General features: G+C 41.0%; 1 protein-coding gene across 8 annotated transcripts; it reads right to left on the bottom strand.

Annotated features, from left to right (window-relative positions):
* Positions 1 to 48,130: 48,130 nt before the first annotated feature.
* On the bottom strand, positions 48,131 to 140,250 carry Musk (muscle, skeletal, receptor tyrosine kinase). 8 transcript variants are annotated; one of them, XM_006537659.3, is made up of 17 exons: positions 139,789 to 140,250; positions 132,361 to 132,487; positions 129,220 to 129,371; positions 124,250 to 124,377; positions 121,993 to 122,134; positions 112,862 to 112,891; positions 98,624 to 98,653; positions 92,290 to 92,414; positions 81,668 to 81,827; positions 78,120 to 78,126; positions 71,772 to 72,035; positions 70,123 to 70,298; positions 69,474 to 69,497; positions 58,983 to 59,181; positions 58,391 to 58,582; positions 56,958 to 57,106; positions 48,131 to 52,948 (listed from the first exon to the last, which is right to left on the bottom strand). In XM_006537659.3, the coding sequence occupies exons 1-17, from the start codon at positions 139,865 to 139,867 to the stop codon at positions 52,266 to 52,268; spliced, it is 2,667 nt and encodes an 888-aa protein (XP_006537722.1). In that variant the 5' UTR covers positions 139,868 to 140,250; the 3' UTR covers positions 48,131 to 52,265. The 8 variants fall into 8 exon arrangements, with proteins under 8 accessions (XP_006537722.1, XP_006537724.1, NP_001032204.2 ...); XM_006537661.3 differs by lacking the exon at positions 69,474 to 69,497 and having other exon boundaries at positions 139,789 to 140,249; NM_001037127.2 differs by lacking the exon at positions 112,862 to 112,891 and having other exon boundaries at positions 51,676 to 52,948; positions 78,120 to 78,171; positions 139,789 to 140,017.
* Positions 140,251 to 144,179: the final 3,929 nt, after the last annotated feature.

The following is a 144,179-nucleotide window of genomic DNA, read 5'->3' as shown; positions in this document are numbered from 1 at the left end:
GAACAGTGTCAGAGAAGATGACCAGCAATTCACTGGCAAACAGATGACTCGAGAAACACGGGTGTGTTTCCCGTTGCTCAAGGAAGCCTGCGGAATGGACAGGATGGGGAAAGCTGAGGACACACTTGGAGGAAGACTAACATTTGTGGGTAGGAAGGAGTTTAAAGAGGAATCTATGAATCAGAATCTGTAGAGAAATAATTTTAAAGTGGCTTAACATTCAGGTACTTAGTATATGTTTGCCTTTACAACTTTTAAGTCTTCCAGTTACATTGTAGCATTTTTAGTGTTGCTCCTAACCATTCATTCATATGTTAAATCTATGTGCTTTATATTTTATTAACAGCTACCAGGGGAAGGAAGTAATTAATAGTCCTACCCAGCTATGACACCTATGAACTACAACAATGACCAGCATGGCTAGACAAAGATATAACAAATGGCACTCATGCTGGTAGCACCCGATAGCAGCTGTCTAGTTGGACTTAGGACCCACTTGACAGGAAGGAATTTTTGCCTGTTACTAGAAACCTAGTTGAGCCCATGGACCTTAGAAGAGTAGTTGGTATTGCCACCGTGCTTAGACCAGCCTAATTCCTAACTATAGTCTAAATCTTATCCATATAACACAGATAAGAAGGATAGCTCCCACCCCTCATCAAAGAAGCTTCTCTCTACAGCAAATGGAAACCATCAACAGAAAAACACAGCTAGACACCAAGCAGAGATCAATGGACGCCAGGGAGCCCAGCCCAAAGGGACATTTCTGCAGCACAGCTCTTATAGCTCTGGGAACATCTCAGAAGAGGTTATCAGAGCCAGAATTCCAGAATATCTGCTGTGTGGTTGCCTCTTAGAAAAGGTAGCATAAACCAGAATCAAAATAATGGCAATGGCAAGAGAATGTTAATGTTGACGGAGGAAAATCCCATAAAGTCCTAACTCTAGACAAAGAACTACAGGCAACGAATGACTGCTGGGAGAGGAAGAATTGGCTTCTCTCGGGGTTGAGCCCCTGCATTGCCTGTCCAAGGTAGAAGGACTAGCTCTGAAGCCATATACACACAAACTGCAAAAACAGATTCAGCAGGGTGTATACATATACACATATCCACATTCCTGAGTGTGGATACACCATGGAAATCAGAGGATGTCCTCGTTATCAGAACTCAAGATACCACGTACTTTGTTTGCAGGACAGAATCATCCCTCCTTGGCCAGGAACCAAGCAGATAGTTTAAGTTGGTACTAGTGACTAGTGAATCCCCCTGGCTCCACCCTAGCAATGTTGGGATTACAAGTGGGTACCACCACACTCAGGATTTTTACATAGGTTCTTAGGGTTGAACTCAGTTTCCTGTGCTTGTGCACTTGGGAGCACATTACCCACCCATCTCTCCAGCCATCGATGGAGTCTTGATAGAGATGAACACCAAGGGTTTATCAAGTCATTATAAGGATGAACACACACACACACACACACACACACACACACACACACACACACACATACATATATATATACCTGTGTACGTGGAACAATATAATAAAGAAAAATAATCAAGAAATTGAGAGCGGAGATGACATGGGGAGGGTTGGAGGGAGAAAAGGAGAAGTGATATAATATATTAATTAAAATATATTAAATTTTAAAGAAAACATGAATAGAATATTTCTTTTATTATATTTTGCTAATTATTAATATTAGAAAAACATTCTTTTATACATTTGTTTATGATTAATAATCATCTTAAGCATCCTTAAAATAAAAAACAAAACCAGAAACAAAGGACGGAAGAGCTGGCTCAGTGGTTAAGAGCATACACTGCTCTTCCATAAGACGAGAGTTCATTTCCCAGCACCCACCTGGGGTGCCCCAAACCATTGAAACTCAAGCTCTAGGGGAGTTGATATCCTCTTTGGCCTCTGCTGGTACTGCACTTATGTGAAATAAAAAATAAAAATATTTAAGCAAAATTTGTAATTTGTCATCTTGGAACATCAGTTAGGGTTTTATTTTTTGTTGTTTCTACTTTTGTTGTTTTGCAGTAGTAAAATCTTACCTTGGCAAAGTTAAATGAGAAGCTAATTAAAAGGAAATTTGAAGTTTTTTTCAGAATTAATCAGATTATTAAGAAATTCGGCTTGGGAATCGACAGGCACTGCACTAGAGAGTAGGAACTACAGGAATTTCCCTCTAACAGAAATAATCTGGCCTCAGTTGAAATGAGTGAATTCACATAATTTTTGGTCAAGAACTAGAATCCACTGAGACCTGTTTTAGATCACATCACAGTGTCTGGACTACAGGGCATCCGAGCAGGACTCCACATGGCAACAATCAACATCCAGAAGAAATTACCATTATGTAAATAAAAATTAAGGGATAATTAAAAACAGAAAATGTTGGCCAGTAATAACATCAGATTCCGCTCCTCAGGATCTTCCTTCGTGTGGAGAATCTCACCATCTGCCGCTGACAGCAGTTCCTCCTTTTTTCTCAGTCTGACATTCTTTGGTTTCCTTATCCACACAGAAGCATGTGTGCCAGTAATGAGCAGATATCAGTTTGGGGGAAATACCAGTCACAGAGTACAACCCTGGCTTACTGCGTTAGTTTATAGCAGTGTATCAGAGCAGAAGTGACATGCTAGTGTTTTTGGCTGCCCTTCGGAATTTCCAGTTCTGCGAAAGTCAGTGCTCCCCCTTCCTTCGTACTAATCAGAAAGCAATTCTTTGATTGTTGCCAAATTGGCATATATTTATTTCTCACTTTTACTTTTAGTTTCTTTTGATGACACTGGTGACTTTTTTTCTTTCAGACATTGTCCATTGTCTTTTCTTTGCATAGCCTTTGTCTATTTCTATAGGTTGATCGTGGCTTTTTTTTTAAATTTTAATTTGAAGCAACTTATTTATGAATGTATGGATTTTTTTTTTTAGGTTCTGTGAATGGTAGAATATGCCCTTATTCAACCTTTCCCCCCTTATTTGTTTGGTTTAAGCATCAGCACTTCTGAGGCTCCTTCTCGTTGGCTTGCCCACTTTTAATTTCTCGTTCCTTGGGGAACTTGTGTTACAAACAGAAGAAACTTGTTTCCTTTTTCCTGTCACCCCGCAAGGCTTTGCATGCTATGGTTACTTGGTTGACTCTTTGTTTCTCTTTATTACGCATGTGTGACTCCCTTTCTTCCTTCTAATTTGACATCTTGAAATTATTTGTCCAGTTACTTTGAAGTTTTGTGTATTTAAAGAGATGGCTTTCAGAAACATTTCAACATCTGTCCATGTAAATCTATGTGTTTTTCCTGTCTCAAATTTGGTAATTTTGCTACCAATTCACCAATTGACTTTCTTTCCACCCCCCCTTCCCCACTGTTCTTCATTCATTAAAATAATTTGCCTATTTATTCCCTGATCCTTATTTCCCAGTTTAATTTCACATGGAAATCTTTGCTCACATATGCCAGGGAGCTCCGAGATAACTTCACTGCCAGTTGGTGACGTTGGTACAGTGTTCCTTTTAAAATCTCAAATCTCATCTTCCCTTTCAGTTGTCTCTTTAGAAAGGAATTTTTTTTTTTTTGGTTCCCCTAAATGATTTACCCCTACCAGCCCATGAAGTTATACTTTGTGACAATTTGAATGTGCGACACATGTTTCATCTTTCCTCTTTCATGGATGTTTTCCACTGAGTGTATAGTTTTGAACAATAATTTTTTTTAAAGAAACCTTATGATATGCCTCGAGCTGGGTGGTGGTGGCGCACACCTTTAATCCCAGCACTTGGGAGGCAGAGGCAGGTGGATTTCTGAGTTCAAGGCCAGCCTGGTCTACAAAGTGAGTTCCAGGACAGCCAGGGCTACACAGAGAAACCCTGTCTGGAAAAACCAAAAAAGGGACATGCCTCGATCATCTTCAGCCTAGGTATTTATGCGTTGATAAAAAAGGGTAATCAGGACCATTGGCATATCAACTTTATTCTGGACTTCAGAAATCATGACTCTCTCTATTGGTATCCATCCTCCCAGGCAGTCACATGGTTAGGGAGAGCTATTTGCATTTTTGTTAGGCTGGGCATGTTGATTGTGTCTTAGAATTCCTGCTGTCTATTGAGAAAAGCAGAATGACGTATCCCATTTTGACAGTGCATTGTTTCCTTGGGAGAGAGTCTAAGTTTCTGCATTATGTATTCTATTTCACTAGGAATGTTAAAGCTTAAAATATTCTTTCTAGTTAGTTTTATTTGATGTCCCCATTTTTCTTTCTGTAATTCTTTGAGACGTTATACAATGTATTTTGATCCTACTCTCTTCTAGCCCCGGACTTCTCCCAGATCCCTTACTCTCTTCCCTACCCAACCAACTTTATGTCCTTGCTTTTTGCTTGCTTGTTGTTTTAAAAACTCATCAGTTCTCATTTGTGTTGCTCTTATAGTCTTGGGTGTGTGGTCATCCCCAGGAGCATGGTTAAGTATCGGCTAGAACCAGGCTTTTAAAGAAAACTGACTCTCCCCCTTCCAGCATCTATTAACCGCTGATAACTTCTCAGCTAGGAGTGGAATTTCATGCCCACTTCCCCATACTTGGATGAGATTTTGGCTAGAGCATACCTGATCAAGGTACAGAGAATACATGGCTATCTGGTGGTTTGAATGAGAATGGCTCTAACAGGCTTGTGTGTTTGAATGCTTGCTCCCCAGTTAGTGGAACTGTTTAGGAGGACTGGGAGGAGGTGTGGCCTTATTAGAGTAGGTGTGACCTTGCTGGAGAAGGGTTGTCACTAGGCTAGGCTTTGAGGTTTCAGAAACTCACACCGTGCCCAATCTACTCCCTTCCTGCCTGCAACTTGCAGATTCGATGTGAGCTCTCAGCTACTGTCCCAGCGCCATGTCTGCATGCCCGCCTCCCACCTCTCTACCACAGTGGTCATGAACTAATTCTCTGAGACTGTAAGCAAGCCCTCAATTAAATGCTTTCTTTTAAATGTTGGCTCAGTCATGGTGTTTCATCATAGCAATAGAATAGCAACAAGGGCACCATCTTTAAGAACACCTTAAAAGGTGTTAAAATACATTAAAATTTGATGTTATTATAACTAATTTTCTTTAAACAATTTCTGCTGAGGACTCAGTGAGTCCTTTTGATGCAAACCTCTGTGAGCTCAAAGAAATGTACTACTTGCATTTCTTAAATTACACTGAATATATATATATATTATCTCTCCAAAGCATTGTGCTCCATTTCAGCCTCAGTGAGATGAGTCAAGCCAACCATTACCGGATTTCACCACCAACCTGGAAGGTCTGCAGCCCTCTTTTAACCCACAGAGAAGCTTTCAGCCCAATTCTTCAAGTTTGGCTACTCTCACATCACCTCTGGATCATTTCTTTGATTTCTTTTGCACCTTCAGACAAAATAAGCCCCCTTAGTCCCTCTAAGATCCAAGAGATATAATGTTGTCTCTTCCTTTTCATGGTCTGCTGAAGCTGGAGGAGGCAGCCAGACTCATACTCAGAGGTGCCTTAAGGAACCATGTTTACATTTTTTTCCCTATGTGGCTCTCTAAGCATTTCACCACAGGACTTCTAGAAATATATCTCTTCGATCATTCCTGTCTTCTTTATCTTTTAAATTTGGTAATTGTGATAGTGTTACATTCTTGGAACATTCTTGGGTACACACAGAACTTTGGCTACAAAATTTCATCCTTAAAAGGTTTTTCAGCCAATGAGAGTTGAGTTTGCCCTGCCTTGGCTAGTTTAAGGTTCCCACCTGCCTTTGTTGGAAAAAGTTAGTTGTATCTCCCTTCCCCCTTGGTACCCATACATGGACTTGTAGTTTATCAGACTGTGGATATATTAGTACTGGCAAATTACCATCAGAAGTTTTGGGCATCACTGTTCATAGCCTAACAGGAAAGGAGCGGTGAAGTCAGCATGCACCACAGAAATGGATAAGGAAAATCGAGATCACAGATAGAGAGACACTTGGTCTCTCACAGATGATGAGAAGCTTGGATGGGTCTCTCAGTAGAACTTCCTGCGAATGAAGTGATGGCTGACTTTTCTGTGCCTTCTACCAACATGGGAAGGGATTGATCTCAGGCTAATCTATGATCTGTTATAATATTAATCTGACTTCTTTATATGTTGTACAGGCACATGGTCCAAGAAGCTACTGAGTAAAAACTGAAGGTTCAAAGACTTCTCTCCAGGATTTGGTTGGCTCAAGAGACCCTTCAAGTCTATGAGGGAAGAAGAAGAGAGTTAAGGAATATAAAAAAAAAAAGAGTCCATATGAAAAGCTTTGCTGGGTTCAGTATGTACTGCCCCGATGAAATGATGGACTTGATAATGGGGCAGGACCAAAGGAAAACATTTATGCTTCAGAAGTGCAAGATACTGGTGGACTTTTCCAAGGCTATTCATGCTGGTGGGTAATATTGAAAGTGCTTACTGCCCGAGGGAGGCTTTGCCCACCCCGTGCTCACCTGCCCTGCTGTGGCAGGAGTATGAGATAGAGGCTCCTTTGTGGTTTAGGTTGAGGAGAAGGGGGACATCTAGTGGTAATTGCAACCAGAAGGTCCCTAGGAACACAACTTAGTGCCCCAAATCAGACCTCCTGACGTGACAGCCAGTCAAACATTAAATCGCTTATCAGGAATTTGTCCATCCCTCAGCCTTAAGTTTAGGAAAGAGGTTGCCCACTTTGAAGTTCCCCGGAAACAGAGTCACAAAGGCAGTGACAGATAGCTCCTATAGAAGACAGCAGGAAGGAAGACTGTATATGAGTTTCTAGGTTCTCTGCTTGTCTAAGAGTCTCTCTCTCTCTCTCCCTCTCTCTCTCTCTCTCTCTCTCTCTCTCTCTCTCTCTCTCTCTCTCTCTCTCTCTTTCGCTCTCTCTCTGTGTGCTTGTGTATCTGTGTATGTGTGTGTGTATTTGTGTATGGTGGCTAGAGGAACAGGGAAACTTAACAACAACAACCCTTATTAATCTATGTAAAACATTCACCATTTCACCTAAGAGAAGACTTTTTTCCTAATTTGCTTTGGGAGGATGGGAGGCAGGGATCCATAGGAAGTTAGTTCATGGTAACTCATGAGGAAGGCTTTGAACCAGGTACTGTTTGCTGTTGTTGTTGCTGAAGACCAGTGTTTGGTTCTCAGCTCCCACATGTTGGCTCACAACCACCTGTAACCCCAGGTCCAGAGGATCCAGTGAGCCTCATGGGCTTCTGTACATACATTACACACATATATATTAGTGAGGGCGTACATGCATGCACATGGATAAAAATAATAATAAAAAATAAATTTAAAAATAAGGAGGATTTGTTGATGAAATATTTTAAGGTCTTCAGCAAAGGATTGTGTATAATATATAGCTTCTTGTTTAATTGAGAAAAAAAAAAAAGGTTAGAAACACATTTCTGGCATATAGGTACAAGAAACAGAAGTCTTTTCAGTGAATCTGCACCAGAAGAACACTGGTCTCCATGGAGTTTAGAGATCTGGAGCCAGAGAAGGAGATTCTTTTATCTTCAGCCTGGTTTGGCGAAGAGGCCATGGCTGCCTGGAAGGGGTCACTATCCCCCCTGAGATTGTCCAGTAAGGCTTTTGTTTGTTTGATTGTTTTTTTCTTCACTGCTTGGTTTGGGTTCAATGATTGCTGGGAAAACAGTCTTCATTGATTTCAAGCTTTGATGTGCAGATATTGTTTTGTATGAGATAGTTACCATTTTCATAGTAAAGCTGCAATTTTTTAATGAAATATATTAAGAAATGGAAAGTAATTGACTAACCAGTGCCAAGTGGTCAGCCCTGAAATCATATAACACAAGTAATACTAAATAAACTCAATAGGCTTCATTTGTATATTTATGCAATATATATGGAACAATAACAATTAAAGAAAAAGAGGCCAAGAATTTGAGATGAAGTTAGGAACACATGGAGAGGGCTGGACAAAGGAAAGATAAAGGGAGAATGATGTAATTATATATGTTTTAAAAACTTTAAAGATATGAAAAGTAGGAAAAATTAAAATCTATCTCACTTACATAACAATCACTTTGGGCAAGCATTTTGTATAAATATAAATAGTATATAAGTAATCTTGCCTTTATAGCTTTCATAGAATGTTATCGGATAAGCATGTCCCCAAGAGAGCTTTGTCCTGACCACAGTCATCCCTCTGAGTGTCCCTGTAGCATCACAAAGCTTGCCACTTGTCTATAAAACACAAAGAAATTAGATGCAAAATTCTCCATCACCATGTGTAAGCGTGGACAACAGAGGTTGTCCAAATCTTACCAGTATGACTGTTCCTTGTCCATGCTCAAGGTTGGACAACTCTAAACAGCTCCAGCAAACCTTTTCCCGAGTGTGAGAATTGGCTACCAAAATTGCCTTTCTCTGGACTTAAACCAGACTTCCCCTGCCTGTTCCTTTGGGTTTGGCAGTGAGGGTGGAATGTGAGTGAGTCTTTTAACGCTGGCATCTTCCCAAGACCACGTCTTTCAGATTTCTCCTCTCACTGACAAATCCTGGCCTACAATCAGTTTTATAAGATGTAATTTTCTGGAAACTGAACCTCTGGTAGGCTAATTCTCAAACCTTTGCTCATGGCACAGAAACACTTGCACAAAAGCATTGAGAAGTTAATGAGTTTTCACTTGTAAGCATTTTCAAGGTGTTCCTAATTCAAAAGAGTCGATCTCTGTGACTAGCCAAGGTTAAAGTTAGTTAGACAATCAGATGTTTCTTCCCATGATTTCATGTCTGTAAATAAAAGTTGTGTAAAATATATGTACTTGAAAACATAGAAGATAAAATTGTTTGGGTTAGAGAGTTTACTCCTTAAAGAAAAAGGCTCAAGCTTCCATTTATCTGAGAGAAATGTTGCATGATAGGCAGGGTAGTTCTCTGTCTCTTTGTCTCTCTCTGTTTCTGTATCTCTCTGTCTCTGCCACTGTCTCTCTATCTGTGTCTGTCTCTGTCTGTCTCTATCTCTCTGTCTCTCTGTCTCTGTCTCTCTCTCTCTGTGCACACATGCGCCTCTGTGTGTGATGCATACCCACCTGTGTGCCTTGAAACAGAGTCTCTCATTGAACTTTGAACTTGCCTATAAGTCAGCAAGCCTAGGCGATCCCTCTCTTCTCCAGCAGACATTGTGCTGAGGATCCAAACTCAGGGGCTAAGAGCCATGCAAGCTCTCCCCTGAGCTGTATTTCCAGTCTCAGTTTTTCCCTTTTAAAGAACTAGCTCAGTGTGCAAGATTCAGTTCACTGCCTGGAGTTTGAGATAAGCTCGATAGGAACTACAGAAGACCAAGGTGCCAGCATTGCCGTCTTTCTTTTCTTGGAGGATGTGGAATGGAAACATGTGAGAGGACAGGGGAGAAGCCACAGCTGATATGCCAGCTGTCCTTGACACAAGCTAAAGTCATCTGAGAGAATGGAACCTCAACTCAGAAAACGCCTTCCTAAGACTAGCCAGTAGGCAAGCAAGCCTGTAGGACATTTTCTTAATTAGTGATTGATTGCAGGGAGCCAGCCCATTTTGGGTGGGGATATATACCTGAGCTGTGGTCCTGGGTTTTATTAGAAACACACTGAGCAAGTCATGGTGAGCAAGACAGTAAGTAGCATCATTCCATGGCCTCTGCATCAGCTCCTGCCTTTGGGTTTTTACTGAGTTTGAGTTCCTGTTTTGCTGTCTCTCAGTGAGCTGTATGTGATTCAGGACATGGAAACAAATAAACCCTTTCCTCCCCAACTGCTTTTGGTCATGGTGTTTCATCACAGCAAGAGTAGCCACTAAAAGATAAGCAAAGCTATTGCTACACTAAACTGAAAACATCTATCTCAATTTCATATAACAGTGAGCATTCACATCAGGTCAAAGGAGTGAAGCTTGACTCAGGTCAACTCACTGGAGAGGATCTGGTCCAGGTCTATCTCTTTCTTTTTATGGGATAAACTCAGACCCATTCTTTTCATAACTATGTTGTCAGTTTGTCTAACGGGGCTTGGAGCTGGTTTATTATCATATCTGCTCCTGAGTTGTTATGAAGCAGTAAGGCACCAGCCAGCTGCGAAGTGAAGGTGTGCTGAAGTATACTTTGATTATAGTGAGGCCCCAGCACAACGTAAATGCAAGGGCTGGGAAGATGGCGCATCACTTAAGAGCTAGTACTGCTTATGCAGAGGGTCTGAGCATGGATCCCAACACCCATGTTGGTCAGCTCACAGCCACTTGTAACTCTATCTCCAGGTGCTCTGATGACCTCTTCTGGCCTCTTCTGGCATTTGCACCCACCTGCACACACAGAACCAATCCCACACAGATATACACAATTAAAGATAGAAATTTAAAGATAGAAATTTTAAAAAATGTAAATGCAGAAAGCTGTGAATAGCTGTGGTCACAATCTATCACACCGGGGATAAAGGGATGGCTTATCAGAAGAGCCAGGGAACTAAATCCTAGGAGGATGAGAAAACTTACAAACAAACACAACAAAACACGCTGGGGTTTAGAACAGCATTCCATCAGCAGGAGGAGCAGGTACCAGGAAGGAAAGGATACATGGGTCAGCGTGTTGTGTTGTGGGGAAATGAAGGACCTAAGCAGAGAGCAGGGTATATGGGAGGAAGCCTGGAGGTGACAGTGTAGGGACAGGTTGAAGCCAGATCACAAAGGGTCTTGTGCACAAACAGAAGCTCTTCTGTTTAAATAACCGTATAGACATGGAGATCCATATGAGACTCCCAGACTTGCCTTTGACAAAAGGCCACTGTGGGAGGAGTATGTGATGGAAGTTGTCAAGTCTGGCAAGGTCTGAAGGCAATTAGTTCAGAGGGTAGAAGGGGCTGGAGAAGAAGAGTTTGGCACTCTTGAATTAGGGAAATGGAGACAAGAATAGCCAAGAACAAGGGAACCAAATAAGGTAGAATCTGCATGACCTGATCTAGTTGTTGAAGTTCCAAAAAGTATTTTTGCTTCTCAAAATTGCTACTTAAACCGTCATCGGTAAACTAGTAACATCAGCTTTACCCAAGCAATCAGTATGATTTCCAGGTTTGGAAAGTGTGAGGAGACATGGTGGGGTGGGGGTGGGTCACTGTTGTGTAATTGAACCTGGGGCCTGTTGAGGTGACATTTCTGGGCATCGTTAGACGGAATATACCGTCTGGAGTCTGAGTCTGAGGATGAATGCCTGGGATTTGAGTGTGGCTTTGGCTGAGGCTATGCAGGGAAAGCGATGTATAAGCCTAAATAACAGCTCTGGATGCAGATGCTAAATGCCACAGGTGGACTAGTGGCTATGGTTAAGGACCCAGTGACAGTGGGTCACAAATATAAACTCATGAAAGCAGGAGGGGAACTGTATGGGAAGGAGAGGGAAGGGAATAGGAGAGAGTAGTGGATTGTATATGATCAGAATATATTATATACATGCATGAAGCTGTCATAACACTCTCTGGCATGTGGTAGGAACGCCTAAAAGGTATCCTATGAAGGTTAAGGAGGAAGACTCCAGATAGTAGTCAATAAGGCTGTTAAAAAAAGGCCATGGCGTTTGATAAACAGCAGATGGTTTGGGACATTGATGAGGGTGACTATAGAGTATTAATGGAATGATGGCTTGGCCAAGATCACACATTGATGTCTATGTGGGTCATTTGAGACTCAGGCCAAGGTTTCTGACTCTCAGTCCGTTCTTCTGTGGAGCACCCCAGAAGCTAGTCTAGTTCTAAAGATCAATCAATACGCGGGCATCTTAGCCGCTAAAGCCGCAGTGTGGCAGAGGCTAAGAAAGATGTGTAAGTGCACAATTTGTCAAATTAACAGTGAGTATGTTAGGGCCAAGTTCTTGGGATGCTGATAATCCCTTGCTGAATGGAGGCACATGAGCTCTTGGCTCAAAAGGCAGAAGATTCCCTTGAGGACAGGCCCCCAGGGACTTGAGTGGCCCGAGAGATATTCTGACAGGGCTACTCAGTCATTTCCTCAAAGCCACAGACTTCAAAGCACTCCAGGGACTCTCTTGTTTATTTCACAAACAGGAAGTTTTAACAAGTAGGTCAAGGAAGAGGGGAGTGCATAAAAGTGGCTTAGTTTTTCCAATGTTCTTTTGCAAAAGATTTTCCTTTTTCTGTATTAACAATAAATCTTATAACTAAAAATGTCAAATCACCATAACTCGAGGATCTACGAAAACCATCCCCTCTTCCTTCCAGAGAAAATACTGGCATATTGACGCACAAAAATGATTTCTCCATCCAGCATTGTGGCTTCAAGTATTTTTCCAGGCATAATAGGCAAGGGAAAAGAATGTAAGGAATTTTAACTGGTATGCATTCTTGGGAGATGAGACAGGCTTGCTGATTTCAAGTTTATGGGGCCCATTCAGCCTGAAAGATAGATTTGTGCTTTAACCCCAGACCTCTTGCCTTCACATTCCCACATCTGCCTTCCCGCATATTTATCTTCTTGTTTTTACATTTTTGGGGTGAATTTTTTTATTTTGTTAGCGGTTTTTGAGGCTCGTACATGAGTTAGTACTTGCAGAGGCCAGAAGAGGGCGCTGGAGCCCTTGGGACGGAGTTAGAGACTGTTCCAGGTGAGTGCTGGGAACGGAGTATAGGTTCTCTGGAAGAACAGCCTGAGCTATGCTCCCCAGCCCCGTCTTGTTTTTAATTTCTTGGGCTATTGACCTTTTGAGCTATTAAAAATGATTACTAACGGACTTTTTTGTTTATACAGTTTACTATATAGAAACAACAATTTTTCATTTTCCTTTGAATAGAAACTTTATTTTTTTACTAACTTGATACACTGAGTAAAACTCAAACTTAAGAAGGACAGACTTGCTTCATTCTTAATTACTTCTGCTTGTCTTCCTTGGTCATTGTTAAGTATTATTGCTACTAGAAGTAAGTCTTTTTATTCATATTTACTAAGAGGATTTTTTTCAGCCAATTTTTTTCTCTCTCTTAGAAATAGATACCTTTGGACATATGACTTTAAAAATTATAATTATTTGTAGAATAAATAACTTCTTTTCAAGTTGAGCCATCTTTTTTTCACATTTTGTATTTTTAATTTTTTTTTAAATTTTTTTTTCCATTTTTTATTAGGTATTTAGCTCATTTACATTTCCAATGCTATACCAAAAGTCCCCCATACCCACCCACCCCCACTCCCCTACCCACCCACTCCCCCTTTTTGGCTCTGGCGTTACCCTGTACTGGGGCATATAAAGTTTGCGTGTCCAATGGGCCTCTCTTTCCAGTGATGGCCGACTAGGCCATCTTTTGATACATATGCAGCTAGAGTCAAGAGCTCCGGGATACTGGTTAGTTCATTATGTTGTTCCGCCTATAGGGTTGCAGATCCCTTTAGCTCCTTGGGTACTTTCTCTAGCTCCTCCATTGGGAGCCCTGTGATCCATCCATTAGCTGACTGTGAGCATCCACTTCTGTGTTTGCTAGGCCCCGGCATAGTCTCACAAGAGACAGCTACATCTGGGTCCTTTCGATAAAATCTTGCTAGTGTATGCAATGGTGTCAGCGTTTGGATGCTAATTATGGGGTGGATCCCTGGATATGGCAGTCTCTACATGGACCATCCTTTCATCTCAGCTCAAAACTTTATCTCTGTAACTCCTTCCCAGGGTGTTTTGTTCCCACTTCTAAGGAGGGGCATAGTGTCCACATTTCAGTCTTCATTTTTCTTGAGTTTCATGTGTTTAGCAAATTGTATCTTATATCTTGGGTATCCTAGGTTTTGGGCTAATATCCACTTATCAGTGAGTAGATATTGTGTGAGTTCCTTTGTGAATGTGTTACCTCACTCAGGATGATGCCCTCCAGGTCCATCCATTTGGCTAGGAATTTCATAAATTCATTCTTTTTAATAGCTGAGTAGTACTCCATTGTGTAGATGTACCACATTTTCTGTATCCATTCTTCTGTTGAGGGGCATCTGGGTTCTTTCCAGCTTCTGGCTATTATAAATAAGGCTGCTATGAACATAGTGGAGCATGTGTCCTTACCAGTTGGGGCATCTTCTGGATATATGCCCAGGAGAGGTATTGCTGGATCCTCCGGTAGTACTATGTCCAATTTTCTGAGGAACCGCCAGACTGATGTCCAGAGTGGTTGTACAAGCCTGCAATCCCACCAACAATGGAGGAGTGTTCCTCTTTCTCCACATCCACGCCAGCATCTGCTGTCACCTGAATTTTTTATCTTAGCCATTCTGACTGGTGTGAGGTGGAATCTCAGGGTTGTCTTGATTTGCATTTCCCTGATGATTAAGGATGTTGAACATTTTTTCAGGTGCTTCTCTGCCATTCGGTATTCCTCAGGTGAGAATTCTTTGTTCAGTTCTGAGCCCCATTTTTTAATGGGGTTATTTGATTTTCTGAAGTCCACCTTCTTGAGTTCTTTATATATGTTGGATATTAGTCCCCTATCTGATTTAGGATAGGTAAAGATCCTTTCCCAATCTGTTGGTGGTCTTTTTGCCTTATTGACGGTGTCTTTTGCCTTGCAGAAACTTTGGAGTTTCATTAGGTCCCATTTGTCAATTCTCGATCTTACAGCACAAGCCATTGCTGTTCTGTTCAGGAATTTTTCCCCTGTGCCCATATCTTCGAGACTTTTCCCCACTTTCTCCTCTATAAGTTTCAGTGTCTCTGGTTTTATGTGAAGTTCCTTGATCCACTTAGATTTGACCTTAGTACAAGGAGATAAGTATGGATCGATTCACATTCTTCTACATGATAACAACCAGTTGTGCCAGCACCAATTGTTGAAAATGCTGTCTTTCTTCCACTGGATGGTTTTAGCTCCCTTGTCGAAGATCAAGTGACCATAGGTGTGTGGGTTCATTTCTGGGTCTTCAATTCTATTCCATTGGTCTACTGGTCTGTCTCTATACCAGTACCATGCAGTTTTTATCACAGTTGCTCTGTAGTAAAGCTTTAGATCAGACATGGTGATTCCACCAGAGGTTCTTTTATCCTTGAGAAGAGTTTTTGCTATCCTAGGTTTTTTGTTATTCCAGATGAATTTGCAAATTGCTCCTTCTAATTCGTTGAAGAATTGAGTTGGAATTTTGATGGGGATTGCATTGAATCTGTAGATTGCTTTTGGCAAGATAGCCATTTTTACAATGTTGATCCTGCCAATCCATGAGCATGGGAGATCTTTCCATCTTCTGAGATCTTCTTTAATTTCTTTCTTCAGAGATTTGAAGTTTTTATCATATAGATCTTTCACTTCCTTAGTTAGAGTCACGCCGAGATATTTTATATTATTTGTGACTATTGAGAAGGGTGTTGTTTCCCTAATTTCTTTCTCAGCCTGTTTATTCTTTGTATAGAGAAAGGCCATTGACTTGTTTGAGTTTATTTTATATCCAGCTACTTCACCGAAGCTGTTTATCAGGTTTAGGAGTTCTCTGGTAGAATTTTTAGGGTCACTTATATATACTATCATATCATCTGCAAAAAGTGATATTTTGACTTCCTCTTTTCCAATTTGTATCCCCTTGATCTCCTTTTGTTGTCGAATTGCTCTGGCTAATACTTCAAGTACTATGTTGAAAAGGTAGGGAGAAAGTGGGCAGCCTTGTCTAGTCCCTGATTTTAGTGGGATTGCTTCCAGCTTCTCTCCATTTACTTTGATGTTGGCTACTGGTTTGCTGTAGATTGCTTTTATCATGTTTAGGTATGGGCCTTGAATTCCTGATCTTTCCAACACTTTTATCATGAATGGGTGCTGGATCTTGTCAAATGCTTTTTCTGCATCTAACGAGATGATCATGTGGTTTTTGTCTTTGAGTTTGTTTATATAATGGATTACATTGATGAATTTTCGTATATTAAACCATCCCTGCATCCCTGGAATAAAACCTACTTGGTCAGGATGGATGATTGCTTTAATGTGTTCTTGGATTCGGTTAGCGAGAATTTTATTGAGGATTTTTGCATCGATATTCCTAAGAGAAATTGGTCTGAAGTTCTCTATCTTTGTTGGGTCTTTCTGTGGTTTAGGTATCAGAGTAATAGTGGCTTCATAAAATGAGTTGTGTAGAGTACCTTCTACTTCTATTTTGTGAAATAGTTTGTGCAGAACTGGAATTAGATCTTCTTTGAAGGTCTGATAGAACTCTGCACTAAACCCGTCTGGTCCTGGGCTTTTTTTGGCTGGGAGACTATTGATAACTGCTTCTATTTCTTTAGGGGATATGGGACTGTTTAGAAGGTCAACTTGATCCTGATTCAACTTTGGTACCTGGTATCTGTCCAGAAATTTGTCCATTTTGTCCAGGTTTTCCAGTTTTGTTGAGTATAGCCTTTTGTAGAAGGATCTGATGGTGTTTTGGATTTCTTCAGGATCTGTTGTTATGTCTCCCTTTTCATTTCTGATTTTGTTAATTAGGATTTTGTCCCTGTGCCCTTTAGTGAGTCTAGCTAAGGGTTTATCTATCTTGTTGATTTTTTCAAAGAACCAACTCCTCGTTTGGTTAATTCTTTGAATAGTTCTTCTTGTTTCCACTTGGTTGATTTCACCCCTGAGTTTGATTATTTCCTGCCTTCTACTCCTCTTGGGTGAATTTGCTTCCTTTTTTTCTAGAGCTTTTAGATGTGTTGTCAAGCTGCTAGTATGTGCTCTCTCCCGTTTCTTCTTGGAGGCACTCAGAGCTATGAGTTTCCCTCTTAGAAATGCTTTCATTGTGTCCCATAGGTTTGGGTACGTTGTGGCTTCATTTTCATTAAACTCTAAAAAGTCTTTAATTTCTTTCTTTATTCCTTCCTTGACCAAGGTATCATTGAGAAGAGTGTTGTTCAGTTTCCATGTGAATGTTGGCTTTCCATTATTTATGTTGTTATTGAAGATCAGTCTTAGGCCATGGTGGTCTGATAGGATACATGGGACAATTTCAATATTTTTGTATCTGTTGAGGCCTGTTTTGTGACCAATTATATGGTCAATTTTGGAGAAGGTCCCGTGAGGTGCTGAGAAGAAGGTATATCCTTTTGTTTTAGGATAAAATGTTCTGTAGATATCTGTCAGGTCCATTTGTTTCATAACTTCTGTTAGTTTCACTGTGTCCCTGTTTAGTTTCTGTTTCCACGATCTGTCCATTGGTGAAAGTGGTGTGTTGAAGTCTCCCACTATTATTGTGTGAGGTGCAACGTGTGCTTTGAGCTTTACTAAAGTGTCTTTAATGAATGTGGCTGCCCTTGCATTTGGAGCATAGATATTCAGAATTGAGAGTTCCTCTTGGAGGATTTTACCTTTGATGAGTATGAAGTGTCCCTCCTTGTCTTTTTTAATAACTTTGGGTTGGAAGTCGATTTTATCCGATATTAAAATGGCTACTCCAGCTTGTTTCTTCAGACCATTTGCTTGGAAAATTGTTTTCCAGCCTTTCACTCTGAGGTAGTGTCTGTCTTTTTCCCTGAGATGGGTTTCCTGTAAGCAGCAGAATGTTGGGTCCTGTTTGTGTAGCCAGTTTGTTAGTCTATGTCTTTTTATTGGGGAGTTGAGACCATTGATATTAAGAGATATTAAGGAAAAGTAATTGTTGCTTCCTGTTGTTTTTGTTGTTAAAGTTGGCATTCTGTTCTTGTGGCTGTCTTCTTTTAGTTTTGTTGAGGGATTATCTTCTTGTTTTTTCTAGGGCATGGTTCCCGTCCTTGTATTGGTTTTTTTCTGTTATTATCCTTTGAAGGGCTGGATTCGTGGAGAGATAATGGGTGAATTTAGTTTTGTCGTGGAATACTTTGGTTTCTCCATCTATGGTGATTGAGAGTTTGGCTGGGTATAGTAGCCTGGGCTGGCATTTGTGTTCTCTTAGTGTCTGTATAACATCTGTCCAGGCTCTTCTGGCTTTCATAGTCTCTGGTGAAAAATCTGGTGTAACTCTGATAGACTTGCCTTTATATGTTACTTGACCTTTTTCCCTTACTGCTTTTAGTATTCTATCTTTATTTAGTGCATTTGTTGTTCTGATTATTATGTGTCGGGAGGAATTTCTTTTCTGGTCCAGTCTATTTGGAGTTCTGTAGGCTTCTTGTATGTTCATGGGTATCTCTTTCTTTAGATTTGGGAAGTTTTCTTCAATAATCTTGTTGAAGATGTTTGCTGGTCCTTTGAGTTGAAAATCTTCATTCTCATCCACTCCTATTATCCGTAGGTTCTGTCTTCTCATTGTGTCCTGGATTTCCTGGATGTTTTGAGTTAGGATCTTTTTGCATTTTCCATTTTCTTTGATTGTTGTGCAGATGTTCTCTATGGAATCTTCTGCACCTGAGATTCTCTCTTCCATTTCTTGTATTCTGTTGCTGATGCTCACATCTATGGTTCCAGATTTCTTTCCTAGTGTTTCTATATCCACTGTTGCCTCACTTTGGGTTTTCTTTATTGTGTCTACTTCCCTTTTTAGGTCTTGGATGGTTTTATTCAATTCCATCACCTGTTTGGTTGTGTTTTCCTGCAATTCTTTAAGGGATTTTTGTGTTTCCTCTTTAATGTCTTCTACCTGTTTGGTTATGTTTTCCTGTAATTCTTTAAGGGATTTTTGTGTTTCCTCTTTAATGTCTTCCACTTGTTTAGCAGTGTTCTCCTGTATTTCTTTAAGTGAGTTATTTAAGTCCTTCTTGATGTCCTCTACCATCATCATGAGATATGCTTTTAAATCCAGGTCTAGCTTTTCAGGTATGTTAGGGTGCCCTGGACTGGGCGAAGTGGGAGTGCTGGGTTCTGATGATGGTGAGTAGTCCTGGTTTCTGTTAGTAAGATTCTTACGTTTACCTTTCGCCATCTGGTAATCTCTGGAGTTAGTTGTTATGGTTGTCTCTGTTTAGAGATTGTTCCTCTGGTGATTTTGTTACACTATATCAGCAGACCAGGGAGACTAGCTCTCTTCCCTGAGTTTCAGTGGTCAGAGCAGTCTCTGCAGGCAAGCTCTCCTCTTTCAGGGAGGTGCACAGTTATCTGGTGTTTGGACCTCCTCCTGGCCGAAGATGAAGGCCCAAAACAGGATCTTTCCCAGAAGCTGTGTTGCTTTGGCCTGCAGACTGCCCGCTGCGGAGTCCCAGAATCAAGGTGGCCCCCGCGGAACATGAGGCAGAAGCCTCCCGGGCTGTGCGGACACCTGTGCTCTGACCAGGAAGGTGGCCGGTTGTCTGGAGCCAGAAATGGCGCCGCCTCAGAGGCTCTGTGGCTCTCGCCTGTTCCAGAAGCTGCTGGCCTCTGTGTTCCACACTCTCACCCGCAGACCGCCTGCCGCAGGGTCTCGGAACCAAGGTGGCCCCCGCGGAACGTGAGGCAGAAGCCTCCCGGGCTGTGTGGACACCTGTGCTCTGACCAGGAAGGTGGCAGGTTGTCTGGAGCCGGAAATGGCGCCGCCTCAGAGGCTCTGTGGCTCTCGCCCGTTCCAGAAGCTGCTGGCCTCCAAGTTGAGCCATCTTTACCTTCCTGGAATAACCCCTAAGTGTTTTTGTAATCTGACATGGAAGTGGCATGGCAGAGCTTTCCAGAGAACAAGTTCTGTCAGCAGGCTGCTTGGCCCCAACTTCGAGTCCAGTACCTTCTAGTTGCTTAAACATCGACAGATTTCTCATCCTCTCTGTACCTCATCTGTATAGTGGGGATATTAGCTCCTATGATGAAAGGCTATTGTAATAAGGCAGATTACACCCAGGACGCATTGGTAGTGTGCCTAGGGTGGATGGTAGCTGGAAGATGGCTGAGCGGAGTAGGTTTCTTTATTCAGATTACTAATGCTGTATTCTGTAACAACATACTATGAGCTGTTGAACTGTCTGATTCAAATAAATGATGAGATTGTACTGTCTTTTGCCACCAACAGCACCTTGGGAAATATTAGCTTTTAAGCTAACATTTGATAGACTATATTCGTGTCTATAGCAGTATTTAACACTGTAATGGACTCTTTAAGGGTTGCCTTGTGTACTTCACACCCACTAATAGTGGGATGTCAGGCAAGTTATTTAACCTTTGGTGGCTCTAGTCCTCAAAGTACAAGATGAAATTAAGAGTAGCAACTTTGTGGGTTATTATAGAGAGGTTATGTTAATACATCTTAAGCATAAATAGTGTCTCGAGCAGTGAGTTCTTAGAAAATGTTAACTTTTCTTAAAAATATGTTAGCTAATATTTTACATAAGATTTAGAAAATGTTTGCTATAAATTGTATTGGTTCATTTTTTTCTTTTGTTGTTTTAAAATGACTTTCTCTTGTAGCATTAGAAATATTCTGGTTCTTCTACAGTTACTGTCTTACTTTTCTATTGCTGTGATAAAATATCATGACCAAGACAACATAGAAAAGAAAGCATTTAACTTACAGTTTCAAAAGTTTAGAGTCCATGACAGTGGAGTAAAGACATGGTGGCAGGAACATATGAGAGCTCACATCTCAAACCTCAAGCAGAAGGCAGAGGGCATGCAGGAAATGGCACTAGTCTTTGAAACCTCAAAGCCCATCCCCATGACACACCTCCTCCAAGGCCACACCTCCTTCCCGGGTAGTTCTACCAACTGGGGACCATGAGCCTCTGTGGGTCACTCTCATTCAAACCATCACAGACCACTCCCTAGTCCCCGTAGGCTTGAGACCATATCGTAATAAGCATGCATTTAGTTTAATTTCAAAAGTCTACATTTTACAGTCTCAACACTGTTTAAAAGTCTAAACTCTCTCCTGAGATGCAAGGCAATCTCTCAGTTGTAACCCCTACTAATTCAAACATCAAATTATATTCTTCCAACATACAATGACACAGAACATATATTACCATTCCTTAAAGGAGGACCACAGTGGGAGCACAGTGGGAAAATACTGTGTCAAAGCAAGGTCAAAACCCTGCAGAACAAATTTCAAATCCTGTAGCACAGACCACAGCAATTACACGGAAGTCAGAGGACAACTTGTGGTAGATGGTTCTCTTCTTCCACCATGTGGTTCTGCGAGTTGAATTCAGGTTACCAGGCTTGGGATCAGGCCCCTTTAACAGCTGAGCCATCTCTCTGGCTCCCAATAGGGTCTTCACCTGTGAACTATTGGGAGATTATTGTCCCTCTTTTTATAATGGTCCCACCTCTCTCTGTGTCTCTGTCTCTCTCTCTCTGTGTTTATGTATGTATGCACATGTATACACACATATATACACATACACACACACATATATATATACACACACAGACTGGAAAGATAGAGACTGTAGGCTCCACACATATGTACAACAAATAATATATTTGGGGTATGATTTGGGTTTTGTTGATTGAGGATACTTTGTGGGACTTGGCTTTGCAAGCCAGACCCAGAGAGAAAGTGAAAGGCATCCATCCACTGAGGCAGACTCTAGCAAGGGCATCAAGCTAGAGGAACAGCTTAGCAAAGCTTCATCAAGCCTGCTTGCCTAGACTTGCTGCATGGCTTTGGGAGATAGATCTCCTGGAGATACTATTGTAGTCCCTCCTCGCCCCGCTTCCACACCATCGTAGTGGTTCTGTAAGCCAGTAAATTCCACACAATAACTTCTGTTCTGCTTAAGCTTGCTTTTGTATCTGAGTGGGACAGATCACAGTGGCTCTAACTTTAGTTTTACGCTATGCAATTCAGTAGCTGATCTATCACCTAACTGCTGATTTCAAATGTTACCTTCATTCCACATCAAATCCTTATTTATTTGAAATTACTAAACTGATTTCTTCTTATTTGTCCTCCTTCCAACAGGACCATATTATTTTACTTTGGAACTTGTTCTTATTCATCCTGTGACAACTCCTCACATATGCACACAGGGTGGTAATTGTGTCCATCTCCTGTCGTCTCAACCCCTCCACTTGGAACTCCTCTTCCTAATACCCATCCCTTCTGTTTGTACTTGATACCACACCATTTTAACAACTGTAGCTTTGTGGTAATTTTTAATATGTGTTTGGGTAAGTGCCCCCTTTCCAATGAATTCATTCAACGTCTTTCTAGAAACCGATGGCCTTTTCTAGGATATGAATACTTTTGCTTTCTTCTAAATATGTTTTGGTTGAGTATAAATTGAACTCATAAAAATTAATAATTAGATGTATTAAATGTGCATTTCCCCCATTGTAGCCACACCCATTTTGCTGAGTGAAGCTACATTTTATATAGTGCAGTGGCCAGGCCTCCTTCTGATGCATAAACAGTGTTGACCAGTGGGGTCTTGAAAAGAGGAAATCCCTATGTGGAAGAAATCTCAAGGAGGCCCAGGTATCCACCGGGCTCCATTCCTCTTTGACTATAACACAGCACACACTCACACATCGTTGTTCATTCCTTCAAGGCTTCAAATGCTCACTGTGATCTTTTATTCCATACTCAGCCACAAATGATCTCACCATTTTCCCAATGGAGCTAACCCAAATTTATCAGTAGGAGCCTCTGTTCATTGTGTCTAAGTCTCTTCCTGTTATTTATCCCTTTTGTTTGTTTGTTTTCTTTAGTGTGTGTGTGTGTGTGTGTGTGTAAGTGTGTGTATGTGAATCGCATGAAAGTTTCATTTCAATATAACACCATTGGGATATATCAGAGAGCTTGTAACGATTCAAAGAAATGGAAATATCTAGAGTTGATACTCTAAAAGTAGAGAAGAATGTTTCCTACTTCTGTCTAAGTGAGGCTATACTCATCCTGAGGAACAGCTGGCGACAAGCTTCAACATCTGTATGATATACATATGTATGACATGCTAGCAAACACTCTGTGGTGCAAGGAACAGGAAGTAACTTGAATTAACGTAATGAACAGATGAGATTTTTACTATGATGGTAAAGGAGATACTGAGGCAGCCTAAGGGCAGAGTGTCTGCTGCCCAGTTCTTGAGTTCCTTTCTCCTGTGTATAACTCTTTTATCTGTACTTGCATATGGTTCTTTTTTTGCTGTCGATTTGGAGTCGGTTCTTGGATTAAAATGACACATGGCTTCCTGTATTTGGCACCTGTTCTTCCCAATTCTATTGCCTTGAACTCCTGAGCTCCATCCTCATAGACCCTGTTGTGTGAGCACTTTTGCTACCTACTTAGCTACTCGCTGTTCTGAATCCTTGAGTTTTTGCTTTGGCGTGCCCTCAGGTTTTGCCCAGTATTTACATTCCCCTCCCTCCCTTCCTCCCTCCTTCCTCTTCTCCCTCCTTCCTTGCTTTGTTTCTATTGTCTCGGCAAATGGGCCATACCTGACATTTTTATCACAAAATGAGGTGTCTGAAACTGCTTTGATATGAAGGTAAATGGCTTTTCAAACACATATGTGTATGTGTTTATATACTATATATGTATATATATATTACACATAATATATATAATAGATTCTTCATATCATTTCCTGTCTCCTGTGTTGGGGTAGGTATGACAATAGACAGTGCAAACTGGCTTCGGTGTGGTGTCTGCTTGGAAGAGGGGGAGGGCTGGTTCGTTCAGATTTGGCAGTGCCATCCTCAGCCACAGGACAGTGAAGACACAGTCTAGTTGGCTCTCTCACTTCAGCTTCTTGGCTTCCAGCTACAGTGACTCAGCTTAGGGGTTTATAGAAGAGTGAGTCAACCCAAACTATGGAATGAAGTATGGTTCTTGCATTTAATAAGCTTAGTCATCCTGGGCATCTCCCAGTCTGTCTGTCATATCCAACCACACAGCTTTATTGTTCATTATCTGCTGTTATTATGAGGCCATGGGTTAGCTCTTGTGTGGGTCTGTAAGAGGGTGAGTTTAGTCTTCAGTACGAAACAAAATAAGATGTCTTTTGTTTGCATAATGGTGGCATCGCCATGTTCCACTTTCCTGGCATTTAGCCCGGGATTTTTTTTCTCTCTATGAAAGATAGAAAGGTTGGGTTTCTGCCACTTCTGTCATTTTAGGGGTGGGAGTGTGAGGGAAGTTACATAACACACTGTGGAAGCTGTTCTAGAAGAAATTGTCTTTGGCTGTAGGCAGGGAAAGGGGTATTTTGTGAGGTGGATGTTTTTGTTTTCAATCAGAAAATCCCTTTCCCTATGGTCACTTCTTATTACAGATAACACATCGATAACCATGCCATTTGCTGTTTGTCAGCATGCTGTCGGTCACTGAAGGTCGAAGACCAAGGTCAGTCAGAATGTATCTCTGGGCTTAGGGGATAGCTCAGTTAGCTGAGTGCTTGCCTGACAAATGTAAAGATACCAGTTTGATACCCAGAACCTGCGCTTAAAAAGCTGGGTGTGTTTGCACATTTTTAAATCCCAGGTGGATTTAAAAGCAAGCAAAGACAGGTGGATCCCTGAAGCTTGTTAGCCAACCAGCTTACTGGACTAGAGCATTTCAGGCCTGTGTGAGATTGTGTCTGGCCCCTACCTGTAGATACATTCATATGCACCCTTATACCTCTACACACACACACACACACACACACACACACACACACACACACACACACACACACACTGAGCTCTGACTAGTAGATTTCTCCCCTTTTCTCCAAGTGGGAAAAGTTTTGCAGTGCTGGCGACTTTGGAGAGAGAACTTGCTGGTTAACTAGTTGGAAGATTAATCGCTTTATTCTTTCAAGGCGCCTTCTTCCACATATGTCGACTTTTGAGCTGTTGTGGGCAACTGCTCAACTCCCAAGCTGATGAGCTTCTCATATGCTTCTCAGCCGCTGGTCTCCAGCCAAGCGTCGAATCATCTAACGGAGTGGCTGCCAGGGCCTTTTCTGTGTGATTCCCCACCACATGCCCACCCCTCCGCATTTCTGGAGACTTCTATTTCTCCTGAATATCCTTGTCTGGGAAAGATTATCTTGGCAAAGAAGCAACGGCATTGGGAAATCAGAGAGGCAGCTTCTTGGTTGATGGGCAGGGGTGGTGCCTTGCTGAATGTGGGCAGCAGCAGTGGGGAGCTTGGAGCGCCTCAGTCCGTGAGCGGTACATGTGAGCTCATTCCTTTCCTTAGATGACTTCAGCCACTTAAGGCAAAGAAGGATATCTGAGAGGCCTGAGAGGCCGGTTCCTCAAGCTGACCAGTCTTTTTCTGACAGAGCCGTGAGAACTACCCTGAGATTCAATGCATGGTGTTGGGAGCACTAAACGAACAGTTACCAACCAGGCCACGGTAGAATTACTCTTTAACCTTTGTGTGTGTGGTGTGTGTGTGTGTGTGTGTGTGTGTGTGTGTGTGTGTGTGTGTGTACCATGGCTATAGGTAAGAAGAACATCTTCAGGTGTTCTCTCCTCTCACTTTGTCCATTCTGGGGATCGTTAGGCTTGGTGGCAAGCACCTTTACTTCCTGAGCCATCTTGCCAACCAAGCCAAAAGAATTTGCATGTAGCTGGGCAGTGGTGGCACATGCCTTTAATCCCAGCACTTGGGAGGTAGAGACAGGAGGATTTCTGAGTCCGAGGCCAGCCTGGTCTACAGAGTGAGTTTCAGGACATCCAGGAGTATACAGAGAAATCCTGTCTCGAAAAACAAACGAACAAACAAAAACAAAAACAAAAAAGAATTTGCATGCAACTTGGGTATGTTAATATATAAACATGTACATATATCAATCATTTCTTGATATACTTACTTTAAAGCAACTTTTAGAATATATCTAATTTTCCCATTTATTAAAGATGGAAACCATTTGGGTACTAATGAGATGGATAGGCCTGTTTAGTTTTACACTGTTAAGTCATGGATAAACATCTGATACTGCAGGATGTGGAATATCTTAAACATTTTTCAGTTTATTAATATTTCACAATTGTCAACTGCTTAGCATGTATTTTGGCAATTTATCCTGCTACCAATCTTATTTACAATTATTCCCCAAACCAAAGCATTCACTCCTTTTAAATTTATTTATTTACCAAACACTGCTCACCTGCCTATTGAAAGGCACTGCTGCAGATGCCAGAAGCACATTTGTGAAGGCAACAGCCAAGGTCCCTTTCCTTCTAGTAGAGAGAGCTCACAGTGTTCACGGACATAATATGAACACCATGATTTCTTTAGTTGTGGGTTGCTTTAACGGAAGCTGAGACAGGAGGATCACTAGTTTAAAGTGAACCATATAGCAAGATCCTTTCAATATATAATAATCTAGAAAATAGATAGATGATGGATGAATAGATGCATAGATGGATAGTAGGAACAGATGTTATAGGTAATAAGGCGGTTGTCAAAGGTGGTGTCCCAAAGGAAGAACATTTTCCAGAGACTTGAATGTTAATCTGGTGTATGCTGAGTCTAATAATATAGCCACAAGTTGTTAGGCTTCCCCAGTCTCTCTACACACCACCCAAATCTTCTAGACTAGCCTGACTCAGGGATGTTTCCATTGCCAAAGTAGGGGAGGAGCAACACATCTCCTCAGCTTCTCTGTGACTTTGCTAGCATCATTGACTAACGCCAATCACATGGCACCATGACGTAAGATAGGAAGGACCTGGAGAAAGTAAGGGATGGAGGAACCACAGCATCATTGTCGCCAACCAACCAATATGCTGCAGTTGATTTTTGTGTTTTTGCTTTTGACCAAAATAGTAAACATGTTTTAAGACTTGCTTTCCTTCCTTTTCCACAGTAGACTACTGTTCTATGCTTGTGGATACAGTAGTTTTATGCTATTGGATATAGTCTCGACATCTTCTCCAGCTTCTCTGAGAATAAGAATGAGAGCCTTCATGGACCTCGCATCTGCAGAAGGTGCCTTTTCCTTGGATGCATTATTACTGTGCAGCAGCAGCCATTGTTGGTTCAGTTGGGCCCTCTCTTGGTGCTGTGGTTTGTTTCAGACATCTCCTATGTTAAGGTCTCTTCCATTTGGGAAGCTCTGGGCTGGCCAGTATCAGGCACAGCTGTAAGCTTTTTCCTCCAGTGGGCTTCCTTTGAATAGGAACATTCAAACGACTGCAGACTTCATGTAGTGGCAAGGTAAAAGCAATGACTACATAGATAAATATCCAAATGAGGAATGCTTCACCTGCAGGTACCAGTACTCACTAGCGCAATTCTGACCAATCCAGATAAATTGCTTACTATATCAGACAGTAGATTCTTCATCTGATTTGTGGTTAAGTTGGAGCCAGTCATTAGGACCCTGGGAATGGAGTGAAGGGCTGGAAGAAGCTGACTGCAGAAGGACATTTCTGGTTCAGTTTCGCCTTCATATGCTTCTTGTCTGGGAAGAACCCAACGAAAGCGTAGCCAGGAAAGATGGCTCCCACTTTTATTACTTTTATTGTTCATTTGTGATCATGTTATCTGCCAGCAGGACCCCTCCCATTTGTCCTCTTCCAAATCGATAGCCAATGAAGCTCCCATGTGGAGATAAAGACATATATTTCTTCCTCTTCTGTCTTGAACTGGAACTGATTTAAACTTCAGACTCTAAGCCCCACACAATTACCCCGCAGCCCCTGCCACCAAAGACTACCAAACACGAAATCCTCAAGTTCAGGAATGGAAGTCACTTCACTTAGACTCAGCACTGTCAGTTCCACTGTGCTCATGGCCTCTTGGTCAACTTTTCCTTTGTAGCAAAATGACAACAACAAAAAGATTATCAATTTAAAAATATTCCTCTTCAAAAGGAATCACATCCATCAGAGGTCACCTGTTGGTGCTACCAAGTCTAGAAGCCAACTGCAGCAGATTTTCCCCTTGCTCCTAAGCTTGCTCATAGCAGCAGCAGACTTTCCTCTGCTGTTTTGCCTTGCTCCCAAGCTTGTTCTAGCCCTCTATGATATGATATCTGGTATGTCTATGATCGCTTCAGAAAGATATTTAGATGTGAAGGGAGGTTCTTCTGAAAGTTCTCAACTAAAAATATCTCCAGACAGTTATCACACTGCTACCTCCCCTCACCTGTTCCCAGAGAAGAAATGCCCCAGAGATAAACGGCTTTCAGTGGGATGATCCAGCCTTAAGGATTCCAGGTTCACAACTATTTCAGGCAAATTGCCCACCTTGCACCACTGGTCCACAGCCATAGATTCTCCAAATGCCGAAGCTCTTAAACAAGAGTTTCTATCTTTGAACTTAAGGTCTAGAGAAGTTGAGTGATGGTTTTATTCCTTTCTCTCTCAAGTTTTGGTGGGAAGTTTATCCCTCCTTCCTGCCTTGGAACTTCGAAAAGCCATTCTAGGCCCTGTATACAGTGTCATTGGTGAAGGTCTCAGCATATTCAGGATAATGGAAAACTTGGCTGGAATTTCATTTGATTGTTAAATGATGAAAGTCATATCACCACTAGAATTTTTTTAAAAAAAATGGCATTATTTTGGGATATATTAACTTTAGTTAACCAGTACCATTTAAATGTAAAGAGCCTGTGTAAAATCCATTAGGCACTCACATCACAAGAGAGAAATCCTGCAGGGGCTACTCTAGTGTCATAAGTATTTTTCAACATTTGTGTTATTTCCAACTAAGCTACTTCATTTCAATTGAACTATCTTATTATTTGACTACAGTAGATGTAGAGTAGAAACTTTGTGGTCTAAAGCTGAATAACCTGTGATTTGAGCAGCTATGCCTCAGATGTCACAATCCAAGACACATACAGATGAGCTCTGAGATGCAGTGATGTTGCCTATCATCGTGGATGCCCAGGTACCATTTCTCTGCTGTAAAAAGGTCACAAGATCCTCTTGCTACTTGTCCCATTCTGAAGGATTAATTGATCCACTTGGAATGTTCACAGCAGAAAGGAGAACAAGGAAAGGATGCCCCGTGGAGTTCTGTATTGAGACAGCACTGGAAATTTGAGAAGACTCTCCTGGGTGACAACAGAGATCTTTGGGGTCCAGTCATAGACAGTAGTTACTCTCCAGATACCCTATTAAAGTGGAAATACTTCTAGAGATATTCAGTGCTTGAAGCACTTAAAGAACCTGGGCTTTACATACCCAAGTTCCTAGACTGAGTTTATAATAATTTAAAAGTTCACGTATGTCATGGGAAAGTGGCTGAGCTCTCAAATGTAAGTGATTTCAAGGATTTGAGTAGTGGGCACATCAGAGGTGACCAGTGTAAATCAAACCCTTCCCAAACACTGTGTCCTGCATAAGCTCTCGGGGTCTTTCTCCAAGGGCCTAAAAATGACCAAAACCAGAACGCACTTCTGCTTTGAGTCAAGAGATCATGTATTTGCCAACTACTGGCCTTGTCACTTCCATAGTCAATTTTCTTGCTCATAAAGCAAGATCATGTATCTCTCTAAGCCTGTCTTTGAATATTCAAAATTATCTAAACCTGCAGAGGTTCTGTATAGGCCCCTCTTTGCCTTTGGATACAGTTTCATGGTGGGTTTGTGGTTATTTTGTTTTGTTTGTTAGAACAAACTCCACAAGGCTAGAGACTTACTAGGGCCTTCAGCATTGAGTCTTCCTGGCAGCTCATCCATTCTCTTGTTATAATTAAGCAAATTTATTGTTAATTTCCTCCAGTCAAATATTGGTTTTTTTTTTTTAAAGCACGATTTCACAGAAGATTCAGGTGCATTCCAGATTTCTCCAAAGAATGCAAATTATATTTAGGCAGTAAAATGGTCAGAACAGAGGGCTTCAAGACATTATTGTAGTGGTACATCACAGATGCACTACTTATTGTTTGACCTGATGTAGGTTACCTAACTCCTTAGAAGTATATATATCCCATAAAATTGTGATAAAATTTATGGTTGTATGTGTGAGTGTGTGTGTGTGTGTGTGTATGTATATATGTGTATATATGTATGTATATATGTGTATATGTATATATGTGTGTATATGTATGTGTATATGTATACATGTGCATATGCACATGGATATGATGCATGTGTACATGTATATGTGTGCATATGCATATGTATATGATGTATGTGTGCATATGCATATGTATATGATGTATGTGTGCATATGCATATGATGTATGTATATGTGTCTATGTATATGATGTATATGTATGCACATGTGTATACATATGGATGAACAAGAGAGTATACACTGGCACACAGAGAATCTGATATAAAATGTCCCCCACAGGCTCATGTGCCTGAACACTTGGTCTCCACCTGTAGTTTTCTTTGGAAGATTGTGGGAAGTTTATGAGGTGAGACACAGCTAGAGGAAGTGAATTTCTAGGAAGAGGTCTTGAGGCTGGATCTGCTTGCTGTCTCCTTTGCTTCTTGATCTGTAGAACTGTAACAAGGTACATTGCCAGCTCCTGCCATCACTGGTTGAGCTTCACCCTCCAGGCCCTCCATTTCCCACCCTGGGAAGTTCTCACCTAAGTTGTTTCTTGTCAGTTCGCTGACCACAGTGAGGAGAGTGACATATATATGGGCTTCTTTAGAGAGCTTTTCTGGGCTATGATGTGGAAGAGCTGAGCTGTGGACCTCAGCTCCTCTCATCCCTTTTCCCATCTAGGTCACCCATGTTAGGTCACCCAACACATGAAGGTCACAGATGTTATCTTCTCTTCACCACAGCCACCTTTCAGCTAAGCCCTGGCCCCACACATGCACATTAGATCACCGTCTTCTCCAAGGTTCCAAAGCTACAAGCCAGGTGATTGCTGCAGCAGAGATTATGGGGTTCTACACAATGGTGACATGACTCATAAGGAAAGAGATGGGTTCTGGGTAGGCATGTCTTCTTGTCTCCCTTTGGACCTCTCATTCCATGAGGAAAATCCAGGCTAGACAAGAACCTGGTAAAGTTTGCTTAACCCCAGGGCCCATATTAGGGCCCCTCTTTCTCAGGCCTTGAACTTGGTGCTGGTTTCTGTTTTGGAGTCTTTATACCAATTGAGATTCACTGGTAGCGGTTGCTAGATTGCATCGTTAGTGCCAGATTTGGCATTTTCTTTGCTGAACAATTCCTTTTGTGGTCTTTGTGAAGCTTTGGAGAACTTTCCCAAGTGTGAGAGAACATGTGTTGTTCTTGACAACAGAAAGAATTATGGTTCATCAAACTGTCGCTGGGGCACTTCCCCGTTGTCATTTCCAGCACACAGAGACATAACCCTCCAGGGATGTTCTTCCTCAGAATTGGGGGAAAATAACAATTTCTTCTTAAATTCTGAGAACCTAGGCTTCACAATCAAGAGAATTTAGGGCTGGCCTACATTTTATAAATGAGAAATGGCATGGATAGTTTGACTCATCACACCCTCTTCCTCCTCCATTTTCTTTCTTGGTCTGCTCTGAGAATCTGTAACATTTTCAGAGATGGGCACACATCCACCATCAGTGATCAGCAGTAGCTTTCTTGTAGTAAAGAAAGACTTACTGGATTAACTGTGTTGTGTTCCTGTTGTGAAAGGTAAGATGGGAACTTTCTTTCTCATATATTTTGTAGCCAAAATTCACAAATTTTGCTCCTTCTTGCCTTAGCGACTGAAATTGAATATCTCACAAGAAGCAGCTTACAGGGGCAAGGGCTTGACTTGGTTTACAGTTGGAGTAGAAAAGAATCCATCCTTGTGGGGAAGACATGGTGGCTGGAGCCTGAGGTGCCTAATCATATTGGGTTGGTAGACAAGATACAGATGACAAATAGGGCTAGATCACTAAACTCTCAAGCCTTCCCTAGTGACTTCGTAGCTCTCTTGTGAGCTTCACTTCTAAGAAACGCTACCAGCCTTCAAACATGAGCCTCTGGGAACACCTCTCACATTCAGTCAACATTCCTTTTGAAGTTTAGTTACTTCTGTAGTAAGTTGAGTTGCTTCTTTAATAAGAAAGGAAGATGAGGTCCTGAACCACACACCCTCAAAGACTCAACTTTATTGCTCTTGCATATGTGTTATGTTAAGGTCTTCAATGTACAATATACAACTCACTCCCCCATCCCTCATTGTCCACACACAGCCCAGGCTGCCTCATGGGCATATTACTCCTGCCTCAGTTTCTCAAATGTGGGGATTGCGTGTGTCACCACATCTGGTGACTGTGCCACTATTCCTTAACCAGACGACTTTGTCTATCAAAATGAGACAGAGAGAAATCTTGATGAATCAAGTTTGGAAGTCAAGCAACTCAAGACTTTGAATCCAAGAGGGTGATTTCAGCCTTCTTATCCCAGTCACACCGTCATCCATTCCAAATGCTGAGGCTGTACGTCAAGACACCTGCTAAGGGAGAACATGGCTCAGCAAAGGAAACTCGAGGAGGGTGTTGTGAAGATGTCAGAAGCTTTGAGGGTCTTTCGGCAAGATGACAGGTGAGTCTGGACCTGGACACATAAGAGATGGATGTCTAGAGGGCAGATGAAAACCACAGCACAGCAGTCTTGCAGAATCCTTTAACTTAGGATGCTAGGGCTGATGATGGGATTGGAACTCCAGCCTTTGTCCTATCTTGGAAGCCCAACCTTCACTTTCTGGGGAAAGATGTTCTCTGATCCAAGTCATTCTCTAGGGCTCCTAGAGGGGAAAAGCTGAGGCCTTCTACTGACAGCCTATAGAGCGGAGGCCCTTCTCACTCCAATCCAGATTCTTTCATCCTCTTATGCATCTTCCCAGAGCATTGCCTCAGTTACTTTTACAGGAATCCTCAACTCAGTGATGGGTTCTACAGTGTCCCAGGAGTGGTCCTGGGGAGCATCCTTTAAGGACCGAATCCTGATGTCAGATCATCTCTCTTAGGGTAGATGGACAGCCCATGTCACGCTGTAGTGATATGATTAATAATGTTACATTAGCAGATAGAAATGAGATTACATGTGTCACCACATCTGGCTACTGTGTCACTATTGCTTAACCAGATGGCTATCAAAATGAGACAGACAGAGAGAAATCTTGATGAATCAAGTTAGCTAGCAGACTAACTTGTATGTCTCTACCTTTAAAGTACTGTCTGTTGAAAGGGGAGTGGATGTAGGGTGGGGAAGAGAGGAGATGGGGGAGGGACTAGGAAAAGAGGAAGGAGGGAAAACTATGGTTAGGATGTAATAAACTAACAAAACAAAATATGATTTGTATTGTTCTTTGAAGTGTCTACAGTGTTTTCCCTTTAGAACTGAAACATTATCAAGTTTTGAATCTATCTTTGCCCCAAATCTTCTCCATGAATTCGGATCCATGACGATGTCTAGCATTTAGTAGCTCATCTGTGCTATTGGCCAAAAGGATGAATCAAAAGTTAGTGGATGGGGACTGGAGGCCATAGCTTAGGTGGTAAAGAGCTTGCTCCACAAGTATAAGGACTGGAATTTGGATCCCTTGAACCCAAGTTAAAAAAAAAATCTTCGATCTTGGTCCGGGACCCGCCGAACTTAGGAAATTAGTCTGAACAGGTGAGAGGGTGCGCCAGAGAACCTGACAGCTTCTGGATCAGGCGGAAGCACAGAGGCACTGAGGCAGCACCCTTTGTGGGCCGGGGACAGCCAGCCACCGTCTGGACCGGAGGACAGGTGCCCGCCCGGCTGGGGAGGCGACCTAAGCCACAGCAGCAGCGGTCGCCATCTTGGTCCGGGACCCGCCGAACTTAGGAAATTAGTCTGAACAGGTGAGAGGGTGCACCAGAGAACCTGACAGCCTCTGGAACAGGCAGAAGCACAGAGGGGCTGAGGCAGCACCCTGTGTGGGCCGGGGACAGCCGGCCACCTTCCGGACCGGAGGACAGGTGCCCGCCCGGCTGGGGAGGCGACCTAAGCCACAGCAGCAGCGGTCGCCATCTTGGTCCGGGACCCGCCGAACTTAGGAAATTAGTCTGAACAGGTGAGAGGGTGCGCCAGAGAACCTGACAGCTTCTGGAACAGGCGGAAGCACAGAGGCGCTGAGGCAGCACCCTGTGTGGGCCGGGGACAGCCGGCCACCTTCCGGACCAGAGGACAGGTGCCCACCCGGCTGGGGAGGCGGCCTAAGCCACAGCAGCAGCGGTCGCCATCTTGGTCCGGGACCCGCCGAACTTAGGAAATTAGTCTGAACAGGTGAGAGGGTGCGCCAGAGAACCTGACAGCTTCTGGAACAGGCAGAAGCACAGAGGCGCTGAGGCAGCACCCTGTGTGGGCCGGGGACAGCCAGCCACCTTCCGGACCAGAGGACAGGTGCCCGCCCGGCTGGGGAGGCGACCTAAGCCACAGCAGCAGCGGTCGCCATCTTGGTCCGGGACCCGCCGAACTTAGGGAATTAGTCTGAACAGGTGAGAGGGTGCGCCAGAGAACCTGACAGCTTCTGGAACAGGCGGAAGCACAGAGGCGCTGAGGCAGCACCCTTTGTGGGCCGGGGACAGCCAGCCACCGTCCGGACCGGAGGACAGGTGCCCACCCGGCAGGGGAGGGGGCCTAAGCCACAGCAGCAGCGGTCGCCATCTTGGTCCCGGGACTCCAAGGAACTTAGGAGTTTAGTCTGCTTAGGTGAGAGTCTGTACCACCTGGGAACTGCCAAAGCAACACAGTCTCTGAGAAAGGTCCTGTTTTGGGCCTTCTTCTTCGGCCAGGAGGAGGTCCAAATACAAGATATCTGCGCACCTTCCCTGTAAGAGAGCTTGCCAGCAGAGAGTGCTCTGAGCACTGAATCTCAGAGGAGAGAATCTGTCTCCCAGGTCTGCTGATAGACGGTAACAGAATCACCAGAAGAACAATCTCTAAACAGAGTCAACTAAAACTACTAACTCCAGAGATTACCAGATGGCGAAAGGTAAACGGAGGAATCTTACTAACAGGAACCAAGACCACTCACCATCACCAGAACCCAGCACACCCACTTCGCCCAGTCCAGGGAACCCCAACACACCTGAGAACCTAGACCTAGATTTAAAAGCATATCTCATGAGGATGGTAGAGGACATCAAGAAGGACTTTAATAAATCACTTAAAGAAATACAGGAGAACACTGCTAAAGAGTTACAAGTCCTTAAAGAAAAACAGGAAAACACAATCAAACAGGTAGAAGTCCTTACAGAAAAAGAGGAAAAAACATACAAACAGGTGATGGAAATGAACAAAACCATAGTAGACCTAAAAAGGGAAGTAGACACAATAAAGAAAACTCAAAGCGAGGCAACACTAGAGATAGAAACCCTAGGAAAGAAATCTGGAACCATAGATTTGAGCATCAGCAACAGAATACAAGAGATGGAAGAGAGAATCTCAGGTGCAGAAGATTCCATAGAGAACATCGGCACAACAATCAAAGAAAATGGAAAATGCAAAAAGATCCTAACTCAAAATATCCAGGAAATCCAGGACACAATAAGAAGACCAAACGTACGGATAATAGGAGTGGATGAGAATGAAGATTTTCAACTCAAAGGTCCAGCAAACATCTTCAACAAAATTATTGAAGAAAACTTCCCAAATCTAAAGAATGAGATGCATATGAACATACAAGAAGCCTACAGAACTCCAAATAGACTGGACCAGAAAAGAAATTCCTCCCGACACATAATAATCAGAACATCAAATGCACTAAATAAAGATAGAATACTAAAAGCAGTAAGGGAAAAAGGTCAAGTAACATATAAAGGCAAGCCTATCAGAATTACACCAGATTTTTCACCAGAGACTATGAAAGCCAGAAGAGCCTGGACAGATGTTATACAGACACTAAGAGAACACAAACTGCAGCCCAGGCTACTATACCCAGCCAAACTCTCAATTATCATAGAGGGAGAAACCAAAGTATTCCACGACAAAACCAAATTCACGCATTATCTCTCCACGAATCCAGCCCTTCAAAGGATAATAACAGAAAAAAACCAATACAAGAACGGGAACAACGCCCTAGAAAAAACAAGAAGGTAATCCCTCAACAAACCTAAAAGAAGACAGCCACAAGAACAGAATGCCACCTTTAACAACTAAAATAACAGGAAGCAACAATTACTTTTCCTTAATATCTCTTAACATCAATGGTCTCAACTCGCCAATAAAAAGACATAGACTAACAAACTGGCTACACAAACAAGACCCAACATTTTGCTGCTTACAGGAAACTCATCTCAGAGAAAAAGATAGACACTACCTCAGAATGAAAGGCTGGAAAACAATTTTCCAAGCAAATGGTATGAAGAAACAAGCAGGAGTAGCCATCCTAATATCTGATAAGATTGACTTCCAACCCAAAGTCATCAAAAAAGACAAGGAGGGACACTTCATTCTCATCAAAGGTAAAATCCTCCAAGAGGAACTCTCAATTCTGAATATCTATGCTCCAAATAAAAGAGCAGCCACATTCACTAAAGAAACTTTAGTAAAGCTCAAAGCACACATTGCGCCTCACACAATAATAGTGGGAGACTTCAACACACCACTTTCACCAATGGACAGATCATGGAAACAGAAACTAAACAGGGACACACTGAAACTAACAGAAGTGATGAAACAAATGGATCTGACAGATATCTACAGAACATTTTACCCTAAAACAAAAGGATATACCTTCTTCTCAGCACCTCATGGTACCTTCTCCAAAATTGACCACATAATAGGTCACAAATCAGGCCTCAACAGATTCAAAAATATTGAAATTGTCCCATGTATCCTATCAGATCACCATGCACTAAGGCTGATCTTCAATAACAAAATAAATAACAGAAAGCCAACATTCACATGGAAACTGAACAACACTCTTCTCAATGATACCTTGGTCAAGGAAGGAATAAAGAAAGAAATTAAAGACTTTTTAGAGTTTAATGAAAATGAAGCCACAACGTACCCAAACCTTTGGGACACAATGAAAGCATTTCTAAGAGGGAAACTCATAGCTATGAGTGCCTTCAAGAAAAAACGGGAGAGAGCACATACTAGCAGCTTGACAACACATCTAAAAGCTCTAGAAAAAAAGGAAGCAAATTCACCCAAGAGGAGTAGACGGCAGGAAATAATCAAACTCAGGGGTGAAATCAACCAAGTGGAAACAAGAAGAACTATTCAAAGAATTAACCAAACGAGGAGTTGGTTCTTTGAGAAAATCAACAAGATAGATAAACCCTTAGCTAGACTCACTAAAGGGCACAGGGACAAAATCCTAATTAACAAAATCAGAAATGAAAAGGGAGACATAACAACAGATCCTGAAGAAATCCAAAACACCATCAGATCCTTCTACAAAAGGCTATACTCAACAAAACTGGAAAACCTGGACAAAATGGACAAATTTCTGGACAGATACCAGGTACCAAAGTTGAATCAGGATCAAGTTGACCTTCTAAACAGTCCCATATCCCCTAAAGAAATAGAAGCAGTTATTAATAGTCTCCCAGCCAAAAAAAGCCCAGGACCAGACGGGTTTAGTGCAGAGTTCTATCAGACCTTCAAAGAAGATCTAACTCCAGTTCTGCACAAACTTTTTCACAAGATAGAAGTAGAAGGTATTCTACCCAACTCATTTTATGAAGCCACTATTACACTGATACCTAAACCACAGAAAGATCCAACAAAGATAGAGAACTTCAGACCAATTTCTCTTATGAACATCGATGCAAAAATCCTTAATAAAATTCTCGCTAACCGAATCCAAGAACACATTAAAGCAATCATCCATCCTGACCAAGTAGGTTTTATTCCAGGGATGCAGGGATGGTTTAATATACGAAAATCCATCAATGTAATCCATTATATAAACAAACTCAAAGACAAAAACCACATGATCATCTCGTTAGATGCAGAAAAAGCATTTGACAAGATCCAACACCCATTCATGATAAAAGTTCTGGAAAGATCAGGAATTCAAGGCCAATACCTAAACATGATAAAAGCAATCTACAGCAAACCAGTAGCCAACATCAAAGTAAATGGAGAGAAGCTGGAAGCAATCCCACTAAAATCAGGGACTAGACAAGGCTGCCCACTTTCTCCCTACCTTTTCAACATAGTACTTGAAGTATTAGCCAGAGCAATTCGACAACAAAAGGAGATCAAGGGGATACAAATTGGAAAAGAGGAAGTCAAAATATCACTTTTTGCAGATGATATGATAGTATATATAAGTGACCCTAAAAATTCCAACAGAGAACTCCTAAACCTGATAAACAGCTTCGGTGAAGTAGCTGGATATAAAATTAACTCAAACAAGTCAATGGCCTTTCTCTACACAAAGAATAAACAGGCTGAGAAAGAAATTAGGGAAACAACACCCTTCTCAATAGCCACAAATAATATAAAATATCTCGGCGTGACTCTAACGAAGGAAGTGAAAGATCTGTATGATAAAAACTTCAAGTCCCTGAAGAAAGAAATTAAAGAAGATCTCAGAAGATGGAAAGATCTCCCATGCTCATGGATTGGCAGGACCAACATTGTAAAAATGGCTATCTTGCCAAAAGCAATCTACAGATTCAATGCAATCCCCATTAAAATTCCAACTCAATTCTTCAACGAATTAGAAGGAGCAATTTGCAAATTCATCTGGAATAACAAAAAACCGAGGATAGCAAAAACTCTTCTCAAGGATAAAAGAACCTCTGGTGGAATCACCATGCCTGACCTAAAGCTTTACTACAGAGCAATTGTGATAAAAACTGCATGGTACTGGTATAGAGACAGACAAGTGGACCAATGGAATAGAATTGAAGACCCAGAAATGAACCCACACACCTATGGTCACTTGATCTTCGACAAGGGAGCCAAAACCATCCAGTGGAAGAAAGACAGCATTTTCAACAATTGGTGCTGGCACAACTGGTTGTTATCATGTAGAAGAATGCGAATCGATCCATACTTATCTCCTTGTACTAAGGTCAAATCTAAGTGGATCAAGGAACTTCACATAAAACCAGAGACACTGAAACTTATAGAGGAGAAAGTGGGGAAAAGCCTTGAAGATATGGGCACAGGGGAAAAATTCCTGAACAGAACAGCAATGGCTTGTGCTGTAAGATCGAGAATTGACAAATGGGACCTAATGAAACTCCAAAGTTTCTGCAAGGCAAAAGACACTGTCTATAAGACAAAAAGACCACCAACAGACTGGGAAAGGATCTTTACCTATCCTAAATCAGATAGGAGACTAATATCCAACATATATAAAGAACTCAAGAAGGTGGACCTCAGAAAATCAAATAACCCCCTTAAAAAATGGGGCTCAGAACTGAACAAAGAATTCTCACCTGAGGAATACCGAATGGCAGAGAAGCACCTGAAAAAATGTTCAACATCCTTAATCATCAGGGAAATGCAAATCAAAACAACCCTGAGATTCCACCTCACACCAGTGAGAATGGCTAAGATCAAAAATTCAGGTGACAGCAGATGCTGGCGAGGATGTGGAGAAAGAGGAACACTCCTCCATTGTTGGTGGGATTGCAGGCTTGTACAACCACTCTGGAAATCAGTCTGGCGGTTCCTCAGAAAATTGGACATAGTACTACCGGAGGATCCAGCAATACCTCTCCTGGGCATATATCCAGAAGAAGCCCCAACTGGTAAGAAGGACACATGCTCCACTATGTTCATAGCAGCCTTATTTATAATAGCCAGAAACTGGAAAGAACCCAGATGCCCCTCAACAGAGGAATGGATACAGAAAATGTGGTACATCTACACAATGGAGTACTACTCAGCTATTAAAAAGAATGAATTTATGAAATTCCTAGCCAAATGGATGGACCTGGAGAGCATCATCCTGAGTGAGGTAACACAATCACAAAGGAACTCACACAATATGTACTCACTGATAAGTGGATACTAGCCCAAAACCTAGGATACCCACAATATAAGATACAATTTCCTAAACACATGAAACTCAAGAAAAATGAAGACTGAAGTGTGGACACTATGCCCCTCCTTAGAAGTGGGAACAAAACACCCATGGAAGGAGTTACAGAAACAAAGTTTGGAGCTGAGATGAAAGGATGGACCATGTAGAGACTGCCATATCCAGGGATCCACCCCATAATCAGCATCCAAACGCTGACACCATTGCATATACTAGCAAGATTTTATCGAAAGGACCCAGATGTAGCTGTCTCTTGTGAGACTATGCCGGGGCCTAGCAAACACAGAAGTGGATGCTCACAGTCAGCTAATGGATGGATCACAGGGCTCCCAATGGAGGAGCTAGAGAAAGTACCCAAGGAGCTAAAGGGATCTTCAACCCTATAGGTGGAACAACATTATGAACTAACCAGTACCCCTGAGCTCTTGACTCTAGCTGCATATGTATCAAAAGATGGCCTAGTCGGCCATCACTGGAAAGAGAGGCCCATTGGACACGCAGACTTTGTGTGCCCCGGTACAGGGGAACGCCAGGGCCAAAGGGGGGGAGTGGGTGGGTAGGGGAGTGGGGGTGGGTGGGTAAGGGGGACTTTTGGTATAGCATTGGAAATGTAAATGAGCTAAATACCTAATAAAAAATGGAAAAAAAAAATCTTCATTGCCGTGCATACCTACAATCCAGTGATAGGGATGAGAAAGCAGAATCATGTCCAGAGAAGGCTGGCCAGCCAGACTACCCTAGTCAGTGAGCTCCAGGTTCAGTGAGAGATGCTATAGCAAAAATAAGGTAAAATGTGACCAAGGGACACACCCAATACCAACTTCTGGCTTACATATGCATGTACATAAGCATGCACTCTCACAAACACATGAGAGAGGGAGAGAGAGGGAGAGAGAGAGAGAGAGAGAGAGAGAGAGAGAGAGAGAGAGAGAGAGAGAGAGAAGGGGGTGGGAGGAAGAAGATGATGATGAGGAAGAAGATGATGATGAGGAAGAAGATGATGATGAGGAAGAAGATGATTGATGAGGAGAAAGAAGAGGAGAAGGAAGAAAAGGAGGAGAAGGAGAAAGAGGAAGATGAGGAGGAGGAAGAGAAGGAGAAGGAGAAAGTTAATGGCCGGCCAAGCCTCTTGGTGCATGCCTATATTCCCACCACTGGGAATGGAGACAGGAGACAGGAGAGGCATTGCAAGTTCTGAGGCAGCCTGGTCTGCACACAAGGTCAAGCTGGGCCACATGGTGACATCCTATCTCAAAACATCTAGCAACAGATGTGTGTGTTTGTGTGGGTGTGTTTGTGTATGTGTGTGAGTGCCCATGTGTGTTGTGTGTGTGTGTGTTTCTGCAACCTGTTCCCATATGTAGAAATGATGTTCTGTGGTTCCTTTTGCTTCTCCTGATTATAATACAGTTGTAAATATTTCTTCTCCACACATTTAGAGCCAGGTGTAAGTGAGGGAAATCTGTGACTCTGAAGATTCTAGCACCCCTCCCCCCTACACACACCGTGGAGAGTCTGAGCCCCTCATTACAGTCTGGTAAGGGAGATGTGTGGGGTTCCCAGTTGGGTTTCCGGGTGTGGGTGGAGGTAAAGCCTTTTCCTGTGTTGTGTTTGTCCTAAGAAGAACAATTTTTGTCTGGACATTTTCTGTCATGCACTAGCCTACCCTTTCCACGGTCATACTAAAATTAGCAGGCTTTCTTGGGGCTTTTGTGGTACTTGCGCATTGGCCTGTCAGTGTTTCCAATTTTTTAAAGTTCAAGTCTGTGCTACTTACGGCACTGGGGAAACCTCAAGAGCTCACCAGCATGTCATGCTGTGGGTCAGAAGCCTTGAGGGTTACCAGCACAGCAGCAGGGCATCCATGGGTCTGTCCTTCCCTCCTGTGGTGAGTGCCTTTCTCTGTGCCCTTCGTCACCTTTGTGTGGCTTCTTCTTAGGAAACACTCAGGGGCTTTGTTGTATTCAGTGAGAGGAAGCAAGGAAACACGTCTACCTCATCTTCCTGAGAGAAGCCTGATGAGAGGATATGTATAATGCTTGATTGTTGACCTAGTGAGTACATGACCTACTAAAGCAAATAAAAACCAGGATATTGCAGTGGAAACCACAAAAAAGTGTTTGAATGTTTTAGATGGAAGATGTGAGAGAATTGAGATATTAGAGCAGAAACTTTGTGTTATCTGAGAAAAAAATAACAAAATTAAAGCAGTGAGAAGGAAAATAATGACTAATGGCTGTGAGAAGCAAAGAGTAGGATATACATTGTTCCAGAAAATATTTAATGAGGCTGTTAAGGATAGACAGGCAGCAGAAGAAAAATTAAAGTTGATACACCCCTAAAATGATTTTAAAAGGTTTTTTTAAAGACCATTATTTTAAATTCCTTAAATGAATGCCAGAGAGACATAATTTCTCCAGTACCAAACTGGATGCAAATTAAATTCTAAGTTATCCAGAGTATAAGAAATGGCCACTCTCATGGGTCAATGGTGATTTTAAAAACTGTCCTAAGACTTTCTAGAGGGAAATTCTGAAATGTGTGTTAAGATTTCTACAAATGTTTATTGGGTCTGATTAACTGTTTTCTCACTTTAAGGTATAAGGAGAAGAGTGGAGCTCTAATACAATAGAAAAGAAATAGACGAAATCGCATCAGCCTGGGCTCCAGGTGCTTTCCCAAGCACTTTTGACTCAAGAAATAATTTAGCCTTGGGATACTCTGCTAAGTTATATCAATAAAGAGAATGAAAGCAGAGAGGGACTCTGTCAGCTCGGACTTGAGTCGGCTCCTGGATCCCGATGCTTATCTCATCACTGACTATGGCGGGTTTTGAGCAAGCATGCTGTGCTAATGGAGGGGTTATTACAGAGTCACTAAAATCATGTTTGTTTATAGGCTTTTGTAGTTAAGTTTAAGGTTATCAGACAACCCAGGATGGTGTATGATACCGGACCATCTTGGGACAGAGATCTAAATGCAGACTTCAAAACTACAGACTGAAAATTTAGAAGATGCACATCAAACAAGCTGTGGTCCCTTCTGAGCCTCATCGTTCGAGACTCATCATCAGTTGACCTCAAAATACAAGTTTTGTCAAGTGCCAGATAAATTCGTATTTGCTGTGATCAGACAAGTGGTCTTTAATAAAAAATGCAGACTTCCCTCCAAATTTTGTCAAAATTGTGTAAATCAATGTCTCCTTTTTATATTAAGTGTATAAAATTCAAATCCTTTCATATTGTTTTACTGAGCTGATCCTGTGGTTGTACATTGCGTCTATTAGCTCTAGAAATTTATAAGAAGCTGTTTTCTTTCCCATATTGGAGGCTGGTTATTTACAAATGTGTGTGTCTTCATTCATTCCCTGGTGCCAGCCTTTCTGTTGGAAATAGGATCTCTTGATCCTCCTCCCCCTGGGTACCATTGCCAGGCCTCTCCTCTCATCTCTAGTTCTTTCTTTCTCTACTGACCATCTCTTCTGAGAATGGTTGGAGGAATGAACCGTAGAATTGATGGCTCCTTTTCCAAGGCAACTTAACAGAGCACCCTGAGACAGAAGGACTCAGAGTCCTCTGAGAAGGTCTGAGGCAGGTGTGTGGAGCCAATGAAGTCAAACACAAGGCATCCACCATATTTTCCTAAGAGTCTTCAATGCAATCCATTCCAATCATTAAAACAAACAACAAAGCACAAGATAGAACAAATAGTGTTAACGTTAACTTACATTGGTCCATGCTTGGGTATGTCATCCAGTGAACCAAGAAAGAGCTTTGTGGTAACTGTCATATTACCAATGCGGCTAAAAAACAGAAACAAACATGCATACAAATGAAGAAAAACCTCCACAGGAAGCAGCATTGTGTCACCACGTCTGATTTTAGTCACATCTCCAAAGAAAGAAGAGAACACCCAGAAGTGACAGTGTACATCTAAGCACAGTGTTTTCCGTGGTGACATCTGTCTGGCTTAACTTTAAGAGAGTAAAGATGGCCCCTTTTCTTAGGAGCAACATTCTAAATGTGGTGTGTACTTTGCAAGAGGCAGTGCTTTGAATGGAGGAAACAATGAACGGTTGTTGGTCACAGGTGAGGTGATGCTTCTGATTGATAGGAGGACTATTCCTGCTGATAGGAGGACTATCCCTGCTGAACAGATGTTTTTAATGAAGAGGGACCCAGTAGGGAGGTGTGCAAAGGTTTGGAAGTGATTGGATATTTCTCTTTATTGTGTGTCATATTCAGAGGACATGCTTTTTAAAATGGCATGCCTTCCCTTAGAAAGCCAGGAGAACATCTGGACATGCATGCATCTTTTATTTTGACAATGGCAAAATGGGTTTTAGTTTCCTTATAAAATTTGATAATATTGATCCCATTACCCTTTCTTGTCCCTTTTCTTTCCCCATGATCCTCTCCTTTCCTCTTCCCAATCCTCTTCTCTCTCTCTCTCTCTCTCTCTCTCTCTCTCTGTGTGTGTGTGTGTGTGTGTGTGTGTGTGTGTGTGTATACACCAGTGAATGTCATCAGAATTTCTTGCAGAAGCCTGGGTTAAAGGTTATTTACAAGGGTATGGACAATTCAATTCACCAGAGACCACACCATTGAAGAAAATGTCCTTCCAGCAACCGTTATCTGTCTGCAGGTCTTCAGAGATGGATGGAGACTCATGAGCTCCTCAGCCACCCATGATACACTGGTCCCAACTGTGGATCAGTGTTGCATAATAATAGAGTAGTAAACACTAGAATATAATAATAATAACGCACAACTGCTGAGAGATCCAGAGTGCAATGCCCGGGTCATTCCTGGAAGAGAGTGTTTCCATGGCTCTCCACCCCGTTCTTTGTCTCTTCCATTCTTTCCAGGCCCTCTTCCAAGATGTTCCATGAAACTTGGAGTGGTTTCCATAAATGTTCCAGTTGGGGAATTTTGGTCTTTTTTTAAAAATCAGACTCTGATACCTGTGAATTTTGGCTGTCCCAATAGGTAAATGACTCAGTACCAAAATCCATGTGAGTAGTATCTGGTTTGTATGATGATCTAGGCCAAAGTGAATCTTTATAAGTACTCATATTTTGATGATTGTGTATCTGAAGTGAGTCAAAAAGCAAGCAGCCTGAAATACTCCAGTTATAAGGCCATTTTTCCTAGTGTATGAAGGACTCTGCTTAAAATGGTAGAATGAGCATATTGTCAAGTTCTTTTTTTCTTCAATTCTGTTAGAGCAATGCCCAGACAATTTCTTTTTTAAATAAGCATCCACATCATACTGAAAATCAGGGACAGCCCCAAGTAGCTAACCAATGTGCCAAAATTAAGAGGAGGAGGAGGAGGGGAGAGGAGGAGGAAGAGGAAGAAGAAGAAGTAGAAGAAGAAGAAGAAGAAGAAGAAGGAAAGGGGAAGAAGAAGGAGAGGAAGGGGGAGGGGAAGGGGGCAGGGGAAGGGGAAGGAGGGAAGAGGAGAGGGAAGAAACAGCTAAAAGAAGTGTGAAGAAGTAATCCCTAAGCTCTTTCAACTGCCCCAAAGAGGTTTCTTGATCAAGATTGTGGACTGTTTTATACCAATATTTCGTTGGGATGATGGAAATGACATATAAATAAGAATTGACCTTGGGATGTCTGAAAATGATCTAAGTGACATCCTCTCAACAAGATTCTGTGAAGTAGGAACTATCTTAATGTTCTTATCAGTTGATAACACAGGACATAAGAAGTGCTGGACCATTTGATGCTTGCAGTGTATATAAGCTGGGTGTCAGTCAAAGTAACAAATCACTTCCTGTGGATGAAAGCTCTAAGCCCCGAGACAAAAGGTGACCAACTAGAGGGTTATTTGTACAACAGAAAGATCCAGGAGTTTCATTGCTAGTGGGAGCTCCCTGACATGCTCTGTGAGTAGATTGGAGCATTTGACTGAGAAGGGTCTTGAGTCAGGATATTGAACACAGGGTGTGTGTGTGTGTGTGTGTGTGTGTGTGTAGGAAGGTTCAGAGGATAGAGAGAACACAGACAACTCCAGGGGAACAAAAACATCGAATCAATAACAATCCCCTCTTCCAGCATGAATCATATCAATGTTTAATGTACCAAGAGTAGATACCTCTATTGTTTGGGCTATATAGAGAGCCCTGATTCACATCACCTAGATTTCCTCTTGGGTAAATACACCAAGAGAACTGCAAACTTCTGCCACCACTACTAATCAGAACAGTGCTAAATTTGTAGTTAGGAATGGTAAGTTTTAAAAAAATCGCTAGATATTTGTGAAAAACAAAAACAAGAAAGAAAGGAAGCCAAAGAAAAAGGTAGGAAAAACTGAAGTGAGAAAGAGAGGGTGATGTGCTGATTCTGTGAGGTTTCCAGTGCCGTCTCACCCACAGACAGTAAGAATTACAGTGCAGGCTCACCCATAGTCAATAAGAAGCAGAGTGCATTTTTAGCTTAAATCGTTGATGTACCACTATTTGTTTGCCAAATTCATAAATATTTACGTGATCAAGTAATTATGATTAGCTGATTTTTGTTTTCACCATACTTTGGATCAATTCATAGTCAAAGCGCCCACATCTAAATGAAGTAAAAACCCATGCAAATGATACAGACCCTGACAGCATACAAATACAGCTGACTGGTATTGTCAGTCGAGGGAGAAAGTGATGAGAAAAATGTGGAAACTCTAACTTTATTGTACTTAATTTAGAAACAGTCGGTAACCTTTCTTTATATGTGTGAACGTTACAATGAATGTGACCGAGTAAGAAGCTATCATGTCTCAGGATTTGGGAGAGAGAGAGAGAGAGAGAGAGAGAGAGAGAGAGAGAGAGAGAGAGAGAGAGAGAGAGAGAGATTTATTAGAATGACTCACAGACTGTGATTCAGCAAATCCAGCAAAGACTGGTTGTGAACAGAAAGTCCAAGAATCCAATAGTTGCTCAGTCCACAAGGCTGAATGTCTCTCCTGGTCTTCAGTATATACTGAAATCCTGAAGAAGGAGGCTCTAATACCACTGAAGGAATGGACTTGCTATCAAGATGAGAGCAATCAGGCAAAGAACAAAAACCTCTCTTTTCCATGTCCCTATACGGGCTTCCAGCAGAAGGTCCAGATTAGAGGCTGGCTTTCCCACATCTTAAAATCCAGATTGGTGCCTTCCCACCTCAAGAATCCAAAATAAAAGTGGATCTTCCATTTTCAAATTAAGCATATATTCCCCACATGTGTGCCCCATTTTCCGGTTTTAGTTAATTCCACATTTAGTCAAGTTGACAACCAAGAATAGTCGTCACGAGGAGGAATACTTTATATCTTCATAAATTGATCAATGTAGAAGAGAGAAACATCCATGTTTGTTAGAATGGCAATGCCCAGCACCAGAAAAGCTAAGACCAAGAATGGTCAAGTTCTCAGTACAGAAGCTGAAGGCTGAGCAATAAGACAGGACTTGGGTTTTCTTCACCTATCTTCCATTAAAAAGGTTTTGACCGTAGATTTGTTACTTCTGTAAACTAATAATTAGTTTAAAATATAGTTATTATTGAGGAGTATTCACCAGATAAAACTAGCTATACACAGGTGTAAGCCCAGAGTCTTTATTGGCCAGCCAGTGATGACACTGGGTGTTCAGGATCAGACTGTAGCCCTGGGCCTTTCTCAGGGTGAGCTTTTACCCACCAAAAAATACATTCTGGGTTGCATATTTCATATGCCATTCTGGTTGGCATAATAAAGACTGTTAGCCAGAAGCAGAACTACAGAAGGCGACAAGCAAGGTCAGTTCTCAGAACTGTGGACTTTGATGGATTAAGTCTTCATTCTCGATTTGGCAGGTGCTGCTGCTTATGTGTTGAGTTTTATGGATGGAATGGTACTTCTGTCATGTGCAAAGGTCCTGGGGGCACCTAAGGTCTAAGGGCCTTTTACATTTACATAATACTCTATTTCCTTTTGCTATAATCAAACTCCAGAGGCCGAGTCCTTTATTTGGCTTATAATTTTGGTGGCTGGAGGGTCCAAACAACAATTCAAAGAAAACTGGAGCCCATGGGAGGACATATACAGAAGTGACCTCATCCCAAAGCAAGCAACTCTGATGAGGAAGGAGTATCTCAGCCTAAGTAAGATAGCAGCTCTCATCTCTTCTGAGGGTGGAGTCTGCAATGCCTTAGTCACAAAGGCTAGACACCACCCCAACCCGGGCGCTGTAACGGTTCCATTACTTCTCAGCAATGTCACCCCAGGACCAAGCTTCTAGAAAATGATCCTCTGTGGGACACATCCAAACCACAGCCAAGCCATAGCATAAGCCAATATCATATAGAAAAATATGTTTATGAAATTATCTGTCTATGCAGATAAAACTGTAGCGGAGAAGAAGGTGATGGATTTTCTACTTAGAAATGTTGGTGCAAGATTTTAATGGATCAGAAGTCAAATGTAAGATTGAAATCCAAAGAGAGTTTATTCTCAGAATACAAGGTTGTTTCAATATTAGGAAGTCAATTTATACAGTTGTACATTATTAACATATCAACTAGGGAAAAATAGTCATTTGAATGTGTAAAAATTCAGCATCATTTTCCAATGAATAAGAACTGATAACAACAACACAGAAATCTAGTGTATATATTTTAACATGATAGCAATTTTTCAAATATGTAAGAAAAAATTTAATGCTTTATAAAGTGCTTTCATGAAGCAATGAGCAAGTGATACACTCAACAGAAAAATATTAGTATCTCACAAATCATAGCTGTCCCCCAAACACTGAGAGATATTTAACATAAACAGTATTCAAATGATGTAAGTGCAAGCTGCATGAAGTATTCTAGGCGACCATGTGGTCAGTGGTCACAATGCTAATGCACTTAGTATTGGTGAGGCCAAAAGAAATGGGCTCTGCCATCTGTCTGGAAGATAGATGCATTAGTAAATTAATCAAGAGGTGTAATATGTTCAAAATCATTAAAGTACAAGTACCCTTTAATCTAGAAATTCCACTTCTAGGAGTGATATCTAAAGAAATTACTTAAGAAAAATGCTCACGATATCTAGCAACAAAGATTATGAAAGATTATATTTTATTATGAAAAATAGATACAAGCCTAATTCCAACAATGGATTACTATATTATGAAACTGATAAATTCATAAATACTATGCAATCATTACAAGTAATTTGTACATGAATCGTATTATATCGAATACGTTAGGGTTGATATAGACCATATTAGATAATAAGGATGCAGTTCAAACCTGTTTAGCAGAATCATTCTGTCTGTTTAGCTTTAATTTATTTCCTGTCTGTCTGTGTATCTATCATCTATCAATCATCTGCTGACCTATCTATATAGCTTTCATTTATCATTTATACACCTAACTCTGTAACTGTATGCATCTATCTATCTATCTATCTATCTATCTATCTATCTATCTATCTATCTATCTATCATCTATCTTCTATTATATGTCTACCTCCCCTATCTACGCATTGATAAATGGTGAAAGAATATTTTTCTATATTAAAATTAATAAGCAGTAGCCGGTGTTTCTTCATCCTTACAATGGTTTATTATTATTGTGAAGTGTATGCCATTAATGTACTTTGCTTGTGATTTTTTTCTTTTCACAAGAAATTACTACATTTACAAGAAGAAAGCAACATTTAAGGTAAAATATATATCTATTTTCTCTTTTATTTAAAGTATAACAGAAGTCTAATACAGTTTTTATAAAATAAACCTTATATTTCAATTCTAAAATGAATACAATTAGAATGTAAGTAACTACTTAAATAAAATTATAAATGCTCTAAGAAAAAGAAAACATCAATTTTCACTTTTGCTGAGTTTTGCTAAGTGTACCATCATAGCTAGCCTGGAATTTGTGCTCTTTCCTGGCTAGGCTGTCAAGTGTTGAGACGAAAGGCTTGTGCTGCCATGCCTAGCTCAATTTCACACGTGATTTAAAAAAATAAAATAAAAATGGCATTCTCTTTTTTATCTAAGACAGAGAATATTGGGTGGGTTAACTTGTTGCCACACAAGGGTGAAGACCCAAGTTCAGGTCTCCAGAACCCACATCAAGCCTGATGCTGTAAATAGTCTCCAAGCTTCTACAGCAACATGGAGGAGGAGACAGGAGAATGCCCAGGCACTCTGAAGTCAGCTAGGCTAGCACACACAGCAACAAAAACAAGAGACTGTCTCAAACAAGATAGAAGACAAAAACCAACACTAGAGGTTGTCCTCTGATCTCTCCATGTGCATTATGACACTGTGCATCATGTGTGAGTCTCTCTGTGTGTGTGTGTGTGTGTGTGCATATACACATACCCACACAAAACTGATACAAGAGTATTCATTTTCTATCATAGCAAGTGCTTAATTTTACAAGTTATCATGGTCTACGGAACTATGGAAACATTTCTAGAGACTGAGAGACTATGACAATGTAACAAAAGTTTTATTTTTATTATTTTAATGATGCATGTGTGTATGTGTATCTGTGTATGGGTATGTGCACATGAGTGCAGGTGCCCTTGCAGGTGCCCTTGGAGGCCAGGAACGTTGGATCCCCTGGGACCTGATATTACAGGTGGCTGTCAGATGGGTGGTGAGAGTCAAACTCCAGTCCTAGCGAGAGCAGTATGTGCTTTTAACCACTGAGCCATCTCTCTGCCCCCATAACAAAAGTTTTAATATTGTGCATGCCTTGTGGTCCATACATCTCCTTCTTTAGAGATATTTAGAGATGTGTACAAATGTGGGTGATCAAAATACTGTTTATGATGATAAATATTAGGAGAACCTCACACATTCAAAGTCTAAGATCAATTAACGTATGGGATATCTGTAAAGTTGATATTATTCAGAATTTATGTTAACTTTTAGACTAATGACATTAACAGATTAATAATAAGCTATGAAGTGATGGAAAGCTGATTTTTTTTTTCCTGCTCGGTTCCGATACATACTAGGGAATGCGTTTGAGAATCATGTGCAAAATGACCTGGTATTCTTGCTGTGTTTGGCATCTGGGCACTGACATAGACTTACTTGTGACTTACTGATACTGTGCTGCATTTGGTAACATGCATCTCCTTTTATGTTGCTATAGCGAGTCCACAGTGTGAAAAATATTTGTTCAGAGAAGAAAATGACACTGGACCTATGTTATTATATTATAGCAAACTGTAACGAGCTAATGGTCTAATACTTAGTGATTATAAAATCACTGAGGAAATAATTTAATGATTTTAACTAAAAATGCAATTAGAACTCATGCTGAGACAACCATGCCATCTATTGGATGTTTAGATGGACTTAAATTGTTAATACTAGAATTGGCTTTCTTCCTAGTCATTGAAAACCCTTAGGGAAATAAGGCATACAGTGTAGGCTCAAAACCACATAGGGATTATAAATCATGTCCATAGAGTCCTTATGTGTATGGGGAGGTCTTCACTGAGAAATTTATGCACTGGGGGACCTGAGTCCAGGATTCACTGTGCAGAAGCTACGAAGCCGCACACTGCTAATCGTATGACCAATCAATCAAAAATGCCTTGTATAGATAGCACATCAGAATGCACAAAAACATTCCTTGTGAAATAGCATGGAGCCACAGAGCTCCTTGCAATCCAACATTACACCTCATGCTTTACAATAGTTAGTGGTCTGTGGCATCAGAATTACTGTACAGCAAATTCAAGAGCTGACAGAAGGAAAAGGTGATACTTGACAGAAGTAAAAAAAAAAAAAGTATTTGTAACATATTTTAATGAAGATGTGCCAATACAGTTCTCAAAGAAAGAAGTAGACTAACTGATACGTTATGAAATATTTTTTTTCTAGGAAAAAAAAAAAAACCCAAACCAACAGGAGGAATGAGGTGAGTCACATCCATGATGTGTGCACACCAAGGAAGGACCTCTAGAGGACAGCCAGGAAACGGAGCCAGGAATTGCAGTCAGCACAGAGCCTGCAGGCTTTCCACTTTTTATTCTTCAAAAGTCTATCAGTAAAATAGATACTCAATTCCAGAATGCAAATACAACGTTACATATTCTGTGCAAGGAAGAACTAAACAACAGCAAGACCCTGCCACGTGTCTTGACTGGTGGAAGAAGGGATTCCTATCTTTAGTTTTCAGTCCTTTACCTAAATATACACAAAGACACATTGCTTTTGCAATGGGCAGGATGTCTTCTGTTAAAAATGAAGTTGCCCATCCAGTTTTGGATTCAACCTAAGCACTGCAGTCTCGCTCTGAGAGATTATGTAGGAACGTAACCGGGATGTTCTTATTATGCAATATATATTAGAAACGGTCCCTGTGAGGGAGAGGAGCTACCTGCTGTCCTCTTTCCTAGCCTGTATCTCCAACCTATTTTGATGTGACTCTTTAACCCTGTGGGATATTCACCATCTGTTTCTCCTGGCAAACAATCAACTGGCACGTGATGTCTGAGTTAAACTCCTCCTATCTGGTCTTACACGGCCTCTGCGGTAGGGTTCCTCCAGCTCACAGTCTGAAAAGAGCCTCCTGGGTGTTGTTTGAGAATGGTCAACTTTAGACACCCACCGTTCCCTCTGCTCTCTCGCACATGCGCTGCAGGATCCTGTGGATACTGCAGAAGCTGGGTCTATCAGCAGGCAGCTTGCTCCAACACAGGCGCATGAGGTTGTACAGTTCCAAGGGGCAGTTCTCAGGGCAGGCGAGGATGTTGCCATCTCTCACATAGTAAATGACCTCCTCGTGGGCCATTCCATAGTAGGGCTGCAGCCCATAGGAGAAGATCTCCCAGAGGACCACACCATAGGCCCATACATCCGACTCAGTGGTGTAGCGGTTGTAGAAGATAGACTCGGGCGGCATCCAGCGGATAGGGATGGCGTCATTTCCATCAGCTTTGTAGTAGTCTGCGGAATAGATGTTCCTGGAGAGGCCAAAGTCTGCAATTTTCACCACCATGGTCTCCCCAACCAGGCAGTTCCTGGTAGCTAAGTCCCGGTGGACAAACTTGCGCTCTGAAAGGTAGGCCATGCCAGCTGCCACCTGCCTGGCAATGCAGAGCTGTTCTGCACAGGACAGTGGTGGAGGACCAGGGCTAGACACCCGAGCCCTCGTGGACAGGTCACTGTGGCTGAGGCTGCAAACAGTGTGCGGGGACATACTTCGGAGGAACTCATTGAGGTCACCATAGGCCATATATTCAAAGAGCAGACACATCGGCTTCCCAACGGCACACACACCTGCGGTTAAAACATTATCATAGTTAGACCGAGTCCTTCCACGAGGAAAGAACACTCCAAAACTCAAAGGACCAGACTAGAAAGGATGGTGTCTCACTTATTATGGATGGTGTTAGTCATACTCTGACTCCCACGTCTTTACTTAAACATCCCGTTATCTAGTAAGAGTCCGTGTATTCCTTTTCTTTCCTGATTCTTCGATTCTTAACTTTTCCCTCTGTTACCTTCCCACATTTAATACCACTTGACTTCATGCTCATTCATTGTATTAGCGATGTTCCCCAACATTTTATCTCTTGGAATAGAGAGAACATGCCCCCTGATTGTTTGAATCACTCAGACTAGCCAGGTATCTGGAGAGCAGATGTACAGTAACACACGGCAAGTAGATTCAGGAATGGGTACTTGCTGGGAATGTGTGAGGCAATGGTTCGAACAGTGAGAACGAGGAAGATCTACCACACTGAGGAAGAACAATTAGAACAATCCAAGGATCTTAGAGGACATTCTTAGGTGGTGTCTGAAATTTAGATTATTATCACTGATGTTCATTCTCTAAAGAAAGTAATGCTTATATACACAGAGTTTCACACATAAGTGTCAGGAAGGCATTTGAAAAACCTTAACATGTTTCTATATATGAGAAAACTATATATGAAAAAATGAGCTTATACCATGAAAACTGATAGGCCCAATTTCACATCACAGTAAAAATAGACGGTTAGATTTATGTTGTGGATAGCCCTGGGGCTAGTTATATTTGATGTTAATTCCATTCTCTTGCAGTGGCTGTTAACAAGGAATGAGTCAGCAGTCAGTGATTTCCTGTAAACCTGTTTCCCACCTTAATTTGTAAAATTAAGGAGAGCTGATGATTGGGCACATAAAAGGGAAGGTGGAGCAGAAGGTGGGAGAGAAGAAGGAGAAAATGGAAGAAGGAGAGGATGCAGAGGAGGAGGAAGACAAAGATGAAGAAGAGTGGAGCAGAAGCTCCTGGTCTGGAGAAACAGCATGTAATCATATTAACTGGGTCGTGTTTTCATTGCCGGGGCACATTGGGATGGAGACATTAACCACACACATTTTAATTTTTTTCAGGGAAAAATTAGAAGTCTCAGTTTGCAAGAAAGAAGAGAAATAAGGAATAGGGACTTTTAAAGTTACGTTTGTAATTCAAAGGATTTTAGCAGACAGTATATACATTAAAGAGGAAATCAAGAGTTGGTCACACTTCCCAGTGCCTCTTACAGTCTCTTTTCTGGTCTTGTCAGTAATCATTTACCTGTATTATTAGATGGCATTGATGTTGTTACACTAGTTAAATTTGATTTGAAATAATTCTTATATTAAAAGCCTGAGACAACATATTTCTTGCAAGAGAAAATGGTGTGTGTGTGTGTGTGTGTGTGTGTGTTTGTGTGTGTGTGTTTGTAAGACAGAGACAGAGACAGACAGAGAGACAGAGACAGACAGAGAGAGATGGGAGCAGAGAGAGAGAGAGAGAGAGAGAGAGAGAGAGAGAGAGAGAGAGAGACAGAGTCTCATGGTTGTCCTCAAATCTACTTGGGGGCAATTGTGTCTTTGAAGTCCTGATCCTTCTTCTACCTCCAAGCACTGGGATTACAGACACTATGAGTCAATCCTAGTTCTTGTTGGGTAATAAATTTGAGAGACAATCTTACCAGTGATGTAGAAACACAGTAAGCAGTAACTGCAAGTCAGTGTACTCACTGTACCTGGCTTGAGTTGGTATCAGCCCAGGGGACCAGGGATATTGTAAAGTTGCAGACACACATACGAATGTATCAACAGTTGAGGGAACAGTTCAAATTCTTTTGCAACACAATAGTGTCTCAGTTTGGCTCTCATTGTGGATCATTGCCAAGAGCTTTCAAGTTAAACAAAAGTTTTAAAAAGAAACATGCTACCTGTCTCTTTTAAGCTCTGTTGTTATATTCTCTGAGCCCCATCAGTGGTGAATGGGAGGTTTAGATTAATGCAGTAGAAGGGAGCTGGCTTACCCACTGTGTTTTCAACTCTTCCGGAAAGTTCTAGCTCACGACTCTTGAAGGAATGTCCTTTCACTATCCTCACTCCGAAGTTCAGCCAAAACATGGCTTGTCTTCTCCTCGCCACTCTTTCTTGTGTCACAGCTCCCATCTGCTCTCTCTGGGGATTATTTGGCTCCACCTCTCAACTCCACACCGACCCCAGTCCCTTCTCACTACCTTGCCACCACTCCTGTACCAACGTCCTTCTGCACATGGAAAGACAACACTCCCCATCTCTTTGTTTCCACCATCCCCTTCAACAATCCAGACATAGACTTTCCGGGGGGGTAGGGGTGGGAGGACTGTCAATCACTTCATGCTATGGCTTGGCACTTCATGGCTCAGACTTTATACTGATTCCCATTTTAAAAGCCAGGGTTTTTTCCTTAATTTTTGAGATTATACTATAATTATATAATTTCCCCTTCTTACTTTCTTTCATGGTCTCTGTTTTCATTGTTATTACATACATATATGTCCATGTATAGAATACAAATGTATATCTAAATACAACCTGGTCAGTCTGTACAATGTTACTTGTATGAATGTTTTCAGGGCTGACCAGCTAGTGCTGGAAAAGACTTGGTGAGCTCTTCCCTGAGGAAGACTAATTCTCCCATTCATGGTCATTTTGGTTCCTTGTATGAAGGACTAGTAAGATCCTCCAATCTCCCCACTGCATTTACTAGCTGATCTAGTCTTACATAACTCTCAAGCAAGCCCCATCACTTTTCCATTTCTTCTTCTTCTCCTTTCTCCTCCTCCTTCTTCTTCCTGCTCCTCCTTCTCTGTCTCTGTCTCTGTCTCTGTATATGTATATGTTAATGTTGTGTGTAAGGATATATGTGTGTGCAGGCACATGTGTACATGTATGAGTGTGGAGTATGGACAACGATGTCTAGTGTCTATCTTAATTGCTCCCCACCTTATTTTTTTGAGACAGAGTCTCTCCCCGATCCTGAAGCTCACCAGTGTCACTAGGCTGGCTGACTTCAAGGCCCAGGGACTTCAACCCTCCCAGTGTTGGCACTTACAGGCATGCGTTACCGTGCAAGGCCTTTACATGGGTGCTGAGATCCAAACTCAGGCCCTCATGTTGGCTCCATGGACACTTCATGCACAGGGTACCCTCTTCCCAGCGCCATCTTGTATTCTCTAAGCACTGGATAAGCTTGCCATGGGGCGTGTTCAGGTGCATCTCACTCCTCAGTCATCTCCACTGCCATCCTGTCACCTCTGCCTCTACACAGATGTCACAGGTCCACTGCAGTCATCAAAGTGACTAGCTCACATTCCAGAAACCTTTCCTTTGCTTTGAGTTTTAAAACCAAAACCAGGAGGAATGTAAGCCACATTTATACATGCTCACTCCTGCTGTCTCCCAGAAAGAATGTAAGCTCCACAAGGCCAGGAATTTTGAAAGTTTTGCTTATTTCTGTGTAAATGTATAAACTATTCAATCAATATGTGTTAAATTTATGAATCTGTGATAAAATGGGAAGACAAAAATGAATAAAATATTATTTAAATTGTGGTATTCTAGTTAAAAAATAAAATGGACAAGTGAATCTATCTATCTATCTATCTATCTATCTATCTATCTATCTATCTATCTATAGAAGACGCCTTAGTAAATTTTATGATGGTGAATTAGTGTCAAGGGAATTGTCTTCATATGGAGACACTTGAAAAATAAAGTTGAACCAGAAAAGAGGCAACAAAGATAGAAAATTGGAAGTGACAGAATCAGAGTGGATATCTGTGAAACACAGAGAGTCCTGGAATCTGGGGTAGAAGGAATTTTGGGAAGTAGGGGAAAAGGCTAAAGTAGGAGAGGAAGAGACATATCGCACTGACCAGAGAGTAAAGGCAAAGGATAAATACATAAGAGACAAAAACGAGAAGTTCAGAAACCCTCTTGGCTGAGGAGCAAACCATCCTCTGTTATGTTTCCATACCTAAGAGTTTCACAATGTTGGGGTTGTCAAACTCTGCCATGAGGGCCGCCTCCCTCTGAAAGTCCGCTTGCATGTCTGCAGAGGCCTCTTCCTTAAGCATCTTCACGGCCACCATAGTGAAAGGTTCATAAGGCAGCAAGCCAGGGGCCCTGATGGACAGACCAGAGATGGGGGTGTCTTAACCCCTATGAATATGTTTACCTCACATCTATATACCTCATACATATTCAGCCTTTTCCAGAGTCATAAAGCAAAGCAAGACAATAACAGTAAGTCATGCTTACGTTTCTTGATGCAAATAAGAAATTCACTAGTTATTCTTAATACAGGCTATGTTTGACAATTACTAACAGCTAGAGAACACACACACACACACACACACACACACACACACACACAGAGAGAGAGAGAGAGAGAGAGAGAGAGAGAGAGAGAGAGAGAGAGAGAGACAATTGCATTGTAACCTCCTACTGGTTAGCCTGAATCCAAATTCCTGAGCTTGGAGACTATGGCTGACTGCTTGTCTGTCTTCCCCCAACACAGTGTAAGGTTGTATCTTGCCAATTGCACAGTAAGTGTGTGAAATTTCACTTTAAATGTAATCTCAATATCAAGGCTACTTTAAGTGGAAGTAGGATGACATCTGCTCAAGGATGAGAGTGACCACTGGTGATTAAATCCAAGCCCATATCCGGTTGCCCAGCTATGCGTCTGTGGATTTGTGCCCACACAGAGTAGGTATTTTATCCCATTTCAAACAAAATGGGCAATGATTGACTATAATATAATTCAAAGAAAACTTTAAATGAAGCAGAAAATGATGAGAGAGAGAGAAAAAAAGAAGTAAATACGGATTATTATAAGAGCAATGTAAGAAATAATGGTTAAAACATGAAAATTATTTTCTAGAAAGAAATGATGATTGGATTATTAGTAATTTCTAATAAACTACTCATGAGATTTTCTATAAATTTTATATTTATATTCAGCAAACTACATTTTTTTTCTAGACATGCTACTTTCTAGTGGAAGGGGGAACATTAAAATTTACAATAAAGCCTGTGGAGGTAGAGAGAAGGCTTAGAACACTGCTTTTCCAGGGACCTCAGAGTGGTTTACACGCATCTGTAAGTACCTCCAGTCTCAGGAGATTCACCGCCCTCTTCTCGCCTCTGAGGGCACTGCACCCACATCACAGACGTAGATGCAGGCAAAAACAAACAAACAAACAAACAAAAAACCAAAAAAACCCAATACAGGTAAAATAAAAAATAAAAGCTTACAAAACAGTATTCAATACAAACACATGATGTAAAGAATTAAATAACTTGATAATAATTTGTATCTATAGTAAGCAAGTCTAATAATCTGGTAACTTTCCAAACACCGTAAATTCTAGCAGAGATCCCCCCACCCCCCATGGTTAACTTTACCTTGCTTGGAAGACTCTTCCAAACGCCCCCTCTCCGATGTCTCGGACATACTCAATGTTATTCCTCGGATACTCCAGGCTGAGCAACTTAGGATTCAGAAGGAGTGGCATCCTCTGGTACATGGGGTTGGGATGGAGCCTATCCAGCAGGAGCTCGGAAGGCAACGTGGTGAGGGTCACCGCGGTCGACTCTCTGCGGGTGAGAGAGGCAAGATCAACAATGACCTCTGCACTTAGACCTAGGTCCTTAAAGATACTCAGAAATACTTAGAGCTAAGATGGCTAGAGGCTCTTGGGCTTGAGAATAAGAAAGTATGTTGTTCTGTCTTCGATCAGTAGATTTTGTCACCATCCGTATCAGCAGCAGCAGCAGCAGGAGAAGACAGGATAAAGGACTAGCCTTTTCCATCCAAATGATGATTTAAGTTCTATCTCCTATAAAACTGACTTTGGAACATGTGATCTTTTTAAAATTCAAACTAGGGTGTCTACTTGTAAAGCCATGGTACAGACATCAGCGAGACAATTGTGTGATAGACACTTCTCAACCCCAATTCCAAAAGTGAGTACGCGGATGGGGCTGCAATCCTCACCTTTTCTTATTTTTCCATTCTTTCCTCCTTCGGCAGCAATAGAGAGTAGCGATGGTGAGAAGAGCAAACAGGGCAAAGCTGGACACGATGGAGATGATGACGGTCATGGAGTACGCAGGCGAGACGGCAAAGGAAGAGGTGGAGGCAGGCAGGTTTGGAATGTCCGCGCTCGGCCTGGAGGACGTTATTGACGGGAATGCTGCAAGCAAACAAAAATTCTTCGTGCTTACTTCAGAACCATTGGAAATCAGTTTTTGTAGGGAAGCCCTCGCTACCACGGCCTTAAGAATGTGCTAGGGTGTCAGCTTCTCTAGAGCGTACCAGGCTCTGTTATCTATGTATAAAGTGTAGCATTAATAATCCAATAAGGTTCATTTGCAAGGAAGGGGAGATCCAGAGGAGAAATATGCTTTCCTAAAGAAAGGCAAACCCCAGGCTTAGGCTCCTTGTCTTCTGTGTATGACTGACAGTGCTCAGAAAATTATACACTAAAAATAACTAAAAATGTTTTCATGCAGAGACTGCAGGTGAAGATGAGAACATTTGAAATGAGTGTGGGCGCGCGCGCGCGCGTGTGTGTGTGTGTGTGTGTGTGTGTGTAGTAGGTTTATAAATAATAAAAAATGATGAAGATGAAAAATTAAATCATAGGAACATAATGGAGCAGAAAACAATTCACCTAAACCATAAACTCTCATCAGACTCCCCTGTAAGAGGCCAAGGAGATTAAAAATCAAGTGAACTCTTCCTTTGTGCTAGAAATCAGAAGGTGCCCTTCTGCTGATCTGCTTGCAGCTTCCAAGCAAGGTAGAGATATTTAAACAACCTCAGCGCACATACCTTGACTCTTCTGTGTGCAGTGAATAAAGACAGAAACATGGACACAAGATATTTAGCACATGACCAAAAAGAGTCTTGACATCTAAGAATCAACTTTGCAGCTTAAAAGGAGAGATTATTTTTTCAAATATCTGGGAATCATGAACAGAGTGGCTAAGGCCAGGCCACAGAGAAACTCCTCAACTACTTTCAAAACCATAAATCATAAAACTCTGTTCTCTCACCAAAAATGAATACAGTGAGAGATTAGATAAAATTCAACAGGACTATGAAGAAAAAGAAAGATCTGTAACTCTTCTGGTTAAAAATATTATAAGTAGTCACTGTTATAGGTCAGAAAACAGAAGTCTTAATGGCATGTGTGAAATTTGTCTAAAGTTGTATTCATTGATAAACTCGTGGTTTTATCTTCTTCTGTTAGACACAAGGAAGAAGATGGACAGAATGTGAGACTTTAGACAAATAACAGTAACTTTTGAGAACAAACGGAACCAGGGACACGATGGAATCCATATGCAAGCAGAGGTTGCCAAGGGAGACCACACATACCACAAATGACAGAGAAGAGTAAAATTTCTAGTCTTTCAAATATTTAGAACATGGTTTGATGAGTGGAATTTTAATTGGAAAAGACAACAAAAAGCCATGAACGCAGCAATTAAGAAAGAAGAGGGTTATCTCAAGAGACTCACAGATCAATAAAGACAAAATAGTACATAATTATGCAATTACATAATTCGAAAATCTTAGAGAAAATGATAGGAACACGGTAGTTACCGAACTTGAATTGAAAAATATACATGAGTAGAACCATAAGCAAGAAATTTCTTTTAAAAACCATTGTGTAATGACAAACATACTCTGTGAGACTTGGGAGAGGTAAAATTCTAGTTATCACAACATGTCCCATCTAGCAAACATTATTTTCACCTATTAAGGAATCTACAGTGCTAGTAGGCAACCCAGAAAATATCACAAAAGGAAAAGGCACACTCCAATTATCTGACAGAACTTTAGCAAACACAGAAGTGGATGCTCACAGTCAGCTATTGAATGGACCACAGGGCCCCCAATGGAGGAACTGACAGAACTTTAGAAGTGTCTAAGTGAACAGTTGCTGACAGACCCCAGCACAGGAAGAGGATACAGGTTTCACAATCAGGAAGATATTAATTAATATAAAAATCAAAAAACATAAAAGGAAAATCCATATTCCAACAGGAGCCAATGATATTTTGAAACTGGCACTTTTTAAAGTGACGGTTGTAAATAGTGCCAGAGTCTGCCTTCTTAGTTTGGAATGGGGACAGCTCAGCACTTCCAATGGAACAAAAGAAAACCTTTAATACAGAAAGTGCCCAGGGCCATTTGAGATACAACATTCAGGAAAGTACAGGTTATAGGGGTGTTTATGTATGACTTTTAGTCTAGGAGTGGACATAGCAAGTACCCCTGGCTACCATTGGCCAAGCAAGTGTTTTTGAAATCTAGAGGTCAACCACGGTCATTGCAGTGACTTAGAAAGACGTATGGGGCAGGAAGATACTCAATACAGCAATAAACATCTGCATGGGATTAGTGACAGCTTGCCTTACCAAAACACAGCAGTGGTGGGCTTCAACTTCCCGGGTTCTAACACTGGTCCACAGTCACCCCAAGCTTCTACAATCCAAAGGAAGGTTTGAAAGACTCAGCTAAACTTCCCATTCTAAATGCAGTAGGAATCACTGTTTAAAGATATAGATTATTATCTATTCTTATATCTGGGTATTACAAAGCTATTCATAATGTATATAATATGTAAAATAGTATAATTTGTGAAGTTGATATGGCATAATTAGGAAGTAGATGAGTAATTTTTTTTTCCAAAAAATATCAGAAAATTGCCTCTCTGGATAAAGCCTTTGATACCTAAAAATAAGGGTATCTAGAGCCCAAGTGGAGAGCAAAGCATGATAGCATGTGTTTGTAAGCCCAACACTGGCCATGGACACAGACAGCTGGGTTCCAGAGCTCCCGGGCTGGCCTATCTAACCAATGGGTGAGTCACTGCCTCCAAAAAATAAGATGGTTAGTGATACAGGAGGGTATCAACATCTATCTGGTCTCCACATATGCATGCACAGGTGCACCTACCCTTACACATGTGCACACATATACACAAACCACCCACATACACACAAACATACATCAAATTATTATTAAGTAGATTTTAATGATGGGTTCCTAAAAAAATTTTATGATCACTCTGTAAGATTCTTTTTTTTTTTTTAATGAAAGGATTTACACTGTTTGATCAGTAGTTCTGCTGTGTGGATTCAAACATTTCTTCCTTTCTGGGTAGTTCTGTTATGATTCTCTGATTGTTGCTCATAAGAACAAGTCGCTCTGGGTTTCTCCTGAGCCGTGTCAATCACCTCTCTGGAGCCAAATGACCCAACCGGATTACCATTAAATTTCCTTTTTATCCTTAATTTTCTTTAATAAATTTTATAACCCTATCTTTTTCCTCCAATCGCCAAATGATCATTCATCCTTACACTAGCATATTGATTATTGTTAATGGTTTTTAGAAATCAGGAGTTTTATGAACTAAATTGTTGAGGAGGAACCGGTCGATAAGCAGATTGCTAGCAACAAAATGAAAGAGGATGTTATGAAAGTAGTAATGGGATACACAAGAACACGTAGGGGCAGTAACAGTATGGTTTAGGCATGCATGCATCTTCTAATGTAAATTTAAATTAGACATAAATAACAAAGAGACAACACTGGTAGAAAGCTGCTATCATTCAAGCATTTGTATTTCTTGAAAAGCCATATAGGATTCATGCCTTTATCAAAGAGATCTCAGAGGCCTCCCCTTCTGCCATGTAGGGTTTCAATGAGAAGATAGCAATATCTGAAGCTAATCTACTGCAACCCCATGTATGGTCCTCACTTGACACCAAATATGCCTATGTCTTAATCCTGGACAGCCAGGATGTGTTTTACAAAGAAGAAATCGTATGTCCTGGGTCGGAACCAAGCTGCTTTGTGCTTCTCCAAAGGCTCACCTGAGGGTTTCATTGCTGCAGCTGGAATACCTACCGTTAAGGCAGATCTCAGCTTGGGGTCACAAGAAGGTCTCACATGCCAATCAGAGTTATCTGACCTTTGCACCAAAGCAAATGGAAAAACCACAGGAGGGTTTTTAGTGCCGCAGTTAGTCAGCTTTGTGCATGAGGAAGATGTCTCAGTTGCAACCCAGACCTCCATGACATCATTCCCAGCATGGCTTATCACAAGCTCCTGTTATGACCTCCTAAGGTATCAGAAAGATGTACACCATTGGGTAGAAGCCCTCCCCACCCCACCCCCCACACACACACTGGTAAAGAGAAAATCTAAAAGCTTCAGTCTTGACAGAAAACAAAATCAAACAAACAAACAAACAAACAAATTACAAAGACAAAAGTCCAGACATATGAAACTATTTTACTTTCCAAACTAAGAGCTAGAAAAGGTGTAGTTACTTCTACAGGCTAGCTAGAGACTTGCAGCGTTACCCGAGGTCTTCGTATTTTGCTATTTTACCTCAGTGATTGAGGTAAGATAGACTATTGGATGATATTCACCCCCTCAAGGATTCTCTTTCAAGACCTGCTTTGAGAAAATACACAAAACATCTCTTAACTAAAGACCACATGAATCTGAAAGAGACTTCAAAATAATAATGATGATGATGATAATGATAATAATAATAATAATAATAATAATAATAATAATAATAATAATAATATGGTGTTTCTAAACCTAAATAGATAATGATGACATGACTGGAACCTTTGTCTAACTCTCTATAGAAGAATTAAGAGAGATAGTCATTCTTCAATAGCACCAGGGAAACAAAGGACAAGATGGTCAACTTGTTCTGAGGCTCTCTCACTGGGGGTTCTAAAGGCTCTGTGGTGGGCAGAGTGAGAGTGTGAAGGAAAAGCTAGAATCTGACTTTTGTAGAACAGCAGAAGAACTAGCTCAAAATAAGTAAAAACTGAGTCCTACCTAGGACCCCCCATCTCTGCCTCTCCAGCACTAGGGTTAAGAGTGAAGGCCATCACTCTTCCCTTTTACGAATGTGCTAGGGATTGAACTCACATCGTTGGGCTTGCACAACTAGCCCTCTACTATCTGAGCCACCTCCCCAAGCCCACAGAGAGAGGCAGTTAGGCAGGCGTCATGGGTTTACTCCACATTAATGCAAGAAGGAGCCTTCATCCCAGCGAATGGCTGCATTCTAGGTCTTCATATATCACGATCTGTCTACTGCACTCAGTTCTGAACATCCTCCATGCCCCCTACTGCCAGTGTAGGGTGAACAGGAAGGCAAGGGCCTTGGAACTCACCTCACAGAAAAAGTTGGGAATTGGGGATGTTTAATATAAAGAGGAAGAAACTACAAGGAGATGGGACATGCATCTCCAGATAGTTTTAAAGTCTGTGCTACAAAGGGTGAACAAGAGGAATGGGAAAAACCAAACCAAAAACAAACAAACAAACAAACAAACAAAAGCCAACAACAACAACAACAACAACAAAAACTAAACTAAACTAAAACCAGCTATTAGAGCTATAATGACCAAGTTTAGTTCAACATGGGCAGAACGTTCTCACAGTTAATGGAATGAATTTTAGTTGGGAAAGCCTGCAGAGACACGGCAGAAGAGAGTCAATTGCTTCCAAATCTGCATTTCTAGCTTTCCCATCTCTGCAAGATGGATCCAAATCAGCATTTCAAATGATTAAAATATTAATTCATTACAAACCCTCCCTCCTTCCCTCCCTTCCCTCTTCCCTCCTTCTCTCACTTCATTTATGCCCCCAAATAGTAGCTAACTATTATGGAATCTGAATTTTAGAAGCAAATTATACATTGATCTAAATGGCGATTAAAAGCTTGTCAAGTTATCTGGATGATGGAAAAATAGAAACATTTTTATCTACAGGAGCTTCTGCAGAATCCCTCCTAACCATGGGAGAAGCGATGGGCATCTCTTTTAGAATGAATCTGTTACAACAATCAGGCAAGCTTTACATGTGATGTCTTGGAAATTTAAAAAGAAGATAATATCCCTTCACTGGGAGTCCTGCCTGGGTACAGGAGGTGGCCACTTCAGGGTCCATATCCCCCACGGCCAGGAGTCTCAGCTAGAGTCACCCCAATAGATCTTCTGGGGCCTCTCCCCATCCCAGGTCTCTGGTAAGTCCTAGAGATTGCTCTCCCACTGCCAATCCCCCTTCTCTCTCCCTTGCTCTCTCTCTCTCTCTCTCTCTCTCTCTCTCTCTCTCTCTCTCTATATATATATATATATATATATATATATATATATATATATATATATATATATATATATATATAATTTCCCCTGCCTCACTTCCCTCCCCATCCCCTCTACCACCCAGTTCTTTCCTTCCATAGACCTCTCATATCTATTTTGTTTCCCCTTCTGAGAAAGATTCAAGCATCCTCCCTTGGGCCCTCCTGGTTATTTGGGCTCTAAGGGTCTGTTGATTATAGTGTGGTTATCCTGTACTTTATGGCTAATATCCACTTATAAGTGAATACATGCTATGCATGTCCTTTTGAATCTGGGTTACCTTGTTCAGGATCATATTTTCTAGTTCTATACATTTGCCTAAGAAATTCATGATGCCCTTGTTTTTAGTAGCTGAATAGTATTCCATTATGTAGATGTAGCACATTTTCTGTATCCATTCTCCAGTTGAGAGACATCTACATTGTTTCCAGTTTCTGGCTATTACAAATAAAGCTGCTATGAACATAGACAAATGTCTTCAACCCAAAATGTTTCTTGCCTACAAGATGTGCAGTGACAAAGAGCAGAGACTAAAGGAATGGCCAACCAAGACTGCCCCAAATTGAGACCCATTCCATGGGCAAGAGCCCTGATACTATTAATTATACTCAGTTATGCTTGCAGACAGGAACCCAGCATAACTGTCCTCTGAGAGGCTCCATCCAGCAGCCAGTGGAAAGACATGCAAAGACTCACACTCAAGCATTAGATGGAGCTGCGGGGGGTCTTAGAGAAGAATTGAGAGAAGGATTGATGGACATGAAGAGGACAGTGTTAACTGACCTGGACCTTAGGGGCTCCCAGAGACTGAACCACCAGCCAAAGAGCTAGCACAGGCTGGACCTAAACCCTCTGCACATATGTAGCAGATAAGCAGCTTGGTCTTCACGCGGGTCCCCCAACAACAGAAGCAGGGGATATCTCTGAGTCTGCTGCCTGTTCGCCTACCTGCGAATGCCATTCCCCTAAATTGTCCACCTTGTCTGCCCTCAGTGGGAGAGGATCCACCTCGTCCTGCAGCGACTTGTGCGTGGAGGGGGGAGCGACACTCAGAGGGACACTTAAAGAGGGAAAAGGTGGAATGGGGGGAGAACTTTTGTGAGGAGGTACTGGGAGGAGAGGAAGGGCTGATACTGGGCTGTAAAGTGAATAAATACTTATTTTTTTTAAAAGAAGGTAATAGAGAAGCGTAAGCTAAAACGATGTAAAAATTAGACTTTGGTGATGTAGCCCTAATCAGACAAACTGGGGCTTGAATATTGGCTTTCCCCAACACTAGACAGGTCATGTGGGACAAGCCAGTTGACCTGTTTCTCACATTGACTAGGATGTGGAGTGGAGCATGGTCATGGCACACACTCTTATAGGGCCGTGGGGGGCTTAGGAGAGACTGTATACCCACCATACTAATCGGTTTGTCAGGATTTGGCACACGGTCATTCACTCCCCAGGTTCTTGAGTGATGAGAAAGTTGGAAGGGACAAGAAAATGGATGGAGTGTAGTTCTCCATGACCAGAATAAGCCAGACTGCACTTCTCTTCTTCAAAGGTTTTGAAACAGAGGGCATGTTCCCTGCTGACTGTGCCTGGAAGGTATGTGACATCCCACAGAAGAGACCAACAGTATGCTCAGCACAGAGTAATGTAAATATCTTACAGTCATGACGTGTTCAAGGAGATATTTCACTTCAGCAAAGTAAAACAAACCCAGAAACTACTGAAACCCTAGTTCCCATGTTTGAGCAAGAAGATGATAAGACAAAGATAAAGAAGGATTTTTAAAAAAAACCGCTCTAATGCACCCCCCTTGTGAACTAGAAATGATTTTTGGAATTTATTAAGAAATCAAAAAGCAGGACCATCAAGATGGCTCAGTGGGTCAGATGTTCACAGTTGAGCCTGGTGCACTGAGTTTGATTCCCAGGACTCATATAGTAGAACTGACTCTCATAATTTGTCCTCTGACCTGTGGATGCATGTGAACACACACACACACACACACACACACACACACACACACACACACACACACACTAAATGTAAAAAGATCTTTAAAAAAACCATAAAGCAAGGACTATTTGAGGACTCACTATATTCCATAGAGCACAAGTTGCTGTGTGTAATAAGGACACGTTGCTAGATTACGATAACAGAGATGACTGCTTGCTTTTAACTCAGAGAGCATAGACAGAACCCACCTACATGCAGAAAAAGCAATCCCTTGACAACATTTGGAGCTAATTTTCTCAAATCTATCAAAAATCTCATAAAATTGTTTTCCAAAGACTAGGAAATTAGTATCTGTGGCTAGTTTGTGTTGCTCAGTATTTCAACTTGTAGGAGCTATTTCTCTCCTTCTTCCTGTGGGTCCCAGGGATTGATCCATCAGGATTTACCCTTTGAGCTGTTTTTCTGGCTCTTCTGATGACCCTTTTAAAATCATTTGGTTTAATGTTGCAAGTATTATACTGAAAATAGGGTATCCTGAAGCAACAACAATAAAACCCAACTGTGGTGGTATGAATGGAAATGGCCTCCGTGGTCTGATGTGTTTGAATGCTTGGCCCATAGAGAGTGGTATATTAGGAGGTGTGGCCTTATTGAAGTGGGTTGGAGGAAGTGTGTCACTGTGGGGGTAGGTTTTGTGGTCTTCTACACTCAAGCTATGCCCAGTATGGTACACAGTCTCCTCCTGCTGCCAGTGGTAGAACTCTCAGCTCCTTCTTCAGCACCACATCAGCCTGCATATCACCTTTTCCCCACCACGATGATAATGAACAAAACCTCTGAAACTGTAAGCCAGCCCCAGTTTAAATGTTCCCTTTGTAAGAATGGCTGTGGTCATGGTGTCTCTTCACAGCAATGAAAACCTTAAGACACTCAAAGGAGAGTATTGTATAGTACAGATAGCTTGGGAGAAAGGATTTGGAGTCTTTTTACCTCAAAGAAGTGATAAGTAGGTACCTAGGAGACAGGCTTATCTGAATTTGAATATTCCGCAGGATATTAAAACATGGTACAATACTCCTCAGATATGTCCAATTTTATGTGTCAATTTTAAAAAAGTTAAAAGGAATCTCAAATCCTGATTGCACACCACACCAAACACACCAGGATGTGTATGTGGGGGACCCAGGCAGCCACACTGTTTTAAGCTTTCCAGCTGATGTCAATGTGCAGGACTGAACAGACAATCACTCTGAGCCAGTGCATGGTGGCACACATCTGCGATCTCAGAATTCCAGAACCAAAGCCAAAACGTTTGAGGCCATCCTGAGCTACTTAGTGAGACCATAACCAAACACATCCAGCATTGAGGACGTGGCTCAGATGTGGAATGCTTGTCTGGTACTGAACTGGCCATGAACTTGCTCCTCATGGCCACCCAAATCCCAAGTTTATTTGAGCACCTTCAAAGAAGGATCGGAAAATTCCAGTTCTTCAGATAAAGACAATGGCACAGGTTGGTCTTGAAGGTTTTCATTTTTAAAGGACACAAAGGTGGGTGGGTAAAGAAAGGAGCTTGTTCTGGGAAATGTTGAGTAGAGGGGTACAGAGGATCAAACTCTGTATAAAACTCTCAAAAAGCTACTTATAAATGTGCACAGTCAAAAATGAGATTCCTATGCCATATTAAGACACAACCAGAAACTGAGATTCCAATGACATACTAAGAACTTTCCTCTGTTACTAGTAGAATGATCAATTTTAGAGTTAAAACAAAATACTTTGAAAAGTGGGAATATAGGTGATTCGTTGTCCTTTTCATTTTCCCCCTTTGGTCAAATAATAAGAGGTTCTATAATTAATATAGAATTTGTGTATAATAACTCAAGGACCAAAAGAAGATGAAGAAAAAAAAAACAGTACACTTATTTTCAAAAAAAAAGAAAAAAAGACTTGTCACAAATAAAGATCACAAATCATCTCAATAGAGGAAAAAATAGTATTTGTTTCCATCCAAAAATAATTACATAATATAAAATTGTGACTGCAGAATCAGAAGGCTACATATAAGCTTGGCTGATTTTGCAAACATATGAAATATAAAACAGGCAACCATCTTGAGGTGGAAGATAGTATTTGTTCTATTCCCTGAGTGTTACACACATTCTCTGTGTTCTACTTAGAAGCTAGAAGCCAAGGGAGTGGATGCGCTCTGACACTTGTGCATGGGCGCTAATGATGCTCGCCTAGTACACTGTGTTCTGGATTTAGGGAAGTGTAGTGTAAATATACATGCACGAATCCACTTACAGACACAAATTTCCGAGGCACAAACAAAATTACTTACTTGTTATGTTTTCTTTTTTATAATCTGAGGGGGAAAGGATAAAAATTGGTTTTAAGTAAGCGTTAAGATACCTCTTAGACCCTGTGAGCTACAGCTAAGAAATGTGGCTTTCTCTCTCAGCGTTTAAATGAACGACAGAAAAGCATTCAAATGTGAAGAGTGCGTCTTTGAAACTAAACCAGTCCTCATGCAGTGGCTGGGTTGTGTTTTGTGAGGTCAGCGTTTTCAAACATGTGGCTTATTTCTGCATGCTTAAAAAATCTGCATCGTTGGCTAAGGAAGAGGATTATTTCTTCCATTACGCCATTTCTCTGACAAACTATGAGATGTTCCTTAGCCATTTTCACATACATTCCAGAAAATGTTACACTTGTAAGCTCCTCTATGAAATAAAGCAAGATCCAAGCAGCAGTTAAAAGTGCCCTTTGATTTATTTGAAAACAAATGAAATGAGTCTTTATGAAAGCCTATGCAATTAGGAGAGCATTAGGATTCTGCAATTATGTGTGTAGAAATGGCAAAGCAAAAAACATTATTAGAACAGCCTAGAAAGCCTAAAAATGTTAGGTGCTTTAAGTACAAACGTTCCTTGACTGGAAACAGTAAACATTTCCTTAACTTCCAAAGTCTGGAGGAACTTCTTTGTTACCTAAATATGGCAGTCTTGTGCAGGCTGTGGGGTCCCGGTGCATGCTGGGAAGCTTGCTGCACTCTGGTACCGGAAGGAGATGCATCCCAGATCTGTAGAGGCCCCGGTGGGCCTTTCCTTCCATTGCCTGCCATTCCTTTGCACAGAAGAGCTCCTTTACCGCCAGGCAGTACTCTCTGAAACGGTGTAAGGCAAGAAGACTTGATGAATCATGACGAGTTGAAGACAAACTTGCAGCGGGGCTTAAATTTTGTATTTTTGAAACATCATCACATCGTAAGTGTTTTTCCTTATAGAAGCAAATTTGAAATGAATATACCTTAAATAATGCAAGACATTAAAGATACGGTGTTCTATGCTATGAAATGAAATACTACTCTCTTGCTAGTTTTTTTTTTTTTCTTCAAATTTAGAATGAATTAGAAACAAGTCCTGGTATATCCTCTCTCAAAGTTCATATTAAAAATAAAGGTATAGGGGCTGGGGAGATGGCTCAGAGGTTATGAGCACTCGTTTGTTATCCTTGTAGAAGACCAGGTTCAATCCCCAGCACCCACATGGTGTCTTACAGCCACCTGTAACTGTAGTTCCATGGGATCCAAAGGCACTTGTATGGTACACATACATGCATACAGGAAAACATTCATACACATAAAATTGAAAAAAAAAACCTTAAAAAATAAAGATGCAGAAACAAGGTTGGTTGACAATTTAATGAACATACAAACTAAGAACAGGGGCCATCACCTCGGGGCTGATGGACAGAGATCAAAAAGGAACGTGCTACACTTCAAGGTTCTGCTTGCTTTGCTCCTGGAACACAGCAGCAGCTCCTGTAACAGCTTACAGGAGCGCTTTGGGTTCCTTAGCCAGCCCTTCCCTGGAGAAGCAGAGTCCTGCCCTCAGGGTACAGCCCTTAGGTCGAGACACATGTAATAATCGGAGATGCTGAAGAAGGACTGATTGGGTTAACTGGAATTTGGACATTAATGTCTGTTTGAGTTTATTAGGACAAACTGCATCAAGAGAAACCTGGGTAATTCCAAATTAAGATTGGTAGGACTAATAATAAGCGGATAATAATTTAAAAGGGAAAATAATTAAAGTACCTAAGGGCTTGGATTTAGCCCAGTAGTAGATCGTTTGTGTAGCGTGTACAAATGTACACACACACACACATTCACTCACATACAAACTAAAACACATACACATGCTCATATACATGTATACATGCGCGCACACACACACACACACACACACACACACACACACACACACAGAGAGAGAGACACAGAGAGAGAGAGAGAGAGAGAGAGAGAGAGAGAGAGGATGACAGGTGTCCTATGTCCTTATCAAGGAGGGAATTGCATTTGTGTGTATGGGTGTGTACATACATATATCACAGAGCTCATTTTGTAGTGTACAAGACAACTTTCTGACTGAGCCAGACTCTAATATTTTCAGAATACTTATATCATAGATTGCCATCTGTGCTTATAATGGGAGGACTTTTGTCCTTTTAATTATTTCTTTTGGGTGAATGGCAAGATTTGTTTGACCTACCGCTTATGACAATGTCCTCTCTGGCAAACTCTTGGCATATGGGGGAAAAAAAGAAATTTCTTACTCACTCATTTTCAAAGTTTTACCTGCAAATGGGCATGGGAGTAGGTACCACTCCAGGGCTGCACTCTTGGAAGAGGTGGTTACACAGCAGAGCCTCAGCAGCTGGCCGGCACAGTGGACTCACAGCCTTCAGCTCATTCCACGCAGTGTGGATCAGCAGCTCCTGGGCGTCCTCGGGGTCCCGGTAGGAGGTGTTGAAGAAGACAAGAGCATCTTTCGCCAGGACTGCATCACACACCTCCCCTCTGTACTGGGCACAGTAGCCTTGGCTGTCTTTCTGTGACTTACTGAAAGAAGTGTTGAACAGCAACGCCAATCATATGCAGTTTCTTGACATGCATTCTTTTCCCACCCCAGCACATCTGCATCAGAGAAATAGAGACTGTCCTGGCAAATGTATTGAAATGTTTCTTATGAATATTCTCCCCATTTCCAGCACCAACCGTGCCATCTCTAGATATCTCAGGCTGTGACAAAGATCGTGGAAAGGTTTGGAGATGGTCAAGAGCTGAGTGAATTTGGGCATTTTGGTTGGTTATGTTATGCATAGATATGATTGTTTTTACTACAGTCAGCTTACATAGCTCTTGCACGTAAGCTGGTATAATCCAAGAGAAGCATTCATTGCGTGGATCACAGATGAGAGCACACAGCAATTGCTCCCAGGGACAAAGCTTGAAGCTTGAAGACCAATCTATTGGTTGCTGCTTAGTACATTCCTATCTTGACTACAGCACTTGTTTATTGGGACAGTGGTAACTCGGAGATTCACTGACAGTACTAACTGAATATTTACATGTGTAGGAAACATCATGGTCTACTGTATTCCTATGGTTTCCATCAGACCTCTATCATTAACTGCATGGAAAACTTAGATCATTTTTCTTATTTAAATGTATACTATTAATTCTAGATGTTTACTATTAAGATTTAGCTTTGTGTTATCATTACATAAAATTTTTTAAATAATAAAAAAAAATCCAATCCACTGAAATTCGTGATCTTTTAAATGGTTAAGGAACACCATTTGAAATTGAAAAATTGATACTCTATAAATCAACACTGGTCTTTGAAATAAACGTGTTTGAGTGGGACGCAAAACATTCAAATCCAAGAGTTTCAGTTTGGGTTGGTCATTTACTAATTTGCCATCAGGATCTTGATGTACTGTTTAATTCAGAGCAGATATTTAAAATAAAAAGGCCTTGAATAAGAAAATAACACAGTTAGGAAACTCGATCTGTGCTAGCACTGAAAAAAAAAACCACACATTTAGAGTCGTGGTTGGTGAAGTTAAAAAAAATCAGAATAGTAATGAATAAAGCAATAGCGCATCCTGGTTTGCAAAGGGTCCGACATGTTGTTACAGTTCGGTAAAATAAGAGATGAATATGATCAGGAAAAAAAAATCTTGTTCCATATAAAAGTTAGATAATTCTTCCCATGTCTCTGACCTCAGAGTTATTCATCCAGGCCCTTACACCAAGGGTTAACTACTGACATGAACTAATTTTTGTTTTAGGTTTTCCTCATGAACATCAAAACACAAGATACATTGGTGGTTTTCCTGTAATCGCACAAGCAAAACACATTTTTTTTTTTTTGGAAAGAAAAAAGGACACTATAGAAAATTGATTTTAAAAATGACCTCAGAAATAGGGAAATGACCTAAGAAGTAAGGAATTATTTACCAGATCCTCTCTGAATCCCTGCTCTCCTTATTGAAACCTTAGCAGATCTTTGGGACAATGTTAGTGTGACTTAAAGAAATGAATCCCCACTTTTTTCTTTTAAATATTAGCCAAGTAACCCCAAAGGAAGAATAAAAGAACAAGAGGGAAGTCAAATGTTTTGAATAAAAACTTTAAATAGCACACATGCTTTGATTAGCTTCACAGTCCAAGCATATGTATGTTGTGTGTGTGTGTGTATATATATATATATATATATATATATATATATATATATATATATACATTATTAATGTTTATAGAGATACATCTTATATATCTAGAAATCACCACTCCATTTACCTACCTGTGAACTGCCTAGTCACAGTTTTGACATTTTAACTTCTTTTTCTTTCTTTCTTTTTGAAGATATTTATAAAACTCAAATTTCCCACAGCTATCAAAATTTAGATATCAGACACGGAAGCAAATTGAATCATTTAGTCTACAGACTTCCTAAATCTATCAGTAATAATAAAATAACAAAAATAGTAACAATAATAATAATAATAAACCCTGACTGTTGCTCCCAGCAAGAACTGGTTTTTGAGGTGAACAGAAAGCCTCCAACACACCCTCCTGCTGCCCCAGTTTTCTGCGGGCTTTTGCACTGGCCACCTGAGTCTGTGTATCTCTTTAGCTCCTGGACTGCTGATAGGGCCATCTGACATGCAGCTGGCTCTGTTGCTCTTTGAACACTGGAGCAGAGGTCACAGAGGTCCCTGTACAGAATGCTGATTATTCTGGAATGTTCTGGTAGACTGTCTCTTAAAAATAAGAGTTAATGTTGCCCATGGCACCGGTTCCTATATGACCTCCTGGCAAACGTCCTTCAGTAATGGTAAGAAGGTGTGTTTGATCCCGGTACCTCCCGCACCTCCTTTTATGAAGACCAGCTCTGCAGTCAAAGGAACATTCGTGTGACTCTTCCCCTTGTCTCTCCACTAACTCATGTCTGAATCCCACTTTCAAATATTTCCTTCCGGTTTCTATGAAGGAGGCACCATCTATTCCCTTTGAACTTTGTCCAGAGGCATGTCCAGTGAGGCAGCTATGTCCTGTTTGGTTACTGACCCCCCCCCCCCCTGCGCTGTACTGAGGTACACTTGATCGCTCTCTGTCTCCTTGGCTCTTCCCTTACATGGCCACTGTTGCATTTCCCCTGCAGAGGTGACGGCCGAGGTTCCCAGCCGGTGCTCAGCTTCAAAGCAGCTGACAGGGTTTCATTCTTTCCTGTTGGCTGTACGGTGTTTCGCTTGCTAAGGCTGAGGCCAGCAAGTGCAACTCAAGACGTTAATTTAGACTCAATTCTTAAAGAAATACGTAGACTCAAAAAAGGACGTAATGATTTTTGATAATATTTTAAAACCTCGGAGTGTGGTCAATACAGCAACTCACAGTCACATGTTCTTAAATCTAAGTTAAATGTTCACTTATGGGTACGGTGATGGGCACTCTTTATTCAAAGTAGCATATACATGACATTTCTTCAGTCTTTAAGCAAAATTTTTGTCTTTTAAAATAACATTTAATTGATAGAAGCTTTGTATGGCATGTATAACAGGATACTCTGAATTGAACTAATTAACATATATATTATTTCAGATGCATATTACAATTTGTGGTAAAAACAGTTAAAAACTATTTAGTGATTTTTTTTTAAAAAAGAATATTCTACATAATGTTAGCACTAGTCACCTTATCCTGTGATAGTCCTCTTCAATCTGTTCCTATGTCTGACTGAAACTTCATATCCTTCATGCTTTAAAGTTTATGGGTTTTACAGATTCTCCCTTTTTCCTGAGAGCTAAAAATAGTATCTACATTTTAAGTGGTTGTAGAAATTTAAGAGGAGAATATCTAGTGACATGTGAGAACCACATGAGACTCAACTGCATCTCCACAAATGAAGTTTTATTTAAGAGGAACCAATTGTACCTGTTTATACACTTTTCATGGCTGGGTTTCTGCTAAACTAAAAGGCTAAGAAGTTTTAATAAGGTCTGTATGGCTCACTGAGGGAATATATTAATATCTGACCCTTTATAGAAAATGTTTGCCAACCTCCGCTGTTGCGTTCTGATCAAATGTCACTTTGCTGAACTGCCAAGCTCGGTGTCCTCAGCGAGGAGAACATGACCTTCCTGAAAAACCTCCTGTGCTTCCTGCGAGCGCAAGTTAAGAGCTGTTTACTATACAAAATGCGCTACAGTATACAAAAGCAATGCTTATTATTATTAAAAACTAAAATCCAGTGAAAATTGATTTTACCTCTCCCAGAAGCTAAGAGAAAGAATATATGATTGACTAGGTAAGGAGTGGGGGATGAGCTACGAGGGGCTGGAGGACAGGGTGAGAATATGATAATAATACACTATATGAAATTCTCAGAGAACAAATAAAATTAATATATTCCTAAACTAAAAAAATGTGTGTCCTAGACAGATGTTTTATATATTATATATTTGTATATACTAGATTATATTGTTCATATGCAGAAATATCATAATTGAACTGTAAATACATTTTTGTATCCTGCATTTTTACCTCATAGCTATTGTCAACCTTTAAAACTATGATGCTACTCAATTTCCTTCATCAGTACATAGAGATGTTGTTTATACGCTATATCCATGAGTGTAAGCAGCTGTGAATAGTAGCCATAATTCTTAATTTCCTCTGAATACGTTTCTAAATGTGGATGTTTTTTGTCTATAGATACAACCATTTTAAGACTAACAATAAAAGTCTCTAAGTTGGAAGTTATAAAACAGCCATTTTTTTCACGATTAGTAGAGTTTGAGAGTGTTTACATCATCACAAGAGGAAAGTGGCTGGGGCAGGCAGCTTTTTTCTTTCTTGAGCCATGGTCTCACTGTTGCCCATGCTGGCCTGAAAAGTTCCCGACCTTCTGCCCCAGCCGCTGGGTGCTGGGGTGACCTGCACAGCCCACAACCAGTTAGAAACTGTTCTTTGACTGCATTTATTTAACTTCCAGCATGTTTAAGTGGCTTCATTTGACTTTACTTCCATGCAGATGACTTGTCTACTCTTTTAGCCCTGGATTTTATTTTACTTTATTTATGATTCCATTATTACATTGTCTTACAATTAATCTTTATGTGCAATAAAATTAAAAAAATAAAATAAAGCCTCCAGAGACTTGGAAGTATATAAATTGGTTTTGTGTCTCCATTTCTAATATGTTTACATTACTTGTTTTATTATTTATTTATTTGTTTGTTTGTTTGTTTGTTTGTTTGTTTTTGTTTGTTTATAAAGCTGGGAAGGTTGTTGTGTTAACAGGCTGCTGGTGTGTCTTCATTGTCAAATGGCCTAACTCTTACTTGCCTGTACTATATGGCCCATCAGTAGACCCTGGGTTTCACTGTTAAGTTCTTGAGAGTGGGTGCACTGCCTCGAGAGCTAGGGAGCCCCTTAAAAGCTAACAACCGATCTCCAAGGAGAACATTACAGCTGTGTATCCAGAGATGCCATTCAGAAGGAACCACATTTTACTGTGTATTGAGTTATTTTCTCCATGGAGTTGGAATCACTGTCTGGAGTTTTATATTCTTCTCAGTTTCTGTGCAGTGGCTATAAATCTGAATTCTGTAGTTTGTCTGTCCAAACTTTGATAGAGACCTAGCACTTTGTGACCTGTATGGTCTGGCAACTCTTGCCACACTTGGATCCTGGTACAACAAAGTACAAAGAATAATACTTCTCCCTAAAGTCCCTGTAATGTCAAAATGAGAGCAGGTATTATGACAGTAACTGCTGTGGTTATTACTGCTATTATGGATTAATCGTCTGTACTTTCACTACATGGGATTTTTAAAGCTTTTTTTGGTTTGTTTTGTTTATTCACCTGTTTGTTTTGTTTTATTTTGTTTGGTTGTTGTTGTTGTTGTTGGTGGTGGTGGTTTCCTGAGACAGGATTTCAGTTATCCAAGGCTGCTATTGAACTCCTTATCCTTCTTTTGCCTTCTATGTCTGACAGCTAAACACCACTAACATAACTAATTGTTACACTGTAATTTCTTTCATTCCTTTGTTTGTTTTGAAACAAGGTATCATGTAGGACAGACTGGCCTCAATTTCATCTAGGCTATCCTCAAACCCACTCCATAGCCCACTCCAGTCTTAAACTTCTGATCCTCTTCTCTCAGTGATGAACTTCTGTGTCACATTACCACACAGAATTTTTAATGAAAGTCAATTTTAGCAACTCTGCATCTAAAACAACCACTGTAAATAAAAACTTCTATAAGTTGATTTCTTTTACTCTTTTGGAAAAACATGTATAAAGGAGTTTTGGAGTCAGTCTTGAGTTGTATGTCTCATTTCTAGCTGAGTCTCCCGTGCAGCTTCTCAGTTCCTTTCCTGAAAATGGGGAGAGTCATAGTCTCTGTTTGACAGAGATCTGCTGAACAGCATCCAACACATGGGAGATATTTGGTTGATATTAGTTACCTTTATATTCATTTTTATCAGCTTATAAAAATACAAAAAAAATACTAAATGACTTTGGACATTAGAAATGCCTAAAAAATTTATAGTGCTTAGCAGGCAAATCATTGACATGTTGAATAAAAACCACGAATGATATGAAACATTGGAATAATAATGGATGCTTACCTCCATTCTGTCCATAGGAAAGAAGTATCCATAGAAAACCACGGAGGAGGGACAGGAAGGAAGAAAGAGAGAGAGAAAGTCAGCACACACTCATCTTAACCACTATAAGATTCTATGAGGTTCTCTGCTTTTACAAGGAGACTGGAAACTACATTAACAAATAGAGTTGGAGGTGTTTAAGACAGTATTGTCCAGGGAGCTGTAGTCTTTTCAGACAATAGCAGCCATGGGCACCACTGGCTACACATGAAAGAAAATACCCATTGTACCAAGTTTTGCAGTTAATAGATAAAGTAGACAGACAGATAGGAAAATAGAAGAACAAGATGATGATATATATATATATATATATATATATAGATAGATAGATAGATAGATAGAGAGATAGATAGAGATAGATAGAGATAGATAGAGATAGAGATAGAGATAGAGATAGAGATAGAGATAGAGATAGATATAGATAGATAGATGGATTGACAAATGGTAGTTAGATAGTTGACAACAGAGATAGACGTAGATGTATGTGAAAAGATATATGATAGATATTAATATGTATTACTGGCCCTGGGAATATGGTTTCTCATTGCTAGCTGTATTATTATTAGTCATCAGAGAGAGGGCTGAGTGTCTATTCGGGAAATCCATTTGCTCTTTTCCCTATAAATCCTCTTCTCCTTTGATATAAAGGAGTGAGAACAGAGGGAGCCAGCTGTACAACAGCAGCAGGCCACACTTCATCTGTTCTCCCAGGTTCCTGAAGGAATGGCTGCCTATCGGTGGGCAGAAGGGAGAAGAGAATTTATAAGGGGATAATAAGACTGGAGGTTTAAACTAATTAAGTTGCTGTAATTAATCCTTAAACATCACTCAAGTTGTGGAATTTGCTTAAAAGCTCTAATAATGAATTTGATTCCCTAAGGGAAAAGAAGATTTAAAAATGTATAATTTCTCAGCACCCACTGACTGGAGAAGAGTAACAGTTTTCTCTGTGTGCATGTCAAGTCTAGATTTCAATATACTGGTTGCACATATCATCTTTAAACTTGCCACCTGTTTCCTATTGAATTTTTCCCATTTTGAAATTTAACACACACACACACACACACACACACACACACACACACACACACACACACACACTCGATCATGGTGTTAGCTGACAAAGACCCCCAAACTCACATCCTGCCCCCAACATAAATTGCTTAGCTGAGAGACCAAAGCCTTCTAGTTCTAAGGAAAGCTGTATTCCTTTAGAAAAAAATCCCCATCACATTTAGTACTGGAAACTGACAGACTCTGGAGTGACCATGGGGGAAATGTCAAGAACTGTGTAAGGTCTGTAAGATTTCATTCCACCAGGGAAGTCACTGGAAATCACCAAGAAATGCCTCAGACTTAATTTTAATTCTAAAAAATAAAATCTAGTCTGTCTTCTGTTGAGTTACACAGGTTAGGCTGAAAGACTCTCATTTCCATTCGGAAGATGCTACTGGGGCTGAGGAGATGGCTCAGCAGTTAAAACACTTGCCGAATAAGGGTGGAGGGAGTTTGGATCCCTAGAAACCCACAAGAATTGCCCAGTGGGTGTGGTGGTCACCTGCCATCCCAAACTCAGAAGGCAGAGACAGGGGATCCTCAGAACAAGCTGGCTAGCAAGCCTAACCAAATCTGTGCATCTGGGTTTAATTGAGAAACCCTGCTTCAATGCCTAGTATGGAGGTGCAATGGAGGATAGACCCTAACAGTAACTTCTAGCCACCATTTGTGCATCGACAGTCACACAATCTGTCCACAGACATGCAGGGAAAAACACATAACATTGGAGATTGGAGGACACCATTGAAGTATCAATCCCTTTCTTCCTTGCCATCTAGAAAAGCGATGGAGAAGGAAGGACCATCTTGACCTCTAGCCAAGGATTATCACTAAGAAACCAGGGACTTGCACACATGGGACCCTCTGAAGACTGACAGCACTAATATTCATCTTCCATCTAGGGGAAGAACAAGCCAAGCTAAATAACATCCATGCATATGCCTGAAATATCCCTGTGTAATGTGCTCACCCTTTCCTTATAATAAATTGCAATCGCTAGTGTGTACTAACTGGTTCTACTCCAGTGCCACACTAGGACGCTTGCAGACCTCAATTTTACCCTGGCAGACTGACCTCTTTTCTTAGCACCTGCCATTGCCACTGTGTTCTGGATGTCACGTCTTTTCTAGGCTCCTGGGCCACATTCAGCACATTTAACAATTGCATACAAAGTCCTTTATACAAAGCAAAGTATGGTACAAATGGTAATCATTTTTTAAAATTATCTTTAGTATGTTGAATCACTTTGTGGCTCATCATTGCTTAAAGAAGTGGTATACTTTAACTGGTACAATGACCAAAGACCCTATAGAAAGACAGATCCTACAAGGAGGTAGTAGAGGGAGTCTATTTTCACCTTTGTGGGCATGCTCCTGAGGTCTAGCCTTGTCTACTGCTACTTACATACTCTGTGGTCTCTATTTCAGATTAAGAATCATAAGTACTATTAGAAAGTTCCCCACTGGGGAAGATCAAAGAAATAAGCCGTAATAAGAAACAGCAGACTCCAGGAGCTGGCCCTGAGTCTGCCCCGTGCTAGCTTTACATGTCAGGCCAAACACCTCTCGACTGATCCTTGAACAGAAGGCCTGCTATGAGTCTAACATGCCTGGCATTTCCTGATACACAGATTATTTCCACCTCTAGCAATTCCACAAATGTGCCCAGAAGCCTTTTGGATATTTAACTTTTAAAAATAACCCTTCACAACACAATGCAGGTAGCCTAGAAACACATGTGCCAGCTGTTTCCCATGAAAATACCTGCAAACCCTGTTGTCACTTGGATAACACAGGGAAGTAAAATACAAACAAAGCAAAGCAAAGCAAAGCAAAGCAAAACAAAACAAAACAAAAAAAACATGGTAAAAATGCCCTTAAGGAACAGCTGTGTGGAACTGGTTCAGCCATGTTAAATATCTACCAACTTTCTGAGAGCCTTGGGAAGCTTGCTTAACCCAGAGAGGTGGGGACAGGAGAGGTTCTAAAAGAAAGAGTAGAGGAAAGAAGAAAAGAAGGGTGGAATGATAGAAGGAAGGAATCAAGAACCAAGAAGGGAGAAGGGAGCAAGAAAGGGAGGGGGAGAGGAAGCGAGGGAGGCAGAGGCAGAGGGAGGGAAGAGAGATAGAAGAAGGAGGAGAGAGGGAGGAAAGACATGAATAGAGATAGGGAGGGGAGGGGAGAGGGAAAGAAAAGAAATTAAAAGGGAGGGAAAGAGAAAAGTAAGGTTCTGTAAATTGGTATCCATCACTTGAACAAGAATGTTAAGATGTTGTTTTTAATGCAACAAAGTCAAAATCTATGTCTCGATCACCCATGTGTGTCAAAATGAACAAGGGAATAGCTTCAAGGGGACTGGGGTGATGAAGGGGGTTTTACCTCTGCCTCCCTTCCAGATGCCATGGAGTGCCAGCTGCCCCCTCTTCTGGAGCACTGTAAACACGCAGCACCTACCTGCTATGCTGACAGTGGCTGCAGCCTTTGCGGTACTGAACTTTTCTCCGTGCTTATTGGTAGCTATGCATGTGTAGAGTCCTGGCTTTGTGATGAAGAGCTGGAGTCTTGAGTCAATCACTCGGTCTTTCACACTCTCTTGAATGGAACCTGAAGAAACCTGGTGGGTGTAGGCAAAATAAAAGGTAGAACTAGATTACCCTCTCCTAAGACACCACATCGGTTGCCTGGTATGATCAACAGGCATGGGGAGAACTGCAAATACAGAAACAAGCTCCCTGTCCCTAGGCCCATGTCCTTGTACTATGAGTCCTCAGTCCCTCTCTCATTCTCCACCCTTTGATCTAGACTAGCCAGTGATGTGTTCTGAGATTACGTACAAAACTGGCACATTGTGGCTTGCTTTCTTTTTTATTTTGGACCCTGGGTCGCTCTGTGGATAAACTAGAGAGAGCTTGCTGGATATGGTAGTTTGAATGAAAACAGCCCCCATAGGCTCATAAGGACTGCCACTATTAGGAGGTGTGGCCTTGTTGGAGGAAGTGTGTCACTGAGGGTGGGCTTTGAGGTTTCAGATGCTCAAGCCAGGACTGCTGTCTCTTTCTCTTCCTGCTGCCTGTGGATCCAGATGTAGAACTCTTGGCTCTTTCTCCAGCACTGTGTCTGCCTCCATGTTTCCCATGATGATAATGGACTAAACCTCTGAACCAGTAAGCCAATTAAACATTGTCCTTTATAAGCATTGCCACGGTCACAGTGTCTTTGCACAGCAATAGAGACCCTAACTAAGACACCGGGGGATGAAGTAGATATGTCCCGTCTACACAAAAGCAACAAACCACAAAACATACAAAGAAAGATATTCTGGACTAGCCAAGACCCACCCAAACTGCCAGGCATGAAAGCAAGACTAGCTCAGTGTTTGCCAATCCTGGCTCAAATCAGCAAAACCCTCAGTTGACCACTAACTTGTGAGTACTAGCAGTTATTATTTCACGTCACTCAGCTTCAGCTGGTTGGTAAGATGATGATGGATAACTGATGACATTCTTCATAGATGCTCTACAATTTATCCCAATCTGCGACAAGAGTGAGAAGTTTTAGACTCTATAACATCTGGCCATTTCTCTATAAATGGGCATCAGATTGATAGATGTGTAGTAAGAAAAGTGGTTTATAAGGCCAAGGCACTCTGAGGCACAGCATACAAAACATTCTGGACCCTCAAACCAGAAGTCAAGTGTTCTTAAAGAGCCAGAATATCAATATATTAGCATGGATTTGACAGATTAACTACACAAATGCCTATTCATTAGTCATTAATTTAACTATAGTAAACACTGCCTACAGTTTTTAAATTGTTTAAATTATATTTTTGTTTCTTTTTGTAAGTTCGTGGGCATGCCCATGCCATGGCATGGGTGGCAGGGTGTGAGTTGGTTCTCTCCTTTCATGGTGTAGCTTTTGAACTCATGTCATCAGGCTTGGTGGCAGGCACCTTTACCACTGGCCCAAGACTATCAACATTTTTTATTCAGTTTTGGGTTAGAATCTGTACCCTGTTGGTCCAACATCAAAGTCAATGGCTTTTAACCACTATGTTCCCTAGTCCTTCAAAAGAAGGCAAAAGAATTGTTAGCAAGCAAGTCCAGTCGCTTGGATCACACATATTTTCAAAGCCTTATGTGTGAAAGGATTGTTTGGCAGCCTTGGTTTTGGGGGTTAGGTCTGGAGCTGCTATGCATTCAAATACTGGTCCCCAAGAGCTAGTAGCCCTTCAATGAGCAGATCCTCACATATACCAAGTGATGCTATATAAATCTTGCTCCCTAATTTAAAGCGATTGGTTAAATAAAAGTGGCTACAGCCAATTCCTCGGAAGAATAGAGGTAGGCAGGTTTCAGTTATCAGGCTGCAGTTCTCAGGTAGGGATAAAGTGGAGAGGAGAGGAGGAAGAAGGAGACTGCCATGCGGCCAGATGGATCATTAGCATGTGGCCAGGAAAATGAATAGGTTGTTGGGATGGAAACAGACTGGGCAAGAAAACAGCAAGTACTTGGGCATCTCAATTGGGGAATTAACAGTCTAGTACATAGCAAAATAGAAAAGGGGTAATTTACCTGGTCATTGTGCTAGAGCTGACTTTAAAAATCCATTGAACTCTGCCTTGATTATCAGGGAGCTGGCAGGGTCATATTAAGAACTAATGGAGTTTAGTACAATCCATTTACACTTGGTAATATTGGGAAGCTGAGAAAACATTAAGAGGTATAACCAAGAAAAAGTTACTTCATCTCAAGCATGTGGTTTCGAAGGGGATGTTAGACCCCTAGCCCCTGTCCCTTCTCTGCTTCACAGCTGTCCTGAGGAGAGCAGCCTCATCCACACACGCCCACAGCAATAGAGGTACTGTGTTGAATCACATCCTAGAGAGGAAGCCACGTGACTATAGTCTCAGACTTCTGAAACCATGAGCCAGAATGAGTCTGTTTTCCATGTTACGTTGTTTTTCTCAGATATTTGGTCAGGGCAACAGAAAGTGAATGCTACAACCTCAACAAATCAACAAATGTCATTGTTAAGATGGCAGCTTATTTTGAACCGGCAAGTCTTTCTTCTGTATTCTTAAGCACTGTGGCACATTTTCAATAACTATTCATTAATCACCACTACTTAGGTGAAGGGGAAATGACACCAGTTTGAAGGAATTTCAAGTGACTGAGGAAAATTAAAGAATTACTAGCTAATGATGTTTTGGGAGACTGGATGTCGGCACCACGGTGAGTTCAGTTTGGCTTCCCTGGAATAAATTCCTCAGTGTGAATATGGCTAAGAATGGGAAATTTGAAGAAAGTTACCTTACTATTTTGTACGCATGTTTTCTCAGACTAGCAAGAGGGGAAACTTTGAGATGTGATCATCTTTCTTTATGTTTTTGCATGTGTGTGTGTGTGCATGTGTGCATGTGATGCACATGGATGCATGCACATGCGTGTGTGTGCACAGGCTAGGGTGGGGTGCCACGGTGCATGCATGGAGGTCAGAGAACTGCTTTGGATGGCTAGCCTTGCTTTCTGCATTGTTTGAGACAGGATCTCTTGCCTACTGTATCCAACAGCTTCCAGAGGCTGTCTGTCTCTGCCTCCCACATCTCTGTAGTGGCTCTGGGGTTACAGATGTGAGCTTTTACTTCCAGATTTTGTGTGGGCTCAGGGCATTCAAGATCACGTGTTCATGCTTACGTGCCTTTTCAGATACACCTAGTTTATGGCCAGCATTCTTCCTAATGTCTAATGGCTTCTGGTCCCCAGCACTAGACTTTTTTTTATAGCAATTAGTTAGTGAAATTTTGTTCAATTATCATCTTTGTCTTGCCATCCTCTACCCTCATTGCCAGTCTCTATCACTGGGAAAACGTCCCAGGTCAGATCAAGTGTTAGGGCACCCCCCACACACACCACATAAGTAATCTCTATAGGCTCTATGGGAAACTGACAAAGCATAGAGAAATATCATTAAGAGGTATGCATTCAGGTTAAGCAGGACAGCCCAAACATCAAAGGGCTTGGCTTACTAGCATGAGATCATGAGTTTCTGAGTTTGATCTCCAGAATTTACACACACACACACACACACACACACACACACACACACACACACAAGTACTGTGCTTAATGAGATGAGCTTGTAATTCCACAGCTGGAGAAAGCCTAGGCAAGCAACACTTTGAGTCTCACTTCCCTGCCCCCTCCCCACATACATACACACAACATACACACACACATGAATGCACACACACACAAGTCTACATTCATGAATTTCTGTTGAATTCTTTGTTATCATATTTCTCAGAAGCCCAACATCTTATAGACCCAGGTTTTTGTGTTAGGCCTAAGCAGCTAGCCATCTTTAACTGAAAACTCTCCGATTTTGCTACAAAACAGCAATGAGACAGCCTGAGAGCTGAATGTCTGTGGGCTGTCTGTGTGCTTGGTGGCTTTGCCTTTTATATCTTGTTTGCGAGGATCATCTCTTTCCAGTTTATAGAAGCAAAGCTATGTGCTTTCCTTGTTTGCCAAGTTGGCTCCTTCCTCGGAGAAGAAAAGCTATGTAGTGCTGTGAACAACTCAGAAGCAAGCACTGCCCTAGCACTGCCTGTCGGGTTTTGTCATTTGCTGTTGCTGTACGGCTAAGTGCTGGTGCCCAAGACTGGAGTCTACATATAGTTTCTAGGAACCTGCCCCTGGCTAATTCTGATTGGTAAATAAAGATGCCAGCAGGTAGCAGCTTGGTAGAAGAGACACAGGTGAGGTTTTGGTTTCCCAGGATTGGAATCACAAGGAGGGAGCCGCCATGCCTTAGGAGAGTGTGCAAGAGAGGAGAGAAGAGAGCGGCCATGGAAGAAAAAGAACCTGCAGGAGGGAGAACCAGAGCCACCATGTAAAAGGGCCGAGAGAATGTGGTCCAGAGGGTTGCTCAACTGGGTCAAGAGCAGCCAAGACAGAACACAGAAATTAGTAAGTAATGATGGGGTTATAGATAGAAAGTAGATTCTAACAACATAGAGGTTAGGCAGTTGCTCAGCTATTATGCTGCTTAAGATATATTAAGATATAAAGGCTGTGTGTGCCTTTCATCTGAGAACACAAATGGTATAAGGAGGGAAGGAACCCTGTGTCAGGATTTATTAAAATACTCTAACTACAGCTGCCCACTGTTTCCTGTTCACACCTAAGCACGCCATTCCTAAACATCCCTGATTCCACCCAAGGTCACAAGGTCACTGGAAACAAGCCTCACAGAAAGAAGAATTCTTTAAACCTCTTGGGCTCTCCAGGGGACTCCATCCAAGTGCTGAAATAGTTCCGTGGAGAGCCCAGGCTCTTTTGAAGCTCTCTGGTCAAGGATGATGTGGTTTCTAAGCACTCTTCCTTTTGCATCCAGAGACCTCTCATGATTCTCTACGTGACTCATACACAGCAGGCCTTGTTGGTCATAGTTTGAATTTGTTTTTCTTTCTTCATAGCTTGTTTGGCCCAACAGTTTAGTATTTTTGATGATCTAAACATAAAAGTACCCTCTGCCCTCTAATTGGATCATTTCCCCCGCTCTCTGGGTTTTAAATTTTCAAAGGATAACTTCAGATTCTTGTTGTGACCTTTTACCAAGATGTGTTTACAGTCTATAGGCACAGTGGCCCTGCACGTCTGCCTGTGGACTGCATGGAGTTGACTAATTTTGTATTGAAAATATTTTTAATGTCTATATTGAGCAGGTATGAGATTTTTTTTAACATGTCATTATTCCTTAAATAAAATAGTGCCACAGCTATTTCCACAGCATTTGTTCTAAGAGATGATTTAAAGTACAGAGAAGGATATGTACTAGTTATGTGCAAACGCGAGAAGATTGAACACGTGGGCTGAGCATCCTAGGAATTGTTAGCTACAGAGAGTCCTGGAACCCAGACCCCCACAGTGACCAAGGTCTGACAGGACTCAACTCAGGTCATTATATCTGACATTAAGATGTATCTGACAGTAAGGATACAAATCACTCTGATACACTTAACTAAAGAAGCCAGAATAAATTCTTAGCTCTGGGTAGAGCACTGGTTCTCAACCTGTGGGTCACGACCCCCTTCGGATCACACATTAGATCTACAGCATATCAAATATTTACATTACGGTGTGTAACTACCAAAATTACATCTATGAAGTAGCAACAAAAATGCTTTATGGTTGGGAATAACCACAACATGAGGAATTGTATTAGAGAGTCACAGCATTAGGAAAGTTGAGAACCACTAAGCTAAAACAGTTTGTCTTTCTGATAGTGATGGCTTTTGTAAGGACATAAATTGATCTGCTGATTTGCTTGACTGTAATAATTTTTTCACTGAGTAAATGTATACAAACTATCATTCTTATGCCTTAAACATATTACAGAAAAAAAATATAATAATGGAATTTTGAGAGACTATAGAGATGGTTCAGTAGTTAAGAGCATATACTTCTCTAGCAGAGAATCCTAGTTTGGGTCTCAGCACCCACATAATGATGGGCAGCATACAGTCGCCTGTAACTCCAGCCCCAGGGAATCTGATAGCCTTTTCTGAACTCCTTGGGCACTTGCACTCATATGTACAGAAACCCACAAGCTCGTGCGTGCACACACACACACACACACACACACACACACACACACACATGTAAAACTTAAATCAAGCTTTTAAAAAGAAATGTTTTTAGAGTCTGTAAAATAGAAAGTTCTATCAGATAAGCGCCCTAACTCCCATCTTAGATCATTTAAACCTGTACAACATTTGTGTGCATTATTGATTCATTGATAGTACCGACTAGAGATAGTCTATTTATAGCTATAGATAATCTAGTAACACCACCATTTCACCTGAACCCAGAAATGACTTGTGAAGTCTCCAGTCTTCATTAGTTATTATTACAAATAACTCCAGCTAGCTGGGAATACCTCATGTAACAGGTATGACCAAAAGTTTTTAGATATTTATATTACATATTTATATATTTATTATATTTTTCTGTAATATGTTAAGGCACAAGAATGATGTTTTGCATTCATGTACTCAGTGAAAAAAAATGCTGCACTCAAGCAAATCAGCAGCCATCTACCTCCTTACAAAAGGCCCAGTAGGGTTCATACTCCTGTAGATATACTAAATATAGTTTGTCTCTGATTTTGGTTACAAATAAGATAAAAAGTATATTCTCACCAAACACAAATGGCAAGACTCAATATTTTAAAAAATATGAATTTAAGAGTCCTGATTAATTCCCATTCTAGATTTTTAAAAAATCACACATAGAAAAAAAATACTGGGATAAAACACATTTATATATTGTTTTGTATTTTCATAGTCATAAATATTGTCTTCTTTCAAGCTGCCTACTGAATTTTCCCACATAAGACTTGTTATATGTTATTACTTTGCTTTACCAGATAACTATATAAAATGACTCCAAAGCTCACAGACCACACACACACACACACACACACACACACACACACACACACGAACATACACACAGAGTTTATTTTACAAAACTCTCTTTAAAAAAAACTTTCAATTTTTACACATTTTTAGGAATCATGTGTATTAGACAAAGAAAGAGAGAGAGGGATTTTTTCTAAATTTTTAGTTAAATGTCTACTTATCAGCTATTATCAGAATAACTCAATAAATATGGTTCTATAACATGCAGAGACTTTCTTTTTAAAAATAGTGAGCTCTTTTTTTTTTATTTCCATCAAATTACTATATCCAGTATTGTAAAAGAAAATATAAGCTACTTGTCACTTTCAAATTCATTTTACTAAAAAATTTCATGAAGAACAAAAAAGAAGTGAATATTGACAAGGGCAGAAAGGAAATGTCTTCATCGAGTTGGGACACACTGTTGGGTTTTCCTCTGCTCTTTGTCTCTGACTGTTCAGTGTTTTTGTTTGCATGGCAGATGGGAAACGATCTTATCTTTTATAGCGTGATAGGCTTATTACCATGTTCTGAGGTTAGTTTTAGTTTGGTTCTAGTTGGTGACTAGCCAGCATGCATCAGGTGAATATTCTTTGTTTAGCAGCCATAGTTAATACTCTGGTACTTCCTAAATCTCCAGGATGAATCTCAATCCAGTCAAGTTGACTGTAAATAATATCAAGCACAGAGAGGGATCTACTGTCTAGGAGTCTGTGGAGAGAGAATATAGAGGAGAGAGAAGCTATCCTCAGACGTATAGCAGAGGGACATGCCTCAGAGTTTCAGAGACTTGCAGCTCAGCCTCTTTGCTTCAGGCTCTGCACCAGAGAAAAAGATACAAGCTTGCCAGGCGATTCCATGAAGCTGGCCTAACACTGTCTGTCCCTGGAACATGATCTTGATAGCTCACTGAAAGAACAAGCTGCTCCCAGTTTAGAAAATAGATACAATAATCCAGAACAGAAAAATGGAGCAAGATGAAACAGCACAGTGAAACAAACAAACAAACAAAAAGTACTGGTGCTTTTGGGAGTGAAGAGGCAGGCACTTCAACAGGAGGGCAACTCCCATTTACTGTGAAAACCCACCATGCTTGCCAACAGTTGATACAACTGATGACAAGGAATTACATTGATTTAAATTGTATCTAGACTAGAACAATGAAAATATGTTTCTATACCTCATGAACACAATCTTAAAATTGTGAAAAGTTAGTCTTTTGTTTTGTCTGGTCAAACTGACACAAGCTAAAGTCATCTTGAAAGAGTAAACCTCAAATGGGGAATTGCTTCTACCAGACAGTCCTGTAGGCAACTCGGTGGGAAATTTTCTTGACTGTTGGTTGGTATGGGAGAGAACAACCCACTGTGGGAAGGTGGTCCAGGGGTGTATAGGAAGGCAGACTGAGCAAGCCATGGGAAGCAAGCCAATGAGCAGCACCTCTCCATGGCCTCAGCTTCAGTTCCTGTCTCCAGGTTTCCACCCTGACTTCCTTTCAGGATGGACTATAAGCTGTTATCTTAAAACCTTTCGTCCTCAAGTTGATTTTGGTTACAGATAAGATAAAATGTATATTCTCACCAAACACAAATAGCAAGACTCAATATTTTAAAAAATATGGATTTAAGAGTCCTGATTAATTTCCCATTCTGGATAAAAAACACACACACACACAAAACAAAACAAATGAAAACATAACAAAAAAACCAAACCAAAACAAAACAAAATACAACAGAACAAGACAAACAAAAACCCTAGCTGTTATAGACAAACCTTCATACTGAAAAGAACTCCAGAAAAAAATTCACATACAAAAAATGTAGAGTATTATTCTTCCCATGAAAGACTTCCCAACCTTGGAAAATTTTAATTTTCCTTTGGTTGTCTTTAATGAGTGAGAAGAGAAAAATAAATGTAGCAATGATAAAGCATAGAGAATAATTAGATAGCAAAAATGAGAGGTGTCAAAGCACTAGGTATCCGGATCATCTCAATGTGATCTGTAAGAGACATAGTCCATCTATTACACCTGTACTATAATGACTAGGCATATACAAGGAGCTTCGAACCTTACGTGGCCCAAGAGTAGAAGTAACCCTTAGATTCTGACAGAGTGAAGCAAAGATCTTTTCCAGAAGAAAGTACCGCCCTCCAGCCCTCAAATTAGACATCTTCGTTCCAGTATAATGAACAGTGGTCAGTCAAAGATAACCAGACATGAGGGAACAGGGGACAATGGGGAAGAGTCATGGGACAATAGACAATGAAAACAGACTTGCAACCGAGTCCCCTGTCAGGTGAAGGACAGCTGAAGCTGCTTCCCAGCCTTGGCAGGAATTTTTGATTCACAGAGGCCACGTGCACCCCTCATCTCTGCACTCTTCACTCACTGGTCTCTAACCACACAAACCTTGCTGCTCCTCCAACAAATCGTGTCTACACCCTTATCTCAGAGACTTTGGTAATTTTCCAGCAGCTATGCATACAGCTTCCCCTTTCATCATATCCCGACCTCTTCCCAGGTGCCTTGGTACCAAGTAGACTCAACTACTCTCCTGAAACTGGAATCTGTCTCCTAAGGTCCAACTCTCTGACTCATCTCCAGATTTATGGGTTTTCATTGTTGTTGTTGTTTGCTTGCTTGTTTGTTTTGTTTTGTCATAGATAGCGTAATTCACGCAAGTCTCTTTGATTTTATTCTCTATCCTTTCACATCAGAATGGAAGCTGTTTGACATCAAGGAAGGTCTCTCATTTTTCTTGCTCTTGTTGCCACAGAGCCTACAATATTACTTATTGCTCAGATGCTCAATACTTGTTCATAAAGTGAATGTGAGAATGCTTGTATGTAAAGTACTTAGAAGAGGACCTGGCTCAAATAACCATGTGATCACATTAGCTACTAGTAGCACTATTAAAAATGAAATGTTGAGTGGATTACAATTCTGGATTATTTTCCATTAAAGTAACCTCCACCAGTAGACTGGCCTTTTCCTGGAACATTTTATGAAAGTTATTTTAGTTATAGGGAGGACTTAGAACCATTTTTCTTTTACATACAAAAAAAGTAAAAGATATGTGGTACAGGGTAGAATGTCAACTCCCAGGGTTTGATGCCAGTGGTTTCTGCTACCAAGGACAGCTTTAAACACTGGTAAAACTAGGACCAGCAATATAGATAGAAATTGTAACACTATCTTAGTCACTGTGTACTTTGTATCATATTGCTATAATAAAATACTATGACCATGGTGATTTATAAATGATAACATTTCATTTGAGGTTTATGGTTTCAGAGGATTGGAGTCCATGATGGTGGAGCAAAGGTATGGCAGCAGGAACAGTTCAGAGCCTACATCTTGATCAGCAAACTGAAGGCAGAGAGAGTGGCAGAGTGAATAGCTCTTTGATACCTCAAAAGTGTCCCAGTGACATACCTCCTAATCCTTCCCAAAGAGTTCCACCAACTAGGTAGGGACAACATACTCAAACATATGAGGCACCAGGGGCTGTTCTTATTCAAATCACCACACAGCTACTGGTACATGCTGTGTGCAGCAAGTCACCACCAGCAAGTCTTCCCCAAATCACCCCGATCACATGGCACTCACAGCATTTCCGTTTTCAATCCAGCTGATGGTGGGGACAGGGATGCCTATTGCTGTGCAGCGTAGGGTTACAAAGGAACCAAAGGTGACATTGTGGGATTCAGGAGCACGCAGGATTCTTGCAAAAACTGTTAGGAAAACAAAGGGCATGAGTGATTGGCTAAGCAAGGCAGGACTTTAAAACTCCAGTCACACTGTGTGCCCTGAGTATGCTCACCCCTTCAGTATTGCTATGCTTGCCCTCTAGGCTCTCAGTGCTATGATCCTGCATTTGTCACCACCCCAGGACACACTGAGCTTAGTTCCAACATAGAAGTTTACCTTGGTCAATACCCAGTCTAGAACATTTATGCTCATATCTAAATGCGATGGGTTCCTTATGTGTATAACTCGTGTCTCACTTTAAGGGACATTTTCTTAGAGCCATAATCATCCATCACACAGTACAACTCCCAATCACCTTTGCCCTTCTATCTTATGATGGTTACACACTCACTGCTATCTGATACTTGGTCAGTTCCCACTTATGTGTCCTTCAGCTGCCCCATTAGAATGTCTTGGTCTGTTTTGTTTCCTGCTGGATTGAGTGCCCAGAAGAATTCATGATGAAAATAAACCCAAGACACTATTTTAGCAAACTAAAGAAATAATTACTGGTTTATACCCTCAACTCTTTTCTCTCGTATTGAGAACAAATTCAAACATATCACACATTTCAAAGAATGAGATGATGGGGTTGGGGGAGGAGCGTTTAGGATAAGTGTGAGGAGGAGTTTGAGTCTCCTGCGTTTCTTATGGTTATACATCTTCACCAATTTAAAAAAAAATCAATCTTCAGGCTTAGCAGTTCTATCCTGAATTAAAAAGAGAGTGGTGAAAACTCAGAGTGAATTGGAGAACGCAGTTCAGAAGATGAGCTACATTTCTGTCCTCCTTTTCTGATTCAGTGGAAACTGAATCCTCATTAAGTTTATTTACTTTCCCAGAGTAACAGCAGTGATGGTAATGAGCCTGGTCTCATGCCTTCTGATGTTAAGTCCAACAGGCTTTTAAGCTATTATGAAATCTTTTTGTTTTCCTATTGTCAACATATTTTATGCTCTTTTCTGATGTTTTCTAGGGCCCGAGCCCAACACATGACAGGAATTCTAAACCCTAGTTGTCATGGCAATTTGACTTAGCTCTTCTGGTTCATGAAATTCATAGAGTTCATGTGGACAAGGGGGAAGATTGACAAAACAGTCCCAGCGAGGCTGGACCTCCTCAGCAGTCCCTTTATCTTTTGACCTCTTCAGAAGGTCACATCACTCAAGGGTATACAAATGTGCCTATCTCCCTTGACACCTGGATCTTTGGTTGGTGCAAAATTGAATTAACTTGACTTCCTATCTTTTGATATTGAGGACTCTAAGATGTGTTATTTATAACACCATTTGGGGTCAATCACTTTAAATATGTTAATGTTGTATCCCAAAGTTGAGAGGACAGAAAAGTGATAAAAATGTCATGTTCAATGACAACAGTGCTGAAAAAGTACTAAGTTTTTTTTTCTTTTAATATAGTGAATGGTTAACATGCAGTTGAATCTGTCTCTTAAAACTAAAATTGAGGGCTAGAGGTATAGTTTCCTGGGTAGAGTGATTGCCTAAGTTATACAAAGCCCTGGGTTCAGTCCCTAGCACCACATAGACCACATGGAGTAGGACATGTCTGTAATCCCAGCATTGAGGAAATAAAGGCAGGAAAATTGGAGTCCAAGTGGTCATCTTCAGCTACATGGGAGCTTGAGGTCAACATGAACTACATACCATATGACGTTATCTAAAAAATAACAACAATAACCTGGCTTTAGAAGGTCCTGGTATCTAATTAAACACCCAACAAAAATCAGAGTTCAGGAACACAAGAAGCAATATCCTGGAGATCATGTTTGTCAAACTCAGAATGCAGAAAAAAGAGGGAAGAAATCTGCTATGCTCTGAAAGAGATTTAAGGGCCATATCATCTAAGTGCTCACTTTGGATTCTTATTTTCCCCACTGAATCCAAGTTCACAGGCTGTTCTCTTTTGACAGCCAAACCCAGGCTGACCGGCATTCTAGCAGGGGTCAGCCACATAACTGTTCTTGTTTTCTGGTGATAGTAATGGAGATCTAGGCTATGCCACACATCTGTAACACATGGCTGGAATAGTGTGTGCAGGGGCTGGCACTGCAGGTTTGGAGTTGAGTCACTGTAATCGGAAGCACATGGGGCTCACTGCCTTTGAGCACTGAGAACAGTGTGGGCCTTGTAAGACTGGGAGTTGGATCATGTTGGTTTCAGTCTTGTTACAGCAGTGTTCGAATGGCTTGACTGAGCCCTTGGACTTGAAACGAGGGCCTTTTGGATAAAAACTAGGACAATAAAAACAAACTGGAAAAAATAGGAAATCTAGATTCTTTCTCCTATTTTGATTTATAGAAGCAAATGTTTTAATTCGAGAACTTCAAATTCTTCTTGGAAATGTAGTAACAAGGGTGGGTTTATTGCGTTCTGATTTACAGCATTTCTCTTTTCTTTTGGCAGCTATTGCATTATATGGATTGCCACTTAGGTACATTGCGAAACCCTTGATGGTCTATATTGCACAACACAGCTAAGCATAAGTGAGATAGTGAATAAGTCAGCCAGCTGCTCTTGCACAGCTCATCATGATGTCGAACTTCATGGATCCCCTATCCTGCCTGATCCAGTGCTTTCTAGGGGCTCTGTTTGGGCACACGTGATGGGTACTATTGGCCACATAGGTGTATCCGAGACTATAAAACTGCTAATAAATAGTTGTTCTCTCCAAAGTGGACTTCATCATTAAGTGCAGTGTGTTAAGAGAAGAAAATGACCGGAGATTACACTGAAGCCAGCCTATCCCACACTCTTGAGTTATCTCCAAAAGACAAGAGTCGGCCTTCCCTTTGCAGTAGTGACAGACATCTTCAAGCTTTCCTTTCACTTTTCCTCCTCCCAAAGGAGGTTCTAAGCACACTCCATACCTTTGGGTTCCATTGAAATGTCTTGTTTTCATTGTGCCCTCCATGCCCCTCATTCTGGTTATATTCACATATCACTTAGCACCACTTGACAACTGTGGGTCCTTTATTTATTTGTTTTGTGGCTGTCCCTCTCCCTAGGATGCAAACATTATCAAGGTCTAGCTTGGCTTTGCCCATCACTGCAGGCTGACCTATATATGTGGGTCTCTGTGTATTGCTAGATGTACCCTGCCTGGTAGAGGGTAAGAAATCATAAGTATTTGTTAAATGAATAAGTGGATGAGTAGGAGAGTGAGTGGGTGACTTTTCTGGTAAGCTAAGGCAAAAGAAGTTATTTATAGTTTGTGTAGGTCAGCCCTGCTGGACCACCATTCTTTTGCCTATCATACCTCTATGAAGGGAAAGAGCTTGATATGCGGGTGGAAGTTTACCAAAAGGTTACCAGGTCAGGACTTCTCTACCCAGACATTAAGATGAGTCATGGGAAAGGCTGGAGAGGCAAGCATGACAAACACATGTTACGCTAGTCTCCTTGTTAGCTAGATGAGAAGGCTTCCTTCTTCGATCCAGCTTTATCAGCAATAAGGCTCGTGTGTGGCTCCCCATCTGTATTGGTTTCCAGTTTTAAATGTGAAAGGTGAAGGTGGGCTGAGAGAAATTCCAAACACTTAACAACCGTCCACAACAATCCCAGCAGCTGCAACCAAAAATAAAAGTCTGGCTAACTTCATCCCCTGCAGGAATGAACTTGGATATAGTTGGATAGCAGATCCCATTGCTTCGGTGGGTAGCCACAGGCGGAGAATGCAGCCTACGTCATCAGGGAGATGCTCAGTGATCAGGGGAGCTCGGTGAGATCTGCTTCCTAGCCAGTGAAACGCGCATCAAATGTCTTTATTTTGTAATTCACTTTCATGTAAGAAAACATGTTTTTGTTATATAAGCAAGCAAAGTGCTGAATAGGAGTTTGAAATTATTTAGTGATTCGGAGAGATTTTATAACTATTTTGATGTTACACTTCTCTTGCTACAGGTAATCTGATTTCACACGATCTAATCTTCCCATGGGTGAGTATGGCAGCACTCACCAGCACTATGAACAAAAGACGTGGCCAGTGCTGAGCCTTAGGATTTTCTGTTACAGAATCTATTCACATGTTTTGGGCTTTATGTCTCTTGGGTAAACTTGCAGCCCTATTTGAAGGTCAGGAATCCTACATCAAAACAGTTTATAACAAACAGAGGCATACTTCTTCTATCCCCACCCTGAACACCTGCCGCATTCATTTTCCAAATTGCTTTCAGATTTATAACCGGTCTTATGGTTTCCATTTTAAAGGGTGTACGTGTTCAGGAGCTATGTCCATCATAATTGTTCTTGTAATATCTTGGGAAATGCAGGGAGCAGGAAACCTAGGCCAACTCCTGAAATGACAGGTCTCTCTTCTTGTTAGAGGGCAGTTCAAGAGATTTCTCAAATTTCGGCCAGTTCTCTATTTCTGAATGGTTATTTCAAAGGAACAGTGAGAGCTTAGATATTTTACTTTCTCTTACTCTTTTCCTTCTGTAGTATTTCCTACCTTCCGTTGGAGAATTCTTTATAAAGGTTTCAAGGGATCAGTGACAGGCAGGAATAAAGGAGAAAGGGAGATGACTTAAAACTAACCCAGACTGCCAGGTGGAATGCTTTTACTTGATTGGTATTGTAAATAACCTGGTATCTAGAAAGAGGAAAACATTTTAGATACAGGTTAGGCCTCTCCTGTGGCTTAAATCTAAAATGTCTTCCACATGCTCATGTGGTTGGCCACTTTGTCTGCAACTGGTACTGCTGCTTTGGGAGGTTTGGGGTTCTTTCTTTTTTTTTTTTTTTCCTTTGAGGTTTTTTTTATCATTTTAATTATGTGTACATTAATTGTGGGGGAGTATGCACATAGTGTGTGCACATGTAGGTGCAGGTGCTGAGGAGTCCAGAGTAAGATGTCAGATCCCCCAGAGCTGGAGCTAAAGGCAGTTGAGCCTCCCAGGGTGAATGAAGGATCCTCTGTAAAAGCAATGATGCTCTTAACCACTGAGCCATCTCTCTGGCCCGGGTTATAAATTCTCTAGGACAAAAGGTTAGCTAACAGAACTGGGTTGTTGGAGCAGACCTTGAGCACTGTATGTATTTCGGGGTACTGGTCCAGGCTCTCTGCTTCCTGATCCACTGTGACGCACAGGCCTGTCTGTCACCTCACACCCTTGCAGCTGCAGATGGAGTTGTAGCAGTCCTATGCCTTCCCTGCCAAACTGGTTTGTATCCCTTGGCTCTCTGGGCCAAATGAAAGCTCTCCTTCGTAAGGCTGCTTCTGCCTGTTAGCTTGTCAGGGCAATGAGATAAATACTAATACAGTTTTCCTAGTCTGAAAATTTAAAAGGCCAAACTCATTAAGAGTGCCAACATGACTCTCAAAGGTTCATAGATAGACTTCAGATCTTCAGCTTTGGGATGTTCAGCTGGTCAAGTCTGGGCAAACCATTCCAGAATCTGAAAACCTCTGGAAACTGAAGCACATATGACCCTGAGGATTTTGAGTCTAAAGTACTTAATCGGTTTTATTTGTCCCATAAAATGAGAAGGAGGCACTGTTTAAAACAATGGTAGCCTAAGACACATAAGATAGCCTAGAACCGAACTGTGTGACCTGAGGACTTGTGGCTTTTGGCCTCAGATCACCAAAGTTTGGTTGCGAAGAACATGAGTTTTACTGGGAGAGGAGTTACTTTCGCTGATGGGAGGCTTGTCGTCCATGAGGGCTGTCCCAGACAAATATACATCTCCATGTTAATTAAAATAAAAATCACTTCAGTTTTTACTGATCTAGAGCAAATGCACTAAACTCCTCATTGCATTGAAATGTTGGTAACCAAACATAAATTAGCACCCTGAATTTTTTAATACGTCTCCAAAATCTTAATTACCCCCCCACCCAAATAACCTTCTGTCCTGACCCGGGTGGGTTAGTTTTCTTGTCTGTTCTTTCTCTTTAATCTCATGTTGTGGATCTAGAATTTGGAATATGTGATTGTAATCCTTGTCTAGATTCAATGTTCTCCTGAGAACTCTGATGGATCCGTAACCTGCATCTACAGGAAAGCAGCCCCATCTTCAAGTTCTCTGTTTGATGCTGTGACTTCTTACTCCTATGGGCCACTTTCCATTTCTTGACAAAATAATAGGACTTAAGGTCAGGAAAATAAGCCAACGGAAGTATGTATACTGTGCATCTAAAAAGAAGCAGCAAGGCAGAGAGAAGGGGAAAATACCTTTAGCGTCCTGCTCAGGTTCTCTGTCTTCTGTTAATAGGAACAGGAGGAAACCACCAACACGGGCAACAAACAGAAACAAAACAATGCTTGGTGAGAAGGGGACCTTAAGCTGCAGCACAGCCATTGTGCACAATCCAATAAGAAACAAATGCCACGAAGGGAAAGTGCTGACCTTTCTTAGCAAGCAAACGATCCCATGGCACAAGATTCCAAATTACGACTTGTAGTCAGGCAGTATTATACAGAAAATAAACTACGGCATTCTCAAAGACGTAGCTCACTCATGCATTTTTGTTTTAATGTGGATAAGGACAATCCCCCTTTCTTTCAAGGCAACAGAGTGCCTACTATTCCAGTGAATTCTGTTCCTCTGTTTGCTTGGCTTCTCATCTTACCAGGCCCTGCTGTGAAGTCAGTGCTGTGGACTGTGGGATCTCAGCTATCATTTCTATGGCAATAGACTCCTGTTGTGGTAAACAGGGGATTAGGGGGTTTCTGCAGAACCAGGGCCTACCACCAACAAAGATCTGGAGCTCTCATTTTTAACCCCCAGAGGCAGCTCAGAGGGTAGAGAAGAACAAAGCATTCTGGGAACAGAGTAACCAAGGTTGCCCTGGGAAAAAATGAAAGAGAGAGAGAGAGAGAGAAGAGAAAGAGAGACAGACAGACAGACAAAGACAGACAGACAGAGAAAGGGAGTGAAGGAGGGAGGGAGGGGGAAAGAGAGAAAGACAGAAGGAAGGAAAGGAAGGAAGGAAAAGAGAGAGGGAGAGAGAGAGAGGAAGAAAGAAAGAAAGAAAGAAAGAAAGAAAGAAAGAAAGAAAGAAAGAGAGAGAGAAAGAAAGAGGAAAACAAAAACAAAATCTCTAAATCGGATAGAAAGGATGGAGAATTTGTATACATTTTTAGAAACCCTAATCAGGAAAAAAAATTAAAAAAAATTAGCCATTCTAAAATGTTTACTATGACCATATCACACAAATTCTCATGGGTTATTTGTTCAAATCCATGTAGACCCCCCCCTTTTCTTTAGAATTAATTAAATATAAGCCAGTTGCCATATGCATATATATGGAAAAATAGTGATATTGGTGGTAACCACTGTTTCTGGCAGGAATAGGCTTGCCCTGTTCTTCATAGATGATGTGTATTGTCATGTACGACATACACGATGCACTGAGATTGCTCCTGTACCTCTCTGATTGCACATGACCTGTGTGACTGGGGCTATTTTACATATGAAACAGAGCAAACCGCCTAAGACTCAGGGATCTACTGCCCGGGCAGAGCAAGAGTGCAGCGCCCTCATTCTGGTTCAGACATGGAGTCCTTTGCTGTAACCTGGTGTCATGGTGACTAACGTCTCCATTCCGTACTTCATACCCAATCTCCTTAAAGTCAAACACATGTGAAATCTCCTATTTGATTGGACTCTCTGACCTTTGCTGCCAGAAGCTACTAACAATTTATAAATTAATGTCAATTACAAAAAAAGAAAAAAAAGAAAGAAAAGAAAAGAAAACGTTCAGAGGTTGACTGTCAAATGAACCTTGAGTCCAGATGAAGAAATTAGAATTTTACATTCCTAACTGCCAGGGAAAGCACAGAGGAAGTGTTAGTTTCTTCTATACTGGACACTTAGAAACTGTACAGTCCCTGATTTGTTTTTGTTGCAGTTTTACTGTTTGTTTTGTTTTGAGACAAGGCCTTACTGTGCATTGTTTGCTATGCTTAAACCTCTGGCTCCCCTTCTTGCGTGCTAGGAATTTAGGTGAGTTCCACGATACCCAGGAAGAGTCCCTGCTTGTATCCCAGACGCTATCAGAAGAGATGAAAAGAATTTTTGAAGCAAATTAGGACTGAAAAATTGTGAAAGGACACCCCTTTACACACACACACACACACACATACACACACACACACACACGCCAGCTAAACAGAACCAACCAAAGAGATGCAGCGGTGTCTGAGACTTGATGGTTTCCAAAGAACAAGCTTAGAGGTTGGCCTAGGAATTTCACTTTCATATGTATAGCATAGAAATTCCTTTCTATGCATAGATGCAAATATCCACAAATGTCTCACATGCTTTGGCATTAATACACACACATAGAAATACATGCACACACAACTGATGTTATCTTAGAGGAAAAATATGAAAGATTACTCTGTGCGAATCTATTGAAACTCGTATGCACCCCGTGGATCAGTTTGCTGGTCATTTCAAGGACGGATCACAGTCGTAAATTCACCATGTGACCCATGTGTCCATGGTGATTCCTGGAGACTTCTGAACTTGTCATCTGCCAATTTTGAAAATCCTAGCTCATGGCCTTCATCCGTATTTAATTGTTAAATTCTCATCTAATTGTTTTATGTGTTATGCTTTGCCTTATCTGCCAAATGGCTTTTTGAGCTTCTGGGGAAGGCATAATGCTAGAACCAGGGGTAGAAACCAACTTCTGCTGCTCTTTTTCCTCTGAAGTATAGAACCATTTCTCATAGAAAAAAAATCTATAATCTTTAAGAAGTCTTTTGTCATTTGTATAAGGGATGGCTTGCCTTCTGCTTTCCCTACTAGCCTGGGAGGGTGGTTTGGCTAGACAGTGCCTGCCCTGACTGCACAGTGCTCACTCTACTTCCACATCCAAGTTCAACAGTAATCAACTATTCTCTTCAATATGCTCATTTATAGGGAACTCAGGATCATCTTAGCAACCCATTTTGACCAATTCTTTATGAAGAAAAGGGAGAAAGACATATACTCCATATTATTCCTCCTTATGATTACTACCCATAAGACCTGTTTCCTACTTTTATCCACTGGGAAAGAATTGATAAAAGTCCAATTAGTGTTTTGGTGTTTCCAGCTGTAATAGCCACGGCACCTCATTCTGATTGCTAATTTTTCAAACTTCCTTAGCTCTTCTTATCCTGAGTTACTCGAAGTTTACTAATAAGCACGATGAGTCTAATAACTCTAAAGAGAAGAAGCTCTGTATGCACTTTCTTTCTGTGAATACAAATCTGCATGTGTTTTCATTTGTAGTTGTGTGAGATAGTCAGCCAGCTGATGTCATCAAAAATCACAAATACCCACCACTCAGTTTTATTCTTTTTCGTATTAAGGTCTATCTCCCCAAATTCATCTATGTATGTTCATCTGTGAGGTTAATTCATCAGTTCATCAATTGGGGAGGAAATTGGAAGGTTTATCAAAGGTCACGCAGGAAGAAGAAAAACAAAGGTTTTTTTTTTGTTTTGTTTTGTTTTGTTTTTTTTTTTTTTTTGGTTCATGGAGACCCTGAGGAGTGGATGAAGAATCAGAAGGAAGCAGACTTCAGAAGTATGCAGATAGCATGCATTCTTCTGGCTACAAGAGAGAGGTGAGCCAAGACATAACAGGGATTCCACAAGTGAGGCTGAGGTCTCAGAAGAGCTGAACACACACATTCTCTGTTCCTGGCTGGATGTCACTGAGACTTCCTGTTTCTGGGAAGGAGTTATCATGAGAAAAAAGGTCAAATATAAGATAGCAAGGGCTTGGAGAAGCCAGCTGTGTCCTGGCCGGCTCTGGGGGAGAGCGCAGCGAGGTATTTTAGAGAAGTTTGAGCAAGAGGTAAGTACTGAGGTCACCACAAGGGGAGAGAATCTGGGATGTATGAGCCAGCTGCTTTGAACATGAGCACTTTGGAGGTTCCAGGTCTCCTGGTTCTTTTCTTAGCTCAGTGACAAGGACCCAGTCAATGCAGCACAGTGACAGCTCAGAAAGGACAGCAGGCTCTAGGTGTTCTACAAGATGCTATCATGTGCATGTGCCTGTACTTGCATTTTGTTTATAGTATCCAAACAAGCCAGCTAAAGTATCCTGTTTTCTAGATGGATAAAAAGAACAACGTTAACTAGCACTTCCTTTGAATCCTTGGAAACAATGTTACCCACTCTTACTTCTTAGTTATTCCATGAGATAGAAGTTTCATATGATGGACTTGCACCTCAACTTCTTGGCTAGGATTGAAAGTACATGATGATATGTAAACACAGTACAGAGACTATATTTGTGACAGTGCTGAGTTCACAATTCAAAATCATCCCACTAGAACAAATACATAGCAGTATTAAAGAGGATATTAACACTAAACTAATACCTCAGCTAATAGGAAGATAGGCAAAACATAAGAGACAGGCAGGAACTATCAAGTCCCAGTTCTCTCAACAGCAACTGAGGTATGATATATGTCTATGGAAGGATAGATAGATAGATAGATAGATAGATAGATAGATAGATTAGATAGGTAGGTAGGTAGGTAGATAGGTAGGTAGGTAGGTAGGTAGGTAGATAGATAGATAGATAGATAGATAGATAGATAGATAGATAGATAGATAGATAGATTAGATAGGTAGGTAGGTAGATAGGTAGATAGATAGATAGATAGATAGATAGATAGATAGATAGATAGATAGATAGATAGATAGATTAGATAGGTAGGTAGGTAGGTAGGTAGGTAGGTAGGTAGGTAGGTAGGTAGGTAGATAGATAGATAGATAGATAGATAGATAGATAGATAGATAGATAGATAGATAGAGTGCCCATTTGGTGTTGGGAATGAGTAGTTCATTGCTTGAAAACAAAGGCAAGAGTAGGGTGCCCCTCCCTAGGAGAAGAGGATGACACAGTCACAGTACTGCAGAATTTGGGTGCCTATAAGGCTAAATCTTGATTGGACTCCAAACATTACAGATTGGGGTCCTAAATTCTGCTCATAACATCTTTATTAAGAAGAAACCGGGAGGCTTTCTGAGGAAAACCTTCAAACTTACTGGAAAGAGGAAAATTTATTTTAAGGAAGAATAATTAGGAGTAATAATCCATAAGTTCATAGGACACTGGGAATAAGAACGCCAAGAAATCCAAAGCATTTAGTAACTAGGTGATTAACCCCACTGAAAGAAAATAAAAAGATAGCACAAAACTCAACACATAAGCTATAAAAGAATGGGCATGATGAAATGAGAGGCAAAGTTCAAACACAAGTTAATAATCCTGAAGAAAACAATATGAATGCTAAAAATTAAAACAGAATAAAAAATTAAAGAAAAATAGGATAGCTAAAATTCATGTACATATAAGACATACAAAACAGTTTGAACAAGGTTGATTGAAGTATCAGTGAATAAGAAGTTGATATTTAGGAAACCAGGAAGCAGACTGATAAGATAGCACAGAGGTTAAAAGCAATGGCTGCTCTTTCAGAGGTCCTGAGTTCAATTCCCAGCAACCATGTGGTGGCACACAACCATCTATGAGGGCATCTTTTTTTTTTTTCCATTTTTTATTAGGTATTTAGCTCATTTACATTTCCAATGCTATACCAAAAGTCCCCCATATCCACCCACCCCCACTCCCCTGCCCACCCACTCCCCCTTTTTGGCCCTGGTGTTCCCCTGTACTGGGGCATATAAAGTTTGCAAGTCCAATGGTCCTCTCTTTCCAGTGATGGCCGACTAGGCCATCTTTTGATATATATGCAGCTAGAGTCAAGAGCTCCGGGGTACTGGTTAGTTCATAATGTTGTTCCACCTATAGGGTTGCAGATCCCTTTAGCTCCTTGGCTACTTTCTCTAGCTCCTCCATTGGGAGCCCTATGATCCATCCATTAGCTGACTGTGAGCATCCACTTCTGTGTTTGCTAGGCCCCGGCATAGTCTCACAAGAGACAGCTATATCTGGGTCCTTTCAATAAAATCTTGCTAGTGTATGCAATGGTGTCAGCGTTTGGATGCTGATTATGGGGTGGATCCCTGGATATGGCAGTCTCTACATGGTCCATCCTTTCATCTCAGCTCCAAACTTTGTCTCTGTCTATGAGGGCATCTTTAAACCCTCTTCTAACATGTTGGTGTACATGCAGCAGAGCACAAATATATTCAATAAATAATCGAAGGAGGAGGAGGAGGAGGAGGAGGAAGAAGAGGAAGAGGAGGAGGAAGAAGAGGAGGAAGAAAAGAAGAAACTATGAAGCTCTTGGACAAAAAGAGAGGAGAAAACATGCAAGATCAGGGAAGACCATAGAAGTGATCTGAGGCTCTGTTGATGTTGCAAGAGCATGGGAGATCTACAGTAAGGGAGGGGCAGAGAAGCAGCATGCAAAAAGATTATGATCGAAACAGTCTCAAGTTGGAGCAACATCTACATCTCTGGAAGCACTAACCTTGTGGCTTTAAAGTCTGAAACTCATTGTCACTTGTGAGACTTTTAGGCAGGTAGCACAAGGCAACACAACCTGCATGTTTGAATCGGTTAGCTTTGCCTAGGCTTCAGGGGTTTCCCTTTACAGAAGTACTTGAAAACATCTTGGTCTTTCCAGGGATTAGCAGGACTGTAAGTTACTTAGCAAATGAGCGTGTAGGAAGATTTATAAAAATAAGTTGACATTTGTGGTTTGAAAATGTGTCCTCCCTAAGGAAAAAAAAATGGTGCTTGATTTTTCTCCTTAAAGAGCAGGTTGAATTTAATGGCTCATCTCTAACCAATAAAATATGGCAGAAATGATTGCCTAGCTTCTGAGTCTGGACTGTTAGAAAGAGAAAAGAAAAAGAAAAGAAGACAGTTCTCCCTGCTCTCCACTAGCTCTCAGGTAGGCACTAGGGAAAGCGGTAGCTTGTAAGGACACTCAAGCTGCCCTGTACGAAGAAACTGAGGATTCTCACCATCTGGCATCAACTAGAACTAACCTGTATGCATGCCAAGTTGGACCTGATTCTTCCAGCTTCACCAAGCTTTCAGAACAGTGAAGAGGTAGTCAATGTTTCAACTGCATCTATGACCTGGAACAACCCAGCAAACCCAGTCTCTAACTCGTGACACACGACAAGGATGATGTCATTTTTCCTTTAGCCATTACATTTTTATGTGAAATATTACACATTAATAGATGACTGACAGGCCTGATGACAAGCTAGGATAAAAGCACTGATTGTCAAAGGTCAAGAGAAAAATGCCAAAGCTAACAGAACTCGGAGTTGGCTTACCAACCCAAGAAAAAAAGATGACCTTCTTGCCCTTCAGCCTGTGAAGTCACAGGATAACATTGAGAAAAATATTAGGTAATATTTACCATAGGGAGAGAGAGTGGCATTTGTTAAAAGAGTTAGGCTGTGAAAAAGTAGGCTCTCTGCCCTGCTTGGAACACCAGAGACTGTGATTTTAACCTCTGTCAGAGAAAGCACCATCTCTGTGTTAAAAATGTCAAAGCCATCACCAAAGTAGAACACGCTGACTTTAATGTTAGAATCGGCAAGCTCGGGGTGGGGAGTGAATTCAGAAGGAAAAAGGACTGGAATAAAAATCCAGCAGACAAAAGAAACAGCAAAATTAATATTACACATGGTAAAGATATATAGAATCCTGAGGCTGAGGGGAAGGGGTCCCACATTTAAGGCTAGCCTGAGCTATCTAGAACAGCCTTGTAAATTATTAATTAATTAATTAATTAATTAATTAACTCTAACAAATATTAGAAATAAGTTTTTAGACTAAACTTATACACTAAAGATGACAAAATCATTTAGACCGGATTATTTTTACAAATCAGACTATCTTCTACTTACATCCTAACAGGAGGACTAGAAAGGAAGCAACTGAAGACTACAAAGCAATGGGGGAAACATTGAATTAGAATATATCAACAAAATTAATATAAAATACAATAGAATTTATGACAAAAAGTACTCATAGCAAAAAAAAAGAGGAACATTGCCCAAAGGTTAAAAACACTAATTATAAAGGTGGATTTATAATAATAATGTGCATGCACTCAATAAAATAAAAATTTCAAAGCCTGGAAAACTCAAACTGGTGGATTTAAAAAAGATCTGTATCAAACCGGACTGCTAACCCCAGCTGCCGAGAGTTACAGAGTTAGGCTAAGGGGCCTACTTGACTTGACAAGGCCAATCTTTAAAAGGGAAGGTCAGAGTGCTTTAAAAGTGTAAATGAAGGAGAAAAAGAAAACTATGTCTTCTACTGGGGTCCAAGTGCCATTAACTTTTCTGTCACAGTATAAATTTATGGATCATAAAACTAAAATAGAAAGATTATAAATGCTACAAAGCAACTTCTCAAAATAGCTGTTTGCAAAGTCCAGTTCCCCTGGTCTCTTAGTACACCTTTCCAAACAGTTCCTGGCCATTCTGTTACACGGTGAGACGTCACATGGTGATGGTATTTAAGATGAAGATTAAAGAAAATGTCTGAAGTGCTCACCAAGGAGAAATAAAAATTATTCCATTCTTATCAAACACTGAGATGTTGTTTGCCTTTTACTGTTTTGTTCTGTTCTGTTCTGTTCCGCTCTGTTCTGTTCTGTTTTGTTCTAAGACAGCCTAAGACTTAGGGCTCAAGTGTTCCCTTTGATGCTCAAGTAAGGAGCTCATATTTTCCTCTGCACCCAAATGTTCTGATGCAATAACGCATGTGTGGCCCAGTGGTAAAAAGCACACTCTGTCCAGAGGACCTGAGTTCAGGACCCAGCACCCATGTTCACAGTTCCTAACCCTCTGTAAACCCAAGTTCTATGGAGATGTGACACCAGTTTCCGGTCTACGTGGGTACCTGTACACAGACACATCTATCTGCCTTTATGTGTGTGGTTTTCTTTCCAGTCAGTAGCTCAGGGAATCCTGACTCTCTGCCACCAAGTTCTACCTAACTCTAGAGATTTTGGGAAGGACAAACTCAGAAATTAGGCAAACTCAGAAATTGGGAAAGTATTTGGGATAACCTCCTCCCATTTATATATGATATGATACCATGGGTGGTAGATGTGGATTAGAATCTTAATTTTATTGCTCATTGGGGTTTTTTTTTTTTTTATCAGCTACAAAGCATGGGGAGCAAAATTTGAAGCTAGATTCATATTCTCTCTCTCTCTCTCTCTCTCTCTCTCTCTCTCTCTCCCTCTCTCTCTCTCTCTCTCTCTGGTAGCCTTCTGACTCATGAAGACTGTTCTGTCCCTTCAACAGACTTCACAGGCAGGTTGTTTTTGTATTTTATTTTAATATCAGGCTACCTTGGCTCACATTGCTCACAGGTATGAAAAGCATGTCCCCGACTCCACCCCTAAGTGAAACTATCAAGAGAACCACTCTGTGAAAAGGCAAATTTGTCCTGTAGCCATTGATGCTAAACCCTGGATGAGAATCTCTGTAAGTTATTTGAATCTAGAATTGTGTTTTCCAAGAACCACTGAATTAGGGATACTTGCTAGTAGACAAATGCTACCAGCAGTCCAAGGGGTCATTTTTACTAGATTTTATTAATTTATTTTTTTCATTAATTGAATACAAGAGGGTTGAAGAGGAATGATGCCATGGCTCCATAGAGCTCTGCTTCTCAACAGACTCCTATCTTGTTATTCAATCATTAAAATAAAATCTGGAAATAATAACAAACCTTAAAGAAAAATAGAGCCTGAATTCTCTTTTTGACTCTTGGTAGCTAAGGCAAAGCAAAGAAAGAAGATCCTGGTATGCGGCCATTGTTTCCCTTTCTGTCTCTCTTGAAGCAGGGCAGGAACATGCATGAGGCAATCCCCACTGGGCCTCCATCCCTGCAGGAAGTGAAACCAAAGCACACCATCCTCACCAGGACACCCTGCACCAAGTCCTCAAAAGGGCCTCCCCACCTCCATGAGACCGAGGTGCTCTATTGCAGCTGGCACAGAGAATGTGTCTGTGACCTTTAAGATGATAGCATTTTTCTAGCTTATACATAAGGACTGCTGACGACTAAGCATGAGAAAAATATTTACCCAGTTAATCCGAGTAGAGCTTGTTTTATGCTCATGTCTATGCACAGATAGAGAAATGATGATGAAAAAAGAATTTTTCTTTTACTAAATTGGTCCTGCAAACATCTAACTTTAACCATACGCCTATAAAAAGTTGGGCTTCAGTTCCAATGTACTCTTTTAAAGAAGAAAATCATCATTGAGTCAGAATGGAATAAATAAGAACCTCAGTGAGAGCCTGAGACAAGTCACAGGTCGTTGTGGCTGTAGAGATAATCGATGCTGCCACAAACTCTCCCTTCTTGTTATGCTCAGGGTTGAGCACTCTGTGCACATGATACATCTACAATCCCCACCCTGTGAAAGTCCATTTTCTTTCATCTCTCACAGAGGTGTGAGCCACACGACAAATGCCTATTCATCAGTCAGAACTCTTTGTTCCACCTTCTGATGCTCTGAAGTTTCCATGGCTTTTCGCTATGCTTGGAAGTATTCAAGACATGAAACAGCTTATCATAGGTTGGGTTTGAGTGTCTCCTGATGGCCCGTTGCTGTGAGGGTCACCATTCTGTGGTGCTGTTAAGAACCAATGACACTTTTAGAGGTGGGACTTGATGGGGAGAATTTAGGTTGCTCAAACGCACTCTTGAAGAAGATATGCAACCCTGCCCTTCCTGTCTCACTCTTTGCTTCCTGGCCACCATTAAGTAAACCGAAGTCTTTCTTACACACCCTACACGGTGTGTTGTGTTGCTCTAGAACAGCGATTCTCAACCTGTGGGCCATGACTACTTTCCGGGATGAATGACCCTTTCACAGGAGTCACCTAAGACTCTTGGAAACACAGATATTTACATTATGATTCACAAAAGTAGCAAATGCAATTATGAAGTAACGAAAATAATTTTGTGGCTGGGGGGGGGGTGTCACCAAATCTTGATGAACTGTATTAGACAGCCACAGCATTAGGAAGATTGAGAACCACTTCCCTAGTGTCAAGGCCAGGATGAGGCCAAGTGACCACTGACAAAATCCTCTGAGACTGCTAGTCAAAACAAACCTTCCCTCTCTTTAAGTTGGTTGTTTTGGGCATTTTGGTACAGTAATGGAAAGCTGACTGATATAAATCTTAATTTTGCATATTTTTTCTAAGCTACCTCACTACATTAAACATAGCAGGCACTAAACAAGTATAATAATCTAAAATTATAATGGCATTTATTTCTTACTACTTGTGGGTAACCTATCTACTTAGGCTTTTAAGATTCGTCAGGAATAATGACATTCCAAGTAGACATCTTCAAGTCAGTACTTTTCAAAATGTAGCTCTTGAATCACCTTCAGGTAACCAAGGAAGGCAGAAGAGAGTGCAGGACCCCATGGATCTAGAGTTATAGGTTGTCAATAGCCACCTCATGTGGGTACTGAGACCAGACTCCAGTCTCTCCAAAAGCAACAGCAAGCACTCTCAACCACTGACTTCCCTTTCTACCTAGCTCCTCTATATAGACTTTTAGTTGGGTACATTCCAGCCATGGAATAATAAGACTCTTTCTGATCCATTCAACCTAATAGACAAAATTAAGCTTCAGATGCTGTTTGGAGATACATTTCAGAAAGGAAGGGAACAATGCAAGATGAGGAGACATATGAGTTACTACTAGACAGGCCTCTCACACACGATTTTGTCACAGAAATCTCTTCATATCCTTCAGTCACTAATGTTTTAAGTCAGCTTCTCACTTGAGATTTACTTGGAACACAAAGTGATAGAGAAATTCGTATTTCTAGCAAGACCTTGGGGCAAATATCTATTTTTATAGGAATAAAAATTATATAAGCTTGAAAAAGACAAGTTGTTTTTGTTTTGGTGGTTGTTTTTTTTTTTTTTTTTTCCTTTTCCAGAGAGGTTGTCCCCAAATAGCTCCTTTCCAGTTTGCTACTAAAGACTCGTTCCTATTTCTTACACCTCCTTCGATAAGCTTTCTGACAGCACTCGTCACAGTGGGGCCAAAGCAAAGCTATAATCTCTAACAAGCAACAGGCATGCAGGTGCAAGGCGATGCTGATTGAGGGTGGATTTATGTTCTTTGGAACCTAGAGCAGTTGGGAATGTTGACATTCTGTTTATGAAATATGAGAAACCTAGCCAGAAGCGTTCTCTGGACAGAAGTCATCAGCTTTATAACAATGCTCACAGCAGACAAGAATCCTGAACACAGCTAGGATTTATGGAGAAGCTGCCACGGACACTGCAGACTTGTTCCAGCTGAAGGACTCTGAGCTCCCAGTGGTTTCTTCCTCCCACCATCTCCCTTTTTGTTTTAACGCATGAAAAAGTAGATTTTCAAAGGCCAAGTAATTATTCAAACTCTGTAGCTAGTAAGTAGGGCCTTCAGGATTAATAATTACCCAGGGCCAGCCAATTGGTGGACAACTCTCTGAAGACAGATCTATGTAATTTATGCAGACAGAAAGGAAGGAATCACAAATGGATAGTGTAAGATGAGATTAAAAACCCAGAACTACCTCATCCTGTTGTTAGCCTTAGTGTCATTTCATTATTTGCAAATCAAGGGTTTGAACTAATTTCTTACAGTTCCCATTCCAGATAGAAAGTTTGATTCTGATTCTGATAGAATCAAAGCTAATAAAAGTGATCTCCCTCCCCCTCTTCCTTCCCCTCCCTCCCCCTCTTCCTTCCCCTCCCTCCCCCCTCTCCCTCTCTTTCTCCTCTCTCTCCCTCTACCTCCTCTCTCCTCCCTCTCCTCCCTTCCCTTCCTTCCTCCCTTCATCTCCTTTCCTTCCCTCCCTTCCCTTCATCCTCTCCCTTCCCTTCCTTCCTCCCCTCCCTTCTTCCTTCCCTCTTTCCTCCCCTCCCTCCCCTCCCTCTCCCTCCTCCCTCCCCCTCCTCCCTGTCCTTCCTCTCTCTCCCCCTCCTCCTTCCCCTCTCCCCTTCCCCCTCCCCTCCCCTTCCCTCTCCTCTCACTCTCTTTAGTGTTTCCCTGTGCAGCCCTGTTTGTTCTAGAACTCTAGTGGCCAAGCTGGCCTCAAACTTAAGAGATGTGCCTGCCTCTGCCTTCTTGGGATAAAAAGTGTGATCTCTGTTTTAAATTAAAATTTACATTTTGCTACTCATGGATTCTATTGTTTCTGCCTCAAAGATGAAGTTGATACATGAGATGGACTGTTAACTGTCCTTGCAAATTCTTACATTGTTTCTAGTTGCACAAAATATTCCATTAAACCTGTAAGTCACATTGAAGACATTGTCTGTCTGATGTGTCCACAGCACCTGTTCTTAGGAGTGGTATCCTCATCTACACTTCTGTAATTTGAAGGTTGATAACTTACTCTACCAGTAGAAAAACTGAGGCAGAAGGGATTTTTTTTTTTAAGGTAAGCTACTGAAACAGCAAAATGGAGAGTCTAGGCTTTAAACTCAGAAAGTTTACCCAAGACTGGAGCCTGTTCAGTTTCTATGACAATCTGGAGTCTGTGTTATTAGCCAGAACAGCCTGTTCCCTCCAAGAATCATGCCTGCCATAGACTATCAGTCATGAGGCAGTATACTAATTCAAATCTCAAAACTACACACTTGATATCTAAGGAAAATAACTAAAGGTAAACTTATTGGAACCCCTGTTTATCATAGAATTTAAAAGGCTTCCCATTGGTTTCTTTGCATCCAAATACATACATTTTCAATTTACAATTTAAATTTAAGCCCCAAAAAGACAGAGTAGTTTTTTTCCTACCACTTAAAACTTGGAACATCAATCTGACATCTTTGTTGAGTATATTATTTTATTAATGCTCCCTAGGCTGTAAATGTGTATTTGAACCTATGTGTCTCATTTTAATACACAGAAAATCAAGTTAAAGTTTTAACTTTTGTCTCCAGCTAAAGTCTATCAATTTCTGTTCCCAGTGATTTTTCATTTTAAGTAATTACTAAGTACATAAACACTGCCTGAGACTATTTACTTGTTTTCAAACCCTTTTCCTTCAGCAGTTCAGACTGAAAGGGCCCAGCTGTTCTCTGACTTTCGTGGCTGTTGGTTCAGTACTGTAACTGTTAATGTACCTTCTTTTCCTTGGAGCTTTGGTGATAAGTCTACAAGGAAAGGACATTGAGACATTCTTCCCTAAGGTTTCTAGGACTTTTGACAATCACAGCATAATGTCCAAATCAGTAGGTCAGTGTCTTCAGGAGCATGCACCTATCAAATCATGCACAGTCAATTCTGACAAAGATAGCCCCTGGGGGATCAAAGGTTTGTGGGGTTTTCTTTTGTTTGATTGTCAAATGCATGTTCTACTCATGACAGCAAACCAAACCTGTTAGTGGCATCAAACAAGTAGAGCTGACGCCCGGAACAGGACCACTGCACGTCTATTAAAACTGCAATCACTGAGACACAGCACACATGGGGTTAAATACCTCTCTCTGTGGCATTTGTCATATTAAGAGCTGTAGCATAAACAAAGGAAAAAGCAAATCAAATGTGGTATAAATATTACACAATTGCTTCCACTCTTGTAGATGCAACAAGAAAATCTGATCGCCAACAGAGGGGGCAGGCAGAAGTCTAACGTTGTAAAAACACAGTTACTTATGTGTATGTTTATTAGCATCAGTTTCAGAGACATGACGACCAAGAGATTGGAGGGCTGGTAGATAAGTCTGTAGATGACATAGACAGACAGACAGACAGATGATAGATACATAGGTAGGTAGATACATAGATGATAGATAGATAGATAGATAGATAGATAGATAGATAGATAGATAGATAGATGATAGAAAGAGGTAAACAGATAGGTAGACAGAAAGACAGACAGACATTGTTGCTTAACTTAGGATGATCTGCTTTTGTTTGCAAAAGATCTTGAGAAGACAAGTTTCTAAATAGACTTGGCCAGCTCTAAGGGAATGCAAGTACAGCCTTTTAGACTGCAGGAAAACTACCGACGGCCCTCGGTGTCCTGACTAGCAACAGAGGTTCATGTCCTGGAGCCACTTAAAATTTTCCACACTGCTTGCTTTCCCACCTAGCTGCCAACATTCCTGTTCGTGTTGAGATAAAATGCAGTTTTTCAAAGCCTCGTGGAAATAGGAGATGCATAAATATTAGAGAAGCATATAGCAGTGTCTACCTAGAAGGACTCTGTCCACACTGCTGCTGCTTCTTGCTGCTCTGGCTTCATCGGCCCCTTTTGTAGAGCTATCAAGACTTCACACTATGAGGTCTCTGGGATGCTCAGACAGCTCCAGCATCCTTCCTTCCTTCCTTTCCTCCTTCCCCTCCCTCCCTTCCTTTCTTTTTTCCTTCCTTCCCCTTCCTTCCTTCCCCTTCCTTCCTTCTTTCCTTTCCTTTCCTTTCCTTTCCTTTCCTTTCCTTTCCTTTCCTTTCCTTTCCTTTCCTTTCCTTTCCTTTCCTCTTTCTTTCTTCCTTCCTTCCTTTCTTTCTTTCTTTCTTTCTTTCTTTCTTTCTTTCTTTCTTTCTTTCTTTCTTTCTTTTCTTAGACAGGGTTTCTCTGTGTAGCCCTGACTGTCCTGGAACTCACTTTGTAGACCAGGTTAGCCTCAATCTCAGAAATCCACCTGCCTCTTCCTCCCAAGTGCTAGGATTAAAGGTGTGCGCCACCATCACTGGGCTCCAGCATCCTTTCTGTCCAACCTTTATTTCTCTGTGGCTTAAGATGCCAGCAGTGAGCCAGGTTGTAATAGATAATGCAATCATCAGGGGCCTTGGCACATTCTAACATCCATCTAATTTAATTTGGGTCTTGACAACTCTCCACACATTTTGGTTTTCTTCATCTAATAGGACTCATGTGAAGTCAATGTTTACAGGATGCAGTAAAAATCTATATTCGTATATTCAGGGCCATGTAAATAAAGCCGGTTACCCATGGTTAAGTCAAAAACTTGAGGAAAGAAAAAAAAAAAACAACAACAAACAGAAACAGAAAAAGAAAAAGAAAAAGAAAAAGTGTTCACTGGATCTTTCCCAATGATGGAAAAATCTTATATTAAAGACCCATATGAACACACACACGACACACAAAACCAGAAAAAAAGTACATAATCATACCAAAACCACTTCGGTTCTGTAGGATTAACTACTATTGGTGAAATATATACATACATTTAAAATAGAAATATGCCACTGGCTAAGAATAGGAGAAAAGAGACTGGAGAGATGGTGCAGGGGAGGAGACCATTTGGGGCTCTTGCAGGGGACCTGGGTTCAGTTTCTAGCACCCAGGACAGGTGCCTCTCAACTGATTATAACTCCAGCTCTGGGGATCGGACACCCTCTTCTTAAATCCATCCTTACCTGTAATGTACACACATATACTTAAGCACATAGATGTACTCATAAAAGAAAAAAAATAAATGTTTAAAAAAGATAATAAGAGCAGAAATTCAGTCTTGCACTGCAGCATTGTCCCCAGTGATCACATGACTTTTAAGCAGCCTTACTATTCATATCAGCACTTTCTGTTCTCATTGCCCTGAGCCACTGAATATTTGCCCCCTAGCCAGGAGAAAAACTTTCAGATACACAAGGAAACATTTGCCTCACTCCTTGGATATGAACTATATCCAAGTTAAATATAGAGCTGATTAGACAGATAGGTAGGACTTTCCGCAAAGGGGGGGGGGGTGTCTTACTATACAGCACTGGAAGGTCAATGTGTCTCTGATTTTAACCTAACAAAAATAATATATGGATAACAATTTTTGAGGAGAAAAACATTACATGGAATCATTTTACTGGGGGAAAATAGGATTCTTGCTTCTACAGGATTTTATTAAAATAAGCGACGATAAGCAGAAAAATTATTTGTAGTCTCAAAGAAGGCAGTCTTATAAGCTAGTGTGGTTAACATATGTCTTTTTGATAGCTGCATATCAATTCTCATATGAGGAGATAGTGAAGTAACGATGGCAGCTAAAGGCTGAAAGCCACAGCCCAGGTTTAACTTCCTTCAGCACCTGTAAGGTTGATTCCAGCAGGCACTGAAGTATGCAGCGAAGGAAACCTATGAGTTTGTGGTTTGACCCAGATACAGTAAAATACTAAAAGTGGGAATCTTAAGCTTTATGCAATAGGTCAAGCAGATATCCCTGTGTGTATCCACAGTCCCAGAGGACCCAAAGACACGAGTTACTCTTCTGTAGGAGGGAAGGCACAGTCATGAGACTGACAACCCTTTTCTGCATTTCATGAGACTGTGGAACTTGAGAAACAATGTAGACTCCCTGTCAAGGTGTAATCAGTGTACCTCTGTAGGTCTCACAAAAAACAAAAACAAAAAAAAAAAAAAAACAAAAAACAAACAAACAAAAAACCCACTCTACTTTTTTATGAGAACTTACTTTTGTTTTATATTTCCCCCCTTTCTATGTCAGTATCCAATGGGAGCTGGAATGCATTCATAGAAAGATCAGAACCCAAACTCAGTGCTTATGCCGAAGCCTCCAGGCCACTGGAGAGTCCTAACAGAAACTTCAGGTTTCTGCTTGTCAGTAAGTAAATGAGCCAAAGGCACAGAGACCCCATGCCTGTGCCTATCGTGGGTCCTCCTGCGCCTGCACTATCTGGGAAGTTCCGTTTACTTTCTCTGCAGAACTCATGCAGGATGTCTTTATGATTGATTTCCTTCCTGGAGGGAAGAACAGAATCTCATACTCTGCTCACCCGGGTCCTCACCTCCAATATGCTCCAACTGACGCAAGTACCGTGAGTACCTAGTCAACCTGCAGGCTAGACCAACGGCTTTTGACTCAACTTTCCCTATCCTTGAGTTTGTTCTAGAACAGCATAAAGCATCACATGGATGGGTGGGAAGGTTCATGGTGCCGAATCAGAGCAGTACGACATTTGAGAGATATAATTCCCCAAAGCATGAACACGTTATATTAACTTCCTAATTATAAAAGTATCTTTACAAAGGTACAGGAAGTATATAGCTATTTAAATTGTATACTCCAAGGAGACAAAACCATTCCCCAAATGGAAAGTATCTGTCCCTCTCCAATAGCCACAGACAGCCAATAGCTACGCAGTGGGGGTGGGGGTCTTAGGAGACCCTTTCCTCTAGGCTGGACTGTTAAACGGGAAACATGCTTGCTTTTTCTATTTCTCCTTTTGTGTCTTTAACTGCTCTGAGCATGCTTGTGTTCCCTACTATGCTATTCTGCTTGTTGGATTCCTTTGTATATTGTGTTGACATGAACTCAGGAGACAGCTACAGTTCATGGTGGGAGCCCATCCTTCCTGTGGTTTTTATCCATCAAAATGCATATTTTTTCCTGTTAAACTTTTCACTTAGAACTGTCTCTTTATGTTAATTTCTCTTACCAGTGATCCCCAACTGTATCAATTTAATATCATATCTCTGTGTTCTGAGTGTTTAACATGTGTTTCTAAGACTTGTTTTTTTATTCCCTTATAATTGGAATTCAGGTAAAGATAGACAAGTTTATGTGTGTGTGTGTGCACCTACGTATGTGTGTGCCTGTGTGTGCCTGTGTGTGTGCCTCTGTCTGCATCTGCATCTGTGTGTGTGTGTTTGAGTATGTATGTGTGCCTGTGTATGTGCCTCTGCCTGTGTCTGCATCTGCATATGTGTGTCTGTGTGTGATTGTATGTATGCGTGTGTGTGTGTGTATGTGTGTCTCTGTGTCTCATCTGTATGTGTGTGCATCTGTACATGTGTGTGTGTGCATGCCTACATATGTGTGTGCCTGTGTGTGTATGTATGTGTGTGTCTCTGTCTGAATCTGCATCTGTATGTGTGTATGTGTGCCTGTGTATGTGCCTCTGTCTGTGTCTGCATCTGTGTGTGTGTTTGTCTGTGCATGTGTGTGCCTGTGTATGTGTGTGTGAAGCTATGTCTGTGTATTCCTGTGTGCATATGTGTGTGCCTCTATCTGTGTCTGCATCTGTATGTGTGTGCCTCTGTCTGCATCTCTGTGTGTGTGTGTCTGTATATGTGCCTCTGTCTGTGTCTGCATCTGTGTGTGTGTGTACCTGTGTATGGGCCTCTGTCTGTGTCTGCATCTGTATGTGTGTGCATGTGTGCCTATGTATGTGCCTCTGTGTCTGCATCTGTATGTGTGTGTGTGTGTGTGTGTGTGTGTGTGTGTGTGCATGTGTGTGTCTATGTGCCTATGTCTGTGTTTGTGTGTGCCTCTGTGTCTGCATCTGTGCATATGTGTGTGTATGTGTGACTGTGCTTATGTGTGTGTGTGCACATGAATTTTCCTGGTTTCTCCTGCCATCACTGTGCTTCTCAGCCCTAAGCAAGGGTCTTGGTGCTTTCCTTTACTTCTCATTGGGTCCAAAACCCTGTCTCTTCATCTTTATGGATCTTAAAACTAGGGAACAGAAACAGGGACATCACCCATTGCCTCAGAGCAGCAGGGAACACACTTGGGAGCTTACCAACAAAATTGCTCCTGTCCAGACATTCCTTGTGTCTGGATCCATGCATTTTATCCCCCTGAGTTTTGCAGTGCATCCTGAATTTCTAAGCCTTTACAGTAGGAAGGCTTTCATATTATCATGTCTGTCCTATTGCTGGTGCTGTAAGATTTAAACCCAGGTTTCAACCCTCCCAGATTCAGTGTTTAGATACTAAGCTCCATGAACTTCATGCATAAAGTATCTGGGATTCAGTGCTCTACTCTCTTGGGAATATTCTCTTTTGCCCTGTTTTCCTTTCTGGCAAGATTCCAATACTCATGTCTTGCTTTAAACATAATGTAAACATTCTTTTTCTAAACATGTATCTGTAGAGTAGGTCAGAATTCAGGTATTTGGGGACGGTGTGAGTCTGCCATGCAGTGAAGGTCTCTCCTTCCATATTCATGATCCTGCTCTCTGCTAAAGCCTTGAAGTTGCTCCACAATCCCATGTTTCCTTCTGAGTCATCATTCCTATCCCATGGCTATTTAAAAATCTTTCCACTCTCTTTCCCTTGCCTACCCCCACCCCTACTGTGCCCTCCTTACAGAGGATAACCTACCATCTACTTCCTAAAAGAAACAGAGATCATAAGAACAGCCTTCTTAAATCCAATATGCCTCATTTACAAACTGATTCATATCGGGAATGTCTCCATTTCCCTTCTACCCCAAGGAAGAAAATTCTCTGTCCCTAAGGAGAGCAGCTGTATAATGTTATCATGGGAGCCTAGATACTTTAGAAAGTAAAAGCAGGATTCTATTAATAATTATTCCAGAACAACAGGTGTGAAACAGAACTGTCCTGGGAAAAACAGGACATGTGGTCTCCCTCTGTATAAAGTTTATAGTTCCACCTGAACCCTGGATGCCACCCTTGTGTGTGTTCCTTTGTGCCCCCTCCTATGTGTGGTTAAATTTCCCTTCTCCTGATGTTTTAACATGGTCATATTTCTAACTGCTTCCTGTTTTGATTCCAAACCTCTTTTTTTCCATGTTCATTGAAAAACTTGTGAACTCCTACATGCATGCATGCACTCACTCTCTCTCTCTCTCTCTCTCACTCAGACACACACACTCTCTCTCTATCACATACACACACACACTCACACATACACACTCTCACACACACTCACAAACACACACACACTCTCTCACACATATACTTACACAGACACACACAGACACACACTCACACACACTCTCTCACACATACTTACACAGATATACACAGACACACACACTTTTTTTGCCTTTACAGGATTCTGATTTCCTCTTCTCTTACTTCCAACCTGATACTACTCTAGACAATGTCATGCCTTGTTCTTTAATTGAAAAGAAAGTGTTCGATATGCCTCATTTTCTTAGATACTGTCACCTGTGTGACCCTGTGTAAATGAGCCACCCTCACTGTCCCTTAATTTCCTAAAATGGCACAGCATCTGACACTCCTATTTCAAACCCTCTGAGTGGCAAGCTCACATGGCTCTTCACAAGTGGAGCATTCGGCATCACTTGCACATTTCGACATTCTAGCCACCCCATCGAATTTGAATGACACACATGCTGCACAGGCTTGGGTTTCATCAGGAGCTCTGTATGTCATGTACAGCATCTTTTGACAGAAGACAGGGTAGTATAGTGGTTTGAATGAGAATTCCCCCTCCCCCCGCCCCCATAGGCTCATACATTTGAGTAAATGGTCCCCAGTTGATAAAACTGTTTGGGAAGGATTAAGAGGTGTGGCCTTGTTAGAGAAGGTGTCCACTGGTGTTTGGGCGCTGAAGTTTTGTTGTCAGTGTGCCTTCTCTGCCTCCTGCTTGTGAATCAAGACATGAGTTCTCAGCTGTTCCTGCTGCCATGCCTTTGTGTCATTATCATAGACTTGATGTCAATAAAAATTATGATAGATATCACTTATGTTATAATTATATGGGCTAGCAACAGTATACCATGTATTTTGGGTATTTTGATCAAGAGTAGAGAATGTAGAATAGACATAGGCACTAAATAAGTTTCTTACCAACTGTTAGAGAAATTTCAAGTGTTAGCATGAGCTCTCAGCCATAGCGAATTTTAATAAACCCCCCAGGATATGTTAACAGTCAAGGCAACAAGAATGATGATTTCAATGTTAGGAAGAAGGAAGCGGCATCTCATTTTATTGATTCACAATTAAGTGGCAAGAGCAGACTGTGTAACCAGGCTCCAGTAGATCAATACTGGCAATAAATTTCTTTAAGTCAATTTGAAGCAATTTGTTTTAATAGCTGGGAAGACAGAAAACTTGAGTTTGGTAGGTCAATAAGGAAATCTTTTGTGGAATTTTATACAATTGGATAACATCATTCTATGTCATTCTACATAGCATTCAAGGCAATCTTGAAACCAGGCAGGTCTTCAGTAAGTAGGTTTCAGATTGCAGTTACATGTGTATTTAGCTTGCACTGGAAAAATATCGATTGTATTCTAATCTTTAATAATTTGTTTTCATTTCATCTGCATTGGTGTTTTACCTGCATGTGTGTCTGTGTGAGGGTGTTGGATTCCTTGGAATTGAGTTATAGGCAGTTGTGAGCTGCCAGGTGCTGGGAATCAAACCCAGGTGTTTTGGAGGAGTAACCAGTGCTCTTAACCACTGAGCCATCTCTCCAGCCTGCATTCTAATCTTTAAATAGAATTGACAAATTAGAAGATGTTAAGTTGTTCCAACTATATTGAGAACTATGCTAAGATATATTATATGTATATATAATATGTGTTCTTATTTAATTATCTAATATATATGTATATATACACATATATACATATACATACATGTATGTATATATGTGTGTGTGTATATATATATATATAGTTTGCCATTTCCTAATGGAAATTTTATAAGCAGTTGGTGTAATGGCACCATAAAATATGTTACTTCAACTAGAGACAAATATGGAAAGAGAGGTCATTAAAGCTGTGAGAGAAAGGACCTAGGTCTACTCAGAAAATGAAAATAACTTTAAGTGAAGGGAAAACACAGGAGAGGACAGATTTTGGCTAAAGCAGAATGAGATAGCACAAAGATCTGGGACCTATCTGCATCTTCCCTGTTTTAATGACTATTTCTGTGTTATGTCTAGTCCAATATTTTATCAGTCAAAAACGGGAAAGAGAAAAAAAAAGGGAAAATAAAAGCAGAAAAATCTGTAGCCATCATCTGTGAAGTAAATTCCAGGCCAGACTGCTGAATCTAAGCAAGAGCTCATTGATTCGTTAAACTCACGTTTACAGAGGGAGTAAAACGTTGTGTCTGCAGCTCAGAACAGGAAGGTGTGGGAGGGTTTCACGGCTGAGTCGTCACTTGTCCAGCACAGGACTGCTGGCAGTTCCTTCCCCTCCCCATTTATTGAGTGTAGTTTTATTTTCTCACGTAATATATCCTGACTACTGTTTCCTCTCTCTCTCCTCCTCCCAGTTTCTCCCTAGCCCACCCCACCTGGATCCTAGTTCCTATTTTTAAACCAAATTTGATAAAATATTTTAGGTAAAGAACCAGACAAACAAGGAAATGGAACACTAAAATCTGTTTTGGATTCTGATTTCTCAATGAAGATTTTTCCCCAGCAATTTATTGAATGACCTCATTAAAAATACATTATATTTGGATAAACTGTTACTATGCTCATAACATTAATTGCTACCTAACTCACAGAATTAGGACCATGTTTATATGTTTGATTCATTGGCTTATTATTTGCATCCTTTGTGAAGCCATAATTTGGAAAGGATTAATTTTTTTTCTATCTCCCTATGTTTTAAAGTCAATCCAAATGCATTAAAAGATAAACTTATTTGTAGCCAATCTTATAAATAAGAGAACTGTTTGAGCTGGAAAGTCACACTAAAATGGTGTCACGGTCAAACGTAGCAGCAGTTGGGGAAATAGATAGGATATGAACGTTTATGCTAGGGAACTGTCTTTTGACTTCTCTGTTTTCAAAGCCTTGCCCTCAGAGCTGGTGAACCACAACTTCCTACATCATATCTTTCTCCATCCAAAGTACAGCCTCCCCAGCAGACAGTGAGGGGTGCGTGCTGCCTCTTACCCTCCACTTCCAGCTTCACCAGTTTGGAGTAAGCTGTGCCCAGGCTGTTTTTGGCCACACAGCGGTACTGTCCTGCATCTTCCTTTTGCACATTATGGATCCTTAAGCTCCCAGATTCAAGAACTGCGATTCTGGAATTTTCCTGCCAAAGACATGAGTTTGAAAACAGCCTTAGTCAAAGACACACTTGCCTTATTTCATTGATTTATCATTACCCTTAACACCCAAAGTGTCTGCCTCTTCTCTGCCTATGCATAATAACATATACTACTGAGACCATGAAAGATGATCAAAATTAGCTATCTCAATATCTAAGATTGCATCTATTCTGTTTTTATTTTCCTTCATCACATTAGAACACATCAATGATCATAATTCCTAAAGGTCGTGCTTGTTTGCACCTGTTTGAAAGCATTGAACTTTGGGGCTAGAGGTGTGGCTCAATGGTAGAAAATTTGCTTACACACAGCAACCCCCAGAATAAAATACAAAACAAGGCAAAAGTTTAAAACATTGTTTTCTGTTACCGTGACTTACAATGGACCCTTAGGATATCCTCAGGAGAATACATATCTTGAGAATAATTACTCTTTGGAGTTCAGATGGGACATTTATCTTCTCTTTTTGAATTCATTGTTAACTTTACAAGTTCAGTCACTTTTAATTTTTATTATAGAAAATGCACCAAGGCTTATAACAAAAGGAAAGCCAAGTGGTATATATATTGTGATTAAAGTTGGCAAAGCTTACCAAATTTATAGTTTGTTTCAGTTATTTGATGTATCTTGACAACTATGCATTGCTTCCCACGGAGTGTGTTGGGCCTGGTAGGATGAGTCTGTCATCTCATTCTTGGTGAGATGAAGCCGTGAAGATGATTATAATATATAAAAACACTTTATTAAGCTGGGTGTGGTGGCGCACACCTTTGAGCCCAGCATTTGGGAGGCAGAGGCAGGAGGATTTCTGAGTTCAAGGCCAGCCTGGTCTACAAAGTGAGTTGCAGGACAGCCAGGGCTATACAGAGAAACCCTGTCTCCAAACAAACAAACAAACAAAAACACTTTATTAGTAACCAAGGAGACAACATACAAGAGCATACAAGCTAACCCAATGAATAGCTAATTTTTTGTAAACGTGTGTGTCATTATAGTATATCTATCTACATGTCTGTGCAGTTATACATGTGTGTGCATCCATGTGGCAAGAAGAGGGCATCCGATGTCATGATCTTCTACTCTCTACTTTGTTCCTTTGATATCTTCACTGAGCCTGGAGTCAGGCTGTCGGCCAGCAAGCCACGTGATCTTCCTGTCTCCTCCCGCAGCACTGTAGTCACAAGCTCACATGTATGTGGGTGCATATGAGCTCAGGTTCTCATGCAAGCAAGCACTCTGATCCATGAAACCCAGCACAAATAACAGAGCTTTAACCTAACTTCTGTTTGTTACTGAGATGTGTTTGTGTCTATTTATCATTCTGAGTCTCTGTGCTCTAGTATCTGTTTTCTCTCAGTTTCTTCCTTCCAATCCTCATTTCTCTTCTCCCAGAAACGACCAGTTCTAAAACTTGGGTGTTAGTTCAGCTTTGTTATGCCTAAGGTTTAAAACAGTTGATGTTGACTATGATGACTATGCTGCTGCTGCTGCTGCTGCTGATGATGATGATGATGATGATGATAAGTGATACAACTGACCAAGACAAAAAAAATGCTTGGGCTCTGAGCCCACTTCATCTCTAATGCTTCTGATTCCTATTGCTTCTGTCTCCAAGTCAGTCCCTACTAGAATGCCATAGAGTGAGTGTGCATAGTTAAGAAGAGAAAAACATAAGTTTGCCTAATGTGTATACAAAAAACATATACTAGAAGCTTGTGACTATGTAGATAGCTAGTTAGAAACATATACTAGAAGCTTGTGACTATGTAGGTAGTTAGTTAGCTGTTAGTTAGAAGTTCTGGATAATTATATTTAAAAGATGACTTAAGCAGGTTGGAGAATTTAGCCATTAAGAATTTAGCCCCGCTGCTCTTGCAGAGGACTGGAGTTGATTCCTAGCACCCATACTGGGTGGCTCACACTGTCTGCCACTCCATTTCAAGGGACCTGATTCTCTCTTTTGGCCTCCATGGATGTCCATGTCCATGTCCACACACACACACACACACACACACACACACACACACACACACACACGTAAAACACAAATCTTTTACAACGATGTCTTATACAGAGATTTTAATACCACCATCACTTACCCTGAGAGCATTGTCCCCCTTGATCCAGGACACAGATGGTTTGGGGTTACCCATCGTAGTGCACGGCAGAACTGCCTTCAATCCCTCTATTATTTTTACATTAATGGGAGGACGAGTTATTTTAGGTTCTGTGGGGAAAATGAAAGTCAAGTATGAAAAAAGGCAATGTGTCTATATTGAATTTGGAATTTTAACCCTCTGGTTACTCTTGGCACTCAATTCTAGGAACTACTTAGGGGTCTTAAATGTCAACATTTGCCAAAGGCTAAAACAGGTCATTGGTACATGTCAAATGGAAATCAGTCTTAAAAGGCGATTAGATCTGTTTTGTTGAAACCTCTATTTTCTTTTATAAAGCTCACATTTATGAAGCATACTAGATATTAGAAATTTCTTAGTGCTCCTTATTTTATATGATGTTAAACAAAAAGTCAATCATCATAAACTATCCCCATAACTCAACATTATTTACTCAACATTATATTACTGATCTCTGATTTCTCCGATTGCTGATGGTCTGATTTCTTCTCTAGAAGGCAATAAATGCAATACATTTGAAAATTGTTAAGTTAATCCTTTTTAAAATTTTTATTAGGTATTTACTTCATTTACATTTTATATCATTTTTAATTATAATTTACTTTCCCTTTAGTTTTCATCTTTTTATTACTTATTTATCTTGTATTTTCTGAGACAAGGCACATTACACAGCTCTGGATGACCCAGACCTCACTATATCAAAGAGCTGATCCTTCTGCCTCTGGCTCCCAAGTGTTAAAACTAAAGTAATTTGTTTCCAGGCCTAGTTGCCACCTTATTTTGACTATTAATATGATGTCTCCTCTAGAAAGCATATAAGCTGCTTTTATATTAGTAACTAGAAAAAAATTCTGATACAATTTAGAGAATCAAAATTCTATGAAGGGAAGTTTCCTCTTCCAATATTCAAGTAAACTTTTCTGAAGAAACGGGTGATGCTGGCTCTTTTTTATTCTCTACTGTGAAGCTTTGAAAGGAAGAAGTTATTAAATATAGCATGTGGAATGAGGTTCAAAATGCCTTAAAGCACTCATAAAGTAATTAAACTGCCTTATGTCCCTAGTGATTATATTCTGTAGATACAGAACAGAGATGACTTTGTAGGACATATTTCAGAGATGTGTGTGGTTTAGACCACTTTGAGAGATGAGTATGGGATAAAGGCTCTCTTTTTCCTTAGATGTGAGGATATGGGAGCAGTGTGGAGCCTTTTGTGTCAGTTATATCATATCTACAAAGATTAAATGAATGTTTTAACCTAGGCATTTATTTCCCCTTATAGTTCATATGATTCTACATTGTGGCTAAAGTACAAGACAGGCTTAACATATTGTATAGGAAAGTATAAACCTTGGTCATTCTGCTGTGTCATAGAATTTACAGTTCTCTTTTATATTTACAGTAGGAAACACCTAGATTTTAGGTACTTACCAAGTACCCAACCGTGGGTTATATTGTTATACACCTGTTGGCAAAACCTTGCCATAGGAGTGGATATTCTTATTCCTGTCAAAGAGGAGTTCCAGGACCTTTCATTGGCTTCAGTGAATGAGATCACTGTAGGGAGCCACAGATAATGTTTTATGTGGGAGATTTAAGAAGCTACCTGCTCTATCGAGGAATTAACTCCTGGTTTCTAATAAGCTGTGCCCTGGAAGTTAAGGAGAATCTTTGGGAAACTGACTGAAACATAAGCTAGGAATGGTCAGAATACTCATGTAGAGGCATGGAGTCTCCTGTCAAAGGAACACATCAGGAATGGCTAGCTTGTTGAAGCAAAGTACTGTTGATATTCAACTGCATCATCATGAGGCCATGGTTGAACCTGAGGAGGTTTCAAGAGGTCCCAGGGGAAGGATGTGGCTGGAATCATTGTGGAAATTAGGAATCTTCCACAACTTAACCATTGGAATGACCACACTAATGTACACCCAAACAAACAGGTAAACTTTCCTAAGGTAAGGATGGGGCCAGGAAAAGAAGAGAGAGATGAGAGGATTTGGTCTAGAACCAAGCTAAAAACATGTGTGTTTGAACAATATTTCAAAGAATAGTAGAAGAGTGAAATACTGAAGTGGGTTCCTTTCCCCATAAGAGGGCCTGGGTCTTCATAACCCAGCCTTCATTGCCTAGCAAGTGAGACAGCCGGCCTCCTTATTTGAGTCCTTTGCTGCTACACGTGTCATAAAAGGCCTGCTGTGGACACATGCTGCCTACTTCTTCTTGAGTATGAAATCTGCCCTCTACCATCACAACGCTGCCCCACCAACTTCCACATGAAATAATCTAAGACTGTTAAACCCATCCTCAAGTACTACAAGATAAACACACATCTGAGGGAGAAGCAAAAAAGACATGAATTTATCGTGGACCAAACAACAATAAAGTAAGAAAGTGGTTTTCTAAAAAAGTCAATGGTGATTCCCTTAGAGAATCATGGAACATTGTATCTCACAAGAAGTAGATCTCTCTATGAAAAAGAACCATTAGAGACAAAGTAATTGTTGAGAATTAAAAACATCCCACACCTGGCAGTGGGTAAGAGACAACTTGGTGGTGGTGTTCTTAGATCAGTTGGGGGCAGAGCAGATGGATTCCTTTCTTCAGCCTAGCTTCATCTGCCTGACTTGGTGGCCAAAGCTGTCCTATGCCTCATAAAGACGTGTGGACAGGGGATACACTGTGGGACTCATTGTGACACTACAGCTTCCACCATGAGCTGTTTCCTGTGCTTTGTTTGTTTTGTTGTTGCTGCTGCTTGTTTGTTGGTGTGATTTTTCATTTTGTGAGGAGGTTGTAATGAGCAAAGGGCTGGTAAGAGAGGACAGGAAAATGAGTGGGGCTGGGGTGCAAGATGGGAAACTAACAAAGAATCAATAAAAGGTTTTTAAGATTTTAAGATCAAAATACTGAATATGACAGAACACCCCTACTGAAATCCAAAATTATGATATTAAAGGAAAAGCTAAAGAAATATCTTAGCAAGGGGAACATAAAGAGATGTAGACAGCCGGGTGTGGTAGTGCACGCCTTTAATCCCAGAACTCGGGAGGCAGAGGCAGGCAGATTTCTGAGTTCGAGGCCAGCCTGGTCTACAAAGTGAGCTCCAGGATAGCCAGGGCTACACAGAGAAACCCTGTCTCGAAAAACCAAAAAAAAAAAAAAAAAAAAAAAGAGATGTAGACAATATGGAAAAAATATGAGTTCCAGAAAATGATATCTAATATTTGTTGAATTTGAAAGTAAAATAACAGAAAACAAGGAAAGAGAATTAATAGGGGAAAATTCATTTAAAAACCCTTTGGTATCTAGATACCAAAAGAGACTGAAGCAGAACAGGAATGGGAAAATAAACACACATTCTGGAGGATTTGTTAAAAAAAATTTACTTACAAAGAAATAAAAAGAATATTCATCTAAAACCTAAGTGTATTGTTATATGTCAACTAAGGATTTTCTCCTAAGGCTCTGGATATCCCTAGCAAAATTTCTACCCAACATTCCTGTTGAAATGAATGAAGAGTTTCAGCCCTGCAAAATACTCAGAAAATATCTTATGCATACTCTGAAAAAAAATGTACATATTGATTTTTTCCAACAAGACAATAGTACAATATAAGAAATAATAGGGAAGAAATAAAGGCCTAAAATCAAAGAGGCTCCGGGAGACCCAGATTCCTTCAGATGACAACATGTTAGCTTCTTCTTAGTAATGAGAAAACTCAGAGTTCATTATTGCAAGGCTGACAGCATTGCCAACAGCAGGCGCCTACAGCACAAGGTGCCTCAAGACCAGAAGGTGCTGAAGCTACTTTTACCTAAAAAAAGACAGCAAGTATCTGCCTACTCCACAGAGGCAAGTCAGGACTGTGGGAAAGTTCCCCACATCCATGAAGCTGGACAAAAGTGTCCACAATCACAAAGTGACATATTAGCACTTATGACTTTGTAACTGGCCCACTGCCAGTGTGTGGCAAGGTTTGCTGCTATTGACCCTTGCTTTTGGAAATTGGCAAAGTTTTCAGATAACATTGGAGTTTTTCAGGGTGAGGACATGTGAGTGACTCCATCTCCTGGCTACTGCCCTCCAGGATGAGGGCATACAAAGATAATGAGAATTCAATCAGCCTGTTCGATGAGTACAAGCGCATCTAAGAGCAAGTGCTTGCTGGGATTAGAGGGGATGATCAGAACATCATAAACCTACATGAGAGAAGAGAGTTTGCACAGGAATACAAGAATAATAGCTTAAAAGTGGCATCAAGGGATAGCAGACTTGTCCCCAGTTACAGCTAAATCGTGTAATGAGGTGGGGGAAACATAACATCCTCCATTTAGGTAGGAAGCCACTCAGAGGAAAACAACTTTAAATAGAGCAAATTAAAGTATCTACAAAATGATGAGAGATTTAAAGGAGTGTTTGTAGTAGAACTATGCCTTCTGAACGCACAGCAGGAGCTGGACAGGAGGCTCAGCAGTTAGGAGTACCTCCTGCCTCTCCAGAGGACCAGTGTTTGGTTCTCAGCAGCCATATCAGGTGACACACAATAACCTAGAACTCCAGCTCCAAGGGATATGATGCCCTCATCTCTGTAGATATCCAAACATACACAGCACACTTACACACATAAACAAGCTAAATAAAAATGAATCTTAAAAAATGCATAGTGATTTCAGAAGGAAGTTCTAAAATATACTCAATAGCTGCGTGAAGGTCAAAAACAAGTGGGAGAGGAGGGGTCTAAGGCTTGGCTTAAGGTGGCCTCACGGGCAGGAGGAAGGGATTTGGGCCAGGTTGGCCCTGGAGCTTGTATTCTGTGCTTGAGCTCATGCAGAATGTCAGGGGTTGTCAGAGCACTCTGTTAATGGCTGATCCAGGTTGTGTGGAGACAGCTTTAAAACCATAGACTATGTTCCTCCTCCCTACTCACTCATCTTCACTTGCAGGGCACCACAACTCTCCACGGCTCCTCCCACTCCATTGTTGGCTATGCAGCAGTAGATGCCATCATCACTGTCTTCCACGCTCAGAATGGTGAGGAGCTGACCATTCTCCCGGATGCTGTAGCGGGTGTCAAACAGCCTACAGGTCATGGAGCAAAAGGGTGGTCAGTGCATCCTCTGTGATACACACACACACACACAAGCACACACACAAGCACACACACATGCAAACACACGCAAACATACACATATGCAAACACTCACTCATACATACATATACACACATATACACAAACACTCACTCATACACATACATACATACATATACACACATATACACACATATATACAAACACACACATATGAACATACAAATGCACGTATGTACATACAAACATACATATGCACACATACACATCTTTGATTAATGGATTAAGAAGCTGAAAAAGCCTTAGAAGAAATGTGTGTTTGGAAAAGTTGAGTAGCCTTGCTCAAAGCCTTAGAAGAAATGTGTGTTTGGAAAAGTTGAGTAGCCTTGCTCAGTATAGTAAAATTAAGCTACTATAGTAAAATTAAGCTCAGTATAGTAAAATTCAGTTTCTCTGGGCTCCATAACCAAAGCACCACTAATTTGTACAAAACCCTTCCATGAGGTGATGGCTGCTGCTAAGAACAAGTGTAACATTTACACAGGAAAGTGTGTGCTTGTGTGTGGTTGCACGCCATTCTGAATTTACAGAGTATACAAGGCTGTCTGACCAGCAAGTCACACGGATTAGCCTGCCTCTGTCTCCCTAGGGTGAGATTGCAAATACCCACTACTATGTTCATCTTTCCTTGTGTGTGTGTACTCGGGATTGCACTCAGGTCTTGTGCTTGCAAGGAAAGACCACTACTGACTAAAGAGTGCTCCTCCAAGTCCAGAGAAATCATGGTTATTTAATTATTTATTTAATAATCATGAATATTATCACATGTTTTAATAAATGTGAATATAAGCAATGAGTTCACAGTTTATAATTAACCAAATAAAAAATTTACAGAATCTTTTCATTTTGTTGAAGCCATTAATGACCAAATAAATACCTTAAATAGAACCGCTCCAATGACCTTTGTGTTTTGAAGTTGTAGTCACTCTTTGTGATCTACAAACATGTTAATTGTATAAAAATAAAAGGCTTCAATATTCCATTTCCATTCCTGTATATAATAAGCTTTGATTATCTGTTACTACTCTTTCTGCCCCCATGTTGAGGAGCATGATAAAAAATAAAGAATCAAACACTGATATCTTGAGACTGTCAGCTGAAACATGCGTGTTAATGATAGCTACCAGAGTCTTAGAAAGAGCTAAGAGACATAGTGTGGAGATGCTGAATCATCCAAAAGAATGCCTAATTATCATTAACTGACAGTTGACTTGAAGGGACCATTGATGCAAATAACTAGTGTTACAGCCTCTGCTTGTACAGTCTAAGGCATTGCCTGGAAAACATGACCGAAAGATGGCCCTTGCCAAACAATAGCAGAGAGTTCACCTAACTCATACTTATTTAGAACTCAGATCTTGTGAACAATGGAATCACAACTAGCTAGGAAAATTCCAGACACAGTGTCAAAGATACATCTGGTGGTCTTTGGGAGTTTGTAGCAAAATTCGAGAAAGATAACTTAAAGTCCTTCTGAGACTGGCAAGCCAGCTCAGTGCTTAAATAAACTGACTGGTCTTACAGAGGACATGGTATTGGGTTTTGTTCCCTGAACTCCTAACCATCTGTAACTCCAAATCCAGGGGATTCAGCACTCTCTTCTGGACTCGTTGGCCATCATGCAAGCATGAAGTGTACATACATACATGCAGGCAAAGTACTCATACATATAAAATAAAACTAGAATAAGTCTTTCAAAGGCTGTTCATATAAGGAGAAAAGTACTGCTGGGTCAAAACATAAATGCAGGCTTCATGAGATGGAAAATTCTCAATCTATCCAAATTGCAATGGATATTAAGGATGTTTTCCAGTCTCTCGGTTGTTTGTGAGCTGTTCTGACCTGGAGCTTCTGAGAGAGCCTGCCTGGCAGAGATCCTGAAGACTATGGTACACAGTGATCCTCCACAGCATTTCAGAGTGTGTGCCGCAGCAGGAAACACATTCCAGTCAGAGGCAGCAAGAATATGTGTGTCCTGTCTCCCCTCCAGGTTCATGGGTCCCAGTCTACGGACACCAGTTTCAGTACTTGTTGTAGATGAAATGTTCACATATCCTCCAGAATATATAACAAGCCTAGTGTCAGATATGATAGGATTTGACATGTGGCTTTTGGAAAGTGATTAGGTCATGAAACTGGAACTCTTGTGAGTGGGACTAATGTCCCTATAGAAGAGAGCTAAGAGAGTGCCTTCATGACATTCCCTTGTGTGAAGAGACTGGGGGCAAAATGGGCATTTGTGAACAAAAAATGTGAGCCTCATCCTCTGACCAGATGCTGCTGGCTCCTTGAATTTGGAACTCCTCAGCCCCAGTGAGGTGGGAAGTAATTTCCTGTTGTTTATAAACCATCTAGTCTTAGCAATTCTATCATCATGGCCCATGTGCAATAAGAGCAATCAGCCTCAGTGCAAACTCCATTGCCTACTGGAAAGCCTCCGGCTCACTTTGCTTTAGATTCTTTAAGGAGTATTTTTGGTGAGATAACTATTGGAACAAAGGAAGAAAAGCAGAACCTTTATCTACCAAATGGAAAATTTATTTGTTTGATAATCTGTCTCATTTTGAAAGAAAAAAAAAGGCAGTCACCCTAGAAGTCAGACTCCTAGACACAGTTTGGGGACCTAGAGGGGAGGACTGGCTGTTCCATCAGCTCCTCTGTGTGCCCTGGGTCTTGTGCCTGCAGACTTAGAACACCGTGGTGCTTCCTAAGCTCAGAGAAATTTCAAGATTCCCATCGGGCTTTCCCCGCGTCGGATCAATCAGTGGTTTTCTCCAAACTTCAGAACTTCCACTTACAAAATGAATATATTTTCACTTTATGTATTCTAGAAGGTGACCTTTAGTACCGACAACAGTGCAGGCGCCTTTCTGTGGATAGGAACGTCCAAAGCAGAGCAGGATGAGACGGAATACTTACTTAATGAGAATTTTATTTCTGGTCCAAGAAATCTCGGGCTGAGGGTAGGATTCCACGGCACACATGAAAGTCGCTACTTCTTCAACCAAGGCATCTACAGTTTCAAGAGGCGTGGTGATGACAGGGGCTAAAAAGAGCAGAAACAACAGAGAACTTTCAAGAGTGCTTACTTGTCACCTGTCCTTTATCAGGCAGAAGCTAAGACCTACCTGAATGGGTACTACTGTTCAAAGGCCCACTGGGCATGGGAGAACCTGTCTGTATCACCAGTGCTCCAGAGGAGACACGAGGTTGTGGTTGGCCAGACAAGCTGAGTCAGCAAATAAAATATAATGGAAAACAAACCGGGCAGACAGCTCATGTCAACCTCTGACCTTTACACATGTGTCTGTGCAGATGTGCAAATACACGCCAAGCCACACAGAAACACACAAGCAAATTTTTAAAAAGAAATTAAAATGTAAATTAAAAACTATACTCATTTGGGGTGGCTATAAAGATAAAGAAAAATAACAAATGTTGGTAAGGATGTTGATAGATTAGAACCTTATGCATTGTGGGTAAGAATTAAAATGGCGGTCTCTTGGGGAAAAGAGCATGGAGGTTCCTCAGAAAGAAACAGGAAGAGAATTATGATCAACAGTTCCACTTCTGGGTCTGTATTTAAGAGAACTGAAGGCAGAGACTCAAGTACTCAAATATATGCACGTATCTATTTGTAGCAGTGCTATTCATGATAGCCAAAGGTTAAAAGCAACCTAGGTGCCCACCAACAGATGGAAAAGCAAAATTAGTATACACATGCAATGGAATATTATTTGGTAATGAAAATAAGGGAGGTGTTACATTCTATGTCATGGAGGAAACATGGAAAGAAAAGACAAAGTATAAGGAAACAAACACAGAAGATTGTGTTAATAGGATGCTATGCATAAAACATCTATAATTTAAAAACCTACAGAACAAAAAATATGTATCAATGGTCCTGGACTGGGTGGGAAGAAGGATGTCCTGCCCTATGGAGCTGTATTACATGTGGTTGTGAGCCACCCACTGTGGGTCCTGGAAACTGAACCCAAGCCCTCTAGAACAGCAGGAAGTGCTCTATACTGCTGAGCTGGGTCTCTATCTCTACAAAAAATTGATACTTTATAATCTATTACAAATGAGTGACCACACACATAGAAAGGTACATCTGAGTCCCGCCCCGCTGCGCTAACTGAATAACGTAAGGTAAGGGCACGGGTGGTTTTGTCTTCTTGCTGTGGTCTGCTGGAGTTGGTCTGCACTGCCGAGAATGAATTACTTTTTTTCGTTTTTCCAGGAATTTTGCGAGTAATTGTTATGTAGCTGTTATTGATAAGTTGCTGTTGCATAAATTTATAGTTAAGTTGTACTAATGCTTAACACTAATCCTGCTTAAGAATCAGTCACATCTAAGCTGGAGAGATGCCTTAGGTTTAGTCCCCTAAGACTTAAGTGAAACAGGGAGATACAAGAGCACATGCCTGTGACTCCTGCGTTGTTAGAGAGGCAGAGGTGGGAGAAGCCCTGAGGCACACTGGCCAGTCAGTGAGGCTGAGTGAGTAGTGAGCTGCTGACTCAGCATGTCTCAAACAATAAGGTGAAGAGCAAGTGAGAGAGGCACATGGACAGTCCCCCCCTCACACACACAACCCACACACAAACAAAACACACCCCACACAAACACCACACACTACACACACACACACACTACACACACACACACACCCCACACACTATACACACATACACCACACACACACATATACACCACACACACACACACACACACACTACACACACCAACAAAACACACCACATACATACACCACACATACACCCTACACCTCACATACACACACACACCATAAACACAAACAAAACACCACATGCCACACACACACACACACACACACACACACATACATACTACACACAAACACCATACACACACAAACACCATACACCACACATATACACCACACACACATCACACACCACACACACATCACACACCACACACCCCCACCCACATACACACCCCACACACAAACACCACACACATACACACACCACACCACACACACACACACATACATACACACACACACCACGGTTTAGAATCTTTTTACAGCAGAAGGAGACGAATCAGCAGTTTTTATTTTTCTCAAAAAGGTGGATATTAAATATATTTCAGTCCACCATCTGGTGATTATTACAAATAACGCTTTCAAGGCTATCAATAATATAAAGTGCCCAGTCATGAAAGGTGAACATACCGGGTGGCAGAACAACATAGAAAGAACTATGGTGAGTCAACCGTCTTGGAAGCAGAAGTAGCTTTTACTGCTTCATTTGACTACTAAATCCTAACTACCACGGGTGATTTTGTTTTAAAACTAAGCTTTGTCCATCGGTTTCTTTTACTCCGCACAGAGACTGAAATGCAAAGGTAAGAGTGACACACACTCCTCTGAGAACAATTAGGATCAAAGAAAAATCTAAGCAAAATCTTGAACATCTTCGACACAGAGAAATACATGAAGTACCCCTTAGAGCAGTGTTGTGGTAATACCTCCTCACAGTGCTCAGTGATGACAGTCTTCAGTGATGGCTGACTCTGGTTGTAGTAATATCAGCACCGAAAATTGTTCGAGAACCTTCTAGGTAGTCTACCTCATATACTTCATCTTTATTATCTTATTTATCAAAACAAGAGTGAAATATAATTAAGTATTTAGCTAAATAATTTTTGAAAACATCACAAAAGTAGGAAGTGACAGAGATGGGTTTTAGGGTTAAGATTGGCTTAGAGGCTCTGTCCTGGGGCTGGAGAGATGGCTCAGTGGGTAAAGCCTTTGGTGTGCAAGCATGAGGATGTGAATTCAGATCTCCAAAACAAACATGAAGCTGAGCATTGTGGGTGTGTCTGTCATCCCCATATTCTCATGGGAGGACAGGAGGTGGGGACAGGAGAGTCCCTGGAAGCTTGCAGGTCAGCTAGTCTGCATTGCACAGAGGCAAATGAGAGATCTCCACATACATACCATGGCTAGCACATATCTACACTTACACATGAAAACACACACACATACACACGGAACCAGAGATTCTAAGATAGACAGACAGTGTCTCATAGTCATGGTTATGCACAGAAAATGGGAGGGTTAAATATTAATTTTAATCAATAAATTAATTTCTAGGATCAGAATATCAGATCCACTTAACCCATCTTCCAAAGCTATCCAGATTCCCTTTGATTCCCTTTGAAATGTTCATTGACACAGTCGCCTTGCTGGACTGAAGGCCACGGTTGATTGACAGGTTGATTGACAGATCTCTTCCTGTTTACTCTCCTCTAGCACCCAGCTTTCATGCCAGCCAGAGCCTGTCTAAACTGGAGCTCTGTCTCTTCTCCCGTCCCAAGTCCCAAGAACCCATGAACAATGAGCACATGAGGACACAAACAGCACTTTTTGGATCCACAGAAAACGTAACTTGAGTTCTAGCTGTTGATGTGTAGGGTGTGGTACTATCTTCCTTTGCATTTTATGGGCCCAGAACAGGGCACTGCAGACACACTGACTTCTGGTTGAACCCTTACTGATAGACGTGCACAAATGCACAGGAGCCAGGTGCATTGTGTTTTTAGAAGAAAATGAATGCCAAGACCTTAAAAATTCATGGTTTTCTAATTATTATCAACACGCATTGGTTCTTTTTTCAATCTAAGAAAACACTTTGGTATTGGAAATTTTTCAGATTCACCAAAGAGAATAATAGGTATTGATCTTTATCTGACATATTCTAACGGCTGACTCATTTAGTTGCAGAGAAATGAAATTTTTTGTCATGATGGCTTTGTAACTTGTTAAGATTTACCTATAACAACATGTGACCGTTTTTAAAGCAGTGTCATCAATTGCTCGAAATTGAGTGCACTCTGGATTCTCCCCTTCAGGGATGAACTTTCACAGGGGTTCTCTGAGTCTGCATCCCTTGGAGGTCTTGAGCCACAGTCCTGTAAGGACCCTGGAAAGGCATGCTAGCTATGACCCTCCCAGCAACCATGGGTGATCCTTAGTGTGACCCTGGATAATGGCATTGCTTCTCTCCACAAGGAAGTGAAGAGAGATTAAGTACTTTCTTTAAAGATATGCAGCAAGAAGCTGGGGTCAGGAAAGAGGAAACTGACAGTAACACCCGCTCAAGCCTTCAGTATCCTTGTTCTACATTCTTCATTGCCTGAATTCTAGCATGAGGTATTTTCATGTAACCATAGATTCTGTGTCCTCAGGCTCTTTGGCTGCATGGCCCCGAAAAGCACCAGTCTTGAGTTAATCTGAGCAGCTGCTCTCATAACTCCCATGTTCACATAGTGCCTGCTGGACACAGGAAAATGATTGTTCAGGTCAGAGTCGCTCTTAAACACTGTCCACAGCCCTAGCTTGAGGCTCTACTGGGCCCATGTACTTCTGTCACGGACCTAAGAGGACTCCTTCACCTCTCCTCAGTGACCTGGAGTCCTACTTCATCTTTTGAGACATTATGAAATGTCCACTCTTTGCTTCCGCACACAAGGACCATGACGTAAAGCCACCGTGCTTTCCTGCACATGCAGTGAGTAACTCTGACCGTGTGTGTCAGTATGAAACACTCACCCAGGACTTGCTGTCCCAGATGGGGTTCACAACAGCTGTGTCAGCTCTGACTGACTCATGAGTGGAATCTGTGACTCCTATCCCTGCATACATGTGATTTGAAAGACAAGGCTTCTCCACTTATCTAAAGAGAAATTAGTTAGACATTAAACCCTCTGGGTTTGGTAGTAAATGGAGTCATTTTGAAGGTGGGGTTTTGTGAGGAAATCCTGAGCATATGAAAGAAATCCAATTCTACCCATGTGAATCTCCTGCTCATACACAAATTTTAACACTCCACCATTCATTTAACACATGCTGATAAACCAGCAAATGCTCTTAAAATATGGGCTGTGTAAATTCAATAAAACTTTGGCCACTTTTATACATGATGATTTCCAAAACTCTACTTGAGGTGAGAAAATTAAATCCATTTTAAAAAAATCTCATTAGTTGAAATTATCTAGGACAATCACCATTTGGTCTCAAAATGTTAGGCATTTAGATTAAAGTTAAACTAATAAACTACTGATCTCCATGTGCAGAGGGAGAGATGAGTCCTTTTAATATTCCTCCAAGACTTAAACAGTCCCGTTTTAAGACTGTCCATTCTGACCCTGTCCACTATACCGAGCGCTATACTGTGTATTATGTACAGGTCGTTTGATTTCAGTCTCCATACTGGACTTGGACAAGCAAACTCTCTAACCAACTCTTTTACGAGCTACTGCTGTGAGCAAGTTCAGCAAAGCTGTCATACTTTTCAATATTAGGAGAACAACACATTCAAATGGCTCTTTTCTATCAAAATACGCCGTACAGCACAGCATTAAAAATCTTTAGGATTTCACTTTTCATAATGTTATTTACTCTCAGAATTCACCTTGTGTACTGAACAGATGTCTAATCACTGAGGGGCAGTGATTGGGAATAAGGCTGACATGAACCCAATGCTAATTTCAATTGTTACAATAAATAGAATAGGCTAAGAGAAATATTATTTTGATTTTTAAAATTTGGAGCAAGTACATTGTTTAAAAAAAAAAGCAAAATTGAATTGGTGTTCTGGTAGTTTTCTTTAAAAGCTGGGATATTCGGCATTGTTACCCTGTGCCTTGATAGTCTGAAGTTTGTAAAACAAGATGATCATATGCATTTGAATGGGGACTTAGGACAGATGGGGACTAAAACAAAAAAAAAATCATTTGTCTCCAGAATCTAAATAAGCATACAAATACAGAGGTGTTTTGTGTAGCTTTGTTATTATTGTTTTGTGTAGCCACAGTTGATTTAGAACTTCAAAACAGCTGTGTTGCTCTTAACAAGCAAGTATCCTCCTTTCTTGTCAGTAACTGCCTGATATAGATTAAAATAAATACGAGCAATTAGAATCCATAGGTCCAAGCAGCCAGGTATTGCTCCACCGGACATCCGTGTTTTGATCAGGAAGTATTAAAATAACCCAAAGCCAATGTTAAGTCCTTCTGGCTATTATTAGTTATTTTAAAAGGTCCAGAGTCTTTTTTTTAATCCAAAGATATCTTAAAGTATCACTGTGGTGTAAATTATTTAGAACACTAGAAGATACCAACCCCTTTGCTCCAGGAGAATTAAGTAAATAAACAAGAAAACTAAACCCATAGGATCCGATTGTTTGGAAAGAACGCTGTCTGTTACGTGAGACCCATGGCCTCGGGGTTCTAGAACCTTAGGTGAACTATAAAATTTAAAGATGTGCTTCCTACGTACATACAAATGCCATTCATTAATTATTCAAGATAAGATTTTTCAGTACTTTGGCAACCCAGTGGAAACAGGAAACAATCCATCTGACTGAAATCTAGAACTCTGCATAACGCTGTTGTAGGACACTTTTTCTCATGGCACCATCTGATAGCATTTAGTCTGCTTTTTCATGCCCTGCCTTGAAGCTCCCTTCTCTTTGCAAATCACGTATTTTCCACTCTTCCTGATTCTAGCTTTCAAAATTCTCGGCCAGAAACCACTGCTCTGTGGACATTCTTGCTGCTGCAACAGGTGTTTGTCACTTTCTTAAGTTGCTTTCCCCCTTAGGTGGTGTTATTTCCGGTACATTCCAAAGGCACTGGAAAAAAAAAAAAGCTAGTGCAACCACTTGCCAAGCCCAAATCATGACCCCAGTAGCAAAGTTACGGAGAATCTGTTGTCTCTGGGCTTTTATTGGCACTTGTCTTCCGTGTGTCTTTCTCTGGATCTGATTTCTAGCTACTAAAATGTTCACTAAGAGTTTGGTAAAAAAAAAAAAAAAAAAAAAAAAAAAAAAAACAAAACTGAAAGTAGAGACGACTTTTTCTCAGGAGCAAAACACTCTGGATTTCTGGAAATGGAGTGGATTATATTCTTGGCAAGCCCTGTATGGAACGTTTTTGATCGTTCATTTAGACCACCCCAGTGTCTGACAGAAAAAGAGCCGACCTAGGTTAACTCATGGTCTGCCTGGTAATGTCTCCCTAGAAGGGAGGTCTCTGCACACATCATGTTGTGTTTAATTGTAGAACTTAGAAGGGAACTATCATCAGAGAAGAACCAATCAGTCTGTATATGCTTCTCTCTCTCTCTCTGTCTCTCCCCGTCTTTCTCTCTCTCTGTGTGTCTGTCTCTCTGTCTCTCTCTCTCTCTGTGTGTCTCTCTCTCTCTCTCTCCATACATTCTATCCCTACATCACACAATGAATCAGTCACTATGAAGCTCACACGCACTGTAGGGCAAGATTGTACAGACCAACCTTTTGGAAGTTTCTCAGTCCCGCTGAAGGCAACCAGGGTGAGCATCTGTAACAGTGGAATGTTGACAAGCTCTCTCATGATTAATCCAGGCTCAGGAAGAAAGGTTGCTTCTGGACAACGTGAGGAAAAAAAAAAAAAAAAAAAAAACAAAAAACACGCTCCCGGGTTTACATTTTAAAGCATGGTTTGTTACAATAGAGTTGTCCGCTAAGGACTGTTTGTGTCTGCAGCGCCACCGGCTCTAAGTAGAATCAGGAATCCTCAAACCTGGCTGTAATGATGGACGTGGCCAGCTGGGGAGAACTCACTCAGGCCAGTAATGCAAGTGGAGGGCTGGAGGAACAAGGGAAAGAAAATCCCTTCAGAATCCCTTTTAAGACGGTGGCAGAAGGACAATACCAGATGCCTTTCTCGGCCATCATTGCTTTCCCTGAGCTCCAGCGTTCCTAATGCGAGGTCCATCCCCCACCTCTCCTGCACTCAAATGAGGAATCTGGATCAAACTAATTTTGACTTTCTTCATCGCTCACCTGACTCCCAGCTGATGGCCAGCCTAGCCCAGCTGCTCCGGATTTCAACCCCTACACGTTCCTTGAATTCTTCCCCTTTTCCCCTGCTCTAGTAAGGTATGACTAACCTGTTTCTTAGGCAATCATTACAAGTCTTACACTTTTATCCCTGGGATATTATGAACATGAGATAGCCTCTCCTGTCCCAAAGGCTGCAGTGATTTCTTGTCACATAAAAATACATGCAATCCTCTCTGCTGTGACATAAGGGGACTCGCTGGCATCTACTTGTCTCTCTAGCTTCGTCTTTTATGATCCAGGTTTCTTACTAGTCTGTATCATATTTGATGGCCTGCTGGCAGTGAATTGTTTCCAAGCAACCCTAACTGACTAGAGGGCTGATATCTTCCCACATTTGTGGTCGACTGCATGAAACCATACCTACCACCTACCCCTGAAACATAAAGGCTGGCTGCACCAGTTCTTCCAGTAGGATCTTCCAGTAGGATGCAACCTTAAGATGGTGCTGAAGTAATGTTCATGAAAGCATACTGTATTCATGACTTCTTTTATTGTTATGAATTTGTTCACTGTTATGATGGAAACTACCTAGTTTCCATTCCAAATTATAGCAATTACTGTAACAGGTGTTAACAAGAAGACGGAGGAAAAGAACATTTATACATTGTTGATAGGATCTAAGTCAGAGAGAGAGAGAGAGAGAGAGAGAGAGAGAGAGAGAGAGAACATCTGGTCACACTGCATTCACACTTAGCAAGCAGAGACAGCTAAAGGTTGTGTTCAACTTGCTTTCTTCTTTCTCTTTTTTGATTTATCCAGGGCCAAAACCCATGCAATGATGGCACCCACATTTGGGGTAGGTCTTCCCTCCTTCACCTTTCTGGACACATCTTTGCAGACATGGTCAGAGGTGTGTCTCCTAGGTGACTACATATCACAGCTGCAAACCATAGTAATGAAGGCAAAACTTCGAGTCTCCAATTTTCATTTTGTAAAACCATCTTAAATGTAGTTCATATACACCCTATGTAAACAAAAACACAGTAAACGGTATAGGCAGGCATATAGTAAAGAATTACCCTCACACTTTCCCTAACTAGTCAGTTTCCATCCCAAACTGTAGCAATCACTATGACATGTATTGGCAAGAAGCCGGAGAAAATGAACACTTACATGTTGTTGGTAGGATCTAAATCAGAGCTATACTGGAAAATAATATGGTAGTTCCGTAAATATATAAGCCTAAAAGTATAATTAGCGTATAATCAAACAACCTCCCTACTTAGCTATAGTCAAAGAAAAGGGATCTGAGAATAAGTGTCCATCAGTGAGACTGGAGAAAGAAAGTGCTAAGCATATACATCAAGTAACGCTACCCAGAAGTGGAAGAAGGAAATTCTGAGGTTCACCATATGGATGAGCCTGGAGGCTCGAGAATAGATGAGATAATCCTGGCACAAAGCGATAACTACTGTGTGAGTGCCCGTCTATGTGCAACCTAAAAAGGTCACTCTAACAGAAACAGGGAGTAGAAGGGTTTTACCAGAATCAGGGGGAGAGTCTGGGGACAGGGGAGATGTGACTTTTAAAGAGGTCCATGTTTTCTGTTAGTCTGGAATGGTGAGTTTGCATGATCTATTACTCTGTGTGGTAATCACATTTAATAATAACATACAATTTTAAAATTGCTAATAAATCTTTAACATGTTTGCTGCCTCCGTGTTTCTGTAAGTCAAAACTGTTCCCTGTATATATACGTGAAACAGATTGCCAACGTAAACAAATAGAGTAGGGGGTGAGGAAACGAGCTAGCTCATGAATTTAAGGATCTTCAGAAGAGTGGAAAAGGGTAGGGATGTTAGGGAGGAAGACGTTGGTTGGAAACAGAAAAATTCAAATATTTGTTAGTGGAAGGTATTCTGCAGATCCTGTAAAAGTAAAGAAAATAGAAGGCACAGCACAGAGAAGATAGAATGTTCCATGTCTCCGGGAGGGTAGGAGGAGCTGAGCCTTGACACACATCTTAACACAAAAATTGCCAAGGAAGCGGATTCGCGAGATGGCTGGACAGTTAAGAGCACTTGCTGTTTTGCAGAGAACCTAGGTTCAGCTCCTAGCACTCAAATTGGGCAGCTCACAACCTCATGCAACTGAAGTTCCAGGGAATTCAACTCCAGCTTCTGGCCTCTATGGGCTTCTGTTCATACATGGTGCACAAACATATGCTCAGACACGCACACATACATGTAACAGATAAACGGTCTTTAAAATGCCGAGGAAGACATGAGTAGGAGAATACAAAGGCAAGGTAACTTGTGGCGTCCCCATCTGATAGCTGCAGCTGAGTCTATAAATTAGAAGGTACTGTGTGAGATGATTTAAAGCCTTGGCCTTAGAGATTAAGGAAGCACACAGCTGAGGTCGTTGGCTTTAAATTTAGACTGATACTCATTTACTTTGGCATGATACTTTTTTTTTTCACCAGTATCTGTCACCTTCCTAAATAACACACGTTGAATGGTTGGGTAGAGTTATCTGGTGAATCAAGGGAGGAAAAGGTATTAGTTGGTGTTGAGTTAGTCCAAGGCAGCAGCATTCCCAACAAGAAAGTAGAAAGTGGTAGACACTAGAAGGCAGGATGGTGGAGCTGTCAGTCAGCATGCAGTGACACAGGTGGAAAGCACAGAGTGACCAGCACTTGTCCTCATCTTAAGATCACTTGAGCCATGAGAAACTGGAAAATGGGATCAAGGACAGCAAAGGGAGTGACCCCAAGACAGGAGTGAAGTCAGTGTTTTAGGTGTTAAACTGGGGAACAGAGCCTCCACAATCTGCAATTATTTTGTTTAAATGGAGGTAAACTCCTTTCTCAGAGCAGAAACCAGCTCTGAAGCCATCGGCGTTCATGAGACTGTAAGGCTGTAGTAGTGTAGATGGAACAAATTAGAGACAAATGAGAACAACAAAAAGGATTTGTTTATAAATCCAAGATATATGTCAGATTTCCAACTTGAAGGAAACCATGGATTATTCAACTATGCGGGTCAGAATTTCCAAGAAGAAAAATGGACACCTAAAGAATTTATCTATATCCTATATACGTAAGTGACTACTAGGCTCTGTAATGGGGTGACTGCAAATGCCTTCCATAGACGTAAGTATTTGAACACTTGCTCCCCAGCTGAGACACTAACTGGGGGATAACAGAACCCTTGGACGTGGATCCTTGCAGGAGGAAGGGCACAGCTTGGAGTATTTGCAACCTCACCCCACTTACTCTTTTCTTTCCCTCTTCCTTTCTCTCTCTGTGTCTCTGTCTCTTTCTGTCTCTCTCCATCTCTCTTTCCCCCTCTCACTCCTTCCACATTTCTGCCCCTTCCTTTATCCTTCTCTTTATTTCTCCTAATTCTCTCCTTTCTCTCTCCCTTCCCCCTCTCCTTCTCTTCCTCTGTCCCTCTCCCTCTCCCTCCTACCTTCCCACTTTCCCACCTTCTCCTTCTCTCCCTTTCACCTCCTCTCTGCCCACCCCCAACTGATGTTTTCTGTGTATGAGTGATAATGCGACCCCAACTTCCTGTTCCTGCTGCCCTTCCTGCCTCCATCAGGCCTTCTTCACTATCAATGGCATCTATCCTTCTGGACCCAGAAGCTAAAAGAAACCCTTTCTTCCACGAGGTGCTTTTGGCCATGGTATTTTACCACAGCAACAGAAAAGTAGCCAATAGAAGGTTCCAGAAGGAAAGGAATGACCCACTCAAAGAAATACGGGGCTACATAGAGAATGCAAAGCATAAAGAAACTGCAAAAACCTTATGAAGAACATAGAGCCCCTAATCTCTACATAAACAGTTACTGCAACC

The sequence above is a fragment of the Mus musculus genome, chromosome 4 (assembly GCF_000001635.26).
Source record: "Mus musculus strain C57BL/6J chromosome 4, GRCm38.p6 C57BL/6J".
NCBI lineage: Eukaryota > Metazoa > Chordata > Mammalia > Rodentia > Muridae > Mus > Mus musculus.
This window is presented reverse-complemented; position numbering and strand designations above follow the sequence as displayed.

What these genes read in the sequence shown, in the direction of transcription:
- Musk (NM_001037127.2), bottom strand. Translation starts at nt 139,867, where the DNA reads ATGAGAGAGCTTGTCAACATTCCACTGTTACAGATGCTCACCCTGGTT. An exon ending in AGGGGGACAATGCTCTCAGG is followed by an intron (nt 122,135 to 124,249) that starts GTAAGTGATGGT and finishes TGTCTTTGGCAG; the next exon opens with GAAAATTCCAGAATCGCAGT. An exon ending in GGTGAAGCTGGAAGTGGAGG is followed by an intron (nt 98,654 to 121,992) that starts GTAAGAGGCAGC and finishes TCCTATTAACAG; the next exon opens with AAGACAGAGAACCTGAGCAG.